At 43.9% G+C, this 141,329-nt stretch overlaps 1 protein-coding gene across 8 annotated transcripts; it reads right to left on the reverse strand.

Moving 5' to 3' along the window:
* Nucleotides 1-4,151: 4,151 nt before the first annotated feature.
* Nucleotides 4,152-71,552, reverse strand: ADAMTS9 (ADAM metallopeptidase with thrombospondin type 1 motif 9). 8 transcript variants are annotated; one of them, XM_019620186.3, is made up of 40 exons: nt 69,238-71,551; nt 68,727-69,124; nt 67,233-67,392; nt 56,332-56,618; nt 55,533-55,616; nt 55,310-55,431; nt 54,872-54,912; nt 54,657-54,762; nt 52,734-52,880; nt 51,732-51,873; nt 51,339-51,443; nt 46,956-47,101; nt 43,625-43,806; nt 43,399-43,535; nt 42,849-42,966; nt 42,478-42,573; nt 40,689-40,855; nt 40,450-40,579; nt 40,021-40,147; nt 38,625-38,835; nt 37,749-37,913; nt 36,838-37,002; nt 35,923-36,042; nt 35,186-35,290; nt 34,889-35,056; nt 34,417-34,701; nt 33,624-33,785; nt 32,863-33,039; nt 22,605-22,772; nt 19,727-19,888; nt 15,101-15,271; nt 13,864-14,058; nt 12,093-12,225; nt 11,762-11,856; nt 11,516-11,610; nt 11,287-11,420; nt 10,058-10,149; nt 9,026-9,130; nt 7,085-7,179; nt 4,152-6,940 (listed from the first exon to the last, which is right to left on the reverse strand). In XM_019620186.3, the coding sequence occupies exons 1-39, from the start codon at nt 69,329-69,331 to the stop codon at nt 7,090-7,092; spliced, it is 5,787 nt and encodes a 1,928-aa protein (XP_019475731.1). In that variant the 5' UTR covers nt 69,332-71,551; the 3' UTR covers nt 4,152-6,940; nt 7,085-7,089. The 8 variants fall into 8 exon arrangements, 7 of the variants coding, with proteins under 7 accessions (XP_019475731.1, XP_010716977.1, XP_085092384.1 ...); XM_010718675.4 differs by having other exon boundaries at nt 51,339-51,446; nt 69,238-71,550; XM_085236258.1 differs by lacking the exon at nt 22,605-22,772 and having other exon boundaries at nt 51,339-51,446; nt 69,238-71,552.
* Nucleotides 71,553-141,329: the final 69,777 nt, after the last annotated feature.

Here is a 141,329-nt window from a genome sequence, read left to right on the forward strand (position 1 = left end):
TCATGCTATAGCAACGTGCAATTCTTTTTGCTATTTCTCACTCCCTTGAGCTTGCTTGCCACCCAGCAGGATGATTTGCTTTGCACCTTAAAGCTGCACTCTTTCCAGGCTACTTCAACATTTCAGGAGCATTCCTGAAGATGAGAAAAATACCAAACATATGTGGGGTATAACACATGACAAGGGGAATGGTTTTAAACTAAAAGGGGAGATTCAGGTAAGGTGTTGGGGGGAAATATTTCGCTCAAAGAGCAGTGAGGCAGTAGCCAGAGCTGTGGCTGCCCCATCCCTGGAGGTGCTCAAGGCCAAGTTGCATGGGGCCCTGGGCAGCTGCTGCCTGGTTTAGTGGTTGGCAGCCCTGAGTGAGGCGGGGGGTTGAAACCAGGTGATATTTGAGACCCACTCCACCCCAAGCCATTCTATTGTTCTGTGATGATTCTATGATACTTGCTGCCTGCAGCTTGCAGTGCTCCCAGGTGACATATTTCTGTGCATTTAGGCTCTTGAAAGGCCCAGGCATGATGAAATAGGAAAAATCCAAATGCGAGTCATATCTAGAAAGCTTCACATACCACTTGCATAACGCAGAGTGAAGATGATGTAGAGGTGGAAATTATCAGATTATCTCAGGCATATGACGAAGGCAGCTCCCAGGTCGTTCCAGGTGAGCCATGCACAGAGCTGTATGATGCTGTAGATGTTGACAAAAGCATTGGAAGGATTTTAAGACGCTCCCAGGCACTTTATGCAATCCAGTCAGCAGAATTTAGCAACACCTCTAAAATAGAATGTACTGGCTGAGGGTCCTTTAGATCAGATGTGTCACAGACCTGGGTGCATTGGCACCCGGAATGCCAGGATTCAGAGATATGCCCACTCCCAGCACCACCCATCCGGCCCTGCTCCCAAGGGCTGGCCAAAGCTGGGAGTTGAAACTAGATGATCTTTGATGTCCCTTCCAACTCAATCCATTCTATGATTCTATGTTTCTAAATCCAGAGGCATGGGAGCAAACATGCCCCTGCTTTTTCTTGGCCGTGTTGGCTTTTGCTGGGCTGTTTGCAGGAAGCTGTCCTCCTTCCCTGCTACGGGAGCAATTAAATCATTTCACACCAAATGTTCTTTTCTGCGTAGGGAGGGGGCAGGCAGCAGCGAGCAGAGAACAGCTTCAAAGAGAAAGGTCAGCAAGCCAGAGAGGATGGATTAGAAAAGGACAATGCAGCAAAGACTTGATTAATTTAATTGCTTGTTTGAAATGTAGTCACAGATTAGAGTAGGATGAAGAAATTATAAGTATATGAATGGAGCCAAATAATGATTTAAAGGGAGAATGTATGCAAAGCCCTGCCTCCCCTGGCACCCTTTGCCTCCCATACAAAGGAGAGGATTCTCCAGACTCCTGGCTCTTCTCCTCGTGCTCTCAAAGCTGGAGATGCCAAGTACCAGCAAACACCCTGCAGCTAGATGCCACGGCTCGCAGCACAGCTTCACCCCAAAGCAGGGCTGAGGTGCTGCTGGTGACAGCGTGTTGATGGGCACGGCCATGCATCATCCCGTGCCATGAAGGACCAACCCCTGGGTCAGCTTCACGAAGGACAAACGTGTTTCTGCCTTCTCCTGGAGCCTGCATCAGGTCTCTGTGTACTGACAGCCAACAGGTTGTGTTTCCGAACACTTCAGAAATCCCTTCTATAAGCAGAGAGGGGCAGAAATCATTTCACAGAAATTCAGTTCTGATGGCTTTTTTTTTTTTTTTTTTAATTGGAACAAACAAACCAAACTTCCCCTAGGAAATAAAATACAAAAAGCATGTGGGTTAGGTTAAAGCAGAATTCTGCTCTCGTTTTGATTTTTCAAAAACAGTGCCTTATGTTTGGTAATAGAGCATAGCTTAAAAATTAAGCCAGCTTTGAAGTGGAAATTCAGACTCTTCTGAGAAGGCCAAAAATAACTTCCCAGCATTCTTCATCTCACTATTGCAAAGAGAGGTTAGAAACTTGTCAACTAAATCTGCTTCTGGAAAGCTACAATCCCTGCTGCCTGGATTGCTCCAGAACAGGCAAAAATACTTGGAAAATGCTGAGAGACTGACAGGCACCACTTTGGGCGTCCTGCTCCTTCTTCCTGCACAAAACTACAAAGCCGCAGCCAGGAATTTGTACTGGGAAGGCACCCATCCCCTCCCAATGAATGAGCAGCAGCTCAAAGCTTAGAGACTTCTGGATGAACTCAGATGTCATTCTCAAAAAGGCGTTTCTCTCAGTGTGAGGAGTTCAAGGAAGGACTTACTGACTCGGCTGGGTTGTTAATGCCTTCCCTGAGCCAGTTCTCAGTCAGCTGTTGGGAAGAGGACTCAGTCAGGAGATCCAGTCTGTGAGTGCCTCGGTGGGAAATGTTCACCATCTTCAGTCTTTTCCACCTCTCCCCATTTCTCAACACAATTTTTGTGGCCATGCAGAAGATGGTTTTCTAGTAAGCTCCTTAATTTAAGCCAAGCTCCCTGAGACAGGCATTTCCAGCAGCCTTCAAGAAAATGCATTGTGTTTCTCTAGAGAAGAAAAAATGCTCACTATTAGGCCAGGAGAGAAAGCTGAAGAGATCAACTGTGCCTCTGAAGCAATTAGTAGTGGTAGGCTGTGCAACAAGGCTGGAGAAGCGCACTGTAATTTTCACAGAATTACTGGAGCCAACAGTCAAAAGTGTTAAAATAACCCCATCATTATACGGGGCTGGAAAGTGAAATATTATTCAGGAGTCATGCATGGTGACGTGGCTCCACAGCAGCCCACATTTGGAGTCTTTTTAATCATTTATTAAAGAAAAATGACAGTAAAGAAGGACACTTTTGGTCACAGGCTAATGGCCGTGGTGCCAGCAGGGGCCATTGAGGCCATTCCAGCTGCAAACCAAACATCCAGGGGAAGGCTCTTCTTCCACCTCCAGGTACTGGGAGCTGGCGGGGTGGCAATTCCATGCTGCAGCTGATCATGATCAGGTCACAGATCCTCAACCTGACTTCGCAATTCTCCCCAAAGCAACATTTTAGAGACAGCATATTTTTTTTCCTCGATAATCGGTGAAGACTTGCAGTAAACCATTAATGGGGTCATCTAATTCCTGATCCATCTCTGCTTTTGAGTCTCATTTTTAAGCATCCAAGTTTATTTGGAGCCGTGTTGACATAAAATTGTTTATAGAAAGTCGACTAATTAGCAGTGCTCATTGGGACTCACACTGCCTGCCACAGCACAGAAATACAGATCTTCAGCTCAGAAAGAAGTGCTTTTCTGCAATAATCTGTAACCGTGTTTCTTTCCTGGCATCACTGAAATTGCCAAGCAAAGCGAGTTGCAATACAGTCAAAATTTGCTAAAAATAAGTAATCTGAAAATGGTTAATGAAAAGTTGTAAAGACAAATAAGTCTCCTTTAAAACGTATAATTGCCAGTTTACAGTAAAATAGATTATATTTTAGGAAATAGACCAGTATATTTATATCTCTACTGCTACATAATTACAAAAAGAATGCAGTTGGAATGCACACTTGCATGTGGCTCAATTTCCAAATCAGAATGCAGGAACAGAGAAATACTTTGGTTTCCTAATATGCTAAATTTGGCCTTTGAGCCTATTGGTGAATCTGCATGGATTGCTTATCAATGAGGGCAAAACCCAGGCTGTCATCTTCATAGGGATGGAACCTGCAGGCCACTTGGGATTCACTGTTTGAAGAAGGCCGGTACAACTCAAAGAGAAGTGTGATTAAATCAGGCATGGGGCTGCTCTGAGGAATGCTGCTGGAGTTGGCTGTGGTGGCTTTTTCCCAGTTGATTTATTTTGGCTGATTTTATTAAATTGCACTGCTAAGAGGTCAGGGTACCCCAGCTCACCCTACAGAACAATTGTCCAATGAGTGGCTGGGCTCCTTGTTGTCCCTATCATCCCATAGCAGTTCCCTCTGGGAACACCATTCCTCTCCTGGACAGCAGTCAGGGAGCACCCAGAGCAGTCACAGAGCACTGTGTTCCCCTGAAGGTCCCCAGACCACAGGCACAGCACTGTGCATGCAGCTCTCCTCCTCCCCACACTCCTTTTTCATGAGACAAATAGGGAACTCAGAGCATGCAAATAAATACCAGCACAGAACGGAATGTTTACCATTCACTGTATTATTCCCTTGTGTACAAAGTATTTTGCCTCTATAATAGCATACAGGCATTAAAATACGATGGCAAATGCAGAAGGACCAAACTGACTTGTCTTACAGATCTTTCCATTTCCTTTTTGAATATCATCAGAAAGAAAAGAAAAAAAAAAAAACCAAAACTGTACAGGAAAGTGCTTGCAAAAAGAAAAATATAATCCCCCCCAAACCCAACAAAATAAACCCCACAACAGTTTGTAGAAAAATAATGGCATTGACATACAAAACCCAGAGTTGTTTCCTGAACTAGGAGTGTCCCATGTCTCTGCTCCTCAAAGTCTGATCCTGTTTAACAAAGCCCAATGACGAATCAGAAGATCAACGATCTATCAATTCTTAAAGTTTACTTGATACTTTTTTTTCAGGTTCATCTGGCTCTGCTAATAGCTGTTATGAAACTATACGGCAGAAAGGAATGCAAACAGGTCAAAATAATTTTTCCTTTTATAAATATCCATTCCTTTCGTTACAGAAAATATAAGCCTGTACTTTCTAAGCACCACTGTTTCTCTCTGAAGTTCAAAGTGCAATTTTCCCTTTTACCCTACACAAGTTACACATGAGCAGTTATCATTAAAGAAAAAAATATCACTTACTCCATTTTGCTACTTTTCCCTTTTCTCTCCATCTTTCCCTCCCCCGTTCCCTTTTTCCCTTTCCCTTTTTCCCTTTCCCCTTTCTTTGACCTTTGAAATGGTATTTTTGGCATTTTTTTTCACAGGGAGGTATCATTTTTTGTTGTCATATAGGCAGAAGACATAGGTGAAATAACAATCTAAGATATAATCACATCCACTTATTGTACGTGCTATTAAACAACAAATAAAAAAAAAAAAACACCCCTAATTATAAGAACAATTCTCATTCTCCCCTTTAAGCCTGTATATTAACGAGAGCGACAGGGGCACACTGGTGAGTGCCAAGCACCAATTCTTTAGCTGCATTTTAACCCAACCCTGCTCCCAAACTGGATGCCCACCAATTTACATCCGTGCGTCAATGGATGTCAGTGGATGTCAAAGGCTGACAGGTCTCACTCTGCAGGCTGCCAAACGCATGGGTTATGAGTGCAGGGAGCTCTCCTTTGGGGAGCTGTGCAGAAAATCCCAAGGTCGGGTTTGCTGAATATCTGCAGCCCAAATTTAAAGACTTAGCTGGGCGAGTCTTCCGAAATGCTGGCAATTCTGTGCTGCAAATTTGTCCTTCGTGCTCCCGGCTGCCCCAACGTAAGGCGCTGGGGCAACGTTTTCCTATTGCTACGTAGAATCAAGGAGAAAGAATTAAGGGACATAGTCATAGACTACAAAAATAATCTGGTCACATCACCCCCGTTCAACGTGCTACGAATCTCTGCGCAGTGCTGCAAGCAGCAGGCTATGTACAGGCAGGGCATCGCACAGCCGCGTTTCTCCATTACAAAAACACTACAGAAACCACTTCAGGTCTGGTTGTACATTGGATCGCGGACAGCAAAGAGCACAGATGCCTTATCAGGAGGATAGGAAGCCGTACAGAAGTAGGCGTCAAGCAGCCTGTTTGTGGGGGGGAGGGGTAGCACTCTGTGAGTACAAGCTGATCCTGCTGGAAACACAGCAGCGCTGATGCTGCACGGCCCCACAGATGGGCACAGTGTGTGGGAAGCATCATTGGGATGTGGTACCCCAGCCCTGCCCCTGCATCCCCACCAGCCCCACGGGTGGCAGGACCCCACACGGCCAACGTGCGTTGGGATTTTGGAACCACGTCCCTAATGAGCTGCAGCTCCTCAGCCCGCAGCCCAGGGAACATACGGCCCCGTCGCCCCGCTGCCAGATGGAGGCGGGAAGCACGGTGGCACATGCAATTAGCAGGGAAATGGGTGCTGTTTTGGAGCTCTACACAAAACAGGGCTCTGCTGAAGATCCGTCTGTAGGAATTTTCCTGAACTTGGAGCAGATCTCTATCTATTGCATAGAACCAGGAGTTGGACTCAGTGATCCTTATGGGTCCCTTCCAGCTTGGGATATTCTATGATTGAATCTATTGATGATGGATTCTATGATTGCTTCTATTTGAATCGCCTGACAATTTCTCTGCTTTCTTCCTTTTCCCACTGATAAAGGCGGCGGATTAACTAAAATTACTGAGCGTTAATAAATACCATGTTAGCACCAAACCAGCACTTTCAGCACCGGCCACAGAGGTCATGTGAAATTCAAAACATACCTAAAAGATAAAGATTGCTAATGCAACGAGCACTGTATTCATTGTCATGTTTTCCTTGAGTGCTGTCAGCCTAATTGCTAAATTAAAATTTAAGCACATCTTGTCTATTTTCCTTACATCAAGACAGATTGAAATGCCAAAAATACCCCAATGCAGATTGTGTAGCACCGTGGAGGGCTAAAGCAGCCCATAACTGAAGGAAAATTACTGATTGAAAGTAAACAACTGAATACAGTGACAATAAAGTATCACTTGTCATAATGCTACATATAATGTAGAGTACGCAAAATGCAGTGGTTTGACTGCAGGATTTAACAATAAAAAATAAAAATAGTAAAAGCAGCCTTAATATAATGATTTTACGTACAAAAATATTAAATCAAAATAAATAATTCCAAACATAAATATTATACTGTACATTAAGAATATGCGATCTATATACACACATAAACAGGTTAAAAAAGTGGGAGGCAGAGGTATTGCATCGCTATCCTTCATCCGTCTCATCTCCACGGGCTGCTCTCAGAGAACCTGCAAGGCACAGATGGGGAGCACGCGTCATGGACTCTGCCTTCTGGACTTCTGGGGGCCAAATCCTAGAGCCCAAATCCCAGGGCTGAGCAATGAGTTGGCTTTGGGAAATGGGAGCCAGATGCTCGGTGGCCATGGCCTTACCATTGCTATAACACCTGCACGTCGAGGCCTGTTCCAGACGACGGGGTACACTTCCCACAGTAACCACCACATCTTCCTACTACTTTGGTACCATCCTGCAGGCAAAAACAGAAATCACATCTCACGTGAGGACTCCATGCTTTGAAAAAGCCAGCTCTGGGTTATTCTACTGGTTTCAAACTAAAGGAGCTGAGATTTAGGTTGGATATAAAAAGTTTTTTACAATAAAGGTGGTGAGGCCCAGAGAGGTGATGGGTGCCCTGTTCTTGGAGACATGCCTTGGCTGGGACAGGCTCTGAGCACCTGATGGAGCTGTAGGTATCGGAGCTGGACCAGATGGCCATTAAAGGTCCCTTCCAACTCAAACGATTCTATGATTCCAGTCAGGGCTTTAATTGGAAAATGTCTCAGAAGAAAATACAAACAATGCCTTGAATCAATCTACAAAATTACAGTTATATTTAAATGTATGCAAATGTAAGTCCCTTTAGTATTGCCAGGTCAGATGCTGAACGCAAATAACAAATGGTAGTTTTGATTTATCACATTGCAAGATACCCAAGGAGAAGGCCATCTGAAGGGATATCTCAAGGGCATCTACTTTCTTCAACTTGCTTCACAGTGAATCATCCCCTGTTCTGCTGCAATGAGTGCAAATCTTGGATCATGCAGGAGAAAGAACACAACTAGGCTGCATCAGCACTTTGGTGGTGAGTGAGCACGGGAAGGGCGTGGAGAACATTTGTAGAGAAACACTTGTTTGGGAGGGCAGAGCCTGGATGCAGAGGGGCTCTGGTGCTGTCCCTCCTCAGCTCTACATCTCCAAAGTCAGCACAGACCCAAAAGAATGCTGAACTTGGGCTGGAGAGCTCAGCAAATGAGGCAGCAAATGGGGCAGCTCCAGCCTCAAGTCAGAGGATTGATGCCAGCATCAGCAACACCTACACATGGCCTTCTTTGTCTCACCTCTGTAGAGTTCTCCTCTTGGTCATTACAATGGTCAGTCCTTTGGGGGAATTCAACCCTCAATTACCAGAAAATTGGGCTTAAGTGCAGGACAAGCTTGCACAAAGCATTTATTTTTAAACGAGCTCCATCCCACCCTTGACACAATTGATCCATGATTGCAGCAGGCTGCTGTCATTTTTTCTCGCTTTGCCTTTCTTTCTGATCCTGCTACAATTACACCCCTGGAGCACTGCTTGACAGATGCCACCGGGTGAGAGAGGCAAGAGCTGTCCTTTAGCCTCCCTGCCCCTTGTTTTAACTCTGATTGCATCTGCTCTCTGCAATCCCCCAAGGGCTGCTTGGGCTTCTCCTTTCTGAAGAGAGAAGAATTGCCAAGCACTGAGTGAACATGTGAGGTCTGTGCCATTTCTCTTACACCTGCTGTGCTGGAGTATGGACCTGCAGTATCCAAAGCTGCCAAAAAGACTCCTTTAACAGCTTCAGTACCAACAAGGCTCAAGGCCAACTCTCTCAAAGGAAACTGAGAACAGCCCAAGAGAGGATACATTATAAATTGCTTACTGTTAAATGCCTCTGGTGACCTCCTTAGGGTAGAATTTATAGAATCATAAAGGTTGGAAAAGACCACTAAGATCAACCCATCCCCACCGTGCCCATTAAATCTTCATCCTCAGACCCTCCTGGGATCAATCCCTGCTCATCAAATCCAGCGCTGCCCACCTCAGCCAGCAAATTACAGGTAGCTCTGTCCCACAGCACTCATGGCATGCAGTTTCACCACTAAGCAGGCTCACTAATTAATTGCAATAACTCTGATCAAGTTAAACCCACTAGGGTCCCCCCATTACAATTACAGGCAACACTTCGTTTCTAATGTCAGATGTTAGATTTCTGTTAGCGTCTCCTTGAGAGATGTCGGCAATTAGAAACTTCCCGTGAGCGGGTAGAACCATAATTAACATTATGACTTACTGGGGATTTCTGAATTTCTGACACTGCATAATTCCCTTGGGAAAGCCACTTCGCCGTTCCCGTTAAAGACAGGCCTGTCCCATACAGGTCTATGCTGAAGCGACCCTAAAAAGCAAGGAGAGAAGCCCTGTTACCCAGAGCCCTGTGCCACAGCCACACTTCTCACAGCATCAGTTGTATAATGGGATCTCGGTTGTGATGTTTTCAATTTCTCCATCACTCTGACAGTGATTTGCACACATTGCACAAATTGCAGCGTGTCTCCGGTTAGGAATTTCTTTCCCATTTGTAGCCGCAGGGAAGGAGGGGCTTTGCTTGGTTTTTCACTGTTTTCACTCAGTTTTCTGCTGCTTTTTCATGGTTTGCCGATTGAGGGCATTCTTGGCTTTCCCACGGCAAACCATGGAACCTGAAATGCTCCAACAGCTGATGGAGAAAATGCCTAGGAACACTGCAGCTGCTCTCACTTTCCCTTCCTCAACTGGAGAGGGCACACTTGCCTTTATTTTCCACATTTTCCACTGAGCTGAGCTTTTTTTCTTTTTTTTTCAGCCTTCAGTAAAATAAAAATTCTTCTCGTTTTTTCTTAAATATGTTCTGTCCTTCATCCTCCTGGTTTCAATATACACAAAATGGATGCAAAATTCATGACTATATGAGCATCCAACACAGATCTCCCAGTTTTCCCCTGGCAAACCCCATCCCACCCCATTTCTGGTCACAGCCCCAACCCACTATGGCACCAGAGGGCTGTGAGCTTTGCTCCCCACGACTGCTGTCTGGTTGGTGGGTGGACATAAGCAGCCAGGAGCCTACCCGAGGTAAGAAGCCAATCCCTAAGCTGCCGAGTTCCGCTTTAAGGTCCCAGCCCTGAAAGCAGAGAGGGAAGGAGATGGAGGGATGCCCTCTGCTGCCTGTGAGTGCGACTTACTGCTCAATGCCATTTGCAAATGAAGTCTGGAGAGTCCAAGTGTGGGGACTGTACATAACAAAAGGCACCAATTCCTATTCTCAAATGCTACTATCAAATACCTGAGGACATTTGGCTGCACTGTAGCAGTCCCCAGCAGTGGCATAAGGAACAGGTCGTCCATCATGCGTCCGGGCAAACTGTAAGTCAGTTGCTGCAGAGAGGAGTTGGTGAATAACACAGAAAGGAAGATGCAGGGAGAGAAAAAACACACGTAAACGTGCTCTTTGCTAAAGTTTAAATTCACTGAAGCTGTTTTTGTACATTAATTAAGACTTCACCTTCTAGACTTCTAATATTAAATCCACAATTCATCCCAGACATGACTCCCAGCACTGAGTTTCACAGGATGCCCACACACTCACATTTACAGATGGGTTCAAATACATTGGTGATGTAAGGCTTAGATATAAATAATAACAAAACCAGAAGCCACGACTCCGCTTTTATTTCTCTATCAGACACTTTCACACTTTGAAAAAGGACTTGAGACCTTCTAAATCTTCCTTTTGAACAAAGCCAAAAAACTGTCCTCAGTCTGCCCCCAGCCCAGGGCTCAGGGATTGCAAGGGATATGTTGCTCTAGATCTGAAGCCTCATTTTGATGGGGATGCATAACAGCTCCTGCCTGACAGGGGCGCCCAGTGCCTTTTGAGATTCAACAGGGAGCTGGTATCGAATTTTCTAAGGATCTGTACCTAGAAGCTCTTATAGCAGCTTTTTACAGCTTGGTGAACTGGGAGGTCTTTTGGCTTGGAAATAAAGCAATGACAAAAACCCTATCAGATAGAGAGTCATTTCAGGAGAAAGGATTTTGATTTGTTAACAATCGCCACTATTTACTGAATGAGCTCCCAATAGTGCACTATGTTTCCAAAACATTTGCTGGAAACTGACAGCATCCCTGAAGTCAAAGGGACTGAAACTGTCCCCATGCAGCAGGGAAGCTCCCAGCTCCTCGATGTGCTGGTCTCACTTGTTTTGCACACCTGCAGTCACCTCCTGCCCTGCAAACCCCCAGCCCCTCTCCCCACCAGTTATCTCCCCAGATTCAACCCCTCCAGGAGTCTCTTCCACTCCTCCACCTCCACACACCAGCACTGCCAATGGGCATCTCTGATGCACTTGGGTTGCAGCCTCTAAGTGCAAAGGTGACCAGGTCTAAAAGCTTTCAATGGGAGAGCTCAGCAATAAGCCTCACTAGATACTACTGCTTGCTCATAATTACAGCTACATTCGTGTAAAATAAACATGATTTTGTTTTTAATGGCAAGGCCCTGTATTTACTCACTTATTATTTGCATAGTGTTCAGGTCCAGCCTTACTTTGCTGAAGGTGGAAAACCCAGCTGCTGTGTAATCTTTCCTACACTGGCAGTCTTCTCGTCTGCTCCCATTATACGGACATTCGGTCGGGTTATGCAATCTGAATCAAAAGAAAACCCTTTCTACTCATGACTGGAAAATATTGCCACAGCAATCAAAGACATCGGGAGGCTCAGAACTAAAAGGATTCCTTACCTGTATCCGTACACTTCTGAAAAGTTCTCTGCATCTCCATTTACAAGGGTCACGTACTCCTTTGGGCTGTCAGTCTGCATCCCAGAGCAATACACCTGGGGGGAGAGAAGTGATTTTGTCAGGCAAGGTATGCAAAGGGAACGCCCAGAAAACTGAAAGTAGGAAGTGTAAGTGGAAATTGAGGAGAACACACAGTGCCCTCTACCCCTTGGGAAAATGCACCATCAGTCTGCAGCTGAAACACACCTTTAATGTCTTCCCTTTGACTTTAAGGAAATATTCACCGTCTTCAGTGACACCTTTGAGATTTTTAACATCATTGCAGCTCCTCGGTAATTCACCTGAAAGAAACCAGAACTGCATGTCATCACTGAGCGATGGTGTAGCACGTTTCTTTTGCAAGGCATCTCAAGCAGCAAGGCAACGTGTTTATTTCTAAGAGGCATCCCTGGAGCGCCTCAGTGCTTTGCTGGATGGCTCCCAACACTTGGAAATACCGCACACCTCCAGGAGCTTGACAGGAACAGATGCTCAAGGCATAAGAAAAGCAAAGGATGGTGCAAAGCTGCAGACTCACAGTCGTGGACGTTGTGGCACGTCCTCCTCTCCTCGGGTTTCAGATCCACATGGCACAAGTTGCTGAGCTGGTCATCGTTGGTCAGGCACTGCACCGAGCGGTGCATGATGCCAACCCCGCAGGTCACAGAGCACTGCAAGACCAGAGGCAGAGGGTCCTGTTTTATCTCAAGGGCTTCTGGGATTTGGACCATAAGAACAAAGACAACCAATTTCCCTTCTATAAAGAGGCAGAGGTCTCCGTTTTGCAAGGATTTAATTCTAATCACAGAAGTAGCCTCTTTGATTATTAATCCCTTCATTATATCGTCATCCTTAATTATTTCAAGAAGATGGTACTTCTCTTAGCACTTACCTACTTTAGTGAATGAGACTACGTTGCTTAAGGTCAACACTGTGCTCAAGCAAAAATGTCCTTTTTTTTTGCAGTGAGAAGCTTGTACAAGAAAGAAATGTTCACCAGAAGGACTGAATGAATGCTAGATGTCCTCTCCCGGTGGCTGGAAGCATTGCTTGGACATCGGCACAGGCCTCTGAACAAGCATGGCACAATCTGCTGTTTTCTAACCAAACTGTACCATCTCCAAGCTCCCTTTCCCCTCACTGCCCAGAAAAATGGCAAAATCTGCATAAACTCTGTGCTCAGATGGCCCAAATAAAGGCTGAAATACTGAAAGTTACTACACCATTTGCAACCTGGCATTTGCTCTTCATCAGTTCCAAATCCATGACACTTCACAATGGAGCAGAGCAAAAGGTAATTTACAGTAAACCCCTTGAAAATCAGAGGTGAGCAGGGTCATGGCACTTTGTAGTCTCTGATACCTTCAGCAGCCCAAAGAACGTGCTGTCTGAAATGGATACTCTTCTCAGCAGAGCTGCATTAACAAGTTGAACGTTTTGCACTGAAATTCTGGGTGGAAACACCAACTAACTGAGACTGAGCTCTTTGCTGCAATCCCTCTGCCCTGACTCTCAGGGAGGATCTGAGGCTTCCTGTGGGGCATGAGGAACTTGGGTTTCAAACAGTCCTGCCATTTACTGTGACAACTACATCTTGCTTGACTTGATCCTCGTTGCCTCGTAAAGGTTTGACAAATTCCTACAAATGCCTGAGCTGGGTTAATAAATCAAATTTATGGGAGAACTGCCACGTTTCAAAGAATGTTAGAAGCCCAAAGAAGTGAAATGTTATCACCTTAACCAAAATTTGATCTTGTGTGGAGCCATTTCTGGGGCCTGAAGTACAAATAACTTTAACAGAAAGGTTAAGTTTCTTCCCCTGCCACGTCCCAGCATTTGTAAGGAGAAGGAAGAAGGCGGGGAAAGACAGACAGACCCTTAAAGGCTCAGATTACCAGAGTTCAGCTTGTTGCTGGTTCCTAAGCTTTGCTCACACACATGGACAAGCAGTATTGCCCCAACTGCCAGCTATCCATCACTCCCTCTACTCTAGCACGATGGTTTTCGGCCCTTTTCTGGCAACTACCTCACTTTCTGACTAAGCAATCAGCATGGCCCTCAACGTGCCCAGAAATTTGGATGACAACTGAATTTTTATGGTGATTGTGGCACTTGTGGATGTCATGAACCCCCCCATAGGACAGGGCTCAGCACAGAGAAGAGGACGCTACACAGCATCAATGGCACTCAACGCATTCATTCACGCAACTCTCCAACGCCATTCCCCTACCGAACCTTGGGAACGTGTAACAAAGAAAAACAGATCTGTTAAAATTCTTTTGATTAAAAATACAGTTTGCCAAACTTACGCTTCCCCAGTTGCTGACGCGCCAGGATGCAGAAACGGGGCACTCCCCGAGGTAGCAGGGCTGGATGTTGGGTGGCTGCGTGCCGGGGCAGCTGACCGTGTTCTGGTAGCCATATTCGTAGTGGTCCTTGCCGGTGTAAATCTCGCTGCACGACACCAGGCGCTGCCTGTAGCCCTTTCCGCAGGTGACGGAGCACTGAGGGCAAGGGGAAGCATCTGTCAGCGCTTATAGGAATGGCAAACTGCTGTGAGGGAATGCTGTAACTATTACGCCCATCAGAATGCAGAATAGCTACAAGCCCTTGGGCCTCAGTGCTGCTCCAGGATCCGTGCCCAGATGGCTCGTGGGCACAATCTCCCATGTGTCAAGAAAGGAGCAGGTAATCCCCTAGGAACAGATATGTCCATTATTTGGGTTTTCTCCTTTAATTTTTATTTATTTTATTTATTTATTTTTGCCCATAGTGAAAGAGAATGGTCAGGATGCTGAACTGAAGGTGATGGAAGAAAGGTGGCTTTCCTTGTAATTAAAAGAAAAGTGCTTAAGACTTCCCCATCTGTGCCCTTCTCTTTCCCGTGCTTTCTTGGATGGCATGCCTTTCCTTCCTTCCCCTCAGTCCTAGAATGTTTGTTTTTTTCTTTTTTCTGGCTCTTTTTTTTTTTAATCAGGGCTATGTCAGCACTTGTCTCCTCGCTTCCTTCTGCTGGCCTTCCAAGTGGAAAGTAATTCTGTGCTCGCTGAAGAGGGAAGCAGGCTGAGATTATACCTTGGGTGCCCCTGCATACAGTGCCCGCTACAAAAAGAAACCAAGAATGGAATAGAATGGAACCAAGTCCGTGAGTAGAACAGAACTGAACTTGTGAATAGCCCAGAACAGAACCCAGGAATAGAACAGAACAGAGCAAAACAGAACCCATGAATAGAGTGGAGCATAGTAGAATGAAATAGAACAGAATAGAGGAGAGTGCCTGCTGGATGTGATGTGCTCTGGAAGAAAACTGCCTCCTGATAGCAGCTGGGACTTTGAGCACACTGGTGTTCACGTTATAGTATCTTGGCCATCTCCTGCAGCCCTTCTCATCTCTGTCCAGCAAGGAAATTGCACACGGAAACAAACCAACAACTATTCATTAAACCATGCAGCCCTGCCCTTGTTGTGAGGTGGGCAGCAAGAGGAGGGAGTGGGGCAGCGCGGCCAGGTCCCAGCTTGGGGATGGAGATAGGGATGAGGACTCACCTCTGACCACTCTCCGGTGATCCAGATGTATTCGCAGGGTGGCAGCACGCAGCTCTCCATCTCTGGGGGCCGTTTGCTGGCGTCGCAGTGGGTGCTGCTCTGCACCTGCTTGCTCTCATCCACGCAGAACACCTTGCGGTACCGAGCCGCCTCCCCACACGTCTTCATGCACTGCTTGCAAGAAACAGCGGCTCACCCAACCCAGCGGGGGTTTCGATAGATCAACCCACATCCCCACACCCAGCAAGCCTTTCTCCAGCAGCCTGAGTGAGCTGGGCATCTCATGGGGGCATATGTATGAACAGTGCCAACACCTACACCCCAGGTGCCCATCTGTCCCCAACCTATGGAGGTGCCAAGGCGCAGTGCAGGGATGGGGAGGAGCTGAGGCAGCAGGATGGGTTCCACTGTGGTGGTACCAGGAGATGCAAAGGGACATGCCAGGACAGTGAGAAAGAAATTGGCCAACCCCATCATCTTGCTCCCACTAAACAGAGACAGCTGTCCCTCGCACAATACAACACCACTCCCTTTATTGTGACCAGTTTCATCCATGCATCCTTCTGATTCTGTTCTTCTTTAAACACTGCCTTGCCTGGTCCTGACCCAGGCTGGTTGAGCACAAACCCTCCCTGAGGTCTAATGAAGACTTCAAGGTTTCGATTCTTTGCTCAAATTCTTTCCCTGGCTGTGAGACTGCTCCTGCTGCCCACGAAGCCCTTGCAATGCTCCTGGGAGCAATTCGTACGGCCAAAAAATGCAAACGAAACAAAATAAATCAGCACACAAGTGACTGTCCCCACAAAACCACATTTTTGTTCAGTCCTTGTCTGTAATGAGCTCCTAACACTTCCAACTAACTGGATTAACAAGAAGAAAAAGTGCATGAAGGTAATCATTTTATGTAATGTGCAGGGGATGTTTTTTCCTCAGGAATGGATAAAACACTCAACCAGACCATCCCCGGTGGTACAGAAGCACTGTTTGAAGTCTCCCAGGCTCAGAGGACTGTGCCAGTTTAATCTCGTTACAGCAGCTCCCGTGCTCCTGGCTCACCTGCAATTAGCAGATCTTAGCAGGTCCACCTAATTGCAAAACGCTGTCAGAATCAAAATATTTGATAACTTTGGGAAACAAGATCAATACGCAGTGTAATATTTGCCATAAATAGGCAATAACCACGCAGGATGGGAGGGGGATCCAGCCCTACAAAGCAGCCTTGTTCTGAAGGAATAACTCAGCAGCTCTTAGGCAACAGCCAACGTTGCAAAACCCGCAGTCTGCCAAGAAACCCCAAGGGCTTCGTGAGCTTTTCAACCTTATTTACTCTCTCGCTTTAAGTCCTCACAGTGGAAGTTGCTCCTAGGTCTGTGCTGAAGCACAGCAATGCTAACGGGGCTGGAGGAATTTGCTGGAGTGTGATTTGCCCAGAGAGCAAAGAAACCGTGCTGTATGTGTTTGCCTCTGATAGCTCCCTATTATGTAAGGAAAATGTGAAATTGGGTTATTGCACGGAGCGCAGCATCGCTGGTGCACAGCGGGATGCTCAGTTTCCCTGCTCTCATTATTTCCCCTTCCTCACATATATTTTAGCCTAAATTTGATAATTTCTGATGAATGAACTCTCTCTGCCATCAATGAGTTTTCTGACATTGGCCGTGAGCAGTAACCACATTGAAAGCCCATACTCAATTAAAATCATCGATTGCTGAGAGTGACACATTCAGACAGATAGAACTATAGAATCAGTAAGGTTGGGAAAGACCACTAAGATCATCCAGTCCAGCCATCAACGCATCCTGCCATGCCCATAACCATGTCCCTCAGTGCCACATCTCCACGGTTCTTGAACACCTCCAGGGATGGTGACTCCACCACTCCCTGTACAGCCTGTGCCACTGCATCACCCTCTTTCTGAGAAGGAATTGTTCCTAATATCCAACCTTACACGTCACCTTGCTTTGGTCTTCTCTGCAAATTATGGTCATACGGCCACCTAAAGCTGCACCAACTCTGTACATCTTGCCCTCATCAGTTAATTGCAGTTTGATTTTTGGTATTTTGGGGATAACTGTCAATTAAAATAATCCCACTGAGACATTAAATACAACACAAAGACAGCGAGATATAATACAAATAATAAAACGAATCAAAGAAACACTGCAGAGGTTCCAATTGGCCACAGCAAGGTTATAAAACATAATTCACACAAGAAACAGACAGATCAGCTCGCATGAAAAGGCTTTTTCCTTTGGTATGAAGACAGATTTTGTAAGAAATCTCATGCTCATGACCCATCTAAATCTCACATAAAACAGCAAGGCCAGGGGACAATGGAGATGGATAGCAAGAGCTGAAAAACAGCCCAGGCATGTGACAAAAATCATCTTTCGCCCCATTTCCCAAATTGTGAGCTATTTTCCCCGCAGATCAAATTAAGGACTGTTTCAAGCAGTTCTGCAACTCTTCTAGAATAATAATAATAATAATTAAAAAAAAAATCCCAAAGGCATTGCTCTGTGCAAGCATTCATTGTGCTTCTTGTTTTTCTAAATCAAACACTGAAGTGCAGATGAGAAGCAGCCCCATTCCAGAGGCACTGCAGACATCCCTTGGGTGGCTCTGCAATCCAAAGCGTGCAAGCATGCCTTTATTTCCCCCCCAAAAGCAAATGTCAAAGATTCAAGAATTACACCGCAGCTTCCAGAGCTCTGCGCTGTCCCTCCTACAGGTTCATACTCAGACACTCTCTATTGCTTTCCCCTCTTGGTGATCCCTGACATAGCTGGGCCTTTTCTATTGATGTTCTCCTCACTGCTGTGGGCACTGAGAACAGCTAATTAATAGTGACCCAACAACTGAATGGTAAATGGTTTCCAATAAGTTCCCTTTTACTTCTCATTAGCAAAACAAACTTTTTTAAGCATCAACAAAATGGGGCAACAAAAAACCCTCTTGATAAAGATAAGAAATCAAGAACAAGACAGCACAGGGATGTTATTTTACATCCTGCTTTCACGTCAATTAGGGTTCATTGCTGGGAGAATACAAATGCAATCTGTGCCTCCTCACTGCAGGTAGTACAGCCAGGACTTATGGCTGGGGATAAGAAGATGCTGCATTTACACCGGGTACCTCAGAACAAAATAAGTGCTCTGAACTGCTTGGAATCAGCTACAGGGCTGAGCTCACAGCGGGTGACACGTTCCTATTAACCATCAGTTCTGGGTGAGGAAACACCAGGAATAAAAAGCACCTTAAAAATGTTTGAGATTTCCTTGGTACATTGGGGAGCCCTGGGAAACTTTGGAACACATTAGCACCCACCTTAGGTGGGAGGCAGGGGACAATCACCAACTTCAGAAGTGCAGAAATAAGGGAAAGAAGGCAAAAGAAAGATGTAGGAGAAACATTTCTGTGCTAACAATGCTGTTGGGCAAGGACTGTGACTGTGTGCTGTTTGCTACCTGTAAATCTATCAGTTAGGGACATTTGAGGGGCTCTGTTGAAGCAGAAGTTCATTGCCACAGCTTTGCTGCTGCCTTCTAGGCTGCTGCTACTTTGGGATGCCTGTGCTGTGCTGCAACACCTCAGCTCATGGCAGATGGCAACAGGGCACAGTGCAGGACTCTCAAGGACCCACACCCTTATGCATGGAGACACTACTTGGGATTATAAACACATCATATGGAATGAAGCTGAGCTTGTTTACATTGACTGTTTCATAACAGTGACCATAATTCATGTTCATCCTGCTCCCCAGAGCTATTCATTACTGCAGGCATTGAGGTGAAGAGGACCAGGTTCTGATCCCACACCTGCACTGTCAGTGGGATCTTTGTTGCCCTAAGGGTGCAGCATCTAGCAATGGTTCTGCAGGGAGGCAGCTGCCTCTGACAGGGGGGCCTTCTGCCTCCTCTGTCCCTGCATCCCCCACTGAGGGCGTGTGATCGGGATCCCATCTCCTCTACAGGACAAGGACACCCCCCTATGGGACTCAGCTTCATCATCTTTCCCATTTCTAAGGCTGGCAGCTCCTTTCACAGCCCAGGGACAGCAGCTCTTTGTCCTTTGTCCCAAACACTTCTGACCCTTCACTGTCTCTCCTCTGTAGCATTTTAAATAGCCACGTTCCGAGAACCACCAGCCACTTTCTGAAGACCACCAGCACACCATCACCCCGTATCCCAGCACCACCAGGCAACTCACCCAGGCAGCTGTCAGAGGGAACAGGGCAGTGAAGGAAGAACCACCACGTTCCCCACTTCCTCCAGATCTACGTGCCCGCAGCAGCAGGGCTGGCTCTACTTGTAGAGGGCCACAAACCTCACACACCAGACCCAAGCACACCGCACCCCAAACCCACTCAATATTTGCATAGGCCCCAGCCAAATGCAGGGCAGCGCGAACCAATAAACTAACACCACCCTGCTATTCCTCCGCTCTCCCTTAAGCGCAGCAAGGGAAGAAGCACAGCCAGCACACATTAGCATCTCCCCCGCCTTCTTTTTTTTTTTTTTTGGCAAACCCGGCATGCAACCCCTAAAACCCCAACGCAGACAGACCCAGACCCCCCCACCCCCGTTAAGAGCCCGAGCGGGGGCCGGCGGGAGGGGTCCCGCTTACCGCTTGCCATTCGCCCGCAGCCCAGCGGTGCGTGGGGCACTCGGGGAGCTGGCAGTCCCGCTGGGCAGCAGGTTGGCTCGCAGGGTCGCACGCTGCCGTCGGGGCACCGCCGTGGCACTGCACCGCGCGCCGCTGGACACCGCGACCACAGGACACCGAGCACTGCGGGAAGGGACAGAGGTGGGTGAGCGGCACGGGTTGCTGCGGGGGTCTGTGCTTTGCTGTGCCTCCAGCCAGGCTGGAATTCCGGCTCTGCTGAAGGCAGAGGGAGTTCTCGCTGCTGGTTTCAGCAGGGTCAGGTTTTGCCCCCGCTCGGGTTTATATTTGGGAAATACTCGGAGATAGCAGCGCTGTTCAATGGAACGGCATCCCAGAGCTGCGAGGCTCTGTGCGTTACTTTTGCGCTCCGGGCAAAAGAGAGAATCAGAGAATAGCTTGGCTGGGAAGGGACTTTTAGTATTATGTAGTTCCAGCAGTTCAATATACACAGCTCAAAATACATCATGATTGTCACTGCAGCAGGCTTTAAGGAAAAGCAAACTTGTGTTGTATAGAAGAAGGTGTACAGCAACCTAGACATAAAGTTATATGCAATTCCTTCCAGCACACATTCCAACATGCACATGACTCAAGTCAGGATATACTGTAGAACTGTGAAAATTAGCGTCTTTGTAAATGAACTGCTTTTCTTATCCCTATTATACTGTGGGCACATTTCTGCTAGCTTCTAGGCACAGCAGGAACAGCCCAAATTTCTCTTTCTCAGACATCTTCAAGTTAATATCTGCACTACAATGCTTCTAACAGCTTGGTTTTTCTTTCAGACAGCATTTCCCACTGTTGTGACTGCACGCTGTAACCCGTTTGGCAGTACTTAATTTCCTTCTGATGTGAATGCTTTCTTGCTAGGTCTTAAGGGATATTATATAGACAGAAGAGAAATTATGTGTCTTTCTGAAAGCAAGCAAGTAAAAATCAAAAGGCATTCATTTAAATCATGGCTTTTACCGAATGACTCTTTGCTGAATTAACAATTAATATGCGCATCCTTATTGACCATTAGGAACTTAGAAAATGAGCTCATAGCCCATTATTGCAAAGTAAGGGTGAAACTTTTCCTTATGGCTTTTCCTAGGTGGATAACTGATGCCCATAGAGTATCTTAAACAAGTTTCAACCCGAAATACTGGTCAGCAGCTTCTGACTGTCCTGAACATGCAGCTGTGGGCTGCTTAACACTAGGAGCTGGTGGGTTGAAGCTATTCAGGCCGGGGGAGATTGAAGTATGATGCCCTAGGGGCTGCCAGCAGCCTCTTCATCCTTTCTATGCAGTCTGTGCACTTTCCTTCTCCTGACGTTTATCACCAAGCTGCTGAGCAGCAGCTCAGATGTGGAGAAGCTGTGCCTTGTGAAAACACAAGATATGACTGCAGCCTGTAGCTGGAAGGTGTAAATATCAGACTGAGGAGAAATGTTGGTGAAAAGTAAATGGCCATAATTGATAGCAATTACAAGATCCAAACACATTAAATCTGACATTTCACTGCAAACACAAACACACCTAGATCTTGGAGAAAAAGCTTTTTTTTTTTTTTTTCTTTCCTTCCCTTACGGTTGTTAGAGATAGTAGAAATGCTTTGCTGTAGGTCAGCAGATTTGTAACTACATAGAAAAGAACTGCCCAGCCTCTAAATGCAGAACACCCAGAAGAGCAGAGTGCTGCTGCCCGCTGCTCATGGCATCCCAATATTCCCTAATTGCCCAGCCACAGGAGATACTGCAGGCCATAAATCACCACCTCCTTACTTTCTCCCCTTGCATAAAATTAACTCCAATCACTGGAGGACTGTTGGAATTTTAGAGCACTTATTTACTTTTATCAATTATTATGAGTAGATTTTAAAGCAATCAACAGAGCATTGCGTTATTATGCTTACAATTATTAGCTGTAAGAAGAACTGCTTTCAGCAGCACTCACTTAAATGAGGTGCAAATGGGATATGACAAGCGCATTTAATGGCCTTTTATTTTCCATCCTAACGCTGCCATGTGTGCCCAGGTGTGTTAATGGTTTATCTGGTAGGCAACTTGCATGCAGTGAGAATTGGTGTTTTGCAAGACAGACCGTGAGAGAACGATGCTTTTACAAGGTAACAGTTCATTTAGTCTGGGCCTTTCAATAATTCTGCTGATTAGCCCACTAATGAGGTAGATAGGAGAACTGAAGTTCAGAGCTAAAAATGCCATGCGGTTGGACTCAAGTTGAAAACAAAAACATTCTTTTCAGGAGAACAAGGGTTCAAGGTATGCTCTCAGCAAACAGGATGCTTAAGAGCTCCATGTGCTTTCCCACATCAGCAGCCTCTGCTCTATGCAACCAGTGTGTGACATTTTAATGAAGCAAAGTTAAACGATGGTGATATTAAGAAACAGAAGGTAGCGAAAAGCGTTTTTAATGAGCAGCTCTGACTGTTCATCAGGCTTTCGCAGGAGGCTGATAGTAAAATTAATTTCAGATTTCTCAAAACTGAAGCAGATTTTGCCTGTGATCTGACAAATTTAAATAACAACAGTATTAAAAACACGAATAAATAATAGTTTTTCATAATATTACACACTAACAGCTTTCCTAGCAGAAGCTTAACATATACAAGGAATTTGCTCTCGGTTAGACACCAAAGGCAAGCTGCTGTGTACAAATCAGTGCTGCTCTGCTGCTGCTCACGGAGCTAACATAGTTTTACACCACCTGAGGAGCTGGCCCAAGCCTTAACCCTTGCAAAGAGGACAGAAGTGATGGGAAAACCATGTTGGTTTCTAGCCGGTTTGATAGAAGAGGAATATCAAAGGGTGCAAAAGGGTATACAACATGTCTCACCTGTCCCCAATCTCCTGATTTCCACTTCGGACATCTGCCCCCTCTGCATTTCTTTTGCACATTGGGCTTAACAAGGTGCTTGCAATAATCTTCTTCTACATGCCTCCCTTCCTTTGTCAAACAGTACACAGTGCGGTGCCTTTGGCCCCTTCCGCAGGAGACAGAACACTGTAAATATAAAGTAACAACAAATCAGCTCTGGTGCAGGGCGACCTATGTGGTTCAGCAAGGGCCATGGCTATGTTTTATTTCAGCTGGACCAAGAAGAACATGAAAGGGACCGTTTCCATTTACCTTGGTACAACGGGAGGTCAAAAATTGCTATATAAGGGGGGTAAAGTGTGGTATGCACCTTGATAGAGGGAAGTAGCTGCACAGAAGACTGGGCAGAGGGGCAAAACACAGTTTTTCCATGTCCTCAGTAGTAAAGCTCCTGTTTGTTTTACTTTACACCAGCATAGTCTGATTTTTTTATTTTTATTTTTTATTTTTTTTCAATAAAACAAAGGCAGAAAACCAGGACACACTCATCCTTAAGATTTATGCATTTTGAAAGCAACCCAGAAGAAGGCAGAGCTGGAGGAATGAAAGCAAAAAGCAAAGCAGCAGGTATGTTAGCTGCAAGCTTTGTAGTGAGGCAACGCATTTCAACCTCCCTCTGCAGGTTCACTGAACTTTTTCAAATGTGACCGCTTCTGGCATGCAAACCCCAAGCAACTTCACTTTGATTTCAGATTAGTCTCCTCCAAAAGATTTAGGAATCAAAGGGGTCTGGAATCACGACAAGAATTTAATATGACAGTTTCTTGTAGAACAAGCCTCTTACTCAGCATGATGCAGCCAGAAACTCAGTTTCAATTTCTTCATTACATGTTATGCAACTCATTACATGCTGTATCACAGGCAGCCTGAGCGCAAACACACGGATCCAACCATCTTTCAATATAAAACATTCTGCTTTCTTGTCAAAGAGGAGCAACCATGCAGAGATCAGCTTTCTTGCTTCTTTTTGGAGCCGCTCCATCACTGTATTTGCTAAGAAATAAATTACAGCCCAAATTCTTCCCAGTCTACGAATACTTTTGAAACTTAACACACCACAGATCACATGTGTAGCGGTTCTGGAAGATCCATTAGATCAGAAATTGGCACTTGTATTGACAACTGTGATCATTTTCAATTACAGCACTGCTTCCAAATCATTCAGCCCCTATTGGGTTTAGAGGTATATGGAAAAACAAGAGAGCAGAAAACTTCCTCTGAAATGAAAAAGTTCAGGCAGACATGGCAAGAAAGGGGTATAACTCATAAGATCAGCTGCTGTTGCTTAAAAGCTTGCATAAGCAATGCTCTGAAAAAGGCTGTTTTCCTGTTGTAAGGCCACTAGCAGGTAGCCAAGGTAGCCAACATCCCCCAAGTTCAATGGGAATTAAGGGCCATTCAAGAGGTCAACACAGATCTGGCCACATCACACTGACTCGTGTGATGTGCTGGTATAGATGGCATAGGGTCACCCAGACCTGCTCTGCTTTTGAAGGTGAGGGGACAGCTGTTGAGGTCCCTTTTCCTGCTGGAAACACTGATTGCTGCTCTCCACCTGCACAAACAACAGGTTCATGGAGCATCCCCAAACACCGGCGTGCCCCTAACAGCAGGAAGCTGGGAGCTGCTCTTCGCTGGACCAACACCCAATCTTACATTGGAAAACAGAGAATATGCAGTCCCTTGTTCCCAAATGAGACTTCCACAAGTTACTGAGATTCATAAACTTCACTTTTTCCTCTTCAATATCAATGGGAAAAAAGATTGAGTTAATGTTATTTTAATTTTGTAAGTTCATTTGTTCATTCTTTCAACATCTCTCCGCAGGCAACGAACATCAGCAGCACAAAGGAAACATCAACTCCTACCAAACCCACTTATCAACTTCTATCATGTCTACCATGAAGCTGGTTGACAAACACTGGGTCTTGCAAATATGGTACCATTTCCAAAATCGCTCTCCCTCTTCTACAAATCACTTGAATTTGGTAAGGAGCCAGACTGTGACATTTATCTTGGCATCCCATGCCAAGATGTGGCAGGTCTACATGCACTTTTTGGCGCACCTAGAGATGGAGGTATAATTAGGCTAATTTTGTTAAAACTGAAACATAATTACTGAGATGCTGGAATTAATCATTTTGATGTCTGCCTTTAATATATATTACAGTGAGGCAGCTGTGTGTTTGGTTTCATGCACATGTGAGTTATGATCTCATTTGCACTGACAGAAAAGAGAGGTTGGATAACCTGATGTAAGCAAGTATTAGAGACTGAAAATTCCTTTGCAAAGAGCCTGCTTCGTAACTGCCTTCTAATTCTTCTCAGGTACTTCCAACTTTTACTTGGCACGTAGTTTTTAAGCATATGTGAGCCATATGCACAGAACAACTCAATAGCACACTTATCTCAGTGCCACATGACCGAAGGCAGAGGTACATCTCCCTGCTGCAGGCATCCCTTAGCCCTGACCCCAAGAAACTTTGCATTTCATTAGCAGGGTTCTTTCATCGCTGGAAATGCTGCCACTCGCTCACAACATCCATCAATAACAATGCTGCAGTGAGGTAAGCTTTGACCTTGCTTTCATTAAAGGTTTGAAAAGCACAGAAAACACAAAAAACACTTCTTTAGCAGACTCCTTCCTTTCTTCCTTCCTTTCTTTCCTTTCCCCCCACTCAGTAGAAAATACTTCAAAGTTCCAGGGGATGGATGGGGGTCTCCCTGTGAACTAGCAGCTTCATCCCAGCCTCTGTGAAGTCAACAGAAAGACTTGCACTGGTAGAATTGTCTCCGGATGCAGCCCTGAAGGTGCAACCAAGGTATTGTATTGCCTTTTCCACTGACCAGCTCCCTAGAATTGAAGATCACATGCACTTGGACATGCCCATCATCAACCTGTCCCTGCCAAAGTGTTTGGAAACGTGACTGCTGAAAAGCTGTTTCCAGCCTGTGGCAGAGGCATGGCAACAAACGTCAGCATCCCTGGTTGGACAACCATGCTGGTGATGGGAAAACAACAGATGGTGTTGTTTCTTAAAACAAACAACAGCAAACAAAAACCCCAACCAGCCAACCAAAAAACCCAGAAAAATTGTGGTACGTAAATTAATAGAGAAGCAATATTTCAAAAAATAAGCCATATTCCTTATGCTATAGGCACTGTAAACCTTCCTCATTTTCATCTCCTAAAACCACTGCAGTCACACCTGGTGCTTCACAGAGAAAATGAGAACGAAAGGATCTTCCTAACAGCATTAGGATCAAAGTGCTTGAATACAGATTTAAGGGAATTATGTTTATTGCACGATTAGTTTTTGAATATGCCAAGAGCCGTGGATTGGCTTGCTGCTGATTTTTCCAAATAAATATACCACCTAGCTTAAATAAACGCAACAAAAAGAATTTAAATGAAAACAAGAAAAATATTTCCTTATTAACTGATTCTAGAAAGATCAGGACGTGATGCTCAACATCAGTGAAAGGAAACAAGCAGTACAGAGCTGCCAAAAATGATGGAGCAGCTCTGCTTTCGTTACCTTTGAGCACTGGACGCACTGCTAAACAGGGGGCAGAAAAGTCAACTGATGGCAAGATTCTGGGTAAGTTCTCCACCAAAAAGGAGGAAGTTTCAGAAAATGCTGTCAGACCACTTTCCTTCACATCGGCGATTTGGGAGGTATTTGAGGTAATGAATGCAAGATGTGTTGATCGCCCAACGAATTCCCCCAGATAGGTATGCTCAGATAGCTTGGGAAGGGCAGCGGAGGGGGCTGGGAAGAATTAGCCTAAAAATGTCTTTATCAGATTGTGCCAGGAGCAACTTTTCAGAGGAAATTAAAATCAATCCCTGTAGGTTTAGATTTCCACACGTTAAGGATTATACGGAAAGTAAGTGCTCCTAAGTAAGCCCTCCTTCATCCTTTCCAACAATCTGAGTTGAATCGTGTGCTGGATGAAATAAAATAGAAAAACAACAGTCCTACAACAGTCCTACACACTCACATCCCCTTTGCATTAGAAGCTGTGCTTCTGGGTATCAGCAAACCCTCCTCTGCCAGGAGAGTCCCCATGGGCACTCCCATAGGGACATCAGCATCCCCTTAGTGCACATCAGCCCATTCTGCAACTTACACTACAAACTTTGATGCAGCCCTATGACATCTGTACATCTGAATTCCCCTCAGCACAAAGGGCACTGGAACACATACCACCACGACAAGCCTAAACAGCACCTTATCCCTTCTTCCACCCATCCACACTGCTGTTACATCCCTTACAAAGACTTCACCAGGTGCAGCAATCAGCAGGGCCACAAACACACAGATCCTGCCCTAAAAGCTCCAAGCTACATAACCTGAACAGCAAACAAAAAGCTAGCAAATAGTGATGGCAGGACCCTCCAATGAGGGATGCGATAGATCTTTTTTCCCCCTCAAATGAGGAGGAAATGTGCCAGATACCCAAGGAAGCTGGTATAGTTGGATGTGGAAAGGGCTGATTGGAGTCTATTTTCCATGCTGTGGCACTTTTAAGAAGGTAGCAATTGAAGCAGCACGCAGCCAAGGCTGACGCCTCGGTTCTTTAGTTGTGTGATAATGTCACTTACAAGTCTCATTCAAGAAGAGGATTTCTCCGTGTTGGATGGATGGAAGCACAAAATAGAAAGTTCACACTGGGCACATGCAGGAGCAAGGGGCTGCTTCTTGCTCTCCAGCTTTTAAAGGAAAACCTCTGCTTGATGCACCAGTGATCAAATGCTGTGTCAGACTGCATACAGTCCCTGGGCATCAGACAGACTTTCATGCATGTTCACCTTCTCTGTGAGCTAGGAAGAATTAAAACATGAACAGAACGTCAAGTGCTTTTGGAGCAAGATTAACTACACTGTTTTTCCTTAACGACTGTATTAATGAGACACCATGAAAGTCAGACATACATAAAACACCACTGTGCTTCGCATCCCTCATCATTTCACATTCTTGTTTCTAGATGCTACAATCCCATGGATCCCAGCAATAGCAATTACTGCATTTGGGGTTATACAGCAGGAACCTGGAACATGGGAAAAAATCCATGCAGACCTCCCAAGGCACAGCACAGGGACCTGCTGAATCTCACAGCTCATTTCTGAATGCACTTATTTCTCCCATGTCTGTGAGTGTGGTCTGCAGACTTGGGGCCAACTGTAACGCACAGAGCAAAGCCACTCCTGTTGGAGCAGCAGTACTTCAGCCTTTTGTGCAAGCTCAGGCCAGCTGTGCAGGGCCTGGAAAATAACCTTGGTGAGAAAATGTATAAGAAGGGAAGTATTAAAGGGAGTCATCAGGGAGGCACACAAAACACTGTCTTCCCCTCCGTCGGGTCTCATGGCCTCTGTGCTTGTGGCTCCCATGGAGCATCCCAAAGGAAGCCACTGGCAGAGAGGAGGAAAGCAGATGTCTGACAGTAGGTTAGGGACAGAAGCATGGACTCTGCAACAGCAGAGTTAAGAAGCAGGAAAACGACCCTGCAAGGAACTGATCCAGCAAAGCACACAGTCAGTGCTTTACTTTAGTGCTTGTATTCCTGCATCAGCACAGCAGAACAGACAGCAGGAGTGTGTCTTTGGGGTTTTCCTTAGTAAGGGAGAGCAGTAAAAAAAGACAACTGGTGAGAAGTGGGACCCATGCACAAGGTCCCACTTAAAACCATCCCAGGTGGTTTTAAGGTGGATGAAGCTGACCACTGGTGTGCTCTGGCTACATAACACATAGCACAGAAAGGCTGGGGAAAGTCTGGTTTGCCTTTTTTTTTTTTTTTTTTTTTTTTTTTTTTAAGACAAAAGCAAAGAGGTCTGCACTGTCAAAGGCTTTTTTTTTTTTTTTTTCCTGACTGGGGAACAAAAGCAGACAACTTTTTGCCTTTTATCAGCACACCAGAATGGCAGTCCCTGGAGTCGGTAGGTCTGCCTGATCCTAAAGAGGAGACAGACAGGAACCCAAGGGAGACAGCAGCTTTGGTGGGCCAGTCTGAGCGAACAGTAAACAGCTCCGAGACAGATGGCTGAGGATATCCATAGGCTAAAGTTCTCTTTTTGGTCTGTATCAGCTTTATCAAAGCATCTCTTTCTGCATGTTTTTCCAAAGATGTGCAAGTCACACAATGCATCCCTCTGCCTGGCTTACGGGTGCTGGGACCTTACGTCCAGCCTTCATTACTGCTTCAACATCAGTCCTTCCCCCACCCAGGCTGACTTGCTATTTATTTTCTGACAACCTCTGACATACAGACTGGCTGCTGCAGCCCAGAGCCGCAACCAGCATCATCTGAGTGAAAGACAGGAAAAGCAGCATGAATCTCTAAGTGACTGGAGTGTCCACATGCCTATCACTTCATTTTCAAGGATGGCTTTGTTACTGAAAAAACATGTGTAAGGAATCATATGGCAGCTCAGTAATGCTGCTGTCACAGCAAATTCATTTTCTGCAGAAGAGAAGAGGAGAACAGCAGAGTTAAACACACTTGCAGCCAAATCTGCCCCTGGTTATCACTTATGCTTTAGCAAGAGTTGACACATTGCCTTCTAAGAATGCTATCAGAACAATGACATGGGGAATATTGCTGCAGAACAGCCCATTTCCAGCAAGCTTCATGGGGAAGGCATTTTGTAAACAACAGGTTGAACTTTGCAACAACCACCATTTTTAGGATTAAATTTCCTAGGTACCAGCTTCCTGGCAGGGCTCTTTTGGTCCCAGAGAGATGCTGCCACTCCCCATGTCTCCATGCACAGCCACAGAACCACCAGTGCCACCAGCTCCCAGCTAATGGCACCGTGCTGCAAGCCCAAACAGAATTCACATCAACGGCAATGGCGTTTGGATGCCGTCGAGTTAACATCCTAATTATTTAATGATAGGTTTCCAATTACAGAATCATAGAATTGTAGGAGTTGGATGGGACCTCTAGAGATCATCGAATCCAGCTCCAATTCTTCACTGTTAGATCAAAAGACCTTCAAAAAAACCAAAAAAATTAATACAAAAACCCAACCAGCCTTTCTGCCTGCTTGATAAAACGCTGGGAAGCACACAGCACAGCTTTCTAGGCACCATGAGCTACACAAAAGCTCAAATTTTTGATACCAAAGAGCGATAAGCACTTGCCAGAGCAGATTACATTTGAAATGATAATACTCTTTAGGAAAAAAGCCACCTACCCATCGTCCACGTGTTACCATCCCACAGCAGTGGTGTCCCAACAACCCACCCGCCCCTACCAGGGCACGGTGCTGTCAGATAGAACTGTATTCCCTAATCTGTGTCTGTTTCCTAGTTTGGGAAGACCGAGGAGGCCACAATAAGGGAATCTGTCATTACTCTCAAATGGTAACAGGGCACGGTGCATATTAGGGTTAACTCTACACCACTGACATTTTACAGCAGCTACTTCAAGGAGCAAATCTGCCCTGAGAGAAGTGGGATGAGGTTTGGGTTTGAAGTGATGGATCACACATCATGAGCATCGCCCTCATTCTGGAGAACATGGCAAGATTTCTTCGCATTATTCAAGTGCATGGACAGACATCTGTGTTCACATTGCAAGGCGTTCAGAGGAGAAAAAAGACTCTGTCTCCTGGTGACAGTCTCTGCATGTTTTCTGAAATACTATTTTAATAAAAAAAAGAAGTCAGGTCTATCACATGGCTTACAGTTCTGCAGTGTTTGAGTACATGTTCTTAAATCAGCAAGGAAATAGAAGCATCACCTCCTCTCAGCCCTCTTTGAACATACATTAGAACGACACGGCATCTCACCAGTCTCCTGTTTTAAGATTATCATTTCCATACAGAACCTGTTTATTCATTTAACTATCTCTGTAAAACCTGGATTTAACTAGCCAGATAAAATCACTTCTTTTCTGCATAAGACTGCAGCGGAATATTGCCTTAAGGGCCAAGGGTTGGACCCTTCAGAATCAACTGACTTTAATTTGCACATATTTAACCATGCTAACTCCATTCCAACCTGTGTGAAGCTAAGCCAATCAGATGCTCGCAAGAAATTAGTTTAACCAAACTTCACAGTTTGTACATTTTTAACTGTGTTTGTTTAATTATTAAGAATGACAATTTCTGTTGGAGAACAAGCAAGTAAACCATTTCAGAAAAATTAGTAAAGGTTACCAAAACTAGTAATACGGTCTTAATTTAGCAAAAGACTCAAGAAATCATTATACAAATTCATTTATGATTACATTCTACTTGTCTTTAATTTTCACTGTTCAACATTAACATTAAACATTGTAACTGTATGCAATATTTATATAAAATTAAATAACAATATTGGAAAAATAAATACACTTTTACATAAATACATAAATCCATACTGCTGAAAAGTTTCAGCTAATACTATACTCTTGTTTCAAAAGTGACCAAAAAAATATGGTAGTGACACTCCATCCAAAGAGATGAAGTATTACAGCTACAGAATGATGCTTGCAACCGATGACAGAGCTAAGGCAAATCGGGTGATCCCACACTAACCAAAAAGATTTGGACGTTACTACCTACAGTAGTAGCACGAGGTAGACACACATGTGGAGCATTCTGCAGGAGGGACACGACGTCCTGTTGACCCCATAGAGACAGCGCAGTCTTTAAGCAGTCTGCCAAGGGCCTTGAATGGAGGCATTCAAGTTCCATGCAGGCACGAGATAACTATTAGTAGAGTTAAAGGAATTTCTTTCCAGGTAAGAAATCCAACAACACCAAAATAAAAAAAAAAAGGAACATAAAGGACTGCACTCTGCATTTTCAACACCAAGGAGCAGATGCAGCCCTCCAGCTTGCTGCCAAATAGTGGGAAGGCTGAATGCTGAGTGGCACCAAACACAACACAACTCTGTCCACACCTGTGGATCTCGCCAATGTCCCAGCACAGGTGATTGAGATAAAGGCTAACAGCAGTCCTCAGCTGGGAGTGCTGCAGGAAAGCCGCTGCATGGCTGCTAGTTCTGCTGAGCTCACCGCCCTCATCGTAGCACCAGCTATCAGGGTACGAGGGATACATTAGCACCTCGAATGGGACGTGTCATGTCACTGTCCCTTGTACTGGTGAAGCACCGTAGAAACACTAGTCCAGCAGTTTTATGGCTATTGCATAACGCACTGAGGTATGACACAAATATTGAGAAATGTTACTGAAGGCATCTGTGTTACTAAGAGCATCCACAGAAACTAGCAAGGTTACATGCTAGCAAGACAGCTTTCCAAACCATGACAATTAAGGAAGTCCAATACATTACAAACAGGCCTCTTTTTTTCCTTATAAAGTGCTTTTGAGTCAAATTCTCTTTTCCTTTTTTTTTTTTTTTCTTTTCCTTTTTTTTAAAAAAGAAAATCTTGAAAAGCTGTTACAACAACACTAAAGGTCAACATCTGTTTGAAGGCCTCTCCAAAAACAGGCAGGTCCGTGGTTTCCAGCGTGCCAGAAGCACCCTGACCAGCACAGGGGCAGAGAGAAGAGCAAAGAACACTCAGAATACATCCCAGCTCCCAGCTCTGGGCACTCAGCCCTCACAAGCCACTGCAAAAGCATCTCTGTAGCAGATCCTGGCCAACTCCAGAAGCAAAGAGATGCAGACAGCTTACAGCTGCCTTTGCACAGCACATCACACTCATGTATTGTATGGGCGTAGAGCTGCAGCATGGGTGTGAACACACGCAGATTTCTATATCGAAGTGCACGGGGTGGCACACGCACCCACACACACTTGCTGAGCTTGGAATGTGATGAAATTTAGTACAGATTTCCCCATCAGTTTGTTTTTGGCACAGAACACGCGACTTGTAAACCAGTAGGTGCACAGTGCAGTGTTACCATTAAACGTCAGTCCAATTTAACTTCAATGCAAAGGTACTGCTTAAATGCCAGGTTCAAATCCACGTGCAAAGAACTCAGTCAGAACCAAGACTTGTAATGCACGGCACTCGCATGGTGTAACAGAATGGACAAAGTTGGCTACCGAGCAGAAAGTGCCTTTCAACTGAAGGACTCCAGTTCCTCTAATGCAAGCCCTTACCAAATCGGTGTTATTCCGAATATATCATCAATAATCCTCTTAAGTGCAGTTTTAAGACACGAAGCATTAGCACCTTGGTTTGAAGCACATTAAATCTGTTGTTACGGGACATCCACGCAACGGTTCACAAAGAGAAAGCTTACGGCCGTACCGAGCTCCAGGGACCAGCGCTCCAGGCAGCATCTCTAGGACAGTCCTGCACATTGCACTGCTCCCTGTCCGGTGGCTTATCGAGGATTTCACAGCTCAGATCCGTGAACCTTTCTCCATTGGGGCGCTGGCACACCACGAGCCGCGTTCTTGTCCCGGCCCCGCATGGCTTCGTGCACTGCAAGTCAGCACAGGGGACAGGAATCAGCACCAGGCTCCTACAGCACTCCAACTCTGGGGCTGCTCCTGCTCCCACCCCTCCCTCTCATCACATCCCTGCAGTGATGTATGATGATGCTTCTCTCTCCCAGAGCCATTTGCGCTGCTCTGTGATGGCACTGCCAGGCCCAGTGGGGTGTCAGAGGTTACGTCTCTAATTGCTTCTCTCGGATGAATTTGCAGAAGGGAGTGAGTAGTGGTTTAATTACAAAGAAAGCTTTCAGTTAAACTAGACTTATCTTAAAAAAAAAAAAATAAGAAACCTCAGTTTCTTTAGATTTTGCTTTTGTCTGGAAACAGATTGACAAATGAAATCGAAAACAACACCAAACAGTTGCTGGGGCTCGCCCATTTATCAGAGGCTGCCATTCACACACTGATATTTCTCATTTCTAACTGTTACTTCCCCCCCTCTTCTCCCATTTTTCAGCCACCCACTAACAGAAACCTTCCCTTTATAATTTTATGTATAAAGAACCTATCACCTTATTGAGAAACATTCTTCGGAACCATTCTGATGGAACAGACAAATGGTGTGCTCACCTCTCCCCAGTTGCCATAAGCCCACTGAGGACAGGGGCCGGACTCGCATGATCTCTGCTCCATAGGTTTGGTTTTCTCATCGCAGTTATTTGCAGTGTATCCATTTTCATCCTGGCACACCACGACGCGCCGCTGGAACCCCCCTGCACACGTGCTGGAGCACTGCAAGACACAATTGCCCACAGCCTCTTTGAGCCTAGGAGTAATTGTGCATTCCCAGCTCTTTCCCAGAATGCTGCACCGTGGGAATGCATGGTGAGAAATTTAATACAGCTAACAGGCTTTATTAACTTCAAACTTCTGCTCTTGCTAATAGCAGTGCAATGACTTAGGTGCTGACTAGGCAAAGAAAATAAACACGAGCCTAGTTTTGAGCAGGTGAGTAATCCCCGCTACCTTTAGCACAGTGTTTCACACCACATTTGTGCTTAATTCCTTTTAGGGACTTGCATGATAAGTGTTTCAAACCGGCTGGGGGGGACGAGGAGCTGGCATCAAGGCTCTACTCTGCTCTGGCACCAGCTCTGTGCAGCTTGGCTGCCTCCTGGGGCATTTACAGAAGCAGAAGCTGGCCTTTGGCATGTGGAAAACAATGCTATCTGCAGGGAAATGCACGGTGCAAAGGGATGAGAGGCAATGCCCACACCCTACTGCAGCACCTGGGGAAGTGAGGAGAGAGAAGAAAGCAGGAACAAGGGTCTCTTTCTTTCCTGTAGTAATATTTAAAAAGAAAAAAGCTTGAATTAGCCTAGGAAAAAAAACAATCAGAAATAAGAAAAATCAGTGCACTCACAGCCCCCCAGGGACCAATTCTCCACTGATTGCCTCCTGGTATATGTGCACGGTTTCGGTTAGGACTGCCTCCAGGGTGCAGCTTGAGGCGATGGTCCGGATAGAGGAAGGGGTGGATGGGCCTGCCATAATCGTGGCTGTTTGGATGACAAGGAGACATGGAGCAGTCCTGCTCGGTGGCAGGGAGGTCATCTGGGTCGCACTCGCTCCTGTCCACCAGCTGGTCACTGTAATCGATGCAGATCACTTGTCGTGTTGCCTTACCTTGACCACAAGTCACCGAGCACTGCGTTACAGTGAGAAAAGGAGACACGGTCACATTTCCAGCTTCATTCACCAGGCCAACAACTATCGCTAACAAAACACTGCTCAAAACCATCATCTTCCCACTTATAAAGGCACCAGATTAACACAATAAGTCTCCAGCAGTGATGCCTACAAGGCTTTCCTGCAGGATGCACTGTGATGCTTACAGAGCTCCACTCCAAGGCCTTCCACTGCCCGCAGGGTGTCACGGTGCACATTTCTGTGGCCGAGGGCTTTGGAAGGTGGAAACAAGCAGACTCATCGGCCACTGAGCCCTGTTCATCCCGACAGCTGACGTATCGCATCCGTGTCCCCTTCCCACATGTTGCAGAGCACTAGAGAAGAGCAACAAGCACTGCGCTAGAAAACTTTCCTATTATATACTAGAACAAAAAGCTGGACAAATGCAAACATCACACTGTCTACTGTAAAATAATCCTGAAAGTATTACGACATGCGCTTACCGGTGTCCAGGATCCAAATCTCCACTGCGTCCTGTGAACGCCTGATACAGATCTCTTGGCTTCGGGACTATTTGGATGGGGAGGACATGCTGCAATTTCACAGTCCTGCATGTGAGATCCATGAGGGAAAAGAGGGAAATAAAGCAAGTGATGAAAGATTTGCAGATGTTTCAATTAAACCACCTCCTCTTCAATGCAAACATTAACAGTACGCAATGTCTCAAGAATGTGACCTGCATGCTTATGTGCTGGCAGGCTTTCTTCTTGCATGCTCTTGCTGCATCAGCAAGATTTGGTATCAGTTCCCTCCTATGGGCAGAACTCCAATGGACTTTGACTTATTGGGAACACTAAAACTGGGGTTCTCATAGCCAATGTTTCTGCACTGAAACAGAGTGTGACAGAACTAACAGCCATACAACAAGAGCTGCCCCAGCCCAGCAGGGATGATCACCCACACCCTTTCCTCACTGCCAGAGAGTGATGTCCCATATGGGCCAATGAGCAGCTAAACTACAGCTCAGCAATACTATACACAGGGTCAACCACTGTCATTCTCTCAGGCCAGGACAGGGCAATGATTTACACCCCTGAGTGAATACCTGACCTGTTGGTCCCCAAAAGAGGTGAGGAAAGCATTGATCCCTTAGCAGCAAGGACAGTAAGCTAAGAGGAAAGGTCTCACACTGTTACCAGTGACAGGGGAGAATGGTGGAGAGGGGAACAGCAGGATTCACCTGGGTGTCTGTTGGCTTGGTTGCAGCATTGCATTCATTATCGTCCACCACTGACATGTAGGTGCCCACGACACACTTCACTGCTCTCATCTGGTAGCCTTGGCCACAGGTCACTGTGCACTGAGAGAGGGCAGACGGAAGAAAGAAGTGCTGGGTCTGAGCGTTCGCTTCAGTTAAAGAGAATTAATCAGCCCAGCCTACGTCCAGGCATGAAGCACAAGCAACATTATAAAACCCAGCTTTCCTTCTGCTTTCTCTCCACTTCACACATTTCCAGCTTTAAATTAGGTCAAAGTTTTAATTCACTGAGCCCCATCAGAGCCTCACATGCTTCACTTACTGTCCTTAGGAATGAAGGTGTGAGCATTTCAATGATTTACACACAGTAAATCACAGCCTGGGAGAAGCTACACCACATTCTCCTTTAAAATCAGTTGCTCAGCACCATAGTAGCAGAAGCACTAAGGGATATTTTTGCCCATGGGCAATTAGTCTGGCTGGAACGACTCGCCTGGCCTTGCTGCTGATTCTTATTTTTAAGAACTAACAGCTTTGTGGAAAATAAGATGCCAGAACTCTGCGGGAGAAATGAGCAACTCTCATTTTAACAGAGAAAAACACAACCACCATCCCCCCTCCCACCCTGAGATGGAAAACATTGAAAGCAACAATTGCTGCTGAGTGGCAGCAGCTTTTTTTTTTTTTTCCCCCTCAGTGAAAATTAGGCCACATATTTGTGTGCCTAAATATGGATTTAGGAGCGTAACCTTGGCAATCGTTTTTTGACAATCACGCCCGATTTAGTATGCCACATTAAATTTAGCACAAAGGGCAGGTGTTGTTCCTGCTGCCCATAGGCTGCACCCAAGCCAACCAATTCACAAACACATCACTGGGATGAACTGGCTTCCATACCTGGCCCCAGGGCCCCACTTGCCACGCTGCACACTCCTGCTGCTGGCACGTCTGCACCGACTCCGGCTTCGTTTCGGGGTCACAAAACCTGTCGTTCAGCCGATCTTCCCCAAATTGGCACCAGGTCTGGCGATGCTTGTGCCCCTTCCCACAGGTGACCAGGCACTGCCAGGAGGAAAGCACAGAATCATCGAGTTGGAAGGGATCCTTAAAGGTTTCTAGTTCAACTCTGCTGCAATGAACCAGGATAGCTACAGTCTGATCAGGTTGATCAGCACCTGGTCTAGCTTAACCTGGAATGTATCCAGAGATGGGGCTTCCAACGCCTCTCTGAGCAAAGCACAAGCTTTTTGCAGCTCCTGCCCCAGATCTTGAGAACAGACCCAAGATCTCAGCTTAAATGCTGCTAGTGAGGCAACTAGGCCAACACACCTGGTATAATGCAGCATTGTGGCTATTTTCATTATTATTATTAGCCCACGTTGAGGTGCCAGAGGCCTGTGCTCCAAGTGCGACTGATAAAGGGCTGCAATCACCCCATACAGCATCTTATCTGCTGCCATGGGCAGCAGACATATTCTGCAGAGAACGATCAGTTAACAGCCCTTGTTTCCATTTATTTTCTTCCATTATTTTCTAAAACAATGTGATTCCCAAAAACAAGCTGTTTGGACACAAAAGTGACAAGCAGATTTTGGAGACTATTTCCTCCATCCCAGTTGCTGTTGGGGTCAGCCTGTTAAGATGAGGTTCTGTTGCATTAAGAAGGGCACCAGTTTGAGTGGAAGAGGTAATGGTAATAAACAAGGTGAGGGCTGAGCATGGAAAAACTGGAGAGGACTGGGGGATCAGAAAGAACACAGCGCCATAGGAACAGCAGCAGGAGAGGGGATATCCCTGCCAGCCCCTACCTCAGACCAGTCTCCAGTTTTCCACTGGGGGCACAGGAACTCACTGCAGCGCTGCACTGTCAGCTTCTCCTGCTGGCTGCACTTGCTGTCATCCAGCACGTCATTATATGTGCTCACACACATGGCCCGCCGCCGCCGCGTGCCCCCACCGCAGCTCTTGGAGCACTGCAAAGAGCAGACACTAAGCATGCGTGTTCTGTGAGCCCATATATCTCCTTCCTCCTTACAGGAGGAGAGACTGCAGGAAACCTCTAGCAGAACAATTTGTACTCTAAGTAACAGGCTATTACTTTATATATTCCTTTAAAAATCCAATCTCGCTAAGCTTAATAAAAATCTCGCAGCAACGGGTTTCACAATTCCATCTCAGGTTATAACCCCATTATTACTTTTACAACTGTTGCCTTTCAGTCCCCCCCAAATGGCTGACGCTTGTTCTCATTTTATGAGAGATTAATTCCCCCCAAGCAGCCTGCCCTCCCTTCTGTGCCCTTCCCGGAAAGCCCCAGGCTCATCATTCTCAGTGCCACATCTGCACTCAAGGATATTCTTGGCCACTGAATGGCCAATCTGCTGAAAAGCATAAAGGAAACAAACTTCAGAAGTCCTCCGCTGATGGCACCGTGTCCTCTCGCCTCCCAGCAGCACGATGGCTTTGATGGGAGAGGACAGCCTGCAGCGCTGAGCACAACAGACAGACATCAGGATGCTTCAAAGCATAAATTCACCACAGTGGAAAACAGGAAGCACTGGGCTCATTTGCATCGCGGTGTCCTCCAGAAAGAGCAGGGAAGGCTGAGTTGCTGCATCTAACTTTCACACGCTGTTTGCAAACCAAAGAGCCCCCAGACAGGACGCGACAGCAGCACCTCTCACCTCTGTCCAGGCAGAGTACCTCCAGCCTCCCACGTTACAGTCTCCCGTACACTTCTCCCTTGTGCTTGGCTTGGCTTGGCTGCTGCAGAAGCGGTCATCAACCTTCTCTGTCTTCCCCTCCAACCTGTTGTACTTGGAGCAGTAGATCTCCAGCATGCGGTATCCCAGCCCGCACTGGGCTGTGCACTCGCTCCTCCTCGCCACGTGCCACCTGAGATCAAACGTTGGTGACACAACCCACGAGAATGTCAGAGGAGCTGCAGGGCTCTGGGACATGGCAGATAACGTGCTTGGGGGAGTCTGACATTAAAATGGGAATTTTAACCTTGAATGGGAAGTTTTGATCCTTCCCGATGGTTTCCAAGCAATTTGTACTGAGTGGTCAGCTCTGGCTTTGCTTTTGAGAGGGAAGGAGCAGCATCCAGCTCCTCCTGATAGGAAGGAAAGGTGATGTCGCCCTAGGGGACTGCTCAGGCTTCACAGCCAAGCACAGAATGGAGCTCTGGGGGCTTTCTGCCCCATGGTCCAGAGCAGGAGAGCCACCTGAGCAGCAAGAACCTGAGCGCTCCTACGCTCAGAGAGCAAACTGCAGCAAGTTTGGAGAAGAATAAGATTAAGAGGATTTGGAGTCAATAGTTTCTGAGTTACAGAAGCCCCTGTGTCCCTGACTGCTTTTCAAAACTTGGGCATTTCCCCTTCTCAGGTTTCTAACTTGTCGCAATGGCAACAGCTGTTACCTCGACAACCCGTCCCACAGCAGCCCTGCAGTGGCTGTTTACACCCCAGATTTAACAAACCAAGAGAAACCCTTCCAAAAACCCAGCAATCCAAACTGCTTCGCCAGCAGCTGATTATTGCCACCATATTTTAAGCTCTTGAAATAACAACAGATTGCTGCTTAAAGGAAAATGGGTTGTGATCACTTAAGGCACGCTCCATCAATTCCAGCTCTCCACTAGCAGTCTGGGGACAGCCCCAAGCCCACTCTACACTTCAGTCCATTCCTCACTTTAAGCAAATGATAAATCCAACCCTTAGTGACTCTTTGTTTTAAGCACGTGTTTTTTTTTTCCCCTCTTTGCTCAGCACCATCGTACAAACAGCCTGCATTTCTATCCAGGCAGATTGAAACGTCAAGCACTTGTTGTTATAGTTAGCGCTAATTGAATCCAAAATAGCAAACCTGAAAATGCAGAAATGTGCCTCCCAAAACACAGCTGGTTGACATCAACAACTCTTGGGTGACAGAGAGACAACGGTTAATCCCTCTTTTTGTTTGTTTTGTTGTTTTTTTTTTTAAACCTAATACAGGCTGCTGAGAAAAGGGATGAGGGCCAGGGGTGAAAGAGGAGTAAACAATAAATGCTATGTATATACATGAGCGGTCAGAGCGCACCTTAGCTCACACTCTGTGCCACAAGGCTCTGTTATTGGGTCGGGCTGAGGAATCCGATCACACCTTTGGTCTGACACCGTGAGTTGGTCTGACTCCCTCGTACACACAGGCTTCCTTTTTCGTTCTCCTACACAGGAGGTAAAAAGACAGAGTTTGAGACATACAGGACAGCCATCAAATTAGTTGTTTCTCCTCTTCCCTTAGTAGTAGTATTTAAGAGATGAGCTACAAAGGTCCCCTGCTTTGCAGCTGAAAAGCACCACTGCAGTGCTACTCCTTAAAAGTAGGGCATCACAGGTTATCTATCTACTGCTGCAGGCAGGGAAACAAGCTCATAATGTAAAAATCTCCAAGAAAGCACATGGAAAAGGATTTGCAAACATTGCTGAGATCCCAGGTGAACCCTGTAATGGTTTCCTGAGCACCTACCTTGGCAGAGCTTACTGCAGGGCTGCCAGGGGCCATAGGCATTCCAATAAAACTGCTGAGGTTTGTCTTCAATGGGGATATTAAAAGTGTAACGAACGTCAGGATTGTACAAATTGCCCACTGATAAAACCTGGGAGAAAAGAATGATAAAGCAGAGTAAACTAACAGATTTTACTACTGGTTGTTTGCAGCCCAGTAATGCTTGGCAGGCTTTTCCACACACACAACATATACTTCACCTGAAGTGTTATTTCTTGCTCAATCCGATCTGTAGAATTAATCCTTTCAATAGTATTATCCGATCCGCTGTATTCGATCACAGCATTCCCAACTTTGATTTCCCTTTTAAACATACTGACGACAAAGTCTCCATTTAATATAAAGTCTCCTTGACTGTTAGATAAGGCTGCATAGGTGCAAAAAACAAGAACTAAAGACGCAGAATTAACTCAGGTGTACATAATTATGTGGGTCATGCGCTCTCAGTGCTCCCCTTCACTGGGTTGGGAGAAAAAGTCGACTGGCACTCTCAGGCAGAAAGGGTGGAAAGAGAGCAGCAGAGATTTTACAGACGTGGTGCCTATCCCTTTTTCCTTTGAAAACCTCATTAAAGTGAAGGCTGAATCCTGAAGTTGTTCCTAAACAGCTTCCCCATAACCTAGGGGCAAGCTGCTGCAGGCAGTGTGATACAAAGCCATTCTGCCCAAGTATTTGCGTTAGTTGTGCAGATACGATGACTTGCACGTTGTTTCCAGGTGTGTTCTTAAGATAAATCACTCTGCCCTAATTGCCCAAACTTTGTTTTTTGGTGGATAATTGCAGGGAGTTTGGTCAGCACCTCCTTCACCCTCCTCCCCATTTACTTTTTTATTATTCCAAATTTTAAGGTATGTGAAAGCACTGAAGGCTTAAAGCCTAAATGCTTTATAAAAGGAACAGTTTCCTGAAAACAGCAGTCTGCTGCACAACTTCACACTAATGCGATTATGTAGCTAATTTCCTAAGTTAGTTTCCCCACCATTTCACCCATCACAGCTACATTACTACAAAGCCTCTGTACGGAAAAAATCCAAACTTAACACCAAAACACCAAAGGGAAGGTTTTTACACCAAACAAGGAGAGATAAAGAAGCAAAACACTGGCAAACAGTTATAGATGGGCAAAAGCTCAAAAAGCAGACTCTGTGCTCAACCAAATTCCATACTGTGGAGGCTTTAATATCATTTTGCAGTAGTAAAACTTATTAAAGGATTCCTTCCTGTTTACTGTATCTTCCTACAACAGTAGGTACGTGCCTTGGACTTGATGACAACATCAAATTCCTCCTAAATTGTTAAGGAGCTGCAAGGTTCACAGTACCGAGTGCCCAAGATTTCACACTCAGTGAGCTGCAAAATAAGTGGACAAATGCACACTTCCCATTTGCTTCTCTTCAGGCCTAATGTGAAGAGATGCTTTCCCAGCAATATTAAAGCAATATTAAAGAAGATCTGAATTCACTGCTTCCCAAGAAGATTAAACGGCCCTCCAAGAAGAGCTGAGAAGTTCTTTAGGGCTCATTCTGGAGTGAACCACTTTGAATTGACAACATGGGAGCATGGGAGGCCAGGCTGGATGTGGCTTTGATAATCCATGGTCTCCTCTATTTGTATCCCAAGTGACACAAAGAAGCAAGTTTCCTCACCTCCCACTGGGCTATGAACCTCCAGCCCAGCCCTTTCCTAACACGTGTATTTACACTGAGTGCAGATCTCAGTATGGTCTCACACTGAATAATACCCAGACATGACCCTGTGAGGGCACGCTTCCCATCATGTGAGCCTCCCAAACGTTGCTTCAAGGATGGCACAAACAAAGAGAAGGAGCAAAATGAAGGTGACCATGCTTGGCAGATATACAGGATATATTCTCAGTAAGAAAACACCTCTCCTTTGGTGTATTTTTCACCTCCCTTAACAGCGGGCAACCAGACCTATCCACACAACCAGAAAACAGCATCTAGGACTGAAACGTACACTGCAACTCACCCAGGTAGTTGTCATCCTCTGGTTTCCCTGAGTAACTGTGCTGACGCACATCAATATTTGTTGCGCCAGCTGGAATGCGGACCACAACGTTATAGCCTGGAACAGATTTAACGCAAAGTCAAGGCTATTACACAGATGTTACATTTGCTTTTTACGGGGGGAAGGGAGATGAGCAAAATTACCTCACATTACACAATCCAATACTCTTCATTTAGGGATAGCATAAATAGTTATAACCTGATATATGCTATAGCTAGAAGGATTTCACATTTTATATCAGTGTTTTTGTAGATTAAGTGTGGTAAAGGCTTTTATAGATCCTTTATAGACCTGCATTTTTCACGATAAAGTTTTTAGCAACGGACTCTTACCATAATGCACCGTGTTAAATGTGCCCGCAACAGTTTTGCATGAAGAATTATCCCCACCACAAACACCACATTTATCTCTTCTTGCTTTTGAATTCAGCACATGATCGCATCCAGCTTGCTTTAAGAGAAAAATTGAAAAACAAGATGGAGCAAACGCAGACTAGAACAGCATTTACAAATCTCCAAATTAAGCCCCACAAAAGCTTTGTGTGGAAGAGGCTGCCGTGAGACAAATCACTTCCCTTCCCCACATTTTTGTGCTGACTTGCAGGATGGCCATCCCACACCAGTGGCGAACAAAAAGCAAGACTCTGTCCCTGGAGGTTTTCAAGAAAAGGGTAGATGTAGCACTGAGAAACATGGTTAGTGGGCATGGGGGGGGTGAGTCGATGGTTGGACCGGATGATCGTAGTGGTCTCCATTCTTTCTATGACTGCTACCTTCACCAGGCAGTGCTTGAGCTGAAGCAAACTTCTTGAGTTGGTTATTTTCCATGGAGAAACACACAAAATGGAAACCATTCTTGTAAAAGAGAAGGGAAAATCATTACCCTGCACAGGCCCTGCACGCAGATGTCATTGGTATCAGGGCCACAGGGAGTCCCATCAATGACACGGTCCCGCAGCTGGTAGTAGGCGGTGTTCCCCGCCACGCGGCAGAACAGCTTGCAACGATCCTTCATCAGGACTGGGAAGGGAGAAAGACCAGGAGCACGTTACCCAAATGCCACTGCCCAGCAGGCACCCAGAAGGCGGCACCGTGCCCCTGGCACTTACTTCCACTGTACTTGGGCACCCAGCGCACATTTGTGGGCAGCCCATTGATGTTGAAGTGCTTCCCATCGAAGTCGGCGCACTGCTCATCCCGGAAATCCTTCTTCAGCTTCGAGCACGGTTCAGTGTTGCAGGATTTAAATTTCATTCGACGTCCCACGCAGTATTTCCCACCGTTTTTAGGTCTGCGGGAACAAAGAAAGAAGCTGTGGAAGGTGATGCTCAAAAGGGATGAACAAAGAGAGTATTTGCTCTCCAGTGAATACAGCTGTAGTGGGAGAAGACAGAAGAACATCTTCCTTGCCAGAGAGAACTTAGCTTCACGCTTAGGGACGTGGGTTAGTGGGCATGGCAGGGACGGGTTGATGGTTGGACTGGATTATCTTAATGACCTTCTCCAATTCAAATGATTCTCTTCCCATAATGTGGGTCCACCCCCCCATAACACCCTACTGGTCCCCATACATTTGATGTTACTTAGCTGAACAGAGACAGAAATCCTCACATCCTGCTAACTAACAAGCTACTACAACTGATATCAACTTTTCAGCATCCTTAAGTGCAGGCACATTAACCACCCATCAGGCTCAGCAGTGTCTTTTCTCTCACAAAGAACAGTTCCTCTACTTGCGACTCAAGTAGCAGAATTTCTGTCCACAAAGGGACATCCTGACCATCTCAGGATACAGCACATGGGGAAATGTGCTAGCAGCAGCACACACCAGACCTCGGGGAGACAGAAACATGCATATGGGAAGTTAACAGGATTCGTCATTTTTTGCTTTGAAAGCGTTTATACTGCAGTAGGAAGCTGCAGTCTGACAAAGCCTTTACATTATGCAATCTCTTCAGCGTTGAGAGCTGGAGCACCGCATTTCAAAACAGCCCCAAACCACTCTGACAATTTTTGGGTGTTTGTAAACCAGTGTTGCTTTTCACAGAGGCTGAGTAAACAAAGAGTTGCCCCTCAGAAATAAATCAGCCTCACAGAACATTGATCTTCAGTGTCGTGAAGAAATAATACTAGATTCTTCAGCATTGTGTGGTATTTCTATGAATAATCAACAATATACCACAGAGATGGAAAGGAGCAATGCACACATAGGAACCTCCTTGTTCTGGCCTCAGTTTGGCTCATCTCAGAATCATCTATTTTATCAGCTAATGAATTCTAGCACTGCTCCCCATACAAACACCCGTTTTCAAGCTAGACATCTCCTTAACAGCACCTTAGGGAGCCCTGGGGCCTGAACACACTCATGTTCCAGCACAGCTCCCAGCACAGGTGGATCCCTTGGAAGGACCAACATGTAGACATGATCTGACTCATGTCCACAGACAGCACTCATCCATGCAGAGAAGCATCCCCACATGCAGGGCTCCTGGCACTAATATCTCAAGATAAACTCCCTTTCCCCTGTAATACTGCAGCTATGCCTTGCTCTACATGCCATGCTGCAGCCAGCAGCTCCTCCAGGGCCATCCAGCCCTGAGTTCCCAGGGGCAGCCCTGGTGGGACAGGTCTGTTCTGGTGAGTGAACAGATTCCTTAAGCCCATACCCAAACAGTCTGCTTCCTTTTCGGGGCTCAGAGTTTCCTACAGGACTGCAAAGTGCCCTTCAACATAGGTGCCAGAGGAGGGTAGAGAAAAGGCTGAGTCAAGAACTGCAGCCTTTTCTTCTGTATCTTGGCATGGGGGGCTCGTTTTAGACTGCCACATCCAGCATAATATTTTATTGGCATGCAAGATATAACCCCAGGTCCTGGAGCAGCCAGAATATATATACCTTTGAATATAAAAGATCTGAAAACCATTTCAGATCTTATTCCAGGCTGTTTTTGCTGCCTTCAACAGAGCAGGAAAAAGAAAGATGAGACCTGCTCTGTATACTTCCGAAGTTCTTTGAAAAACAAGAGAGGCAGTGAGAGCACCCAGCAGCACCTCTCCATGTTTTATTCCTTCTTCGTTCACTTGCATCACCCCAGCAGGCCCACGTTAAGGGAAGGACGTGGTGGGAGAGCATGTATGGTACCAGACTATAGGGACAATACAACAGGTTTGGCACAAAGCTGTGTGCACGGCACTGTGGCTGACGGAGCTATAAGACAAATGGAATTTTAAAATCCCCCTGTTAGCCTTTAGGATAAAGGCGATTTTCTAGCAGAAAAGCTATCCGTCCAAATGGAAGCTGCCCTGGAAACCATGAATATGTCCCACTGATGACATGTAATGTTTGGCTGCACAACTTTTTCTGTACATGAAAAGTACTTATTTTGTGTCTCCATGGCTAACAGAAGACTGTATGGCATGTGCTGACTCAGCACGGCATGATAAACACTCCTTCACGCTTGTGCATTTCTTAGCATCACTTAAATTAAGGGGCTGGAGTCCAGCTCCCTTGGCCTCACCCCTTCTCTTCCTTTTTGGTGCTTGAGCTAAGCCAGCCGTCTTGTCACTCTGCCTCTGCAGGCATGAGCTCTCCTTTCTCCCACCAGCCCTTCCCATGGCCAGCCCCAAAGGCTTGCAGCAGATTTCACAGAGGGATGCAAAAGCTGTTGCATCACTAATAGCAATTCCCTTGGCAATAAGCTGCCTGACACCAAAGGTGAGACACAGTGAACCAGGTTGGCCTTTTTAAGCTCCTTCCTTAGCCAGACCCATCTGTTCTCCATCACCCCACTGTGTGCCCCTTACAAGAGCCTGGGAAGTGCTGTGCCCACGCCTTCTTGTTCTCGGGGCCAAAAGGATGCAGCGAAACAGCAAACTCACACAGCTACAGTTTGTGCAAACGCTCTGCTTTCATACCAGTTGCTCAACCAATTATTAATATTTCAGGCCACACATTCTTTTCCTTGAAGCCCATGGCCAAATTCCCTGCCGTTCCACATGGGTCAAGATTTAGCAATTCAGGCTGATGACAAACATTTTTGAGCATCATTTTCTAATGGGGCATAGATTTCTACAGAGATTTTGCTAGTCTGCTCCAGCTGAAACATACCAGGATAAAGGATCAGCTGCAAATGTAGTCAAAAGCTGCAAAACCAGCCAGAGCAGGAATAGGATAGTAGAAAGGTCTAGAAAGGGTCTGGCCTGTAGGAACAGCTGCAAAAGCAGTCGGAGCAGGGCTAAAATGGTGAAAAATGGATACAAACCACAGCCCATCTTGACCCTAGACTCCTCTGATCGTTAGGAGAAGAAAAACACCATCAGGATTAAGTGGGAAAACAGGAGGTAATAAACTAATGCAGACGTGACAGCTCTTTCCTTTCCCCCTCTCCCATTCTGGTGCACTTTATCCATGACTCAACCTCACCCCCACATCTAGGCACTTACTCAGGCCGGTTGCACTCCCGGATGGCCGTCTTGATGCCGCCACCACAGGTTCTTGAGCACGTCCCAAAAGGGCTCCAGGTGCCCCAGGCTCCATCCACCACCGGCGCCTCGCGCTCCTTGGGCACACACATCCCATAACGGCAGTGCTGCGGGCAGAGATGGGGAAGTTTTGCATGGCTTTGCCATTATGAGTCATAGAATCAAAGGATAGTTTGGGTTGGAAGGGACTTTTAAGATCACCTAGTTCCAACCTCCCTGCTATAGGCAGGGATGCCTTCCTCTAGACTGGGTTGCTCACAGTTCCATCCAGCCTGGCTTTGAATGCTTCCAGGGAGGGGAATGCCAGCAATCAGCCCAAGACTCGAAATGCAAGAACTATTTTGCAGTGAAAAAGCAAACCTGGACTTATTTTTATTATCATTTTGATTAAAAAAAATGACAGAGAAGCAAAGGCAATATGCAGAGTCTACGGCAGTGATTTATGGGAGGATGACCGACAGTAACAACATCTACCAAATATTCCCTGCTTGCTGGGGCCGAACAGCACGGCAGTGCTCACAGCACTTTGGAAAAGCTGCTTATCCAATTTCCTGGAGAGCAGCAGGAACCACAAAGTGTCAGGAGAGGAGACAGACAAAAGGGAAATAACAGAGAAAACACAAGCCTCCTCACAGCTGTGCAGAGCCCAGGACAGAGGAGGGAAAGGAAGCTTCCCAATCCAAAGGGCAAATTAAGAAAGAAAAATGAATTCCTCAATCCAAAGTTTTTTTTTGTTTTTTTTTTTAATTTTTTTTTTTTATTTTTATTTTTTACTCAGCCATAACCTGGAACTTGCCAAGGTCTGGTCTGCACTTGTGTTTTCCAGCTATAATTCTTGTTTTCTTTCATTTGTGAAACTGGTTTAAATTATCTCAGCAAGCCCCTGTCCCTGGTTTGTATGTTGTAAATGGTGCCTCCTTGGAGTGTGTCTGCTAGCACAACTGCACAGACAGGGATGACCTAGAGGAGAGACATGTTCTGGCCCTGCTGAACAAAATGGATGGATGGAAGAATGGGGTTTCACTCTCACTAAGCAGCTCTTGTTAATGCAGATTCACTCCCAGAGATATGCTGACCTGATAACAGATGCCCAAATTTTTGCAATTACATGAAGCTCAAACATTGCTGATGGCTCACAAATTAGATTAGGTTAGAGAGTTAAAGGAGAAAACACACAGATGCATCACTAAAACATGTCCATGCTTTAGTTCCTCCCACCAGAAGCTGCTCAGACTCTGAAACAGCTGACGATCATTATGGAAGAGGGTCAAATTTACTGATGTGCTGCATTTTTCCAGCTCCTTCACTAATGCCAAAAGGTTCCACTGTGAAACACCATGAGCTCACCCTCTTCTTTTAGACTTCAGGGGAACCTATCTGGAAAACAGCAAATTTAGAGGGCTGAGAACTGCAGATGGGGACCCCATGTCAGCCCCAAAGAGATCTAACAGCCATCACCAGCATACAGAAACACATGATATAAATACAGCAGTGCTGTCCCAGAGAAGAACTTCTTGCAGACACGTTGATGCTCACAGCTAAATATATAACCACAGTCATGCTTGGCACCACTGACCCAGAGAAGATGACCGAATAGCTAACTACTGAATGCACACAGCTATTGAACTGTGATATGACCTATACATTTCCCATCCTGTGATTGAGAATTAACCAGGAAATCACCTACATCTCTTGATTCTATTCAAAACTGGGAGTTTGGAATTGATAGCAAATCAAGGGTGTTAAAAAATAAAAAAGAAAAAAAAAAAGAAAAGAAAAGAAAGAAAAAGAGCAGATGTTTTAAATAAGCAGCAAGATTATCTTATGGAAACGCAATGGTGTTTCTTGGAACCACGCTGTGAATAGTCTGGCTGTGCAGCCTTCATGCCTTTTGTATTTCAAAAATAATTTTATGTTGAATTACAACAGAAAACTAAAAAGTCTGCCAGGGCCCTCTCTCCTATGAGCTTACAGATCAGACAATGAAGGGAATAAAAGAGTTTTTGTCTGGAGCAAGTTCAAAATAACTTAAACGGACACAGAGTTGAACAGGAGAGCAATGGCAGGGACAGGAGACACTAACAGACTTTCCTTTCCTTTGTCTTCTCGCAGGAGTCTTAGATAATTCACCAAATCCAGCTCCCATCCATGGGCTGACTCCGTCTGAATAGATTAGCAGGGGGCAGACAAGTGCTGTGAAGCTTCATGCATGCATAACACATACGCTACCTGCTGCCCATAAGGCAGGAGACAGAAATGATTACCCTCCGTCTACTCTTCTTTTACCATTCTTCAAACAACCCCAGAACCCACAAGAGATAGAGGTCCAAGTTTATAACCCTCTTTGTTTTCTTTCTTTGTGGCACAGTGATTTATCTCTAACCCGTAATGCATCAGTGCTGTGAAAACATGCAAACCATCATGAATGGTATTCACCCAAACTCCAGGCTGGGCTCATTGCTTGGGTTACTGGTATCACATTCAGTGTCCTCACATGCAAAATATGCATAAGCTAATGCTCTCGTGTTGTTTTAGTACTCCTGATTTAAGAATAAATTTAGAGCCTGATTATATCACCATCCCAGCTATTTTTGCTAGATTTGTCTTAGCTATTCAGGCTACCTCGTTTCCAAAGATATCTCCATAAAAAAGGCATGGTATTTTCTCCATCTGCCAACCCACATATCATGGACTTTAAACATGTAGGCTTGAGGCGAGGCATTAGTCAGCAAGCAGCAGTTTGATGGGGCTCCTGGCCGCAGCAGAGTACCAAAATAGTGATTTATTCCAAGGAAAAGCACTCCAGAATCACACCTCGGCACTTCACAAGCCCAAGAAAACACTTATGAGGAGAGAGTTAATGATGATCCAAACCTTAAGCTTGAATTAGATCAACACAAAGATACAAGAATTACTCCATAAAGCCCTTTTATTGAGTACATTCAAATGCCTAAACATAATTGGATTGTGTTGTTTTTTCTTAAGAGGCCCTTCGGTTCTCAGTTAAGAAGTTCAGGTCACATTTGTCTAAATTCGCCTAGCCTTGTCAGATTGGCTAAATTTGTGGAGTAAAATGTTTTCCAGCGCATAGGCTTTAAGATCCACACAGATGCACTCAGCCTCCCAGCGAACACACACTAAACGTGCTCAACTGCAGATGCTTGAACATCACTCTGGGCCATCTCTGAAGGTAACGTGTCCGAAGAAGACTGCAGCCCAGTTTTTGGAATTTCAAAACAAAATCGTTATTTCTGAGATTTCAGTGGCAAACAGAGCCCAACCTCGCACACAGAGAAGTTGATGACACAAGGTCTTCTCAAGAAGTGAAGGGACACAAGAAGTCAGAGGAAATCCTTGGATAAAAAAGGTTTACCTTGATTCTTAAAATAGGGGAGATTTTACATCAAAGCAGTAAATACTGGTGAGCCACTGGCTCCAAAGAATAGCATAGGAGTAGGATTTCCAACCACATCTCTAATGCACAACCTCAGCAACAAAAACAGTTGTATTGACTGCTCTTTTCCATGAAAAAGGAACGCAAATTGATACATTTGGCCCACTGTCTTGAGTGAGATCAGTCAAGTTGGTTGAACAAATGACTTTTCAGATCCATAGCTTTTATAGAAAATTATATCTAAGATAACATCTAAGATACATTTTAATTAAAATACACTTCAAGGACTATGAATTAAGATGTTGAGTCTTTCTAGGCAATGAAACTCTTCATCATTAACAGTCACAAAAGCAAACTTTTAAGGCATGCTTTTTAGAATAATGGCACGCTTCTTATTAGAGCTGGATGGAAAAACCTTTTCTTCAGACAAAAATGAGGGAAACCAGTTAGAGGTTTTCTTCAAAAAATGTAAGTATCTCAATAAAAAATAATAATTCTTTTCCAACTATTTTTCTTGAGATCTGCATAACTGAAAACTAAATACTCATTGTAGAAACCACAATGCTACTTGGAAGCTAACACTGCACATGGAAATTGAAAGTTTCTATGAATTATTGCCAGAACTGTTCCACAATGAAAATGTCAACCAGTTCTATATTTTACTCTGAAGTTGCCAAGATGAGAAGCCAGTTGGCAAATTTATGTTAAGCAAAATTACTAATTACTCACATCACATAGGAAATTTCTAATAAAAGCATTGGGAAACTTTGCAGAAGTTTTGCTCAAGAGTTCACTCAAGGGCATTAACTTAAGAAAATAAGAATACCAAAAAGAATACCTGTTTTAAACAAAGTTATGCCGTGCAGTGCATTTTAATCATATTATTGGGATATTTGATTGATACACTTAGCCTGACCCCCAGGAAATGCAAACCACCAGGTGTTACAGACCTTTCCAGGCTCACACTCTGTTCCGTCAGCCCAAGGCGTGTGCTGGGTACGACATCCCTTGTGTGCACCATCAATGTTAATGCACCAAAGTCGCCGACACTGCATCTGCTTAAGATATCGAAAACATCAAAATATGAATAAATTCTTCTTATTATGTGCCACATGCCCTACAAGATTGATGACCCTTCATGAAATTAACCCCCTAAGATCCATCACTTAATCACAAGCTTGACAGTAACTTCATGGCTAGCCCCATCTCTGCAGCCAGGGAAACAAAGGACCAGCTGGTGGGAGCAGCCTTCACATCAGCCCCTTACCCTCTTCACCCAACCCTGGGCAGACTAATTATGCTCTGGCAACATCAGAAAGACCAAAGTGTAGAAGTGCACTTACCATATATGGACACACTTGGGATCCGGGTCCAAAAATTAACTCACATTGTTTATTGACATCATAAATGAGCCCCGGGAGCTGCTGAGGCAAAGCGTAAGTTCTTGATGTAGGCTCATCAAGCAGACATTCCCCATAGCCAGTGCTACAACACAGAGAAGAAAAATGGCGTTAAACAGGAGATGATGAGACTGCAATCCATTGGTGTTCATCTGAACTGGCCTCAGGGCAGATGGGCACCAGAATTCCCAAGCTGAACAGCTTTTGCAGGCTCCACACAGGAGCATGGGAATCTGCTTCCCCATTCACCATCCTCTCCTCGTGTTGTGCTAAAACTTTCTACCACAGTGCAGCCAGCTACCCTCACAAAAGCATGTCTGAGCGTATACCACATGCATTTGGTTTCTGAGTGAGTCTTAGAACAGATTTAGAACAAAAATAACTGATCAGCACCCAAAGGATTGAGCCTAAGGTTTTTTTTTTGCCATGGCACCACTGTGGGTCTTGTTCTGCTTCCCATCACAGCTCATGGGAAGGCATCATGGCAAAGTGGGTGATCCCTGTGCATCAAGCTGACCCGAGGGTTCCTTCAACAGTGTCTCCATGATGGTCTAGTGCCAGGGGATTAGCTTGACCTCCAGAGCAGAAAGGCAGATTCAATCTGCTTCCTAAAAATGTAGCTCCGTATCTGGGCCACAGGGCTTGGAAAACTCACTCTTCAGGTTAGAGGAGAACACACATTCCTTAAAAGCAACATCCATGGGGGAAGACTTATTCCTTCCCTTAGACAGGCCAGTCCTTGCCAGCTTATCACGAGGCTGAACTGGCAGGGACTGGATGCCAGGGCTGCATTCCTGTTCTATGTAAAGGATGTGTGCACACACAAATCCCTCTTATTTCCTCCAAACACTGCACACCAGGATTTTACGTTAACTGAAGAACCCCATGGGATACAGGCACACACAAAAAACACCCCCCACCCCCCAAAAAAAGGGAAAGCCTTACTCCAGAAACTCAGTGATGTATTTCCTACTGCATTTTGACCACATCCAGGGATTGGTGTAGAAGTTCAGTGTTGGTGCCATGACGTGCTGTTGATTTTTACCTCCATCTTCTTTGCACTTATGATTGTCATCATGTGGCATATTAAATCTAAGAGATACACAACAGTGACAAATTCAATTGAAGAAAAGATAAAGAGCAAGTATCCAGCATAGAAAAGCAATAGTGTGAACTAAGTAAACCCAACAGATTTTCATAGATTCCCTGCAAATAGGCATTACAGAATAAAAGTATTAACATTCACATATTCATAGTCATCAGCAAACACAACTGAAATGCTCTCAGAACATTTGCATTCCTAGCACTGGCCTGCAGCACTCTGCTAAGCTCTCCACTGCCCATGTTCAGCCAAGACAAGTCCCTTGGGAGCTCAGAGTAACACAACTGCAGCTGTGGTTTCTTTTCCAGCTGATGGTCCAGACCCCGTCACCACCTTCACAAAAATGGCAAGTTCTCTGGAACTGAGCCAAAAAGCCAAATGTAAGTCCCCAAAAGAGAGGGATGACTCGAGCCCACTGGCAACCAGAGCCCAAAGTCCCTCGTGTACATGGGCTGCATCCCATGCAGGCTGTAAAATGGGCTGCAATGGGGACAGACTTGGCTCCTACGCTTTATGTGGCAGGTTTACAAAATGCCATCGAGTATCAGCACGAACTCGCATGAAGTTTGCAGCACATGATGTTTTGAAGAATGTTGCAAATATGCGACGGAGACAGAACGGCTTAAACTGCTTTGCTGTTTGAAGTAGAAAAGGGGAAATGACCCAGTGTGATCCTGTGCCTGAAGGCCGGGGAGTTTATATCCCATTAAGATTACCTCCAGTGAACCACCTTGCCTCTGCCCCCTACAAAAGAGCAAAGAGGCATTTCCTGCTTGGGAGTGCTGCTAACCCCCCAGCAGCACTGAGGCAATGTTAGTGAGGGAATTAGCCACTGCTTAGGTGTGAGGAAAGCAAAGCCTTGGGGAACTTTGTCAGGAAATCTCATTTAAACAAATACTACTGATGTTAAAAATAGAACATCTGAAGCAGAAGCCCTCCATGCAGAAAAGGGGAGTGTAAAACAATGAGCGATTTCTTCTTGAGTACTCATCCATCCCACACCTACAGGCTTCCGCTGCAAACCAGGCGTGAGGTGGCTTTGGACTGAACCAGCTTCCCAACAGGGCCCTATCTGGGGGTAAAAGACTATGTGAGCTAAAATAATTGTCTCATTACTCACTCTCAAAGTCAAGAGAATTTCCACTGGAGGAGGTGAATCTTGAATGACAGCACCTCTGCTGGGCATACCCACTAGAGTGAGATTTTCCTTAGTGAAATGGCTCAGCAGGTGGCTCAGGCTCATTTATACATCCCAACCAGCTGCCAGATGTCCTGGGTAAATCCCTCCCCTTTGCATAACTGCTGTGCTATGCTTGCATCCCTTGCATGGATCCTCCCCAAGGTACTCAGCACGTCCCAGTCTTGGCCGAAAAGCCAGCTTGTCCTCATGGCTGAGACACCATGGCTGCAGAAGTTCCTACTGACATTTGCATGTAGAAACAACATATTACAAGATATTACAAGACAAGAAGATATTTTGTTAGCTCTCCTCCCTGCTTAGGAGTTTTGTGTGATACTGTCAAATCCTCCTTCCCAAAACACGGATCTGTTGGTTTTGCAGCTCTCAGATAAACTCTGTAGCACTCCACTACCTCCAAGACACATCACAGCTTAATCTTCCTAGGCAGTACACCTTCTACCCAAGTACATTCATCTCCTCTCAAATAATTAGGCTCAGTGGGTACCAAGTCCTAGCCTGGCTGGCAAGCCTCAGCTAACATGAATCTTAAGCTATTTAAATGTAAATGTATTTACATAAAACATACACATGGCCAAGTTCATGTGCTATTGTGAAAGCAGTGCTCAGCCCGTTATCTTCGCTAATTGAACAGCTCCTGTAGGGATCACAGACAGTGCCCAGCTCTGCCAGACCTAGAAGAGAACACAGAGATTTACAACAGAAAAAGAAACACTGCCCATAGTTCAGCACAAGCAACTAACACTGTTTTTAAATTACAAAGAAAAGGGTTTTTTTCCTTACCCAGAGTATCACACTTGTCATGCGCTCTACATATATCCTGTCTGAAAGCAGAACAGACCTGACATATTAATTTTCAATGAAGCAGTGAGTTAAGGCACAAGGACAATAATAAAAACATTCATAAGCACTTCTTGGTCATCCACCAAACCTCCTCATGCTGTTGTGTCATATCATTCAGCAGAAATCAAAACCAGCTCCTTCCCAGCCAGAGGGTTTCATCACACCTTGAAACTTGGTCAGTCCCCAGGCAGTCCTGAACTTGTCATCCACCACTATGGTGGACATGTTATCCCAATTATGCTCATAATTACACTGCTTTTCACAACAAATGCATGTCATTACACTCACACTGAAAACTAAATGTTTCACACAGCTAGAGCTATGTAACAGCCACAGACATGTGGCTGGCCATGGTCTTCGTGAGACTATTCACCATACCTGGTGACAAGCACAGCTGTATCGTGCTGCAGGTGACTTCCTTCAGGGTGGTTCTGGGATTGCTGCCACTGGCAAAAGTTTTTTAAAGTTGTCTGGGCATTGTAGGATATTGCAGGACCATCCTAGTAAGCAACAGACATAAAGCAGGTATTCAGTCATTCAGCAAAAGGCTCACTACAAATGCCACTGTCAAACAGAAGGAGAAGAAAACCACTTCCATTACCTGCTCATTATGTATCACAACCAACTTCACAATAACAATATTAATTAAATTTCCAATGCTTGGGTCTTTGTAGATGGAAGCCACCTGTTTTAAGAAAAAATATTCAATGTTATTCAAGAAGCACGTAAGACAACGCATGCATGCTTTCTACTCTGCAACGATATTTCTCCTGAGCTGCTCTTCTGTCCATTGATCAAGACTGTCATAAATGACTTATTTTCTCAGGTGCATTGAATAGGATGAAAATCCCTGCAGTGACATGACTAGGTTGGATAGTCACCTCCAGTAACTACGTGTCTGTAGAGCTGCCTGTCTGAGAACAGCATCCTTCTGCCATTAGCTACAAAAATGCTTCCCTACAGCCTGGAAAGCCAATCCTAGAAACACAGCTAAGACCAAGGTGTTCACAGGCTCTCTCTCTTTTAAACAGCAAGAGAATTGAGGCAAGCACGTAACACAGTAGCATCCATCCCTGGGAAGGCATGGTCCCCAAAGCACATTTTAAATTCAGCTGCTATTTCTCATGGGCCTAAATAAACAGAAGGGTTCAATCTGTGGATTGTAGGGCCAGTGATGCTTCTTGTGCTGCCCAGGGTTCAGAAAGCAGGAAGGAAATGGGATGGAATGGGTATGAGAAGGTAGGTAACTCCAAATAGTGTTTCCCAGCCAAGCTTAACTCTAATCTTGGCATTATCTCCATACCTAGCTAAGGCAAACTGGTGGTATCACACAAAAACTCAGCCCGAAGTAAGACCTTTGGCCACAGTGGGAGAATCTCTCTGCCCAGCTGAATACTTACTATTGACATTAACGTTAGGACATAGTGCTGCAGATTAGCCCCATGGTAGGCAACCATCCTGCTGTCAGCCACCACCATCACTTCCACAAATCGGGGGTAGGAGAGGAACCGCTTTGTTCTTCTGTGGCTCTTCTTCTCACTGACATTCCCTGTCTCATTGCTATCTGCAGAAAACGGATTCACTTCCAGGCTGTGTTTCAACATTTCCGTGTCAGATAATAAGCTGCTTTCTACCCATTGTTTTCTCCAGTGTTTCCGCTTGTTCTTTTTATGACTATGTTCATGATCTACGATTAAAAAGCAGACAAACATAAAGTACATTCTGGAGCAAATACAGATGATAATCCATGCATTGTATGTCACAACACCTATTTACTTCAACCAACCATTAAACAAACATGTTCTAAACAGCTAACCATAGCAGAAGCCCCACGTGGAAACCCACCAGGCTGTCCAAAATCTAAGGCTTTTGTTAACTTTTAAAGGCTTAGGTAACCTCACTGAAGCCAATGACACTGCAAGCAATGGTTTTCAGGCAGTGGGGCCACCACCGTAGGACCCAGGATGTGGTTGGACTCGTTTGCCCCAAGTCCAATGATGGTAATTAGCCACTACAGTGTGAGGATTCTGGGCACGTCCAAGGTGGCCAGGAAACCACAGGAAACAAAGGTTCAAATCCTGTATTTCTAGCTCAGGCATGAAGGACGGCAGGATTTGGCCTTCATAGTGAAGCAATTATATATGATTTATTTCTGTCTCTAACAATAACATGGCTGGGCTTCAATTCCCCCCCTTCCTTTATTATTCTGTGCTACAGGAATGGTAAAGGTCATCTAATAGCACAGCTGCCACTGGCTAAAGAATAGAATTCAGGAAGTTTCACATATACTGCTTTTGATATTCAATTAGGCCAAACATAAAAGCAGCCTGAAAATATATTCCATGCTGACACAAAGACGACAGAGTAAAGAGGGAGAACAGGCAAATAAAACATATGGAACATGTACAATTAAGATTTACCATCTGATTAGTGTGTAATTATAGCATTATTTAAATGTAAGAGCAAAATCAGTCTTTTTTGATGCCACTTAATTTTTAATCATTTCATCATAGGAAGTTGCTAATTGAATGTGATTCATCCACAAGAGTCTGTTCGCTTCTGCATTTAATATAAAGCCAGATCTGAACAACCCATCTAAGACTCCAGGCTACAGCCCTCACGGTCTTTGTAGCTTTAGTTTAATTTAGTCATGCTGGTGAAAAATATCCCGTTTCCTTATCTGACCTGCTGAGTAGGTTAGAGGAAGCATAATATTAGGGAACAAAGGAATATTCAATGTTCAAACAAGATTTAAATGATAAGAAAACTTCTTAGTTATTTTTGATGTGTAGTTTCCTTCTAGGATATTTGGTAATAATTTCCAAAAAAAGAACTATGAAATACAAACTGTAATATCATGGCAGGCAAAGGGGTTGGCTAACATCTACGCATCCAAAAAAACGTTATTTTTCCCCACATGTAAATAGACAATGGAGTATTTAAGAATTAAATTCCATTTACTCTGCACTAGCTAAGCTTTGTGAACTCCCCTTTTCTTGATATAGTCCAGACCACCTTAACACAGCAGAAAGTCCACAGTTATTCGAGTAAGAATTTGAGAAAGCCAATGGCATTTGTGGTTATAATTGGATTGCCCTAGTTCCTCTGCACTAATCAATGCCGTTGTGCTGGCAAGGTTTGCTCTCATGCTGGCACGGCTTCGTGGGCAACCGTGACATTATCCTGACTTCTGCAGTGCCAATCAGTGCGGGAAGCCAACTCTGCATACAAATAACTTATAGGTGAGAGGAAGACCAGATGGTGAACAAAGTGCTAACCTCAGCTCTTCACCCAGTCCCCTGCATGCTGTGTGCCTCCCCTCAGCGCCCTTGGCCAGTCGCTTTGATTTCCCTTGTAAACAACTAACTTCCAAAGGGGTCAGGTACTCGAGGAAGGAATGCATGAGGGACTGCAAGACGCTCAGCCCTCAGTGTGGAGGAATGCAAAAGAAGAGGGAAACATCAAGGACTCATGGTGGATGCACCTGTTACATTGGAGATATTTAAAGGATTAGTTCATTCTCATCAGGCTCGCGCTGCCCAGCACAGAGGAAAGCCACCTTTTTCCTAGTTGCAGAGGTCTTGCACAGTGCTGTACAATGTCAGTGTGCTCCCTCAATCCAACACACAACTCATCCCTCCAAAAGTGAACATATTTTTTCCATGTATGAAGCTACTCCAGCACTTACAGCGTGATATCTGGATACCAGTCATGTACAGCATGTTTGCCAAACTAGTTACTGTAAAACCAAGTGTAATTGAATGGGGATACCCTGCACGTAAAGCCCCTCCTGGACTTTGGTAGCAGTGAGTGTTATCTTCACCCATCTTGCGTATAACTGCACTCAGGGCTGGTGCACATTCACCTGTAAAAGATTAAACCCTAATGGCATGTACTGCTCTCAACCCATGCGTGAAAACTCCCACCAGCCTTACTGGGAGCTGCACACGGGACTGCCAGCACCTCATGTGCCTGATGCTGCTGATCTCTCACGCTGTTACGACGGCCACAACACAACAGAAATGCTTTTCCCGAATGGTGCAGCCTGCCGCAGTTTAATTAAGCATGAGTGAAAAACTCCCACGCCACACAAGAAAACTATAATTTTATGACGCCAGCTTCCTACCGCAACGCACAACACCAGAACAGGGTGTGATACTTTCCCACCTGGTTTTGCCTTTAATATATTAACAGAAATCAGGAAGCAAAACCGTTTGCTTGGCAAGCTCTCAGTCTTGGCTGATGACCTGAAAAACATCTACCTACACATGGCAGTGATTGAGTGGGTTTAAGTATCCAAACATTTTCTTTAATTTGCTGAAGAAACAAAACCCTAATGAGCAAAGAAACACTTCAAAACCACGCAAAGTACGGACCAATAATTCAAGTACAAAGCTAGCCTGTGCTCTCATTCAACAGCTAAAACTAATTTCCAAAGTGGTTAAAAATTGTTGGGATAATGTCCATTTTAATGCTTGCTTTTCTAAGGCCACACTCAGTAGTTGCACTGTTTTTAGACAAACCTGAAAGAATCTGTCTTTTTCTTCTTTTTTTTTTAAGCTTGGTTTCTTTCTTTTATTATGTGAAACTTAAAAAATACGTCCAATCCTGTGACATTCACTGTGAACAGGGATGTTCCTTCCTGGTGGCATCTTCCAACCCATGCTATTTATGCTGGCTTGCTCAAGAAGCCTCAGCCCAGAGTTCATGGAGTTGATTTACAGACGATCCCCACTGAGTAATGGTTACTGGATCCATCCTGAGGGAGAGGGCAGGGAAGATTCAGGCCCTACCCCAGTACTTTCCCTGCATGGAAGGGTGACAAGGCAGAGCCAGGGACTGCTTTTGAAATAGTAGCTATTGTTATGCTAAAACTAAAAATTAAAAGAAACAGCAATCAGCAGTTCTAATCCTTTCCATTTCTGCATTAACTTGTCCTTGGAATAGAAAGCAATTTGCACAATTAAATAAGACATGTGACAATGAAAGCAATTCCAGCTCAGCTCCAAGTTCATGAGAGCTGCACATAGCAAGGGAAGGAAAAAAAAAAAAAAAAAAAAAGAGAAAGCAGGAGAGGGAAAAATAATCTTGAGCTAATAACATTAATGACCACTCCCTGATAGAAAGGATTTTTAATGTGAATTTTGCTATTTCTGTACTGTACCATGCCTAGAACTGCTCTGATCCAGCCCTGCAGATGGTAACGCCACAGTCTGGAAGTTAATTATTTATTGCACACCTTCGTTAAGCAGATCAAGATTCAGCCAGGCTCCCTGCAGCAGCTTGCGCCGTCTGTCCCAAAGCCTTGGTACAAGCTCTGGCCACAGTCAGCTTGCCCAAATTTTCTGCCCAAAGTGGTTTCAACAGTGGCTGCTGAAGCCACTGCTATTGCTGCATCTATCGCATCCTCACTCTTACAGCAGCACAACCCAGAGCATAGCACAGCTCCCTTGGCTGCTGGCAGCTTCTTGTCCCACTGGGACAGCAGCCAGGGTGGAAGCGTGAGGCAAAGGGAAGTGAGCACCTTGCTTTGCTCTACTTCAATACTGTGATGCTTTGGGAGGACAAGTCCATTGCTTGGCATTTGTCATAAATTAAAACATGCAAAAGGCCAGCAAGCAACACTGCAGCTCCATAAGCAGTTTAGAAGAAGCAGAGCAGTCCCACCAGCCCACCCTACAGTCCTGCTAAGCCTCCCATCTTGTAGAGGAGGCCGAGAAAAAGACTTCAGCAGAGATGCTGAACCCAACCTTGGCATGATCCCACCTTTCTTCCTGCAGTGAGAACCAATCAATGTCCCATTGAAAGAAAAATGTGCTGTTTTTACACCATCCAAGCGCCAAAGACCACACATACTCTTGACATTTCCTTTCCTAATGATGTATGAGTATGAGAGAATGCATTCTGGCTTTAAAGAATTTTTCTCTGCCTAAGGTAGAAGTTGTACATGAAAGCTATCAATTTTGCACAGCAGACAGGAACTAGATTAATGAACAAACCAGTAAATTGCCTTTTGAAGGCACATGCAAGTTGAGCACATGGGGGAAAATGATTCAAGGTGATTTTACAGACAAAATAATTAAATAGCTGCATCTCACAACTGCAAGGCACAAAAGCACCACTGAACTGATACAAAATTGGTTTAAAGGACGGTTGATACAGTTATAGCACAGAAATTCACTGGTACCAGTTCCATAACCCACTGCTTCAGGAGTGCCAGCACACCTAGACACCAGCTGGGACTGCTGCCTTTGGGCTCACCAAATCTGCCAGCAGAGCTTCCAAAGATGCACTTGCTGGGCCTGGCTGCTGCCCTGAGTATCCAAGCCCTGTGCTCACTGCCTTGCTCTTTATGCAACATTCAACATATAAGACTCCTGTTTGGTGGCCACAGCAACAAAACAGATTCACATCTAGTGACACCTCAAACCATGCAGTACCAATCAACATCAGTGAGAAACATCACTGAGATCACCACATCTTTGTGCTGGCACACCATACAATGAGAGCAAATATCCCATTAGAAAGAAAGAAACTTGGCCTAGCAGTTGGCTACAGGGATGCTGTTAATGACAATACAGGCATGTGGGAAGAAAAGCTTCAGAACAGTTAGCATGTTTGTTTTCATTAGGATATGCCAGGGGGTAGAGATGGAAAATACCAAAGTAACAGCTCCCTGCCTCACCCACCCCTCTTCTTCAGCAGGCATCCACAGAGACAACGCAACAGTAGTTGCAGAATTGCAAGGACATCCCTTTTGATTCCAGGAGAATAACTTAACCATGTGGGAGTTGCAAAACAATAATCAACCAATACCAATGTGTCACAGCGCTGGTCTTCCACTGTTACAGAAACAACCTTTCTTGCCAAATAACAACAAAAGGCATGTACCCGGCTTACAACAAACACACTTACAAGTACAGGATCTGCATCAGTAATGGTGATCCGATTCTTTTATACTGAAGTCTGTTTAAGTCCTATTTCACTCACAGCGCAGTGGGATAGCACAAACATTACAGCCCGATCCCTTCCTTCCCCATCTCAGTATGGGAAAAGCTTGTGTCGGACATCCCAGGCCCATTTAACTAAGCACTAGTTGGCTGTTGCTGTGCTATTACCTCAATGGGAGGCCAGAAATAGAATTAATTACATTAGCATAAGGACCCGTGACATAACTCTCATTTGCTGTTTTCAGGAGGGAAGGAAACCTGAAATAATTACTCTCTTACTATAAATTACGGCTCACTTCCTTAAAGTGATAAACTTTTCAGAAGGAAAGAACGAAGTCAATGTATTACCCTGAAGCCAAACGCAGAGCTGACAGCTTAAACAGACTTTTGAAAGAGCTCAAGGATTGCTCAACCTGGAAGCAAAGGCTTAGGAAAACCTCCCTGCAGGTCTTCTGCAACCCCAGTTACGTGAGATCCAGCAGTACAGAACTTGCCTGAAGACCTGCCTGGAAACCAAAAAACTAGCATGTGAAATACTGCTGGATCACGGACTTGAAAACCAAAACAAGACCATGGCTGGAGGCAAGACAAACAGACCAAAAGAAACAGCAAAAATGTGAAGAGGCTTTATCCAAGTTGATGCAAAGTATCCAGGGTTCCAAGACTAGCAGGACTGTGAACACTGAGCCCTGTGGAAAAGACATTCAAGGTTTCCACCTGTATAAAATCAGAATGTAACATTTATAAATGCTCAACAGAATGCATGTGAGATGTTCCACTGCTGCCCTCCTCAGCCCCATCCCCCACCAGAGCCATTACTCACAATGAGCGCACACCTCACACCAGACACAGGCAGGAGATCCAACACTAACTCGCAACACAAGATGGGACAAAGCAAGGCTCTACCCATGGCACCCAGCTCCCACCATATCCCCCAGCCTCAGCACTGGGGTCATGGCAGCAGGATGTTTGCACTGTGGTCCACCAACGACCTCCCATGTCTCTCAGAAGAGGCAACAACCACCAGCAAGGGCTGAGTAGGTGGATGCTAATTATCACACGGGAATGAGGTTGCAGTCACCGAGTTGGCAGCACCATGCATGTGATCACCCAAGGCACAGGGTTGCACCTCTTTGCTTTGGTGACTCCTCAGTGCCGTGCTCAGTGGGAAGGGTTGTTAAAGTTACTACGAAAGAGTAATCTATTACAAATTACTCATTAATCGACCAAAAAAATCAGTGACATATTACCTATCATTCCTACGTCACGCTAGCTCGGCAGCAATATCTGGTTCATACTACTGATTTGTCTTATACGTATTACAGCCACTTTCTCAACACAGCTTACACGCACTTCTCTCCTCCTCCTTGCCCAAACCTGTACATGGGCCATGGGCTTCTGCCTGCAGAAGCCAAAAGCAAAATGCTCCCAAGAAAGCAAATTGACTATTTCAACACCTTATGACTAAATACCCAGCTGTGAATTTGGGACCCTCCTGTGTCCACTGCTGGCAGGTAATGGGATGTGCCAAGCCTGGAGACCGTGCCCAGTACAGGGCTTCTACCCCCTGAAAGCAAAGTCATTGGGCTTTCACGTCTCCCCTGACAGCACACTGGGCACAGCCAGCCCAGCTCAGGTATAACATCTGCCCTGTCCTGCTCTCCTCGGAGCCTGCATTGAGCATCTCACCACTGCAACACTCCTTGCTGGAAGGCCTGTGCCTTGGCTGCAGCCCTCTGGCTCTCCTCCAAAAAGAGGAAAAGCTCTAATCATCTTCCTACTAGTTTGGCACCCTCAGAATGTTATTGCTGCTTCTGCATGAGGAGTTTTGCCTGCAGTGGATATTCCTGTTTGAAGTGCTCTCATTAAGGAGCCGGGTCTTTGTGCAAGTTCCTTACTCCCTGCCCTGGAGCCCACATCCAACATCAGCCTGAGGATGGGCAGGGCTGGCCAGAAATGAAAGCCTTGGTAATAGCCAACGCTCACTGTACATGTAGTCCTTGATTTATTAATCTCAGCCACGGGTGGGTCTTCAATATAAAATAATGTTGAAAAATGAGGCATGAGCAGGGAGGCATTAGCTAACAAAGTTCTAGAGGAAACAGCAGAAATCAGAAGAGCAGAAATGCAAACACAGTGGGAGCAAAGTAGGAGCTGCCCAAAAGAGTTCACTAAGGAATCCTGCATGAGGGTCACAGTAAAAGCTACAAGGAATTTGCAAAGTTTGGAGGAATGAAACATCTGAGCTTGCAGCAAAAATGTCCAACTCTTGCATTTATACTGCTGGCCATGGGCAGCTGTAGTAGATGGGGCCCACCAGGTAGATGGAGGCCATGTCTGTCTCAGAACAAGGGGTGGTCAACAGGCAGGGTTACTCAGTTTAAAAAAAAAAGACAACAACAACATGAGAAATATGAGACCAAAAAAAAAAAAAAGAGAGAAGAAGACAGCAGAACTGAAGGTGTGCCTTCCGGGGAGGGTCTCGCCAGGCGGCACCCAGCAGGAGGTCACAGGGCCGGCTGGTCGCAGCCTCAGCATCCCACAGCACCCCAGGATGCGACTCCGTGCCTTTTATCATCCCAGTCAGATGGTTCCTCTGCAGAGCTTCAGGAAAGCTCTGCAGTCCAGCTCCGCAATGAGCAACTTCCTTCTCTTCTTTTTTTAGGATCAGAATATCTTTTCTCTTCCTCCCCCACCTCAAAAGGGCAGATATTAATAATATGGATCGGAAGAGCTTGCTATGGTGAAGCGATGGGTGGTAGCGGTGCTGCACCTAGTGACGTCACGCCGGCCGCCTGGCCAAGTCTTCATCCTGACAGAGCTGCTCAGGAAAGCACAGCTAATTATTCTGCCAGATCCTCGGCCAGATGACAAATTGATTCACGGTAGTAACTAAAAGAAGGGAAGGAGGAGAAATTGCACCATTTCCTATGACTGAAACGACATTACTCGTTACCCCAAGGAAAACTCTGTCCGAAGTGTTCGTTGCAGCTGCTGAGCTATACACCAGACGGCTGAAGTGCATTGCCAGGGGACCCTGCCGGTGTACTGTATGAATTTATGCATTTGGCATCCATCAGCTTTCAGAGGAGAAAAACCTTTTTCAGAACTTCCACAGAGTCCTGTATCTCAGGGTACCTACACAATTGTCAGAAGCTACTAATTCAAAATTTAACAAAATCAAATACCTGTTTTTCTAAGTTGACCTGAGGATGCTGAAAACAAAAAGCGACACAGAGAAGGTCTTTGGAAATGAAGCCTTTTACTCACTCTATCAGTCAGCTCACAAGGGACACTTTTCCTGAACACCACAAGCAGTCCACAGTTACATCATCATGGTAAGGGCACACAATATGTGGTTTATTAATCGTTTCCAGGAAGAACACCATCAGAAGGTCGTTGTTAATAGCCCCACTGCGTGGCAAGGTGATCTCCCATACTCGCTGTAGGGTGGGTACTTTGGACTTCCCTTGCATGAATTTCCTCTTTGAGCAAAAGAACACTCCCTTCCAAAGGCAGGGATGGCAGTAAGGAGAAGAGACGGAGGTGAGGAGGATGGGGTGGAAAGCAAGGCTATCATCACGGCTACCTGGAATTCTTACACCTGCATTTGGAAGGCAAAGACCTCCTCCTTCCACTACAGCAAACAACTGAAAACAGGAAGGAAAGAAAGACAAGCAAGAAGTAAAGTATTCTGGAAAAGAACATAGGTACACCATGAAGGTACTATCATGGATAGAGTATTACTCTTGTGAAGAGCAATATTTTTCTTCTATATGATATAGAGTGCTGTCCCTGCCTATAGCAGGGGAGCTGGAACTACCTGATCTTAAAGGTCCCTTCCAACCCAAACCATTCTATGATTCTATGACATAAGGAGGGAGTGGGGGAAGAAATACAGTGAGCTGTTATAACTACACAGAGTCAAGCAATTGCCCTCCCAGCTACCTTTCAATGAGTCCTGTGATCTGCTGCTCCGTTCCTCCAAGGGCTACTGATGAATTGTGCCAGATACCGTGTTTCTTTCCAACTGTTCTGAGTCTCCTGCATCTGATCTCAAAGAAGGGAGCAGAAACAGCTGGAAGAGAGAAACCAGAATGGCATAGTCCAGCAGCAACCCTTGGAAGAACAGACAACAACAGCCTTGTGAGGCACCATTGTCCCCCAGTACACGTTTGCACGTGGACATGTATCTACATGTCTTCTAAATGAAACACATGCCATTAGCACATCAGCTCTAAACTGTCACAAAGCACAGGAGCAACTAAACAGCATGGCCACAATCCACAGGTACAGGTGCCAAACCAGTCACACCTGCTAAATGCAAGCCAAATCCAGCACCACATTTCTCTTCCTGTGCTAATTTTGCTCCCTGAGGAACTCCAACTGCTCTGCAGCATGTGAGCGACTCTCAGCCCACGCAAGGGAAGCCAGTCAAGGTCTACTCTATTTAGGCTTTGCAGCTCCTGCAGATCGAGCTTCAGGCCAAAGGAAGAGGGAGAGACAGCAGGTGAAATGGGGCACTGAAGGAGTAAGCTTCTTCAGAGAGAACTTAGGTCCTTACTGCCAAAGGAGAGGATTAGTTGTGAAAATCAGGAAGTCAAGGAGGCAGAGAGCAGCAGGAGGCCACTGCAGATAATAGGGACAGTAGGAGCAAAGCTATTCCTCACCAAGGCACGTGAAGAGGAGATAAAAAGGCTTGTGCTCTTTCATATGTGCAAAGACTAGAAAGAGGTCAGGGAGATGGTGCTGGTGGAGGAAGGGCATAAGGAAAAAAAAAAAAGAAAGAGCTTTTGAAAATGAACCATGGAAAAGTGATTAATAAGGGCAGAACTGCCAGGGTTGGTGGTAGTACCTTTTCATTTTCACTATAAAGAAATAAGACATTGCAAATTGCAGCCAGGTCTGGCGAGTGGGGACACAGCAAGACCAAGACAGAACAATGTCATCAAAAGGACAGAAACAGAATTTCAGACAGAGAGCAAATCAGATTGGGATGGTTAGGAACTACATGGAGGTGGGAACAGAAAGCAGGTTAAAAGGCTCATGGGGTAGCTGTGGCAGGACAGCCCAAAGGATCTCCAACCTTACAGCAGGGATGAAACAGAAACCATAACATTTTTTTCTCGACCACAACTTCCTTATAACCAATTACTAGAAAGCACAGGCACACACGTCTCTTCAGGGCAGCAGTACCACTACAAGCCTCTTCCAAGCACACACAGAACCAACTCCAGAAGAATCCTCAACCTCACATCCCTTCTACCCCACACAAACCTGGTGATATTTTACTGCAAATCAGCTCTCTTTGGTAAGGGCCAAATCATTAAGAACAGTAATAAAATGAGTACCTGGAGTATCACAAGTCTGCCTGTCCCCTGAAGAGTTGGTTGGAGGTGTCCGATGTCGGTAGACGAGATGTGGCTTATTGTGCTCTTCTTCATACTCCTGCTCAAGTGACAGCAGTGGCTCTACGAAATAGTCCCCATCATCAGACTTGAATGTGCCTAGCTGAGAGGGACAGAGAAGGACGGGGTCAATGACAAGCCATGGAGCAGGACTACGCAATCTAACATTAAACAAGGGAGTGGGTGAGCTGGGTTTGTAACAACCCCCATGAATGCACAGGCTGGAAATGCAGCTCTCCATGACACTGCTCAGGCCCTGCCTCCTTCAGCAGTCCCTCTGAAGCTTTCAAAAAGCAAGGTTTTAATTTGTAGGGGGGAATATGAGAGGGGGGCGCCTGCCAGACCTCGTCCCTATGCCAGTGACTGAACCACTCCTGCCCAAGGGGACGTGATGCTCCAGCACAACCCTAACATATTGCACCATTTTTTCATGCAGCAGCTCTCCGTGAAACAGGCTTTAAATTCAGATGTGAGGACTCAAGAGAGGCATCCAGACAGTGAAATCCCTGTGTATGGAAAGGCACTGCTTTTGTGCACAGTATGGAAGCGCTGTCAGTTAGTCGTACGTGAATATGAATACAGAGAGTTAAAACAACAAAAACAAAAAACAACTACAAAACACCCAGGACAAAAAGCATCCTGTTAGCCATCCTAGGCTAGGAAACAGGATAACTACATGAGAACTAGTGCTGAAGGAAGGCCTGCTCAGGCACACATGTGCACCAGCCCAGCTCAGGCCCCAGCATGACCTGTTGGGATGGGGGCTGGAGCTGAAGCAGCATGACATGATCAGCCTGGGATGCCCTGGTAGGAGCAGTGACCAGAAGAGACCTCCCGGGAGAGTACCCAAGGCAGTCATTGCTTCCAGTGCCTTGCTGGCACTCTGGGGTGCAAGGAGGATGCAACGACCTGGGACAAGCGTTTCTGCTCTTCCCTCTGCCAACATCCCCTGGTGCAGCAGAGCACCAGGACGGGCTGCGAGGCAGCCTGCGTTCATCTCCTCTGAACTCACATCTCTGTGCCATACTGCAGGAAGGCTCTGGGGGCAACACTGCTGGAGACCCCTCAGCCATCGCTCCAGATTTAGGGGTGCAGGTTGGTGTCAGGCTGTGTGCTGGGGGCTCTACAACTGGGCTCTCCCCCCCTCCCCCCGGTGATCTCCGTGGCGGGGTGCCGCTGGGTGGCACTTTTGCCCCAAAACCCGCTGAGCAGAAGGGCTTTCCCCTAATCCGACGGGATAATAAAAGTGGGCTGCGAGAAAGACCAAACCGGGGCGAGCCGGCCCCATCCCGTAGCTCCAGTCGAGGGCGGGGGAAAAGGGGCCGGCCCCTATTCCCTCTGCCCACCCTCCCTCGCCTGCTCCTCCTTCTCCTCCTCCTCGCTTCCGCCCCGTTCGCCGCCGCTGGGCGCCCGGCGGGGCCGGGACCCGGGGCTCACCATCCCGGAGCAGAGGCTGATGACGGCGGTGTGCCGCGGCCGGGCGTTGACGTGCCCCCGGTAGAAGCAGTGCTTCACGTCGGTGTCCGCAGCCTCGGCGTAAAGGTTCCGTTGCTCGGCGGCGGGCTCGCCCAGGATGCTGACGGTGAAGAGCGGGGCGATGAAGGCCGAGCTGGCCGTCAGGTTGAAGAGGAACTGCTGCCCGAAGGCGGAAAGCCTGTAGTGAGCCTTAGGGGAGGAGGATGAGGAGGAGGCGGCGGCCGTCCAGGCGTCGGGGGCAGCGTTGGTGCTCCGCCGCCTCCGCCTGAAGTGGACATCGGTGGGGAAGGGCTCTCCAAACTCATTCACCCGGGTAGGAGTCACGATCTCGTACTCGCTGAGCTTCTCCAGCAGCTTCGCTGCAAAGGAAGAGAGGCACATGTCCCTGAGCGGGGAGGCCGGACGCCTCGCCCCCCAGAGGCGGCAGCCCAGCACCCCCGGGCCGCCTCCCATTCCCCGAGCACCCCCGTACCTTGCCTGGGGTGCAGCTTCTGCCTCCTCGCTCCCGTCCTCAAGCCGTCGATGAAGAGCGTGGTGAGTGCCAGCGCCAGCGGCGCAAGCTGCATGGTGCTGCGCGCTGTCCTCAGAGGAAACCAGCCTTCCCCCGCTTTGCTTAGGCTCTTTTCCTTTTTTTTTTTTTTTTCCTTTTTTTTTTTTTCTCGCCCCTTTCTCCCCCCTCCCCGCCCCCCGGAGCAGTGCCGGGGGAAGCGCTGGAGCCGGGCGGCGTTAGGGGCGGGCGGGCCGGCGGGGCGCGGGGCGCCGGGGGCCGCGCATGGTGCGCGGGGGGCGGAGGGGCCGGGACGGACCGACGGGCCGGGACGGGGGAACCGGCCGGCCGGCCGCCTGCCTGCACTCCCTCGCTTTCCGCCTCTCCCCCCGTCGGGCTGGTGGACGGGGTGCTCCCGGGAGCCAATTTAAGGGGGCGGGCTCCATAGATCAAGCAGGAGAAAAAGATCCCGCCCCGCAGGAGCAGGACAGCCCTTCCTCTCCTCCCACCAACCCCCCTCATCCAACATGTCACTTTCTTTCATTCGGAGGAACGCCGGATTCGCAAGTTTTCGCTAGCCTAAGTCCTCGCTGCGGCAGTACCGCGCCTGGACGGGGCGGGCGGGTCTGAAACGCCATTGGGATCTGGGCAGAGCGAGGACCTGGGGAGAAGAGCCACTTCTTCACTCATTGGCAGCAGAGTGGAGTTTTCTTGCATAAAAAAAAAAGAAAGAAAAATGCTGGTTATGGAATCTTGAAGAAGTGAACGCATACTCAAAGAATCCACGTGCAACACTTTTTATACCATCGCTTTCCTTCTGCATTTCTCAGATATGAAGCACTTTAAGCAACTTTATTTAGAGTTATTTTTGTGTTGTGCTATCTTCAGCATCCTGAGGGAAAAGAAAGTTATTTCCTTATCTAAAAGGTGTCTTTTTTTTCTTTTCTTTTTTTAGTCTTGTTTTACAATTTTGAAGCTTTAGATAAAAATTTTAGCCATCCTTTAAAGCCAGATGCAGCTCAACGTTGTCTCCTGCTGTCCATCACACTTGTGCACTGGTTGTTCTTTCCCCCCAGCACGAGGAAAGATGCTATGAAATTTCGAGGCAAAAGAAAATAGATGTGGAAGTGCAAGTTCCCATCACATGCACTTCCCTTGAAACAAAGAACAGAAGCACCACTACTTTCTGCAGAAAGAGAAAGCCTTAAAGTAATCAGTTCAAAATTCACTTCTAGACAAAACAGCACCTCCTAAGTATTCTAAACTATCTGCTGAAGCCCTACAAATCCGTTAGCAGATTTTACATGATCAGTACAGAAGAACATGCAAGCAGATCATCACCTGCACCAGGAGGTCACATCTCAGCTGAGTGCTGAGCAGGAATCCTCACACTGGTAGAGTTCTACATCAGCACATCTCTAATGCAACCCATAATGGCACAAAGCTCCCACTGTGCCTCTGTTATGCCTCTGTGTATGAACAGTGTTTAATTTAAGGTAATTCACTCATGCTGCCTTCTCGGGCTCAGCAAAGCCAGAGTGCTTCCAGCCTTGGATTGCCAGCATACAGCCAGCTCTAACAACAGCATTGGGTCTCTTGCGTCCAGCTTTAGAACTGGTGCAAGCAGCCATTTGCAAAGGAACAGCTCTTCAGAATAGCTAAACAAGGCTGCATCTCCATGCACTCATCTGTTGTGAGTGAGCCTGTGCCACATGTGATGCTAGTGCTGCAAAGGTTCTTTAGGGTCCCTTCCAACCCAAGCCGTTCTATGATCTTTCTGTCCTAATGGCTAATTGCTTGCTCATGCACATTGAGAAAGAAGTCCTTAGAATAGGAAAGCCACCAAACTATTCTGAACTGACTGAATCTGCGAAGCCTGCTGGGGCTGCTGTGCAGCCTTCTCTGGCTGGTCATGAAGAAGCATGACATCCCCACCCTTCCCCATGCTCTGTTGTGTCCTGATAGAATCTGAAAAGCCATCGTGGTCCTGGGGCTTCTGGATGAAGAAAAATAAATGGGTATCTTGAAACATCACTGCATCATGGTGAGACTGCCTTGTTTTCTCAGCCTTCTCTGCCTTACCATCAATGCAATATCAGCTCCCGTGCTGTCGTGCCAGTCCGTTGGGCTGCTGGGATTACTGAACTCCTGTCGGTCTTCTAGAACCTTCTCACAATGTTCACATATGCCCCAATGCTTTTGGAAAAGAGGAATATGCTGTGGCTGAGCATGGGCCATAGCCTGGTTGAGATCCAGGAGCATAGACCACATCCTGCACTTAGGTGGGGCATGCATGGGAGTAGCAGGCCTTGAGCAATGCTGGGGAGAGAGAGTGGAGTTGCCTGAGGAAACAGAGAGAAAAGCTGAGTCAGATTAGAGGGAGAAGGGTTACGTGGAGCTGATTCTGTGTTATGGGTGAGGGACGCAGCCCTGCTCATCTCCTTCACATAGGTATTGGGAAACAGCTCTGCTGCTTTATCTGCGTGCCCCCGGGGCAGCTGCCATGCCGGGATGGGATTTCACAAGCGCCCTGCGTCCACTGGGCTGAGCCTCACCACCTCCTCACATCAGGGCTGGTGTACGCAAGAGCTGAGATAAGAAAATCATAGAATCATTAAGGCTGTCAAAGACCACTAAGATAATCTAGTCCAACCACCAACCCATTACCACCATGCCCACTGGACTACGTCTCTAAAAAGTCTGTCAAAGCTTTACTTTCTGGCTCAGCTTTCTACCAGTCAACCAGTTAATTTGGCTCTAGGGCTGGGGTTAAGGAGTTCAGGAGCTGGCATGGGTGATATGCGGCAGCTCATACCTATGACATGGGTGGGTTGGATGGGATGGCTGAAGTGTTGTATGAAGAAGCATCATCACGGGTTTTGTCTCTGATGTGAAACCTTGGCACATATAGTGCACGAGAGAAGGAAAGATCAAAACCTTCCTTCTTCAGAAGTGAGGAGCTGACCCATAGAGCAACTAAGTAGGTTCAGCTGATGGGTCAGAGTTGGGAGGATCCTGAAGTGTTCCTGGGACCAGACCAAGGCTTTCTGATGGTCCTAGGAGCGCAGCATTGCCTATAACAATGTTGTTTCCATTGACAGACAGAAAAGTGGCACAATGTGCAGCACTTTGAATTTCTACAGCTGGAGATTAGGAAGTGCAGAATGAAAGCTGTAGCATAAGTAAATAGGTTACGTGGAGATTAGAGAATCTAAGCTACAAACTTAAATTCAAATAACCTTCCTATTAGGAAGGATCTATTGATAGTTACAGCATGGCAATTGTGCAGGCTTCAAGTCCTCACTTGGACAGAAGCAGCCTCTAAGAGTCCGTAACTACTATGGAAAAATCCCCTTGAAAAACTTGAGAATTTTACCTAGGTAAATACTGCAAAGGTTGAGCTGCAACTGCCTCTTCTGTAAACTACAAAAGGAGAACTCAGTCACAACAGCAACTTTACACAACTTTAGTAGGGAATTCAGGCAGTACAAATGACTGCAAGAATACAGGAGGAGACCACATTTCCTGCAGTTTTCACACTCCTTTTCACCCTACTTACCTTTTCTTCACAGGTGAGTGCAATCCCCAGTCACTAATCTTTCTTCTGTGCTGCTCTGCCTCTCGAGGCAGGTGTCACCTACCTTTATCTGCTGCATCCATTCTCTTGCCTCCCAGGAGGCAGATGTTTCCCTTTGATGGCTGTTCTTCAGTGCCACCAGATAACCAAAGAGAACAAACATATTTTCTCCTGGTGTCTAATCTGTGTGCTCAGAAAGTGAAAGATTTAATTCCCCTCAAACTGCCAACCTCAGCCTGGTTTGCTTCTCTGCCTATTCTGGCAACAAAAATACCACCCTGTGCTTTATTTCTCTCAGTTTTGGAAGATGTTCTCTTCACATAAAGGATTTTCTTTAAAGGCTATTTATGTTAAGGCTGTTCTTTATTTTTTTTAGTAAAAGCCCTTTTAATCTTTTCCTATTGCTTTGGAGAGGCTGAAACTTGCAGGCTCATGGTGTACAGTTAATTTTCAAACTGATTTTCAGTGCCAAGTCTACTCTTTTGATCCAGATTATAAGGATTTAAATATACAGAATAATTCATCTACAGTAGCCACTTAAGCTCCTGCAAAGGGCAGTGATGTGCAGAGGAAGATTCATCTCAGCACACGTTGGGGAATTAGCACTTGGGAACAGAAGATGGAGGAAAAGAAAACACGTCCCTTAGATCACTCCTCACAAGCAAGGGAACTGACTCTCTGTTCACCTTAGAAACAATTTTGACCCTGGAAAACAGATTCATGAGTAGGAACAAGGGACTGGGTGGGAGGATCAGCAAAGCCCACGTAGATGCTGTGAATGTGTGGGATTTTTTGGTTTCAGGTCAGCACGGATGGACGTAACGATCGCTTGAGGCTTTCTGTTTAGAAGTGCTGGTTGCAGTTTGCCCCTCCCCAGCTCCCAGCGTTGCTGCTGACCATTCACGTACGGCGTGCACCTCTTATCTGCAGGGTGGGACAGCATGCCCTGAGCAGCCCAGCCCCTGGGTCCCACTACAGCCTTGCAGCTCCTCTGGCCTGACAAGCACTTACAGACCCCCATCCCCAACCCTTTTTACCACAGGCAGCAATCTGGGGCAGGTCCTGAAGTAGCTGGGAAACAATTCTGGATCTTTGGGGATTTGTGCAAATTAAGCCATCGAGTGAAACATTGTGTTGGTTTGTCCTTTGTTTTTGACACGCCATAAATGAAACAGGGCCTGAATGCACTCCTTTTGACTTTTGATATTACATACATGTGTAGCCTTGCTAAGTTCCAGGTGTCTTTGCCAAAACGTTAGCAGGAGGACTAAGCAGAGCAGATGTTGCGTCATCCCACACCAAAAGGTGACCTGGGGATACTGGAAGTTCTGCAGGTACAAAAAGCTTTACCCTTTGAGCCATGTACTTTTATTCATATAAACAAATTATTGAAATGGCTCTGCAAGATATTACCATCACCTTATGAAGAGGGGGCTCAGAGAGTCAGTTTGGCAAAGGGCATAGAGCCCTGACCTGTGATCATTTCTACCCTCCCACCTAAGCTCACACATAGCATGAATATATACGATGCCATATTTCAGTGCAGGGATCATTAAAGCGCAAAACTGTATTTTAGGAGTGTTGTTTTCATTCTTTCCCTAAATAGAAGATTGTCTCCAGAGATAATAGGATACAACCCTCTGCTAGAGTAGGAAAAAGCTCAGCAGCTTTACAGATACAGAGCTCTTCTTCCCTAAGGGCATCACGAGGTAACCAGCTAAAAGCAAAGGCATCTACCCAGAGGAAATGTTGGCAGTGTTGTGTTTGAATGGTACTAGGAACTCTGCTCTTGTTATCAAACCATCACAACATCATCAATAGCTGGAAAATGTAGATGTCATACTCCTAATCCAGACTCCTGTTAAAAACCAATTCACTCAGAGGTATACAGAAGCTGTGCCATTTCCAGCAGGCATTTTACAGCCCCACAGCATGCTCGTTAATACCCACCTGACAAGCATGTATACAGTGCTGTATTTCATTATCAAGGTGGAGTCTCCTACACTCCTGACCTCTGAGAACAGCACTGATGAGGAATGAACGACAGATGTCTAGGCAGTGGACAGTATATAAACATGTGACAAAGCCTGAAACGTGATTTAGTCTCTCCCCAGCTATGTTGTATTTGCCATGGATGAGTGAGGGTCAAGCATGTTCCATTTTCAGACATATAATGCCTGCAGTCACGTGCCCATTTCTCATGATGGCTCTGAGCAGCCAGGCACAGCAAGCTCAGGATCTGTCACTCCAGGTTTGTGCCCAGGTCACACACACTGCTCTGCTGCCAGGTGCCTACAGCTCTGGCTTTGTTACCTAGCTTTACTCTCAAGCTCTGCTTGTGAGATCAGAACAGGGCACTTTCCCAGTAGGAATTTACTGATGGAGTGTAAGAGATGGAACAGGCTCAGAACTAGTGGGATGCAATAAAAGGAGAGCAAGCTCTGGACGATCTGCAAAGCTAATCCTCTCCCATTTCTACCAGCCACCTCTGCTCCACACCTCCGAGCCTTCTCACTAACTACCTTTCCTCATGGCAAAGGCTGTGCAGGTTTGAACCTGGAATCCATACATTCTTCTGCAGGTGCAAGAGAGCTACACGAATGAAGTGAATTAGCTGCAGCCTTTGTAGCCACATTTGTGTCATGCCACTCAGCCTTGGCTGTTACAGAGAAAATTAATGGAGTGTAAATCCCTGTTTGGAAGTGCAGAGCATCTCCAGCTTCTCCCTGTAACTCCTTCACTCCCTTTGAAAACCACATGAGATTGAGATCTCCCCAGAGAATCGCAGCTGGACATTTTGGGTCATGATAGAAAGAAGTGGAGCATCCACACAGCCAAGCTGCCTGGCTGACAGTTTCAGAGTGAGCTGTGAGACTTCCAAGAGGATTTGTAGTCTTGAGACGAAAGCCTTCTAGAAACAATCTTCTTTTAAAGTTATTGTGTGGCTTGGCTACAAAGATAAGGCACCAGATGGCTTGGGAAGAAATTTTAAGAGACAGTTGTGCTGGTATGCCTGGAAGGATCTCGAGAGTTTACATTTACTGTAGAGTATTTCTTTGGAGATGAATGTTTGTCAGGCTCATCAGTTTTAATTACCCAAAATGCAGGAAGGTTAAGAGGAGGAGTTTTTCTTCCTGAAGGGAGGACAACTAGCAAGAATCCTTTCCTTTAACTTCATAAGTAGCAGACTGAATTGTGGAGGCTTACGTTAAGCAGTTTTCATTCCAAATGATATCCTAAAGCTCTTTCTTTCATTGATGAAATATTAATTGTGCAAGAAAGTATTTCATTTTGTCTGTTTTCAGCCCTATGGAGTAAGCAGCTAACTCTGTCAACTTCTGAGCAAGCAAAAACTATATTCAGCCCTCAGAATTCCCTAGACCTTTACACCAAGTCTTACTTTGATATTTGTTTGCAAGGAAAGACGAACTTGGGTAGTATTACACTCCATGAGGATGCCAGGAGAAATAAGCACTATGACTGAAGGAGTGAGTTAGCAGCCTGAAAGAATTTGGCACAAATAGTGCTTTGACATATCCTCTTCCCTCTAAAACCAAGCACAATCAGTTTGCAGTGTGAATTGCAGCACCACTACATACAATAGAATCACAGAATCACAGAATCGTAGGGGTTGGAAGGGACCTCCAGAGATCATCGAGTCCAACCCCTCTGTCAAAGCAGGTTCCCTACACCAGGTTGCACAAGTAGGTGTCTTGAATATCTCCAGAGAAGGAGACTCCACAACCTCCCTGGGCAGCCAATAGCAGGGACTGAATTTGATGACCCGGGCAGTAGCACTCCCAGGATGTCTCTTTTCCAGCCAGAAGTGCTACCCAGACATGGTTAGAGAGTTTGGCCCTTCCTATGTATCACACTGTCATGGGAGCTGCTCATAGTTTGGAGGCAGATGGCAAAACCAAGGAGATGTGTATGTGGATAGCTTGCCTCCTACGTATGCAGCTATGGCAGCTCTGTTGAGGACTTTCCTGTTCTGTGACCCATATCATATTTTTCAGGCCTCTATACATGCTGTAGATTATAAGTAATATTACTGAATGTTGGTGATAGGAATCAGGCTCAAGTTTTAAGCCAGCTGTTTCCATGTTTCTTTCAGCTTAACTCTTAAATATCCCCAACATTTCCACTCAGAATTTTTAAAAGGTGGAAGCATGACTTGGAAATCACTGTAACATGAATGGCTTTGTTGACTTAACTGACATTGTTTTGACATGACAGGGCCTACTGAGGAACCAAGACCCCTTTGTGCTAACTGCAGTACAAACACAGGACTGAAAATGAAGCCAGTATCAGAGTTCACCTGCTTTATCACACTCAGTTAATGCATTACTCCACGCTAGCTCACCAGCAGAGTGGCATCTGTTACAGGAACAGGACTAACTTGGACATAGCGGCAGCATTTTTTTACTGTACTGTTTTCATAGCAGGTTTCTGTCCGGAGCTCTTTGTAACTCAAAGCCTGTATTCAGGATAGATAATTGTCCAAACCTGAGCCTTTTCACCAACCAACAAGTTGGGTTTTTGCGTTCAACGCCAGGATGGGGAGATGTTAGCCCTTGGCTGAGAGCCCTGGACCCATCATAGCTGATGTGTTGGCATCTCTCAGCACTCACAGGTGAACCAAACACCATGACAGCTAAAACATCACCCACAGCAAATGGATGTGTAGTACTGGGCTCATGAAAACAAACTTGTGCATAGCCTATTCGATTCTGTGAATCAACTAAATCCTCAGAACAGTGAGAATGTAACAGCATAGCATATCTGGTTTAGAGCAGCAGTATCTGATTGATTGCAAGAAATTTGACTGAGCACCACTATGAATGGAAAATATGCCCAGAGCCAGGAGTCAGCATCTGACAATCTGACATGCTCTTACCAAGAATATCAGGAAAGATCCAGAGTCACCACAGCTCTGCTCCTCTTGCAACCTCGTAACAGTGCAGACCCAAAACTGTTTCCATGTCCTTCTATTTTGCAGCTGTTCCCAAGCTGCTCTCCTACAATCTGCACAATGCAAAGAATGAAAGAAGAGCTTCTGCATTGCTGAAACATACAAGAACTACTGCCCTGTTAGGGGCCACCTCCAGGACACGCCAGTGGTGGCAGTGTATAAAAAAGTGGTAAACCTACAGCAGTGCCTCACCTGAGCACCAGTGCATCTTCCAGAGATGTGCTGCTGGGTGAGCCATGCCAGCACTGATGTCTCTGTGCTTCTCTGCTGAGCTGCTCCAAGAAAAGAGGGATCCAGAACTTGCCTGAGGAGAGACAGTACCAATATAAGACTCACTCTTTTGCAGATGCAGTGTTTCTGTTGGAAAGCTCAGCCTTGTGCTACCCTACTGTCTGACACTGATACCAAGTGTGACAGCTTAGCTTGTACCAAGCATCCAGAAATGATGTGGCTGGGGAAGCCTCAACACAAATTCTGATAATAAAAAAAACCCATAGTCTCGGTAGCTTTCAAATGCAGCTGCAATAGGATTGCCAATGGCAGTAAACTTTTAGCAAAAAGATCTGTGAGATCTTCTGGTGCTCAAAGCTATAGCTACTCCTGTCGAGGACAGAAATCTCTTTCACTTTTTTTTCCCTTTCCCTGAGATTTTCTCATGCCCTGCCCTCTCCTTGTGTTCTTCCTCCAGGCCACTTACAGTCTGCTCAGGAGGCATGTTCCTGTGCATAGAAACAACCAGCTTATCTTATTGATGGGTCTTCTTCTTTCTACATCCACTGAAATCTATGAAAATAAGACAATGCATGAGTAGCATTTTAATTTAATTAAATTTGTGCTTACTTGGCAGAATCCTAGATATTTTGCAAGCAATCTATTCGACCCAGCAAAAAGCTTCCAGGAGAACAGCCATGAGTGTGTGGTACAGTGACATGGATGTATGCTGCCAGTTTTTATTTTTTCCTTCTGAAATGCTTTAGAAGTTTGCACTTCCCTATCCAAACCGTTTAGCAAAAAGACTGAGTAACACAAATGCAAACAGCCTCACACTGCTGCTGAAAGAGCCTGGAGTTCCCTGCAATCATGGGCTCAGCGCTGTCCCGCCATTGTGCCACCACAACCAACCCCTGGCCCTGGGGGTGTATGAATGGAATGGCAATTGGAAAAATTCACAGATTTTGCAAGCAATTTTGCTGGTTGAAACTTTGCCCAAGGGACCCGACTCTCCTACTGCTATGAGAAAGGAGGCTCCTTTTCGTTTATAGTTGAGGTCAGTGGAGGGACAGAGCAAGGAAGTTTGGATTGCAGCAATTTGTACCTTATCTTGTTTATAGATGTAAACAGAAGGTTTATGCTTCCATTACTGAGCTCTCCTCCACCAAAAATATTCAGTGCACAGAAGAGGAGAAGGATAGGCAATGCATGTGCATACTTCTTGAGCATGTTTTGAGAAGTACAGTTTAAGAATCTGGAGCTTTTGAAGGGTGTGGAAATTAGAACATCCTTGCAGTGATCGGAAACAAACAAAACAAACAGGGAAGAAAAGCAAAACAACAAGAAAACAATCTTCCTGCAGACTGCCGGGGTCATTCCAGGATCTCCATAACGTCTGGATGTAACTCAAGTCTCTTAGGGACTTGGGTCAACACCCATTGAAGCCAGGAGTCCTTTCATGAGCGTTAGGTCACTCCCAGTTGCTTCTGTAGTCATTGCCCAGACTTTTCTCATTTTAGTCACAGTACCAGAGTTTTGTATCGTTTGAAAAGCTCCAAAGCAAGGGACATATGGAGCCTACAAAAGCATAGTTATTGTGCTAGCTAGCTCCAGTCCCATGCCAAGCAAATTATTCATGCACACTCTGTGGATAGGAGGCACAAGCTTTCATGTGGTTACATGGATAAAGGGAGGAGAATTTGGGCCACTGACTCAGCCTGTCAGCAATGTTTCCCCCTAAATACAGCCATGGAGCTGCAAAGCAGATTTCTCACAGCATTGGCAGTGGGGCAGTACTCTCTTTGGAAAATGTGACCCCTTATTTACATGCCACTGGCAAGTCAGTATCATATAAGAGTGCTTCTGAAATCTGGTCTTTCGATTATAACCTTTCATGAAAGTGACTGATTGAACAAAAGCAGCTTAGAGATAGCATTTCAAACAAGAATCAGACGGCTTGTCTGGAACTTGAGCAATAGCAAATTGCCCAGTCTGCTAGAGGAACGACCATGCTATGTGATGCTGCACTCCTGCATCCAAAAGGAAACCTGACATTCAACAGGTGTTCAGCTTCTTGGATAGTCTCATGGAGAGAGAGTTTGAGGATACACTACAAAAAGGTATTTTAAAAAGGTACTACTCTTCTATTTCAGCTCCACGACCAATTTGTTTTTTTAACTTGCTGTCAGATGTTATTCAATTACCATTGCAGTGGTCACTGCAGACTGTGGGGTACACTTCTGCTTCAGTTGTCTTTGTGTCCAGTTGGCAGGAATCTTAAACACGCAGAAAAGTGTTTTTACTTTCCCCATAGGAATACTTATTTGGCATTGCCATACTGGGAAAAAAACAAAAAACAAAAAACAACAACAACAAAAAAAACCCAACCAACCAAACAACCAAAAAAAAAAAAAACCAACCAAAAACCCCAAACAACCTTGTGATCCTTTTGCAAAGGAATTAAATTTACTGTATTATTTTAGTAAGTGGAAATAGAAAAGCCAATCAGGTGGCTGTAGTTGTAAAATAAAGCCGAGAGTAGTTCAATTCAATCTTTGTTCTGTAATACTTACATAATTCAGACCTGGAGACAAAAGCACTAAGGTCATGGATTAACTGTGGCTTAAAGATGAAAATAGCCTGAGGAAGTAAGGATGACAAAGTAATTACTAGTGGGCAAATCATATGTTAATGGGCACGGGTATGGGAATGATTTAGTGTATGACATTTAATCAATGTAAATTTAAGAAATATAAAAGCAAATTCAACTTTAAAGGTCTCCATGGATATATATGGCTAGTCTCTATAATTGAAACAGATCTACAAAAAATTAAAACTGAAGTGACAATATATTAAAGTAATTGATTTTGTCATCATCAAGACTGCTCTTGAAATAGAGATAGTTCACATGAATAATGCCTTTAATGTTTGCTTTGCTCAGGGATATACCACACTAAAATCTGTGCCACTCATCTGAGACACCAAGCAACTGAAAAACACAATACATAAACCCATCCCAAGACAATTTCAAAAACTGTGCATTTTTTCTAGATAAAAAGTCATATCTCAGAGGTAAATCATTTTGGCAATTCACTTTGCTATAGCATTTGAGGTAAATCACATCAAAGCCTTCCTGTGAATACCCAAACAAATTAGTTGAAATCCATAATAAAAGCTGTGACAGGGTCTGTACTCACCAGTGCTGGAGTTCACAAGGCACCAAGCAACGCTGCATTAGGATCCCCTGTTGCAGGAATTACACGTGGAACAATAATAATTACTGTGCCAAATATAATTGCAGAGATTGCAAGAGTGCAAAATGGAGGAAAATTAAAGAAGAAATACCGTGACAAGAATGCATGCAGTTGTTCCCACTATATACCAGGGGAGAAAATTAGATTTCTAAACACATGGCTGAATATTCATTTGCCAAAGTAACAACTCCTGCTTGCACAGAAATCAGCCTTGAGAGCCCGTGGGATGTTCAGAGCTGGGAACAACTGAACACATCCAAAGGGAACAGCAATCGTTTATTTTTTAGTGCTTCTGCAATTAAAGACATAATACCTGCACACATTATCATTGAGAGGAAAAGCACACATCAGTAAAAATGCACACGAGCCTAGGTCTGGAATCAAATGCCTCTAGCCACCTCCTTGAACGTGTTTTTCTCTCTGTGGTCAGGACCTACTGCTAGAAATTCATCTTGCTTTAATTCATAGCTCACAGCAGAGGGTTTACAGAGACCTTTTGGTTCTTTGTAACAGTGATAGCAAGAGCAGAAATAGAACCACCGTTTTGGGATAATGTGCCTTCTTTTCTACAAACATTTCACTGCAAGCTCTTAAGTAGGCAATAAAATTATGTTTAGTTCTATAAATCTTCTTTGTTTAGGTTCATACTGTACCAACTTACCACTTACATTCCCCACATTCAGAACACCTAGAAACCTCTATCAGTAACTCTCAAAGCAAACATGCCATCTGATTCAAAGATCACCTCTTCTGAAGAAGCATTAATCCTACTGAGTGTTTCTGCTGAGGAACTGGTGGCTCTGCACAATTCTTTCTTGAGAGACAGCAAGATGTTAATGCCTGCAGCAAGCAGTGCTCAGCCAAAGCAAGCACTGAAAGTGTTAACTCAGAGGCAGGATAATGTCTTATTTGGTTAAAGTAAAAAGTAAATAAATACAGGATTTACTGCAATTTAAGGCTTAAGACGAGATCAGATGCCTGTCATCTCCAAACACCTCTCAATCAGCAAAAAATAATCCTTCACAATATAGATTGTTATTTTTTGGTGCAAGTTTCTTTCTTTTTTTTTTTTTTTTTTTCCTGGAGAAAATGGAGCCATATATAATTCCTCTACTGGCTGGAGGGAGGCATAGTATAAACTCAGCTGAAAACTTATCCAGGGCTTCTGGCAAGTGCAGGCCAGGAGTGTGTGATTTGTGCTGCTTACCAGATCTCCGCAGTTCATGAATCCCAGATGATGTGCAGGGGGAATCTCTTTAAAAGGATGTAGGAAGCTGAAACTGTCATCAGCTAATGAAGAGGACAGGGAAACGAAAAAGGGAAAGTGGGTCTAGATCTTTGTTCCAGCTTTGCAAGACAGAGAACTAGCTTGCGTTCATAGGAATTGCTGCCTTGAGCCATCTGACTACGTGGTTAACTTTCTTCCCCTCTTTATTTCAGAAGAGAGGAGTCAACTCGAACTTTTCTTCCAGACCTAAGTCGTGATAACGAGCACAGCAACACAGCCCAAATGCAAACACTGGCTACAATTTATAAATAGTTTAAAAGGACACCATAAACCGCAGAAGGATGGGAATTCCTTCCCTCTCCCTTAAGTTTGCTGCCTCAGTGCACATGTTGGCATGCTTGAATTTACACTCTCACATACCAGGAGGCCTGCAGCAGCAGATGAACTTAAGGCCGCTCGCACAGTCTGCGGCGGAGCCAAGCGGCAGCACTGCAGTGCACGATGGGGCCATGACCACAGCCAGGCCCTCATCCGTCAGCACGGGACTCCAGCCTCCATTGGAGATCCTGATGGTGGGAATGGCTCCGGCCAGGGGAGCCCAGGGGAAAGTCCTGACCCAGGTCAGCCGGCAGGGAGGAGATCTGCCCCCGAGGAAGCCAGGAAGAGCCTCCCAGGCTGCCTTTGGCCTTTCGTTTCCAGCTCGCTCCAAATGCTTCTCTTTGTAGGGTTCATAAAGAACAAATAAACAAGCTTCTCAACTTAGCTGCATACCACAGTAACATGAACAAACCATAAAGTGAGAAAATAACCCAAAATAGCCAACACCCAAGCCTTTACAGGTTTTCACAACAATTCAGATTTATCAGAGTCTTTGACTTGAAATGCAGCTCTGCTCACATATACCAATAGCACTTTTCTACTTTCAGTTTTGAACCTTTGCCCTACAAGGACTGACCAGATGGCTAACCCTTTGTTTTAAAGCTTGTCATATGTAAAAGCAAATGCTGGCCTTGCAACGTTTCCTTGTCTATATCCTTTTTGCCCCCAGATTACTTGGAAAATAATCCAATAGATTAACTTTCCATTTCAGAGAAGCGTTATCTAAATGGCAAAGCAGCACTGGTGTCATCAGGCAGATGATACAGTCACTTACGTGCAGTTACTTGGTCAGTAGAGAAAATTCAGATGTTGGAAATAAACATTACAGGATGAGCAAAAAACCCCCAAACACTTCCAGTGCGTTCCTCATGCAGCGCTGGCATTTATGCTTTCATTTCATCCCTCTTTCAAATGCACCACACACACAAGCACAGAGGATCAAGGGAGCTTTTTGGTGCTTAACAAAGCTAGAGCAGATCAGAGAGCTGGCTGGTTGTATTCTGTATGACTGCAGAACAACACCTAGCTACTCATTATAATAGACCCATCTTTTTTTCTCCTGCCTGCAGACATCACAGCTCTCTCTTCATCCATTTGAATCACACCACTTTTGCAGCTGCAGAATATGAGTGCTGAGAACAAAAGTCAATTAAATGTGAGATGCAGAGAAGAAAAACTCACATCTCTGGCTCACCACTATAAACAGAGGCTAATCTGTATGCTCCTTTCTGCAGGTCAATTCTGAAGTGGAGGGAGACTTAACCATTGCAGACTTTTGCTTTTACCTTTATTTTCTTTTTCACATCTCATTTCTCCTTCAACTTCTCTAACAAAGTTCATGGGTGATCTCAGGAGCTGGGGTGTTGTCTCTGTATTTGTTTTTCATAGCCCTCAATAGAATTGTTTTCCGTGAACTCATTTGGTTACTCCTGAACTTAGGAGACTCAGAGAGATTCAGCTGTAGAAAGGAATAGAAATTAGATTTTTTTCTTTTTTTTTCCAATGGTAATAGGTGCAGACAGACTTCTATCTGCAACCAGCTGCCTGAATCATTCCATTCCATTTCTTAGGAAATCATCTTCGAGCTTACCTAAAAGGGTCATTGAGTGGGTTGCTGGCTACGTCAGTGGCAGACTTGTTGTTCTAGGATAGCTATGGCTAAGTTACATTAATTTTTCACACATCCACTCTTACATTCAAAGAAAATAAGAGAAAAGTACAAAGAGGAGAGCCCGGTCCCTGGCATGGCATCCCCAGCTTTGGACAAAAGCAGAGCCCCCATAAATTGGAGTATGTCTCATGGCCTTTGCAAATCAGCTCCAAGAGGGATCTATTAACAGCAGGGGTGGCAAGAGAGGGAACCCAGAAAACACCATGCCAGCATAAAGTCCCTGATATTACTGGCAAAGAAACCATTCAATTTATGGGCTTTGGATTAGGCTGATTAGAGAAACAGCTGGAAAGGTGAGTGCCTTTAATTAAATGGATGATAATTTACGGACTACATCGGATGCCTCAATGTAAAAAATAAACTGTTTATTAATAATGGTTTTAAGGCTCAGTTCCTGTTTTTAGCAAAATAAATTTGAGTAAGCAATCCCAGCTGAACTTCTGGAGAGAAGGAGTTTACTGGAAAAATTAAACAACCTAACAAAAAAAAAAAAAAAGAGAGAGAGACAGAAAAAGAGCTGCTCAGAACTTACTAGTGTTCATTTGCCACCAACAAGTTCTTAGAAGAAACCACATGCAACCCAGTTCTCTCATTTCAGACACTTCAATGAACCACTACCAAAAGGCATAATACTCCTTTGGAGGGGAATCTAGAGTCCTCAGAATTCCCTTACTTTCTTGACATTGTGAGCATATTTTACACATCCACCTATGTATACTTATTACTGATGCAAAACATTTGGGGACTTTTCCCCAGCAAAGAATTTGATAGCTGAAATGTTCTTAGTTCAAACTAACAACTCTTCAAAACACAGTGCTTGGGACAGAAAGGCCAGATATTAAACACCATTTTGTTGCTGGAGAAGGATCTCTTCCTTGCAATACTTCAAATTCCTTCTGTAACCAGAGGGGGATGATTTAGTGTCAGACATGCAGGGGGACTTAGGATTGCAAAGATGCGGATAGAAAATGTATGGGAATTTCTTTAATTCCTGGTGCCAAGGGAAGCAGGACATCTGGGGAGAATTCTGAGAATAGCTCTGTGCACTTCTTTTCATCCTTCAACAGATTTAGTTTTCTCAGCCCCAGCTCTTCCTTTTTAGCAAATGGCAAAAGCAGTACTTTTCTCCCTCATGAAGAAAGATCAAGAAAGTGGAGTGCTCCAACAAATAAGTGAGCTGAAAAAAGGAGACAGAGGTAGGAAAACTCAACGTGTCATCTTCCCTTCAGCAGGCATCACTGACTGCTAACATACTTGCTAGCAGAAATGTACAAAGAGAACATCACAACAATTACCTTTGTGTTAATTCGTGCTACCTGGAGCCCATATGGCATAATTGCTTCCTGTATATTGCCTTCTTTCTTTTTACTTCTAGCAATAAAATGTTCAGGCAGAGTTGGAGGAGAGCTTCAGACCTGAAAGTGACATCAGAGGTGTCCCCTCTGATGGTGAATGTCAGAGGTAGCCAGTCTGCTTTCTAGACTGAAGAAAGCTCAGTCTGCTGGCGAAACACAACAGCAATGTAATTCTGCTTAGAATGTCAGCAACCAAATAACCAAAATATGCATTATTTCACAATCCTCTCTCAGAGAGTGATGACAGAGCTCTAGGAATTCAGTCTTTCCTTCCTTAATGTACTTATCAGTAGAACATTTCACCTACCTCAGTTTTATGGTGTTTTTATCTCCCTTTCACTCCAGCTTTTTACCAGACTGCAGCCATGCTATAAGGCAGAGTTGGAAAAAATAAGTGATTATGTGAATATATTGAGGAAATGCAATCAGTGACTACAAATAGCAAATATGTTATTCAGCTATTGCTTGTTCAACATTATGCTCAAGAAAAAAATGAGAATTCTGCCCTTAGTTTATTTCATAACCTTAAGTCTAATATTAAGCATTTTGATGCACATTTCTGAAACTTCTGCTGAAGCCTAAGGAAAGATTCCCACCACTTTAGAATTCAGAGCATCAGAACAACCAAAGTTTTCAAAATGACTTGCAGACATCCACTCTGTCACCATTAATAGGTGCACTCCCATTTCATGGAGGTTCATATTCACTACTTTCCAGAAGTCAGGCACCTGTGGCTTGAGCAGAAGATACATGTGCTTAGTGGAGATATGATCCTTCCTTCCTTCCCCCTTGAAGGAAGTTCAAATTCATTTTCTCATACAAATTTTCTTTCTGGTTTTGATCCAGCACCACTCAGCTGGAGCCCTGACCCATGTCACTGTGTCTGACTACAGACCAGAGTGCAAAAGCATTGGCAGCCACGTCCTATCTTCATCTGAACATCAAAGTCTTCAATTTTGTAACATATCTTCAAACTGAGCAGATTCTACAGTCTGGATCTTCAGGCTACTTCACTACCAGTACACCTATACATTAGAATGGAGTATTAATGTCATAATATTATGACATTATATATGTCATATATAACTGAACCGCATAAATCCTGAAAGGTTTTTAAAGCTTAGCTATCTTCCAACACCAAGCACTGCTTAGAAGGTCCACGTTCCACTGCAACAATATATGCTTCCTTAAGTGCCATAGTGCTCAAAATTCCAATATATTTTTAAATGGTATAAATATTTTTACGTGTCAAATTAGAACATGCTCAGAAAGCTTCATGTGGACCATCTGTGTTTGACCACTCAGTATTCATTGCTGGAGTCCTGGGTCACAAAATTCTATTCATTTCAAAAGCTGGCTAAAACATCACTTGGACTTTATCCTGTTGGCTTGAGTCTTGTATATCTCGTACAACTTCCTGGCTGTGTAAATGACATGTTGCAGCAGTAAGCACAGAACGCTTAGAGGAATAAAACTGAGCAGCCCTTGGATACTGGGACAGTTTTCAAAGGGCATTGCAAATGCACTCAATCCATCATTTGTTTTACATTACTCGAAAACATGCATATTCCCTGGGAAACAGAAATAATTTTGGGGGGAGTGTTGGTTGGGGGCTGGGCAATGGGGGAAGCGGAAGAGGACAAGAGAGGGAAATCAAGCAAATGTAAATATTCAAAGTAGATATTAATAGTGAATAAACAGTTGTTTGTGCTAATCAGCTACTCACAGGCTGGATATGAAACATTTTCTACTAAATGTAAACTGAATTATCTGTTTTATGTAAGTATAGTTGAAATAACAGTTTATTTCAAGAAAACACTATTTTTTCCCCAATTAAAATGAGCACTCAAACTAGTGAAATACCCCAATCAATTTTAAAATGATTTAACAAAGACTCTGCATCACTGCTAGAATTCTGAACATTCAGTTCCCCTCTCTGCTCCTCTCTTGGCCTGGAAGAACTCTTCACTTCCTTTTCTTTCCCTTTCCCCAGTTCATGAACCCAATAATCATTTTATCTCATATTGCCTTTTTCCTTTGGTCCTTTCCTCATTGCTTCAGTTTTTGTCCAGCTCTAAAATTAAATCAGCTGGAAATAGTAAACAGTATCCAGCTTAGCAAAAGAGCTGAGACAAGAGGACAAGCATGGTCTGCTCCTCCTGCCATCCTCTCAGTTTCTAGAAGTCTTGGGCCATCATACACAAACCATTCACGAGCCATTTCCCATGAATTTGTGCAGTTCCTTTTGATCTCATCCATGCTTTGACTTCCTCAACTTCCAGCAGTAAAGATCTTTGCAAGCAAGTTGCGCTTTTAGGGACAACCGCACTGGAAAATGAACAATGCCAGGGACAAATGGCATTTGGCTTTCCTCACTGTTTCCCCACTCACAGCTGCAGACACTCATGCTGAAGAACTGCCCAACCCATGCAAGCAGACACCCCGAGCTGGGCATGCACTGAGGAGACACATCAAGATGCTTATCCAAATAGACATTTTGTTAGTTCTGTCCACAGCTCCCTCCCTCTTTTCTTGTAAACATAAATCTCAGAACTGAGCTGAAAGGGACAGCTTCCTTGAACATGAACCGAATTTTTCATGCCCTTACTCTGCTGTAGAGTGACATTCCCAGCAGTTCTTATCTTCTCTCAGACACCATCAATGATAGAGCCTCACCTTCAAGAGGCAAACTGGTCCCATTCTCAAATACCCTTGCAGCTACAAAGCTTACCTTAATGCGTGCTCTGAGCCTTTGAGTAAGAGAGTATCCCATGGAGATAGTGAATATAGATGGAAAATGTAAAGCAACAACAACAGGAGCACATCAAGTTCTAGCAAGAAAAACCTCATTAGAAAGAAATAGTTTCCAGACTGGAAGCCTCAATTAACGTTGTCTTCAGCAAAGTGGGTTTCTTGGTTCTTTTGATCAAACAAGTTTCAAAGGTGATCACAGACCCATAAGTGTTTCCCTAAGCAGCATCCTGTGGGATGGGGAAGGCCAGAATTCAGGCAGAAGCTTTCTTCTGTACAAAAGCCTTGCCACTGACATTGTCAAGGGATCTGTTGCACTCCATTGTGTCCGTAATCTTCAAATTAAAGCTCCCTAAATCCACAATAGTCTAATAAACCACAAGCCTGTAACAGCCCCTTCAATTTTCCACGTTAATAATCCATGGATTAAGAGCCCCTCTGCTGCTACAATAGACAGAACTGATCTTCTCTACTGTGTCAATGACCCATGAATTATAGGGCTGTGTCTCAGATGGTTAGATAATACTTCACTCAAGTCCTTGACGTAGATTTTTTTAACACTGCAAATTCAGGACTCTGTTTTGGAGTAAAGACACACTGTAGCTTTCTCATGTTTTGGTCATCTCTTCATATTGCTCTTGGCAGGATCCAATCTCCGTTTTCATCATACCAATCCATTTGTTTTTCAATAAATGGCCCAGTCACCTTTCATTTACAACTGTACATTTAATATGGCATGTGAAAGTTGAATCAGAGAAACAGTTTCATAGCTAGCAAATGAACTGATATAAAATCCTTCAATTTTCTTGTAATGGGGCCTTATAATAATCTAGAGTATTTTATATTGATCTGTGAACAGCACTTCTTAACGTATTTGCTCCACTTGATAATCCTTTATTATATCATTTGCTACTAAGTACGTACAGCCAAATCAGGGCAAAAGGAAGCAGAGTGGAGTCACTTCAGATGATAGATTTGGGTAGCTCTTCTGTAAAATGCTCATCGACTTTTCTGCTCAGGAGCAAGCAAGCTTCTTCAGCAGCTGCATGATTTCACCTTTACAAATACCAATGCAGCTGGCAGCCTGGATATTGCATATGGATGGAAGTGTGCTGCCAGCCACCGGCAAGGAAAGAAATGTGATGGGTAGGAGTGGACAGATTGTCTCCATGGCATTTCTGCTGGGGAGCACAGCCCCTGTGGCACATTGTTTGCCAGAACAGAATGCCATGTTTTTTTTCTCTTCTCTTTTTAAAGCAGAAATCTGCGTGTTGAACTCAGTGCTGCACAAATCATTGCACATTGCAGCAGGGCTGTTAAAGACAAGGAATACCTGTTAGGTTAGCCAGCCATGTCTCCATCAAAGCCGTTCCATACCATTTCTTTTACAGCATTTGGTCCAGACTTCTTAGGTTACTTAGGATACTTAAGATTGCACTGTTAGCTCAGACAGGCATGGGAAGAAGCTCTGCTCTGCAAGTAATCAACTGTTTCTATCTCTGTTGCTGCATCTCAAAGTGTGCTAAATAGGAACCTTGTTTTTTTTTCTGCCATTACTGAAGCAAATAAACATCTAGTTAAAAGTTAGAGCAGATAGTGCTATGGGAGAGATAATTCCAAGTAAGGAGGGATCCATTCCATTACTGGCTGAGGAAACATATTTGCTGATACTCTGTTTTTTCCAGAGTCAGTGAAGATGAGTTTTGTAAATCGCCCTTAGTAGCTAAGAAAGTCTATTAAATAAAGTAGTCCCAAATAAAGACTTGTTAACATTGATTTTGGAGCTTCACTCCACCATTAAATCTTTTAGTGTCAAAACAAAGCTCTGTCCAGCATCTATAGGCAATTAAAATTACAGTCAAAGAAGTGGCAATGACAACCGGCGTGGTGGCTGTCAGGGAGTAATGATAAATCTCTTCTAATGCTACACCAAGAGGGCAATAAGAATATGGAGCAATGACAGATGATGTGTTTTTACTGGTTGTATAACTGTTGAGAACAAGTGCTGAGCCAAAGTAAGGTAAGTTGTATGCTGCTGGCTACCACATGTGATATGTTTCTACTACAAAAACCTGCAGTGCTATAAATAATTAGATTCGCCTTAGCTGGCTGCCTGGTTTACAGCTATCAGAATCTCACCTCTTATTTGAACCCTGGTGGAGATGATCATGACTTACTTTATCATACTTTAGAAGATGATAGAATAAGGTTTTGAATTGCTTCTGTCTTGGACTGCATTTCAGATCTGTGAAACATGATGTACTAAGCTAACTGGAAAGAAACAAATACAAAACCTGACTCCTTTGCCTCATGGAGAGGCACTGCAGTTCTGTCCTCAGTTTGTTTCCTTTCTCAAACAAGTGTAAGAACAATAACTGTATTGTCATTAGCCAACGTATAGAATAAATAAAAGGAGCAAGTTCTTACTAACTGATCCATATGTGACAGAAAGCACTGCTTTATTTCCCTTTAGTGCTGGGACCTGGATGATGGATCTCCCCTGACCGTGACACAAAGTCAGCATTGTCTTCTGAACCCATCTCAGCCTTTAAGTTGACCCTGCAGTATTTTTCTTGGTTGTCAAGCTGAGCGCAATGTTTATCTTGTTACGCTATTTATATAGAGCTGATTATTTCCATAAAAGAAGTATCAAGTGTCAAGCATATGAAGTTCCAGGGGCTGTACAGTTGGGCCAGGCTCCCTGCTCCACAATTAGGCCATAACCAATGGAAAAACCACACTGTGGAGATGGCCCTGGGACCTCCCTGCGATACAGACATGAGAGGAATCTGATACATTCACTATTCAGCCCAGATTGGAAGAGTAATTGCTACTGAGTCCTACAGCAGCTAGGCTATTATACCCATGTTACAATAAAATACTAAGCTCAGTGAAATAAGGACAGTGTTGATCCACAGGTAGCCTTTCATTTCACCTGTGCAGAAACAGCCTGGTTTACAGGTGGAACTAACGTACTCCCAGCCAAGCAGGTTTCCACTGGGGCTGAGGGCAGGAGGGACACCTAAGGAAGCTCGGGATAACCATAGGCCCACAGTGCTGAGCACGATGCGAGTTACACCAGCTTGCACACCCTCTGCCTCCAACATTTACTGCCTTGTATCACTGTACACACAACTTGTTAGCCAGTTCACAGGGTCCCAGCAGCAGTCAATGAATGGCAGCCAGGATCGTACCAAACAGCTTGGTTTCTTTTGCCTTCTAAACTTCCCTCCCTAAGTCCAGAAGGAGCGGCTCCTGAGGAAAGGCCATTCATTTGTTGCTTCCCTGATCAGAGAGCAAATGACCTTGTTTGAGCTACATGCAACATTCCCTGCTACTGAGCTAACAGCTACCTTACAAACGCTGATAGTACATGAACTACCCCAACTCTGTAGTCTCGTCTTCCCTCCCAGTGCAGCTTAATAACCAGTGTGATACTGCTGGCTGCCTCTGTCCTGCTGGGCTACAGGAGCACTTCAGGAAGCATCACTTCCCTTCTCTCCATGGTGCACACACAAAGACGATGCACCTAGCTGGGCTGCTATCAAAAAGCAAAAGGGTTCGGAAAGCTCCATGGGGGAGTGAAAAAAGTGGTGGGAGTGTCATAGAAAGGGGGGAGCAGTGGGAAGGACCCCAGGTCTGAAAAAAAATGTCCTTAGGAGTGTGCTGCAGTGCTGCCATCTTCCTAAAAGCAGTGAGGGAGCCCCAGGGCTCACCATTCAGAGGGGATTGCTTTTACGCTCCCATAAGGAAAACTCAGGGACACAAACACTTAACTGCGAAGTTGTGCTCCCATCGTCAGCATCCAGAGCTAAGTGGATTATAAGGCTGTTTGTTAACCCCTCCTCTCTGATACACATGCCCTGTTATTAAGCGAACACACCATGTCCCCACTTCTCTTGCGGTGAGAGCAGGGTTAAAATGCTTTGCTGGTCTCCTTAATCCCTCTCGCATGATTTAGTCAACACCAGTGGGGGAGAAAGGCGGCAGATTTTATATCCATGATTCCTCCCCTTCATTGTACTGGGGTTGTGTCTGCAGAGCTCCCACCCCTGAAATCCGCCTGCCCAGACAGAATTCTTGCTTTTTTTCACTACAGCATTGTAGTGAAATAACAGTGTTTAATGTTTAAATCTCGAAACAGCAAAACATTAGCGGAAATTGAAAACTCTGATTCCTGCTCCTGCTCAGAGTTGCTGAAGCATTAGTTCAGTGATGGGGAGACGATTGTTGTGCAGGAGAAAAGGCCAGCAGGAAAGGGGAGCGATTGCATTTCTTATCAGTGGACCTGCTATGCCAATGATCTAACCACAGAATCTCCTTTTCAAGAGCAGAAAGCTCAGTTAGAGAAAACAAACACGGGCCTTATTTCTGGGAACTGGAGGTAGCCCAAAGTCAGCAGCATGATCATGCACTAAGCGGAGCTTAGGAGAAAAATAAATAAATAAATAAAAATAAAATAAAAAACCAAAGCAGCTCACAACTTAGTGACTAATCTTCACTTCTTTAAAAAAGAAAAAAAAAACCAACAAGCCAACAATCCTTTATTATTATGTTTTTCTATTGCTCTCCTAACCCTCCTATTTTTTTTTTCTTTGACGAAACTCTCTGGGACATATATTCCAACCACTTTATGCTTGCTACTGGCCAGCCTCTTTGTCCTGATGATCTAACAATACCAGAAGTAGCTTAAATCCTGTATGTTTAACTTCCTTCCAAAAGCAAAGCACAGGATGGGTAGTGCAGTCTCACTCAAACGGCTTTACAAGCACAAAATGAGGACAGTTTTACAGACCCTGTTCTTGTGCTGGATGGCTTGCTGCTGCTGCAAGACAAGGGTCTTTTATTGAAACCCCAGCAGAAAAGTAAACATTTGAAATAAAGCTGAACAAGAGTTTAGTTGTTGTGGAAAAGACAGTCATCTGTCAGCATTTGGCAAACATGCTTTTCTTAAGAGTGGCCTTCCACAACACTGGACTGGGACTCCAGCAGTCGGATTTAACTGCTGCAGCCTGAATCTCTTCTACCTAATGAAAGGGCTCCCTGCTGTATTGAATTTGCAGCACGGTTGGCTGCTGGAAGCATTATTCATTTGCCAAAAAAAGATCTTAGGAAAACAAACCAGGGTTCCAAGTCTCAGGAATAGCAAAATATGCTACTGAAGGAGATTTCTAAGGAGAAGACACAGAGCTCGCCACCTCTCTTTGAAAACCATTTGCAAGTGGTGGTGCCTTTCTTCTGGTTGTGCAATCACTGCCTTCCCTCTTTGTCTTACCAGAACTTGTATGTGCTATCCTCTACCCAAACTGACCCCTCAGGGGAGACATGGAGATGTGTGGAACAGGTGGGTGGGCTCCAGGCTCAGAGACAGTAGTCAGTGACTCAGTGCCCAACTGGTGGCCCATTACCAGTAGAGCTCCTCACAATTTGATACTGGATACCACACTGTTTAGCCACATTATCCTGGTTAATGTGATAGTGTGTACCTTCAGCATGCTCTCATAAAATACAAAGCTTTATGGAGAGGTTGGTTTAGATTACCTGCAGTTTTTCTTTACATCCTTAATCAATTCATGAGTCTATGAATCTATTCCACTAAGAATCATTTGCAGAACATGACATTTGAAGCTAATTGACTCTTGTAGAGCACATAGAGCTAGATTTTACCATAAACTCAATGAAAAAGAGTCACAGGGCTGCTTCTCATCTACCAAGTCTTTCTCTTGAGCACTCTGGGTGATGTGCCAACCCAAACACCTGTTTCATGTGGCCAGGGTGCAAAAAATAGCTCACTCGTATCTGTGATTAATCTTCAGGAAGTCTCAATATTTCAGAAGATTAATGCACCTAATGTTCTCAATTAAAAAAAATAGCCTAAACAATTCAACCTTTCTCAAAATCGAGCAAAACCTGGAGCAGATGGGTAGACAACAGTTGCAAAACTAACAAATGTTCTACAGTTCAGCTCAACTTCAAATAAGTTCAGCACTGCAAACCTGAGTAAGCAAAGACAGCATGTTACCTTTGGCAATCTGCATGGCTTCAGCTTTGTAGTATCATTTCTGATCTATGCAGTCTGCTAATCAAAAATGACTATTCAGATTCTAATCAAAATAAACGTCCAGATTACCTTCAGATGCAAATCATGGTTGAGACTGAAATGTCAAGTGCTGAAGTGTTTGAAAATGTTCTTTGTCTGTGTACCACAGCTAAGTCCCCTCACATCAACAGATTGTGTTTGGTTACATGAAGTGTGTGAAAACTAATAGGGGGAAGTGGCTTACAAACCCCATTTATTACTCTGCTTTATTGGAATGATTTGATCTCATAAAGAGTAAGGCACAGTCCAGCATGCCCAGGAGACAGCAAGACTGGGACACGCTGATAATTACGAGATGATTTTTCATGAGGCATTTTTCATAAATATTGACCTAGGGCCTGAAATACAAATCCTTCTTAAAGAAGTCTTAGAGAAGTTCCAGCTTGCAATAAGCAATACCTTGTTGTCCTCCTCCTTTTTCAAGATGCACTATTGAGTCACAATGTTTTAAATTTACTGCTTTAGAAACCATTCTTTTTTTTTCCTTCAAATTTTCATGTGCTACCCAATCTCTCTGTCAGAAGAATGACAGGGACAGCACATCTTATTAAAGGTGCAGAAATACTCTGGGAAACCCACTGCTGGATTATATGGACGAGGAGGGAGAGAAGGGAAGAAATACAGCATGAGCACTTCTCTGGAGGAAACTGGCATCCTCGTGCATGCTTTTCACACTATGATTCCTGCAGGTGTTGAAAGGCGTAGAAAATTTTGCCTAGAATGGAGGGTGTGCAAAGGATTAGTTAAGGCCTGTGTTAGTGCATCTGATCTGCTTCTAATTGAAAAATCTCTTCTGAGATTTCTTTTGGTGTGGCTACAGGGGAAATCCTTGTTGCCAGATACTCGGTTTGTCTGTTATCTTATGCTTCTTGGTGCCTACCTGCAATATAATGGTTGGCATGCACAGATGTGTGACAAAGCAAGTTCCTTCCTACTGTACCCCAGCCCCACTGAGGCCAACTTAAGTCTACATACAGCATTTCTCAAGCATGCATCTTCTTGTCAAGAAATGTTACGGTGTTTTGGTACCAGCCTCTGGCAGACACAGCTAAAGTTTCAGTGTATAAATCAAACTCCTCCACACTGCACTCATCTCGGCGCACAACTCCTTTTTTGGGGGACTCCTTGAACTGTGTCACATCCACTGGTCTCCAATACGTCCAGGGATGGAGATTCCTCCACTTTCTTGGGCAGCCATTCTTAGTTTGACTCTATATCCATGAAGAAATTCTTCCTAATATGCTAATATCCAAAATTCAAATTCTTCCCAATATCCAGTCTAAACCTCTCATACACAACTTGAGACCATTACTTGTTGCTGAAAGACATTACAAGACCACCGCCTGTAATCAGATACATTGCACACATCCATGTGTATAAGAGTTCCTTTGATCTTCAAAGAGTTGTGCTTCTTTGATTAGGAGTTTATCAGCAGTGAGTAATCAGGCTGTAGACACACACTCAGTTTAGCCTTAACTCATTTTGTCTGTAGGTACATAGCCAGCAAACGTCCTTTTTGTTGCATTCTGTTGAGATAAACTGCCTTCACTTTTCCAGGAGGCAGTCACTCTTGGCAGGTGTAACAGAGTAAGTTTCTCAACATATCAAGAGCTATCACAGCTAATGAACTACCTGCACTGTGATTTTTCTCTCTCAAAACAAACTTTTGAATATTCCATACCCCACGTCAATCCTGATAGCAGTACATTAAACAGACAGCATCTTTTCACATGATTTAGCTCTCAAGCTGTTTTTAAGAGAAGATGTCTCAGAAAACAAAAACAACATACCCTAGTAAAATCTATAATTGGAGATTAAAAAATGTTGTTTTCTCTTTTGACTTTGTTGAAAGCAAAGACAGAGATACTAATCTGGAAACTTTCCTGATTGAAAGGTACAGCTCATAAATGAATAGAGAGATCCTGCAAAGAGAGAATTGGAAGCTACTGCAGAAGCAATTTGTGGCATATTTGGCAGCCAGTTTGTTTTCTAACTCATGTGAAGTGCTGGCAGGACAACTCAGGACACCTATTGCCATTTAGGCAAAAAAAAAAAAAAAAAAAAAAGCATCAAAACAAGGGCAAAAAGCAATCACTGTTTTGTGTCTGCAGGCCCACAGATAATCAGGTAAAGTTCTGAAATCTGTTAAATTTTAATAGTGTCCTGCTTGGCTCTTCTTTGGAAGGAGATGTTCTGGTTGAGGTGCATAGTCAAAGTTGTGTTACATGAGCACATGGGGAAGAGCAACTCTCACCAAGCCAGCTCCTCCAGCTGTGCCCTGCTTCCCTTCCTGCTCCTTCTAATTCATTGCTGCTTCTCCAGCTTACTGCTGCTATGTCAAAGTCCCGAGCTCTTCACATGCCTTTTCTCTAGGCAGCATCAAACCAAATACCTGTCATGGACCCTGTCAAAACACAGCTTTCTGAAAAGTATTCAGAATCAGGAAAAATAAAGGTCAGGAAGATAAGAACTTTCCATGGCAGCCAAGAGGATGAGATTTTTCAGAGGAGTGCAACATGCTGTTTATTATGACCAAATGCCTCAGAAAACCTGGCCTCTGTTATGAGCACTGATCACCTGGAACTGGCCACGATAATTTTTGGATGTCTGGTCTTAAGAGCAGAATAGCTTGTGCTACGTTGGATAATTCAGTTTTGGAAGCAGAAGCCTTGTTTTACACAAACTCCATGCTAATGGAGAATTACTTCCAGTTTGTTAAAGATTTCAGCACTGAAATTAAGTGGCTTTCTTGCCAAATTCAGGACCAATATGATTCCAATTGAATGGGTTCTGAAGAGCTCCGGCTCTATTATGCATTATAGCTTGCAAGCAGCTTTTACATGTTTGGGGTTACCCAGTGCTACAAATTGTTGTTTTATCAGATGCAGCTGACTAAAAAATGAGGGAAAAAAATCCATCCCTCCTTCCTCCCACTCTAAAAGCATTTAAAACACTGCATTTCCAAGAACCTGGTTGGGTGGAGGGAATTGGCAGAGTAGATTGTGCTGTATGAAGTACAGAGGGACAGATGTTCGACTGAATGCTTTAACAGATTCCATAGTGACATGAGGATAACAACTCTATTGGATTTCAGGAGGTGGTGTGTCACTCGTTCAGTAGGCCACTCCACATCTTCATAAAAGCACTTTTTATGGGGTGAGACAAGAGAAGTCCTGATAAGGGCGACATAAGAATGGTAGTCAGCCATAATCATGAACTTGATGCAAGAATTGCTAGAAATAACAATAAATAGGGGCTCAAATCTGTAGATCAGTTCCATGGCACTCCCAGCTGGCAGCAGGGCTTTTCTTCCTTCAGTCCAGTACTCCCATCGGCACCATCTCTTCTTGCACTTGCACTTTTTGCTGCTCTTTTCAATGTAGGGAACTGTTCACTGCCCAGAGTGTTACTGCACAATGGACATTTAGAGAAGATCCATGCCTGAGACAACAATATTCCAGTAGTGCTGTACCACTAGAAACCAAGGTTGGAAATTCCCATGATCCGTGATACAGGAACAGCCCAATGATGCCTTCTCCTCCATGCTATTATTTTAGGTACTCCAGTCTTTACTTTCTGTCTGTGATCTTCTCCTGCTTCAGTTTGTTATTTCCTTTTGGAATCGATTTTTCAACTCCTGAATCCCAGGTGTTTCTCTTTCTTCAGCTGACATTAAGGCAGTGCATCAGGCAACCATCACCACTTGGCAATGGCTTACTGGGTCAGTGGAGGAAGATTCTCAGATCCAGGTTTTTACTATTAGAGTTGTCAGTCACACAAGTCCCTAGAGTCTGTAAGAGTATGGAAATTAGATCTGCAGATTGAATTATCCTGTGTTGGTTTTTTTTTTTCCCCTTCCCTAAGTGCACATGTGAGCTTGTCATCTTGTCATTTTTATCATTGTTATTGACAGTCCTGAACAAAATACAGAACAAAACCATCAGATTTGGTACTCCTGCTGGGAGTTGAATACCAAATATGAGCCCCTCAAATTGCAGCACCTTATTCTACTCTGACCATTGGATCATTAAACACAATGCTTATGTAGCATTTGCAATTAGCGTAGCTAAAAATAAAAAGAAAAAAATATATATATATATTTTAATAGAATAAAGCAAAGAAGGTTGCCTATCTCAAATTCCAGTTCTACTAAGTTGAGGTTGATAAAAAAAAGTAAATACGCCAACAACTCAAAGCACAGAAGGAGAACTATGCCACAGGCAATAATGCATAAAACAATGCCCTTATATCAACACGTGGTGCTACCTGAGAACATCTGTACCATGCCTAGCAATCAGTCAAGTTGGAAGGAAAGGTAAAACTAATACAACGGCTCTGACCTATAGATCTTGGCCTCTGACCAATCACGTTCAGTGATTATTAAGATTACAAGAGCCCTTGGAGATCCAGGGCACAAAATATATAGTTGGCAGCTATGGAGAAATTATGCTGCTCATTTTAAAGGCAAAGTTCATTTTTACCAAGCTTTCAGTCCAAAATGCCTAGCCAACTGAGAAGAGACAAAGACACAAACCCGTGAAAAATTCTGCTTCATATTCATGAGTTCTTCAGCAACCTCCATTTTGCTAATATTAACATAGCACCCTATTAAAACAGACAAAAAAGACTAAACAATTCTTCCATTTGGAAAAATAGAAAGCAGATAACAACCAGCTGTATGCAAAAGCTGAACAGCACATCATGCTCTGCTGATGCAAACAGTGTGCTACAGAACAACATGGACAGGCTTCAGTACCTCTGCTGTAGGCGTGCAGGGTCTGAACAGAAACAAGGAACTGGTGACTAATTAAGTAGGAGTTTCAGGTGTGATAAATAAGTTTTTTTTTTTAATCTGCTTTTGGCTGAGCAATCTTATATAGTGTAAATAACTCACAGACACTGAGGAAAAGGTTGGTTTGCCACAGGGCTGTATTTCCTAGGAAACTAGCAACAAAGGACAGGATTTGGGAAGTCAGACCATCAGTGAGTTGAGGTCTGTTGCCTTCTCCCCAGGTCACCTGTTCAATGCCAAACCACGCTCAGGGTAAATGTCCAAATGAAGTGAGGCTTCATAACACAGAACAGCAGAGTTGAGCACCCTACACATGGACATCAGAAGCCAAGAAACACCTTATTAAAAATGTAACAGGTTTTGTCTTAGGTTCATTATCTGGGACTTTCATCAGTCTCAAGCAGGACAAACATCTTACATTGATAAATGACTGCAGCAAGTCAAGCCCAAAGCAAATGATGTTGTGTCTGTACAATCAAGCAATCAATCTGACATCTTATGTCAGCACTAGATATTCACGTACGATTGAAGAGGAAATATTTGAAAGAGTTGGCTCTGAGAAGCAAGCTTGCTTCTAAAGTTTCACAAGATGTTCTCTATAAACAATCTCATCAGTAGAAACCAACTGTTCCAATACACAGCAGGCTTTAGTGCTCGTTTTCATGGTGAAGTACCCCAAAATCATATATGTAGCTCCTCCAAATATGTGCCTCCCACAACTTGTGTGTCTTATCTACTCTCATCTTCTCCCACACTTTCCAGCATTTACTGAATCCTGGTTCTGATAAGTCCAGAGTTCTGACAGTCAGTATGGACAAAGGTGTGACCCATCTATTCTAAAACAAACAAGCAAACAAACTACAATGAAGAGTTGTGATAGACTCATTCTGGCAAATATAAAGGATACATCTCCACAGTTTGGTCACATCTACTCGCTTTTAGAGTTCAAGAATAATTAGGCAATTGAAGGAGATGTCTTGATTGCATGCTTCACCTGAAGTGGAATGAGCATGGATCCACTTTCCACCCTCTTGACAAGGAATTTATTTCCTAATTTTTAAAACTTAGACCAGCACATAGGATCAATGTTAACACAGCAGTAAGGATTTCTGCGTATCAGCTATGCTGCTAAACCGTTTGTATTCTGTCTCCTGGAGTATGTCCAACACTTAAATTTATTTCTGATTAAATTGTAACTGTTATATAAGAATTGTATAACTGTAAAGCTGCATTTTGCTTGCAGTTTTGTACGCTGCCCCACTGGTGCTAGTTTCATGAAGAACTCAAGGGTACAAATACAGGAAATGTGGAAAACGTCAAGATCATTTTAGCAGTAAGTTTCTTTTCCAGGCTGCATTGCAGGAGAAAGGTACGTCCACAGGGAAAAAAAAAAAAAGAATATACGTACTCAGTAAATTCTTGATGCTTTATGAAAAACCTTGGCCAAGATTCAACCATGGCTAATAGCCCAAAGTAAGGCTAGAGGGGAAAAAATCTCATACACAAATGTGTATTACTACACACACCCTGAGATGCACAAAGTATGAGTGATGAGGCATCTGAAGTGGTGTGTACCTATGTCATCTGCATGTCACTGTTCTTATGGAAAGCTTCTCCTACATGCAATAAATAACACTGGAGCAGTTTTGTGTGGATGTTAGGAGACAATAGAAGACCTGTATGTGACTCCTCCCTCAAAGGCAGAACAACTGCTGAGCGATGTCCTTACTACAGACATTGATAAACAAAATACTAGAGATATATTGAAAATATAGAGATACATTGATAAACAAAAAAGCGAGAGATAACCACAATCATCCTAAAACAAAAGCCAGTCAACCACCAACAACAAAACACCAACATCTGTCATTTGAAACCAGACAGGGTTAGTTTGAGTTCCTCCCTCTAAGAATAGTCAATCCAGCCTGGTAGCCTGGCCCACCATGAAGGATTGGAATGTGAATCTCTCGTGCTCTCTCCCGTAGTGGCACCACTCTGAATGAAAATGTTTAGGTTGTTGAGTGAAATATTATTGTGCCCATAGGAAATAGAAACTTGAACAAAACAAGAGAATAACTTTCATTGGAACAGCACAATTTTCTATTAAGGAAGCTATTAAAATAGGGCTTTTTACCAGCCACAGCAGGGCATCGTTTCTTCCACTATTCTACTCCATCTCCACAAAGAGGAAAACAAAAAAAGCTAAGCAACATCCAAAGTCTTCTCCTCACAAGAAATCTGTCCCTTGGCTTGATATCTCAAGCAAAAATTCGTCTAAACAAAAAAATGGAGAACAGCTATACCCATTAAGAGCATCAGGGATTTGGCCCTCAGACATTCAGAAATCAAAAACATACACAGCAGATGCAATTTTGTCTCATAGCAGAAATGAATATTCAACTTACTACAGGAATGTCCCAAAGGACATCTTTTCTAGAAATAAATTTCAACCGGAATTCATTTAGTTTTGCAACAGATGCTTTGAATCTGAGTCTGCCTGCTCTCAAAAGCATGAAGCAACAGCTGACCATAAGCCATATTTTTGCTATCTCCCTCATTCTCCTATCAACTTATGAACTGCTGAATGAAGTCAAGAATAGAATCGATCACACATTCAGGATTTACAAATCACTTGGAAGAGTTCAGCCTGCCCTGATTTTATTTCGTTCCCATCGCTAAGATGGTCATTAACTACTGTTAAAGAATCTCTAAACAGTTTCTAGAGTTTGCAACACAGTTATTAAAAGCTTTTTGGATCCAAACAGTAGTTATTCAGCACCAATCCATCTCTCGAGTTCTTGACAGGCATCACACAGGCAGACATCAAGAGGAGCTGACGAAAGTTTAACTGAGCAACCTTCTGGCAGCAGTGAGGTTGCACACCTCCAATGTTTGTGCAAGGCTTAGCTTGGGGTGCACAATGCGAAGGTGTCTGATGTCCCACCAACATTCAGTTTGCTCATTTGTGCTTGAAATGAAAACAAATCTAAAGCCTCTCTAGTAAACGTTGTTTATAATCTTGGACAGAAAACAATGTAGGAGTTAGTGTGCACGTAGCATATGTATTTAAAACTCCCTTTCTGTTGTCTTATTTGTTTGAAATAGTCCGAATGAAAGTAGTGATATTCTCTTTTCATTATCTGTCTAAGGGAAACATTTATGTGAATCCAACCAGATGTTTAATATCCTAATTAGAGAATTGGTTTGCTATTGATATTTGAAGAAAAATATACATTACTAATAACTACAGAGTAAATATTTACACCTCCTAATTGATAAAAAGAAATAGTTCAGAAACAGCTTTAATCAATTGTTACTCTATTTGCTAGCAGCATAATGACTTAAGGAACATGAACATTAAAGAGAAAATCAGTGGTGAGAATAAGGATTACTTATGCGTGAATAAAGTGACTTCTCAGAAATTAGTTCAACATGAACTTACAGTTCTTTATGTCTAGAAAAACATACATCTACACCATTGCTTTTAAGCATGTATTAAGCCCTAAAGTGTTCTTCAATGCTTAACAGCACAGGGATGAAATCTGATTTAGGGACCTCACGAGATAAGAACTTAAGAAGCGATTCTCTCATAATTGGAAAGTTGTTTACAGCTAAGGAGCCATGTACGAAGCTTAGTCACTAAAACTGCTGAGCTAAAGTCAGGCCTGATGATCTTATCTTATTTCTCATAAAAAAAAAAAAAAAAAAGAGAAAGCAATCTGGTGACATACTTGGATTATCCAAAATGTGAGTGAGAACACGTACTTAGAGCATTTCTCAAATTAGAAATTTTATGTGGGAAGAAATAAGAATATTCAAACCAACTCTGAAGTTCTCCTGTGGAGAACTGTTTTTTCTTCCTACCATTATCATTTGTCCATCCCAAATTCTATATGTCTGCGAAGAGTGGGGCATTACTGACTAATGATGCCATTTTTTGTATTGACAGAGAAGAAATTAAACAGGAAAAAATGGGAAAGCACTGCCTTCTGACTGCTGCTGAACAACAATCACTGCCCAAAGCTTTTTTTCCAAGAACATTCCCATCCCAAAAACTCAAAATTAGGGACATCAAATAACAACTCAGGGCAGCTCTTTGCTTTTCTTGAAAGTTTTGCTCTAGCACCTACACCTGGGCCACAAAACACTGCACACTTTTGGACTCTGTGTAGAAAAGAACTCCAAACATTTCACAGTTTGCAAGTATCTGTTATCAGCCATCACTTCAATGCTCCTTGGGTTTCTTACTGCTTTCATTCTCCCAAAGCACCTGGCTGTGCCAGGTATCAGGAGAGACCAGACAAATTTGTACCGGGTGTCTCCAGCCCTGTGTGGGACCAAGCTCATCCTTCCTTTTGAGATAAGGGGAGTGCTCTGCATGTGGTTGTGGCACAACCACGAGATCCTCCAGGCTCATCCCCACTCTTCCTTGCTCTCTCCTTCTCCCATGGCTGTGCTCCCTTCCCAAGGCACAAAGCAGCAGTGGGTTATCCAACCCACCTGTCTGGTGTCCACTTCAGTGTAAAACCAAACTGCAGCTGAAGTTTTCTGGTTGCCAGGTTAATTTGGTTCCATGGAGTTCTTTGGTAATGGTGAGCACACTAAGCAATGAGAGGTATGTGGTCACTTTACCCTGGTATTCCACACCGCCAGTGAGCACAACATTCATTCATCTGCACTATGCATAAGAAACCCGACCAGTATTTCTTATTCCAATTTAAGTCAGCTTTCATTAAGTTCTTCGCTTCTGACACCTGAAGCAGCAAGGTTTGGACATTGTATTATACATGAAAAATACTCCCCCTTCACCCCTCATAGAATAAACTGACTTAATTAAAAAAAAAAAAAAAAAAAGAAATCACACAATAATACTATTAAAAAGTTCCTTACTGCTGCAATTTGAAGGAATTTCCTAAATAGCTCAACAAAGCATAGCAGACAAATGGCTGAATAATACTTCAGACAACTGTCTAAACAAGAAACATTTTTCTTATTTTAATCTGTGTGATGCATACACGAGTGATGATAATGATAGCAAGGAAACAATTTCTGTAAGCACTCTGTGATAGAGTATAATAGAGTAAACAGGCTTTTGTTGGCTGGGATTAGGCTCAGATGGGTGCCTCAGAAGAAAACCCCCCAAGATGCGGTTGGACAAACACCAGACACAAACACATGCAGAAATTCCACGAAGCACTTTATTAGCAAGGCCATTCAGTGAATGGCAGCCGATAAGATTTTCAATAACATGGGCACTGCTAGTTGTATAATGCTCTGTAATCTAAACATAATTAAAAGTGTTAACAATTTTGTAGCCTTTATCTGAACGCATTTTTCCCACATGCTTTGGGTGACCGGGTCATAATCTGAAGACAAGCAACTCTCTTGTTTTACACTATTAGAGGAGCGAGCAGCAATTTTGTTCCTGTGCTTGGAAGTCATTGTACCCCAGGCAACATCCCTTGTCAGTGTCTTCCACAAATCCAGGATGCACCAAAACAAACACAGATGGATTACATGGTGTCTATTAGCTCAGCATTTTTCTTCCTTTCCTCGGATGCCAAAAAATAATTAAAGAGCATTTGTGTGTGAGTGGTGGTAATGAATTCATATAATTTGGCAATTATCTTGTCAGCTACCTTTATTAGATTCTCAGTACTGTAAATTGCTTTAAAGCACGTGCTGTATGGCTCTGCTGTACTTCCTGCACCATCTTCTGCAACTGCAAGCTCAGAGATAAGTTTTAAGGGTAAACAAATTTTAGTGAATTTGTTTCTGTTTGTGCTGTTTAAAGGAGCCACATCTTCTCTAGGAGGTTAAGTGGACTTTTTTTCTTTGATTTTTTGAGAACTCAGTTCCCTTCTAGATATGTACACAATAATCAACTTGGAAGGTTGCACAGCACCCCAAAGATGCACCAAGTTTTTCAGTGGATTTAGAAATCTAGTAGAAGTATGTCATCACAAAATGGGGCAGTAGGACAGGTAGTAAAGATGTGAGACTCCATGGAAGCCCAACTTAAAATAAAAGGCTTCAGTCCAAAAGAGAAAACAAAAGGGCTGGGCCATTGGTAGACAGAAATACAGGGACAGCCTTCTCCTTGGGAAAATGCCAGAAGTGGAAAGCCATGGGAGTAAAGAAGTGAGATTTTGGAGAGAACAGCATAATTTCTGATTAATATTCTGGGTTCATCCGAAATTATGGAGCCATGGAGCCAGTATAATGATGATCTTCTCCTTTCCCCTAACCCAACGAATATGAAAATCTCCAACAAAAGCTCGCAGAGTTCTTGGCTGGCTCTGTTTCCCTACATATTTTAAGGGAGATTTATCTGTCTCCAGTTTCCAATACTTACTGACACAATGAGATAGACCATAACAACAGCAAAGCCAAACTGCTGCCGTCATGCTGAGATGCACGCAGTGCATCTGAGCCAGTAAAGCCTACTTCAGTGCTACTTGGAGCACTGAAAGATACTCAGAGGATAATTATGATCTCACTTTAATTTGCAAAATGCTTCTCATAAGCTAGGATAATTGAATGCACTATAAAACTATTTTAATTGTTCAAACATTATGTTCATACTCCAATGCCCACCAAACAAATGCTGATGTTATTTAGGGTATCTACTCAGGTGCTCTTTTAACTAATACTTACAAACATGCAACGTTTGTCTGCTCTGTAGCTTTTTATTTTTTAATAATTGTAGGTAAGACTATAGTATCTCTCCCCTTGGAACATTTTCCTTCCTGGATTACATTCAACCACATCCACTGTATGCAGGAAAAATGCAGATGTGTGAAAAATAAAAGATCCTAGGAGCCACATACAAAGACAGACCAGTTCAGACATATGAGTTTCTGCCTTTTCCATCACAATGCAAAGAACACAAGTGGACATATCATGCTTGATTTCACGAGGCATAATCACAGCACTCAATATGCAAGGCTTGATTTTGCAATGCTGGCAAAATCAGACACAGCAGAAGCTGACATGCTCCTTGTTTGACTGCCTCTACCCATTTCTTGCCTGCTTCATGTGGCACACACAAGAACTGCTTCAGATCTAGGCTGAGACAACTTTGCCAGCTGAATGACATCCTCAACCATGAGATCCGGCCTCTCCAGCAATTTGGGATGGATACGTGTGAATCTAACATCAGGCAGTGGTGATGGGTGACAAGACTTGGATCACACAGGCAACATATAGAAACTCACAGTCACCATGCGTGCAGGAAGATATTGCATCATCCCTACCAATGGACAGTGATAAGGATGGCAGAAGTTACAATAACAGGCTTAGGTGCAAAGTGAAGCTGGAGTCCCTGAAGCTGGGTTGTGGCTTTGAGGAACAGTCTAAAAGGGTAGCAGGGTTAAATCCTATACCTGATCTCCCCAAAGTTCAACTTGTGGATTTACATATACTCTCTTCTCAAAACATTATGGCCATCAGCTTAAGACATTAAAATTTTTGGATGTCAGGGGGAAATTCTTTACAGAGAGAGTGGTGAGGTGCTGGAACACCTGCACAGAGAGGTTGTAGATGCTCTGTCCCTGGAGGTGATCAAGGCCGGATTGGATGGGGTCCTGGGCAGCCTGGTCTGGTATTGAATGTAGAGGTTGGTGGCCCTGCCTGTGGCAGGGGGGTTGGAGATTCATGATCCTTGAGGTTCCTTCCAACTCTGTGATTCTGTGATCCTATGATTCTGTAACATCATGAAGAAAAGCACTGAAGTTTTGTAAATATATAGAATACATACTTTCAATGCTTACAACTAATTAGGTTCAACACGAAAGTTAACAAGACTTATTTCAGATACAGTGAAACAGAATTGTTTGAACATTCAATGGATATGCATGGAAATTTTGTAGCAATATCACAGTTTCCCAATTTATAAGTTATGTGATACAATATTTCTTATTTAGACCTGCTAAATAAGCATATGAATATTACTTGTGACTCCTATGGATTGTCTGTATCTGGAAGTCTTAAATGGGGAAAGAAAAAAAGACACCCATTTCCAAATTGGCCAAAATACTTCTTCTTCTCTCCTCCTCTTACAAATGTTCTCAGGTGTTTTGCCATAACTTCACTGGGAATGAAAAATATCCATGCAGAGACAATCTTCCAGTAAGAATACTAAATTGAAATTTTTCAGTTTCCACTATGAATTCCTGTCTTATTTCAGACCAAGTGACTTTACAGTGACCAACAAGTGATTAAGATGTCCAGAAGTCTAACATCTCATTTCATAAAGAACTGAAGAACATAAACTATGAGAACATTTTTGCTATTTAAAAATGCTAACAGACACCTGAAGCTTCTGGTGTCCTGGATACTTTGGAAATGTCTCACTGGGACCACACCAAGTCTGGATAGTTAAATATTTGTTTAGATAGCCAAACATAGTACTTGGGTACATTGCCATCCCAGCAGGATATAATGCCCTGACTCAGACATTTTGTATTTAAAAAATAACAATTTCTACCATCTGCATCTCAGTATTTCAGCTTCCTTGTGAGTATCCTAACCAACATCTTCCAGACTCGCTCATTATTTTGCACTTTCTTTACTCTCTTCTTTAAATCATTCGATGAAAATCAGCATAATTGTAGCTGAGGAGCTCCTTGCCCTGCCTTTTTCATGGCATGATGGTTTGGGCAGCCCTGGGAAAGGCAGAGACAGGAATATCAGCCTCATGGTGGCTGAGGGACCCACTCCACCTGGACCCATCAGTCAGAGGCAGGATGTTCCATTCCTGGAGCTGGTGGGCTAATGGGATCTGGCTAGTTGTTGCCTTCTCTCTTTTGCTACACGGGCACACAGAAATCCAGCAGTAGATTATTTTCTCTATGATATCTTCACCAGCCAAAAACATAGATAGCATTGTTCTTGTACTGCGTTGTGTTGCTAATCCCAAAAGCAGTGCTTCCTTTGTTTGTAAGGAGAGGAAATATTGCAAGCTAAGTAGTTCAGCTTTTCCCTTGGCATTACTCATTTGTGTAAGCAACTGCCACTTAGCATTGCCTTGTCAACCCATTTTAGTACGACACTGTCATGATCACAGATATTTCTCAACTAGAACTGATCTCTGCCAGCTTGCTTCTGAACTCACATTAAGTTCAAGCTCGAGTCATATTGCGTCTAATCCCCAAAATGCCATTTCTAGTTATGAGCCTGTTAATGCAGCACGTATGTCACTGTACTTTGGCTACAGCTTAACGTATCCTCCCAGCATCAATGCCACTTGCACCAGTTAAACAAAGGGGGTGAGTTATCCTCCCCAGGAGATCATGTACCCTAGCACGATTTCCTTTGCCCCACCAAGATAGTTCAGGTGGTAAGCTTTACTTCAGCGATACCATTGCTTGGAAATGGGATTAAGGAGAAAGAAACAACAATCGCAGAGCCAGTGCTAGAGGTCAGCTTGCACATGCTTCCCTGTATGTATCTGGCAGCCTCAGAGAGGCAAATACATAATCACAACGGTATGCAATCTGTATGGAAAGTTCAGACCAGATACAATTACACCATCAGGAAGAAAATAATCAGCGCTCATTTGCAAAAAGCCACATTAGGAGGGGACAGTCTGATACCTCCCCAATGATTTATAAGCTACAATTGTAATTACCTCTTTGAAACAGTGCAGTGAATGACCTTTCACCAAATGTACATACGGCACCCAGTTGTAATTTCTAATTTCTTCTTGGAAGAAAAAAAAAAATATATATATATATTATTTAATTCCACTAACAAAGACCTTCCACAAAGGGAAAATGATTCACATTAAACAATTTTGAGGTGGTGAGGGGCTCTGGAAACAACAATCTTGCCTTTGAACCTGGGGGAAGAGCCCTATGATCCTGTCTAGTAGAAAAAAGATACCTGCTCCATGCCAAAGATGGACATGACTATAGTTCCTTGTCCAGATAGCTGAAGCCTTTGAAGATGAAGGCATTAGTTGAGCTTTGAAGATGAGCACATTAGTCAGAAGTGTACCACTTTTCAGCTGTTTATTTATACTGGTGCATGAAGAATAGATGAAGAGTAGCCAGGAGAATGAAGTAGAGGAGGAGGGAAAAATCAATTAAAATGTACTCAGGAAATCACTAAAGAGAACAAAACAAGCTAGTGAAGTAATGATGGGGCAGAGGTAAAGGTCAGGACAAGATCCATGGTGCAAAGCTTGGGCAGAGGAAGCAGAAATGACCATACACCACCTCTGCGTAACAGAGCTCCCCAGAGCAGCAGGTGCAGAGGATCCATAAACCTCAAGCTGGTTCTGCCTCATACATAACACACCCCTAAAACTGCCTTTTCCCTCAAACAGGAGGAGTGGACTGGAGCGGTGCCAGCTTCACTGAGGATAGCCCAGCAGCTCCTGGCTGTTGTGTTCCAGCAGTGCTGGCAGAAAACTTGCCCCAGAACCACTGATTGCCTTCAGTGAATACATTCACTCATCAATTTATCCAAGATACTGCAATGGAGTAATTTGTTAGCACACTTCGCAGAGAAATAGTGAAATACCAACCGTTTTCAAATATTGCAATGATGGACTTATTGTTTCAGAGCATGTTGCAAGACATTCCTTGATTGCATGATGCATTTATTTAGTTTTGTATTATTTATGCTCATTTAAGACAATAGGAAGGAAGGAAATCACCCCTAGTATCTCTTCTTTAAAACAAACATTTACTGCCAGTGTTTCCCCCCATTCCAGTCTGACTCAGCTGCTAATGCGCATTGCTTCCCCCAGCCACTCACTCTGTGTATTCCAAGACTGTAACAAGAGCTCTTCTTCTAGGCAGTGAAACAACTCAGAAGCTGGAACCGATTGAGCTAAACTGATACAAGTCACTCCATATCCTCATCCCAAGGGTTCCCTAGATTTCTGGAGGTTTAAAGTCGGACCTACCTTTGTTAAACTGAGATAAGCAAGGATATCTCCCCTGCCTGAGGGATGGCTTCCCTCTTCCTCCAAACCACCTCCCAGATCAGTCATTTGATAGACAAAGTCTGAAATCCTCTGTCATACTGCAAGGGAGAGCCAATTACGTACAAGATCTACATGGATGTCCCCAGAATGCGTGCAGCGGCCAATATAAGGAACCCAGCACAGAATTTGGATGCACTGAACTCCAAGTAATGTACAGCAAGAAATTCTTTTAAAGAAACAGAGAGAATGAAGGCAACAATAATGAATGGATGTAATCCATCATAGAATGGCCTGGGTTGAAAAAGACCACAATGATCATCCAGTTCCAACCCCCTGCTATGTGCAGGTCGCCAACCAGCAGACCAGGCTGCCCAGAGCCACATCCAGCCTAGCCTTGAATGCCTCCAGGGATGGGGCATCCATAAACTCCTCGGGCAACCTGATCCAGTGCTTCACCAGCCTCTGTGAGAACAACTTCCTCCTAAGTCATTTGTAAGAAATAAGGTGGGCAAAAATTAATTCTTGTCCAAACGGACATAGAGTAGGAGATACTTCTCTGTTTTGCAAACATTTCAGAGGCACTTAAGCGGAACGAGATAGCTAAGTAAAACAAAAGCAAAAGAAATGCTGAAAATGTACAGCTGGTGGGAAAGATATCCACATTGCTTTTGCCAGGAAATAGATGTGTTCTCACGTGAAGACCAGGGGACAGAGTTAACACTGAGGCACAGAGAGTGTGATGCATATTGCACCAAAGACAGAGCTTCTGTCAATTGGTAGGTGGGAACAGAGCAAAGTTTGTGAGCCCCTGTGTACCAGGTCGATAGCACAGAGTCAAACTTGACTTCTATCTGCTTTCCATAGACAGAGATTTGGAATTTTACTGCACCAGGATGCAGGTTTTGTCATTCAAAAGCTTGGCACAGAGCCATCTCTAGCTGTATAAAGAGCCAAAGACAACATAGATAAAGATGAATCTCCACAGCATGTTGAAAAGGAGAAAGCCCCTCACAACTGCCAGAAGGGGACTCCCAACCCTAAGCCCACACCAAAAACCACAACTGAATATTTCTTCCCCAAACCAATCCTTCCCAGACCCAGAGCATTTTCCCCATTCTCCACAGCAGATAGAGAGCCTGCTGCTGTTCAGCACATTTCACTTGAATGCAACACCTTCTGGCACGAGCCTTGGTTTGTGCACAGACCTGTACCCTCGCTTCATTTGCTAGCTGTGAGTCACAGAGAAATACAGCACCCTCTGGTTTTAATGAAAACAAAAGGTCACACAAAACCCAGGAAGATGTCAGGAAAGGCTCAAAACAGCAAAGCTATTAACAAATGCAACTGGATTAGTAGTTCTTTTCCCAAGGACCACACACAATAAGAATTAAAACTACCACAACAACATAAAACACCAACACACTGCTCTGCTCCACTGCTGTCTTTACACTGACTCAGAGCTGGCTCCCACTGCCAGTGGAGGTCTGAGATGTACGTTAATTGAAACTTCTACCGGTAATCTGCTGAAGGTTACATCATTATCTACAGACACCACAGATTGTGTCAGGTTACTAGCAGATTGATAGATGGCTGCTTGGGAGCAGCCTTATAAAAACCCCCAATCTTGGCAGCTTGCTTTGACAGAGCATTAGGGGGTGCAGAAGGCAGATTCATCCCAGGCTCTGAATGTCAGAGCCGAGATGTCAGATCCCCATATTGATTTTGTTATTTCTGGTTCCCAAAGGTCAGAACTTCACCCACGTGCCAAAAAAAATATCCAAAGTGGCCAGTAGAATCAAGGTGACTGCTCTAGCCTTTCCATCCTTAGTAGCCTGGGTGATGAGTCTGAAGTTAGATACAGGAGTTAACAGTCAGCTCTCACAGATATCTGTCTTGCTTGCTCATGTGTGCACAGAATTCAAGCGTTGGAAGCCCGCTGCAAGACACTGTACATATTACTCAAGAGTGCTATTGAATAAAATCATAAAAATGCACAGGGGTTACAGCTGGACTGCAGTTTATTTCTCCTAAACCCTGCAAACCAGAAACAAACTCTCTGTGCAACTGGAAAGCAAAGAGAGAGAGGAAAAAACATAATCAGATTTATACTGGCTCGTGGACATTGTTCAAGAATATGAAAAATAATGTGCAAAATTCACATAGAGGCAAAAGGGATTCTGACTTAACCATAAAAAATGTCCATGTCCCCTCCCGTGGGGTGGGAGGGCTGGCTCCAGGAAGCATCTAAAATTAATATAGCTGATGAGAGAGAAACCTTCAGCACTTTGCTTATCCGTCCTGTCACATCTCAGAAACGCATGGGCAATCAGCAAAAGCACAGGGAGCCCATGGTGAATGAAGTATGCACCAAACCTCTGGACAGATAGCTCCATTTGAAATTTGCCTTTGAAATGTACATTTAGATCACCCTGGATTGAGTCGCTGGAATGCCCTCATGCTGATGAACCATCAGAGCGCTAGACACATCCACAGACACGAGGACGTTCAGTAATCTCTCTCACAGTGCGCTGTGGCACGTGGAAGGCTTCTTTCCTTGGGTAAAGAAGGGTATTTGAGAAGAAGAAGAATTAAGGAAGAAGCCACCTCTTCACGATTCTATCCTAACTGGGAAGCATGGAAATCCCCTGAACTTGTCCCTTCTCACTCACCCTCTTGCCAGGAAGGCTGCTCTCGCTGCCTGGGAACCCCGCAGGAAATCACCGTCAAGTCCCAAGGCAACTGCCGGCCTGTGCAAGAGATAAATAAGGCAAAACAACCTCAAAGCAAGAATCCCTGACCGCATAACATTTCCAGATTGACTGCCAACATGTCTCCAGAAAGGTGCAAACGAGTAAATCGCCCATCCCTTGTGGTTTTGGTTTTTTTTTTTTTTTCTTTTTAAGTACCAGCATTATCTACTGCTGACTTAAGATGGATGTTACAAAAAAACTTTTCTGTTGTAATTTCTTTTCTTTCAAAGTGTAAAAATATGTTTTTGATAGAAAACAAAGCTTCCAAACTAAGATTTCACCCTGGACAGAGCTGATTCAAGTGCTTTCCGACTGTGAATTCACAGTGGGAGAGAGAAAACTGCTGAGTGCTAAACTACAAGCGCTGTTTAAGATGAAATCTCTTCAGATTGCTAAAAAGTGAGTCATAGAGGCAACACCACTAAGCTGGTCATTCATCAAAACCAATCTGGCCACAGACACCACAAGCCCTGTTATCTCGCTGCCAGACACTACATTTTCCCATATCAGTCTGTCTCGAAGCCTGGTCTCCTCGCGGTCTTCATTTTGCTTTTCTATTTGTTTCTTTCCTTTTTTCAAACATTTTCACTTTAGCCCCCAGGTAACAGCAGAGAGAGCATGTCCATATAAATATATATATTTTAAATTAACTCGCTGGCTCTTTGAAAAGCTGGGGAAAACTTCATTGTGTTATCTGTAGGAAAGAAAGAAAGAATCTGCCTAAAAGTAGCATTGAGGTTCATGTTACTAACTTTCCTTCTCTTCTATTTGAAAAAAAGTACTTTATATTGTGAGGGAGAGGAAAAAAAAGAAAAAAAAAAAAACCAAAGAATTAAAAGCATCTTTTAGCCAGATCTCTTTTCAGAAAGAGAGCAACATATGAATTTTGGGGAAAGAAGTCACACTAAAATTAAAGCAGTAAGCAGATAGTTGCCCCCAGATGAGAAACACATCAGATTTATATCAGCCATGTCACTTAGAGCATGATTAGTCAGCATTACAGTGACGAGACAACTGCAATAACATACAATCAGGAAGTGAGTATATTTTTTCCCCTAAAACAGACCTAAATTATACAAGTGCCTTCAGAAAGAGCCTTTGCAGAGCATCCTGGATTTTAAGCCGGCCAGTGACATGTGGGCAAGCCATTATTTGCTTCCACCGTGCAAAAATCAGACATCCTGAATGGCAGCTTCGTTTCTCCATTTTCAGATTTAGGAACCAATTCTGCATTTGTTTCTCATACATGACAAAGCCAAAGTTGCTCTGTGCACACATCAGGCAGCCACTCATCCAAGATGGCTCAGCAGCTCCAGGCACACTTCTTCATGGCACCCCACGGTGTGCAACACATTTTGGGTAAGCAGCAGACAATAGGCTGCTCGCATTCAAACCTCGCACTTGGAACGACTGCAGTTTCCAAACGCTGCTTTTGCTGACTGCAATAGAAATAAAATAGCTCATTTTGTACCAGTGTTCCTGCTTGGTTTGTCTTGAAAGCATGAGCACCCATTACACAAACGTGCCATCTTCAGCTGGGGAATGTGAACATGGCTTCAGTGACAGCACCGTACTGAAACCATCTCACACCCAGTGATACCCAGACCCAGTTTTCCATCATGTTACAGCAACTGCTACAACTTCCATTCCTCTTTATAGTATCTATGCTTGTCTGATTAATTCTTCTCTCTCACAGGAAGTCCAGCAGCTGTAGACCACTGTTTTATTAGGTAGAGTACATCCAGATGATTTCAATAAAACACTAAAAAAAAAAAAAAAAAAAAGTAGTCTAGTTTCCTGGTGTTACAATAAAAAATTACTTGGAAGGAATAATTTCAGATGATAAATCCGCTGCCATTCATCAACTTTTGTATAGCTGATTAGAAGCAGTCCATTGTCTGCAGTGTGCCCTCTCCAGCTCCCCAGTGCTGCAGTGCCCAGAAGTACAGACACAGAACATAGAACATGTCCCCCCCACAGAGATATAGCACTGGTGATAAAATGGTAACACCTAACTGTTTTGCACTAGACTTCCTCGTTTGTTTGCACATATCCATTTTTACACATATTTATAATATTTTGGTCCCAATATGTTGGGAAACCTCCTAACATTTTTATTTTTTAATTTTTTCTTTTTGAGTTTTTAAAACTCAAGTTATATGAAACCTGGAGACATTAGAACCATCCACTGCCTATGTGGAAACCACCAAAAGCTAGCAGGGTGCACTGAGGACAACAACAATAGTGTCAGTGGTGCACACAATAGAACCCAACTGCATGCACTACAAAGAGTGTATTCTGGCCTGGGTCTAACTTTTCATTATGCATTGTAGTACCATCCTGCCATAGTGGTACACAGGAAGGCACACAGGCAATAGAAAAAGGGCATGAATAAGGAAGGAGAGGAAAACAAACAACATAACCCAACCAGTTTCCTGCTTTGATCCCCAGCTGATGCATCTATAAACACACATTCAACTCCCAGACCCCAAATACGAGTTTAACTGATGAGAACTGGGCAATTGAAATCTTATCTTAAGACTAAGCACAAATTTGGAGTCAAAAGTCTGTGATTAAGTTCAAATAGACTTTAAAATACTTATTACAAAAGTTTATTTGTATGACAAGAGGAAGACATTCTCCCTTAGATGTGCTGAGGACAGAAAGCAGAATTGATCATGAAATCGGAATCTCTGTCTAACTAACATAATGAAGGCTACGTTCATGGGAAACAATTGACATACGTCAGCTTTCTGGTTATCCAAAAGTCTGTAACTTTGGAAAGATCACCTGGATATCACAGTATGCAACCAGCCTGCAGTAAATGCATGTCTCTGGGCAGCAGCCTACACATCAGCCAATCTCATTTTAGCAGCAATAACTGCAGCTAACAATCAGAGTGCAATCGCAGCAGCGATCTTCTATCGTATCTTGGAAAGCACTGCTTTCATTAAGACCTGAGCTACATCACTGTGTTTGTGTAAGTTGCAGCTCTGGGCCATCCCCGTAGCATTGGATGTTTGTGGTCTACTCAGCTTCCTGCCTCTCAGTTGCTTCTTGCTTGGTGCTTGCCATGAGATGAGTTGGATGCAACATCTGTGCACGTAACATCAAAGACCCGCTCTAGTTTACATTCTGGTGAGATGAAGTAAATGCAAGTTGTTTGAGTCACTTTTGAATTTATTTTTCCTCCTATTTTTGCTCTTTAGGAAAAAAAAAAAAAAAAAAAAAAAAAAAAAGCATGTCACTGATGGGTCTGAGTCCAGCTCCAGACGAGTACAGCAAAATGTCATGGTTGCCTGCCAAGGTTGCTGCATGTTCTCCCCATGATACGGGGAAATTGTCTATCTATCTATACACACACACACACACACACACACACACACGCAAAAAATCATACATTCAGGTATAGGGGGCATTACAGGAAAATAATATCTATTCCAACTCAAAAATGAGAACTAGCTTAGCTGTAGCACTTGTACTTCTATCATTACAGATGATGTGTTTACCAGGAGAAAAAAACAAATTTCTTTACATAGATGTTTGCAGTAAGAAAGAGGAGTCCTTCTGCAACACCTACAGGATGAAACAACTGCTCATAAACTGTTATGGAGGAGAAAAGTGCCCAGCAAGCAGGATGACAGCCTCAGATTTAAAGCGCAGTATTCATTGTGTTGTCGTTAATTAGGGATTACAATATTTTAATGATTCTGGATCTGACTCCCACTTTGATATTCTACTGTTAGAAAGAAAACAGTACCATTTTCCTAACATACGCATAGAAAAAGCACTGATATTGGGACGTGCTTTTCAAAGGGCAATTTCTAGTTATTTCCATATCACCACGCACTGCAAGTAAGAACTGCAACTCCTAAGCTTTGTAAAGCTCACGTCCATATGGGCAAAACCCCTTGTTTCACAATAATAACAATAAAAAAGCCAAACACCCTTAGCATCTAGTTTTTCTTCTTTGAAATTTACATATTTCAATGTAAATTCTGCACTTCTTCATCATTTTTATATACACAAACGCATTTATTTCTACATACAGTTATGACCATCCCTGAAATACTCTTTTGAAACTTAAGGCAGGAAAAAGCCACTGATTCAACACAGAATATTGACATTTTATTCTTGCTGGCCTGGATATCTGCCCAGACAAAGAGCTGGTTAAAGGCAAAATACAAAGAACCCTTTTGTGAAGGGCTAAGTTCACCTGGGAGAAGTATTAATGAAACCCCACAGGGTGGGGACTCAAACTCCCCAGCTTTTGACTAGAAAAGAAACCAGGCAGAGAACACCAGGCTCCCTGCCTTTCTCACCTCTCTCTTTAAATGGCAAGAAGGAGAGTTAATGTAATTGAGAATTAGGGACCTTTCTGCCATTAATCTATACAGTTTGTGGTGAAAGATGCTGGATTTTAGATGACGTGCCAGCTACAGCAGAGCAGCAGAGAGCCTAAAATAAAGTTCATCAGCCGGTCACGACAAGATGGCTGTTAGCTCAGACAGAAAGACCTTTTAAGAAATCAATACCATAAGCAATAATTACATGCAACAGCAACACAAATGACTGGACTTGGAATATGGATATTCTGAGGTGTATTAAGTCATTGGATCAATTTTCCTGCTGTTACAGAAGACAAGAGTACTGCCCTGTCAGATGAACATCTGCTCTAGCCAAATATAATCTCTAGCATTATTGTGCAAAATAACTCTCCTAAATAACTGAAAAATAAGATACAGACTGCTCCTTTTTTTTGGGCAGTACTGAGAGATTCATGCATTGCACAAACAAGAAGCCTACAGAAAATAAGATGATAGAGGTTAACTTACTCCCAGAGCTGATGATTTACATGCCTCTTGGACCAGAAGTAGTGGTTTTCAAACACAGCCATTCTTATCATCACACTACACTAGAAATAGCACCTTGCATAGCTGCAGGCAAAATCCTAGACAAGTTGGATACTAGGAAAAAAATCATCTCAAAAGGAGTGGCAACGCATTGGCACAGGCTGCCCAGGGAGGTGGTGGAGTTGTTCAAGAACTGCATAGATGTGGCACTGCAGGACATGATGGGGATGAACTGATGGTCAGACGCTGTGATCTTAGCGGTATTTTTCAACCTTACTACTTCTGTGATTTTAAGTCTTGGCTATGGGAACAGCAGAGCAGCCCTTGGAAGAAGGGCTGATACACTCTTCTTTGCTGATGCTGAGTATCCTGTTTTCAGCTGGGACGGAGTTGATTTTTTCCTTTATAGTGTCTGTTATGACGCTATGTTTTGGCTCTAGGAGAAAAACACTCCGTTGATAACGCACCAGTGTTTCAGTTGTGCTATATGGAGCCAAGGCTATTTTAATTCCTCAGCCTTTCATACTTTTCTGCCTGCCAGAGGGCTGAGGGGACACACTGAGTTGGGAAGGAACAGCACCAAAACAGCTGACCTAAACTGGTCTGAGGGATATTCCATGCTATCTGACATCACGAGAATAAAACTTGAAAACGATGGGGAGTTGGAAGGGCTGGGATCAAGCGCAACCAAGAGCTGGGCTTTCAGCTCTTGGTCTACCCACAGGAAGAAACCATCCCTTCGAAAGAGGAAGGAAGGGCTCTTCACACATTGTTGCCACTTCAGAAATGGCACAAGAGGAGAGCCAGGCTGATAACTTTTTCCTTGGTATCAAAGAATTGCAGTGCCTGAGCTACTGGAAAGCTTTGAACCAGCTTCACCCACCTATGGGACAACCATACCACCTACTGTGCACAAACACAGCCCAGCTCTCACCCACTTCCAAGGGCCTTTTGTAGCATAAGCTCAACTCCTTAACAGAAGCATCAAAACCACTCCCTGCAGCTCTTTACCTGTGCAAAGCATAAAGAAATCCATACAAGGCGTGAGGATTCAGCTACTTCTGCAGCTGTCACAGCTTTAATGAGAAGGGCATGTTTCCAGGTCATCTCCTTCATTTTGAAGTCCACCACTTCAAACTGCCCATCTCCGGAAGTACACTCACATCACAGTGTGCTGAGGAAAACTACAAGACAGTCCTGGGTTTGTCAGTCATGACTATTACTGAAGTTTTATACACACACACAGTCCTCCGCTGAGCACAGGCTGATGATGCAACTGCACATCTTTCTCATAATGGCTAAGCATCACAACTGAATGTTATTAAGGGCACGTATCTTGAATGAATAAGTCAAAGCTAGGAACAATTAAGACAGGCTGCCAAAGCAGAAAGATTTATGGCATTCAGGAAACCACTATTTTGCAGCAGACATTCTTCAGACTTGCACTAGAAAGTAAAGCAAACTGGTTTTGATGAGCCAGTTTCCTTTTTTCTTTCCATACCTCCAGACCATACACTACTTAAGTTTTTCTATTATTTTACTTCCAGCAAACTCAGAAATACTGAGAGCATACCAACACTTGACACTGATGCACTGTCATTTCAAGTAACTCTCATCACTCAAGAGAAATACTACAGCAATGAGCTTGTAATGTGCTTTTAAGTGGAACTCTCACTGAACAAGCACCGTAAAGCGGTTCAGACTGGACTTCAAAAAGTGAAAGTTTCATAGCTGGTAAAATGCTTTTGTTCTGGGTAGCTTAGTTCTTTCTAATTGCAGACCTGAGTCAAAATGAATCTGGTTAGTGTTCCTAGATAAATTATTCTGTCATTTAAAAAACAAGTCTGTGAAGGTTTCTGAAATCTGATAGAGGTTACAATGACACATTCTAGCTACGCTAAACAGGCAGTCTGTTACAGTAAGTCAATATAACATTAAACAGGATATAGTATGCTGCCTTTGTTTTGAAAAACCTATTACAAGAAAAAAAGAGGTAGTTTTTTTTTTTTTTCCCTCAAGTAGCACAATCCAAGACATGCTGCAAAGAATCTTTGCATAAGGCATTATTTTCCAATTTCATCCATATTCTAGGCTAAACTGCGAGCACAAATTCCTTACCTTAGATGAACACTCATATGCAGATTTCCTGCCTTCACATAGAAAAGGGCACGAAGTAGCCTTGTGCTAAGCTTTGCTTCTGGGAACACAGAAATCCCTTTTCCCCTCCAGCACCATCTCCCACAAGTCACCTTCCAACCCCAAAGGCCTCACCACTAGACCAGCTAGTTTCCTCCCTCCTCCCCCTCAGAGAGGAATGATGAACATGTACTAATCCCCAAGTGAAAACACCTTGGCTTCCTTTGAACCTGCAAGGTTCACACTTGCTCTGTGAGAGCTAGATTGCGTAGAGAGCTGAGGGGCTACAGGTGGGCAGTGACTCACAGCCACACTACACAATCCCACCACCATCTGCAAGCATAACCTGTAGGACACTCTTTAGCTGCCATATTCAATGCTGTCCTTAAAATTCTTCCAAAACATACCTGCAAGGATGTGTGTGCATATGTTAAAAAAAAAAAAACACAAAAAGCTGACCAGATTGGAGATACATGAATGAGAAACTCCACACATATCAAATTTAACAGGCATCCATCTTATATTATGTAACTGAATTTGTCCCACAGCCACTTTTTAAAAATTTCACTGTGTAACTGATGAAATAATAACAGTATCAGCACAAGTTTGTCTTTCTTGGTTTAACCCAAAGACTGATGGATATTCTCTGGACTCTTGTTGAAAGACTTTATTTTATTAGATCATTTACAGAACTATCTTGCTGAAGAATGATACAAATTCATCTCCTTGGTGATAGCATGCATGACTGACATGATGCATTCACCAACATCTTGCAGACAGCTGTGAACATTTGCAGTGGTGCCAATTAGTCCATGATAGCATCACTGAAGAGAGTGAAACAAAGAGGCCAACACAAAAAAGCTCTGTTGGATAACATAATAAATGAGCGATGCAGGTGTTCTGTGACTTGGTTTAATTTTTTCAATCTTACCAAAGGGTAATGAGTCAACTGTGGTCGTGGTGTTCCCCATTCATTGCCTTCTATCAAATGGAAGTGCACAGCCTGTGGGTTTTACAAGCACGTACAGAGCTTGTATCTATAAACACTGTTTTATTCATGGCATGACTGGATGTATGTTGGTTTCTTAGCCGCCCTCACTGCTCAGACTTTGATGATTTTTGCAGGATGTATTGTGATTAAAAAAAAAAAAAAAAGTAATCTGAAGTAACCATTAGAAACAGCTGAAATGTCCAATTAAAAAAAAAAAAAAGGCAAAATGCAAAAAGATGAACCTAAAACTCACTGAATATAATGGGACACAATGGGATGTGCTTGTTGCTTTGCTGAGTGGGGACCTTACGGTCATAGCATAATGAGTTGCTTTGTAAGCTTGAAGCTAAATGGAGCTTGGAATCTTTAATGACCAATCTGCGTAAACAGCAGCTACTAAATAACATTTTAATGCCCTGATGATCTTTTAATTCAATAGACAAATGATGAGACAATTTTAACTAGCATCATAGCATTAGTGCAGTGGGGAACGCACACTGGGAAGAGCAAACAGAATAAAGAAAGCACAAAGGATGAACAATATCTGATACGACTTAGGCACTCTGATCTGCTTCCCAGAAATCAGATATCCAACGTTTGTCCCAGTTCAGAATGTCCGTATATTTTAGCAGAATCGCGGTAAGGTGGTACTTTAATCATGATGAACACTGGGTCAAGGTTTTAGAGCCATGTTTCCACTAATGCTAAAGGATACAACATGATTAAAGCAGAGCATTGAAAAAATCTCTTGGCATGCTCACAGTGAAAACTGAGATGCGAGGGCACAGTCTGGTAATATCACAACTGTGTCAGGAAGGGCTGTGCAAATGAGGAGTAATGGAGCAAGGTCGTGATGATTGGCACAGTCCTTTACAGCTCCTAATGCCTCTGCCACAAGGACTGGGTTAGTTGTCAGCCAAGCAGTGAAATAAACTCTTCAGGAAAAAGGTGTGGTTGAGGCCACAGTGAAAGCAAGGCTCTATGCTTACAGTGTGTTGCAATGTCTTTAAAGAAATGCCGACCATTCACCTGGAGTTCCTGAGCCAAGAGTACACCTAATGTCTGCATTTAATCTGCTTATGTGCTTATGGGGACTGCATGTGAAATAAGCAGACTGCAGGTGCAAGTGCTTTGTCAGCCCACGCTTCTGAAACCTGGCTGCAGTTCTTTTCTCTTTAAAATCCATTATGGTCTGATCCTACTGAAAGTGTCTGCTACCTATGGGGTCACTTGGGTTGGATCAGATATGAGAAAACACTTCCAATACATATTGAGTTCAAAACTCTCCTGTTACCTGCTGTACACTGAGGCCTCTCAGCTCAGGCTGCTCCTTTCTTCTTCCCAATCCTGCTCCCCCTCTCCAAACACTTTGATCCCCATTACACTCCTTGGTGCCCAGCAGAGCAGTTTCATGGGCTGGTGCTGCACTTGGGTCTGGTGCTTGATCAAATGCTGTGACCCAGCCTCATGACCTCTATGTCTTCTCTGAATAAGCTGTGCCTTTATCTGAGCTCAGGAAAGCCCATGAACTTGGGAGGTCCAAAGACAACATCTACCCTCTACTCAAGTAGAGAGAGAAATTCCCAGTGGTTTATAGAAACCCTTACAGATATACAAAGGGTTCTGTCCTGCTCTGTCCTGGGATGAAATCGGCTTTCACTTCATTTGAACACGTTCTTCCTTTCCCAGGGAACATGTAAACAGTTTTCCAATGTAAACTGTTCTCCTAGAAATGTTAATCATTGATAGAACTTTTCTCACCTGAAAAGCTGCAGCCCATTTAGTGTCTCAAATGAAAAATATCAGTATTTGGGCTGGCCAGCATCTGAGAAAGCTTATTCCATTGCACAAAGGACAAACATTGTTGCCTACCCGCTGGATAGCAGAACTTTTATTTCTCCAGTTGCGCTTGGAGGTAGTTTGAGAGAAATGAAAAGGGCTGTTGCGAAGTGCAAATGTCTACCATGACAAACTGACTTATGGGGGCACGAACAGAAGGCCTGAAGAGATGCATCTCCCATTCCTAAGAAGTGGTAGGCTCTTCTTGAGTGGCTACTGATACAGCGTGCCCAAAGAGAATCTGTGTCAGACTTACCAGTGTGTTCAATGGACCTGCGAGAGGGCCTCCCTGAGGGAGGCCAGGGCAAGGGCAAGCACATGACTAAATTGGAGCAGCATTAATCTTGGAATTGTCAGTGCAGTAGTTTTGTGTTACACACAGCAGCTCCTGCTTTGATATGTTTGGATTTGTTTTTGGCTTAATACCCTGATATATTTTATGTATCCTTCACCTCTTCATTTGAGGCTGATTTATACTATCCATCCCAATAACTAAAGCAAGAAGACAAAGAAGGTTCTAGATCGATGGAAAATACACTTTCAGGCTTTTCAACGCAGATTTTCCTTTGGTGCGCCTCTCCCCAAGCTGCCCACATTGCTCCCATCTGGCTTAGGATGCCAGCATCCACCTGGATCTCCCAGCTGCAGGATGCTTGTGCTCCAGGTAGATGAGCTGGCCTGTCCCAAAGCATAGACAGTGGTGAGAAATTTCTTTTCAATATTCAGCTGAGTGGGTTTCCACAAATAGATAAGCTGTTCTTTTACTTTTCTTGAAGGTTTTTCTTTCCTTTTTGTGGCTGCTGATCCATTCTATGTTAGTTTTTATGGGTGCATAAATGCCTCTTCTTTGAAGGCTTGCCAGTTCATTATTTAATGGCTCCATCAAGACTAAGCAAAATTCCCTCTCTGCAGAATAAGGACTGACAAAGCCTTGTGCCCCAGACAACATGCAAAGGGAAGGTCATCCTGTACCTAAGCCAAGTGTGCTGTGACATCACTCTATGGCCATGCCTATGCCTTATCTGCACTGCTGGAGGTGGCATACCTCTGTGCCAGCAGCCGAGGCAGCTATAGTGCCTGTCCTGGGGGCTTCTTATCTCCAGCCTACATTTCCTCATTGCCCTCAGGATGTATTTCTGAAGCCTAATTTTTTCTACTTATCAGATGATAGCCCAGCTGGAACAGAAGAGCTTGTTGATTCCGTAGTGCAAGTGCAAAAGCAGCTGAATGATTGGCAATCCTTTACAACCTCTTGATTTACTGAGTTTGTACCTGACAAATTCATGCTGCAACATCTTCCTTTGCATTGGTTTCTTCTTTAGTTTTTGCAGTTACTGAAGCTTTGGGACAAAGCAAAGGTGCTTTCCATGCTCTTTGCACTTCAGCTCAGAGATGGACCATTTTTCCATACCCTGCAAGATAGGGTTATTTACTACTCCATCTGTAGTTACCAAAATTTCCCGTCTCCAAACTTGTGGTTCCAGACCTTATTTCTTCTTGATTGAAAATGAGAACATAGCTCACCTCCTCCTTAGGATCGATGTGCTTATCTATCACAAATGATCATGGACAGCAGATCTGGGCAATGAGGCTCTCCTACTGAGATCAGCACCTCGCCCACCTTGTCCTTATCTTCTCACTGTGAGATAAATACAAGACAATAGATAGGACTTTTCTATCTCCCCAAGCTCTGTTGACAGTTCTGGATACAAACTCACCTCTTACACAAAGCTTACACTACACTTGTCTAGCTGTCTCTAGTGGCTGAATCCCTCCAGATTACCCATTTCCTTCCCATCCTGCCTTTTCCCATTCTCCAGGCCTCCAGTTGCTGCTCTGTGTTTTGACATCTATCTTTAGCTGGGGATCTTCAATAGTCTCTGATGGGCAACACTAACAACTGGCTCTGAATTCTCTCTCTCCCCCATATTAATCTACATGTGTATAGATATGTTCTATCTTACATCCTGGCCTCTGGAAAGATTCATTTCCTAAAGCTATTCAGTCTGCCAAAAATCATCCCCAAATTTAAGTGCTGCTGCTTAAATTGTTTTGTTATTCATCAAAGGTTATTTATGACAGCGCGCGATAGAAGAAAATTATGCATTACATTCAAAATTATCATGTAAAACCCTCTGTAAACCATCGTGTGGATGTTTTTTAAACTGCTGGCAGACCCCATCAGAACAGCTGTCTATCGACAAATCCCCCATCAGCAGAGCAACAGAGCAACATCTAGGGGCCACTACACCACGTGCTCTCTGTGAAGTCTGCTGCTGGGAATGCTGTACTATTTCTATTTCTAAATATAAAAAGCATTCTAAGAGGACATAAGTGCATTTTACCTGGCCATATGTACACATAACCAGTACGCACAAAGAAGAATGGAGGACTGGCAGTCAGCACAAGACGACGCTATGATTTAATTTTGTCAGAAGCTGTCTAGTCTGCTGACTGCAGTACAGAGAGCTGGGAACTTTCCGGGCTTCACGTGTGACAGAATTATCATAAAGCAGACAAGCACTGAAAGTGAAATGCTCTGGGAGGCTGATCAAACCAAAGGCAACATTAATAGTAATCTCTTTCACTGCCATCAGCATTTGAATTGAAGTTTTCATTACGGGATGCTTTAGATATTTTCAAACAAACATAGCAATACTTCTTGGATGTTAATTTCACTCAAAATTTACAGGAGTTATAAAGTCTAGCAATTTTTTAAGAACCCATAAATCATATTTTAGTTAGAAATTGTAGGCAAGAACAAGAAATGGATACATTAGGTCAAACTGCACCGAGATGACAGAAAAGGTCAATTTGTTCATAGAATTAGAGAATTGTTTGAGTTGGAAGGGACCTTTAAAGGCCATCTGGTCCAACTCCCCTGCAATGAACAGGGTTGAACTACAGCTCCATCAGGTGCTCAGAATCCATCTAGGCTGACCCTGGGTGTCTCCAGGGATGGGGCATCCACCACCTCTCTGGGTAACCTGTGCCCGCCCGTGCCTCACCACCATTATTGTAAAAAAACCTTTTCTTATTCCCAATCTAAATCCTTACTTTTTTTTTTTTCCTTATATAGGTCTAAAGCTCTTAAAGCAAATTCCTGAGCTCTTTCCATTCCTCCTGAAACCCATAGCAGGCTGGACCTGCACTTACATCACAGGGATGCTGGGTGTCACAACTCCCCCTGCAGCACCTCCCAGGGTCTCTCCTGGGAACTGATGTCAAAGCAGAAGGTTCTCCCATTTCTCGCTCTGCCAAGGTGGGTTTATCTCTTTTGTAACAGTAGCTAGCTAGAGAAAAAGCTTATATTTTTAACGACTGTATGTGGCCAGGGAGTTTGGATTTTGGAGCTCAGTTCTCATTTTCCAAAAAGCCATATGTTTTTTCTGCACTCTAAGCAGCCTTATTTAATATGGAAAGTAGAATATCCTTTAAAACAGAAACCAGCTGTGCAGTTTATGGGTATCATCACATGGCTCTGCTTTTTGTTTCTTTACTTAACTGGAGTTTGGGGTTTCTAAGTTGCCAAGCTGCTAACACTAGTAAATGGAGTTTATTAGAGACAGTGTTTGTTGAACAATAACATTTTATATAGTCTGTCACTGTCTAGTACCTTAGATGAGTTACACATTTCTGGTCTCTATTTTTGCCTTGATTGTTTTGGCACTTTAGATTCTGTTTTCAGCTGTGCTCACCGAAAAGCAAAATGAAAGTCCTGATCTTGTGTTTAAAGCCATTCCCAATAGTCACCCAAATGTCTGAAGAGAATCAGGCCTGCAAGGGTTAATCCTGCAGCGCCTTTTGGCTGAGCTCAGCCAGCAGGAAGGGATTGGATGGCAGAAGAAATACCTCCCCAGGAGATCTCTTCCAGGAGAGGGGCCCCTTTGCCCAGTTGTAAAAGATAATGGGTCCATCAAAAGGCTGTGGGCTGGGGCGGGTGGGAAGGCTGGGAGAGGTGGGGACTGTCCCCACTGTGCTGTCCCCTCCAGAGCCCTCCCAAACACTGTGAGGGTGCAGCGTGTGGCCAGCATGCAGAACAGGGTTACACAAAGTTCCTCCCGCTCAGGAATTATGGCTTCTTTGACTACTGCTAACTCAGCTCTAAAGGAGGTGATTTATCTTCATGGTTCATAAAAATACTTCTGGAGACATTTCCCTTTTCCTGTGCCCTTCGGAATAAGCAGACCACAGCATGTCTCAGATTTAAAAACAAATATGGCCTGAAAAATTATATCTTTGGATTTCCCCCGCTCATACCTTCTACTACACAATGGCTTCACTCCCAGCTTTGAATTAGACAAGTCCTATGTTAGCAATATACTTCACATAAGGACTGAGAGCAAGGCATAAATAATCCCAGTGAATGGGCTCAGTAGACATTTGCCAAGGGTAAGCTGTTGCTAAAAGGTAATTTTGGTTCCCAATTTTTAAGAGGCCCTTACCAACAATAACAATTTAAAAAGTATTACAGCTTTAGTTTCTTTGAATTATCTTTAAAGAAATAGAAAAATTACTTGCACTGAGAAGAAGTTGTGACATCCGGTGAAGTCTGTTGAACTGATCAATGTGTGTATTTTACCCCACGTACCCTAATCGTGGTCTGTGCAGGGATTGGAGTTAGTCACTCTGTTAAAGGAGCTCCAGATCTTTGTGCAGGAGGAGAGGGTGCATCCTTGGGTGCTCTGTTGCTTTTCTATACTGTTGTTTAGTACAGAATTCACAGGTCAGGAATCCATCATTGTTCAGGCACAGCACAAAAGGGGTGTCTCTGTCCTAAAGTTATGGGAGATTTTATTTATTTTTTTGAAAAGTCAGAATACATTTCTGGTCCTTCCAAAAACAGATATGCCTAACACCATGCTGTGCACAGTCCAGTGAGATCCATAAAGACAGTAACCATACAAGAAGTGGAACATATAAACACACTTTTGCAAGTCTTCGGAATGAGGAATAGCAAATGTATCCCCCTGAGTTTCAGCAATCAGATAGCATACATATTAGTAATGTGCAATACCCTGTGCGGTACGTGGAAATCCACAAAAATGTGGACCACTGGAGATGAGTTCCTGCAGACAGAATTCCCATGCTCTCAGAGGTATATCCATCGATATCTACACACAAATCAACTGCAACAATAAGAATTTGTTTGGCACAGGCTTCCAGCAACTAATGGATAACACAGACCACAACACTTCTCTGGCCTTTTGTTTGCCCTGGAATGTTGCTGTCACTGGAGACATCCACAGCAGAAACGTACCCTGAGGCTAAACTGGGAGGGTAGCTACAGCTAGCCCATCTTTGTCTATAGAAACCTTCCAGCCACATAAATGTGTTTTACAGATGTCCAGTGGTAATTCACTCAGCTCAGAAGAATACACTTCACAGCACAAAGAGGGATGCTGGGTTTAATGCGCAGCCAGCGAGCTGCATGTCACCACCACCTGCAGCTACAGCAGACGCTGGAGAGCATTTTATAGCCAAGGGGCCTGATCCACTCCTATTGGCACAAGGTGGTGCCAGCTCCCTGTTCCCATGGAGCTGAACATCAAGGGGTGACCCTGCCTTCCATCCTGCACTGCAGGTGCTGCTGCTGGAGCCATTGCCCCTTCCATTCTGCTTTGAAGCAAACAGAACAAAAGTGGCTTGGACTAGAATGTTCCTAGCAAAGAATATGGGGGGAAAAAATAGATATAACCATTTTGGGAACTAGAGAAACAAATCCCCTGCTTTGTTCCTCTGCATCTAGTTCAACTCTAGTTGACACATAAATTTGAGCCTTGCTCTTTTTCCACCACAAGCATTTGTATCCTCAATCTGGCACTGAACATGGAAAAGGAAACTACTAGTCCTTCTCCTGAAAGTTAATTACTGCTGGTTAAAATCCCAGGTAAACTGGAGATCTCTCAAGTGGCCATCAGTACATCTAAGGCCAAGTTTCTACAGGTGTCCACGCAGTTACAGTCAACTTGAACTTCTGTGAACTTTGTGTCATCATATCATGTAGAGATTTAAAAAAATACATATAAATATAAAACAGTATTAAGGAAGCCATTAATTTCTTGTCAGTTTCCTAAAAACATTGAATCTAATTTGTGAAAACATCCTTAATACCAGTTGGAGCAAAAGAGGTATTTCAGATACATGCTGAGAAGTTGGGTAAGTATCTTAACTTCCCCTCAGTTACTGATATGGCTTACAAATCTTTCTTGTAAAGGACCAAAGTCATCTATGGGGAGAAAAGATGACCTATTTTAAGGTTGAAGAAATCACTGAGCCTGCTATAGCAGACAAGGGGACTCAGAGCTCAGCTTCTCCCTCTGGAAGGACAGGTTGGACCCCATGCTCTGCTTAGTAAAGGAGCTGGCTTACAGAATCCACCCTTCGGCAACTGAGCCAAAATCCTCTGCAGGAAAGAGATACCAACAAACAACAATTTAGAAAGGAAAAGGGAACAGCTTAATGGGCAAAGCTTGCTGTGCCAGGGCATACCCCCACATTCCCCCACGAGAGCTCTGCCATTGTATCCAGCAGGCTCGGTCCTCCACCCACAGTCACAGGGTGGGACACATAACCATGGCAGCCTAAATGGCTCCAAAAACGTTCCAGTATTGGCAGCTCTCATTTCCTTTGCCCGTTGCTATTCAAAACATCTCTGAGAAAGATTTTCCAGCCTCAGGCTAGTTTACATCACCCCCTGCAGCACCAGATATTGCACTGAGTGCCTCGATGGTGATATAGGTAATGCAGCCTTGGCCACTCATCATTTTTCACAGCAGTAGCACACTTAGGACCAGCAGATTTTTAATATATATTTTTTTTTTATATAGAGGGCCTTGAAGGTCATATTTAAACCCAAGATGAACCCAACCGTGAAGATTAAAAATTGCACATTGGAAATGAGATGCAAAGGTTTTTAGGGAAGCATGAACACATTGCAAAGGTTGAAGTTATGGGCAAGAACAGCAACGAAGTCACATGTTAACAGCACAGTTCTGATAACACTGCAGGAATCATTTGTTTATAATGGAGTTTATTTCAACCTTATGTGAAAAGGTTCAGCAGCAGAGTAACTGCAGCCATACATTTCTGAAAGAGCTACAAGAGTTTCTTTGTGAAACTTATCTATAGGCGAGCTCTTAGAACTGCTATCCGGCTGAATAAATTCATTGGACGCACCGTGCCTGGCACAGGCACATGAGACAGAGCTGAATGAGGGTTCTGGACTAATCAGGTTTCTGTCTTGATGCACCACTTAATTAGCTACAAACCTTGATGCACTGCAATCAGCAATTGTAGGTGGTGGAAAGCTCAAGCAGCACAACAGGAATCTGCTGTTTTGCTTTACAAGGTACCATAGAAGCACCATTAGTGCTTGCAAAACAGTATTAGAATAGTTGTTTGGACACCGTTCATCAGAGGCGACTTTAAACTGCTGCTGAACACCTGACAGTATTTTATTTAGAGGAGGCTGGGAATCTGCCAGCAAAGCATCTACATCACAAAACGTAAGCTCAACAACAACAACAAAAAAAAATCTTTGGGAGAACAAATTGATGCTGATGTGACTTAGATAGGAAAGGTTTCTCATCTCCTGGCCAGTATTCCACAGCAAAAAGCCGTGAGACGCTCACTGCAGAGCAAGGAACTTCCTACACATTGGGCAGCTCCTCAGGAACGTGGGAGAACCAAACTCAAGATCCTGCACTGTGACTCAGAGCAAGCTGCACCTCCCCGATCCCACGCAGCTGGCCCTGCCCTCGGGCCCTCCCTTGCTCCTCAATAGGCCTCTTTTTATCTTTTTCTTTTCTGCAGAATCTTCTGGAAGGCCTTGATTTTGTACTGAATCAGAACAGGAAAAAAAAAAAAAAAAAGTCCAACGAGTAGAAAAATCTTTGTGCATAGATTGCAAGTTTCTCTCCCTCCTCTTCACACTAGCTGCTTTTTCCTGAAGCAAGTGATGCAGTAAATGGAGTCTGCAAAGAACAGCACTCCTCCTCACAGCTCAGCTGCAGTCATTGCGCATCTCAACCAGATCAGTGCTCTAGAGCAACTGCTCCATTCTCAGCTCTACACTCACTCACCATCTTAGGATTGTTAGAATTATTGTTGGAAAAGACCACTAAGATCATCTAGTCCAACCATCAATGTCAGATTCATTTTCTTCCACCCCAGCCTTCCTGGAGGAACAGCTCAAAGCTGCTCAGGGTACACTGCCTGCAGCCCTCTCATCAGCCAGCCCTGACTGGGTCACTCTGCACATTTGCAGCCCCTGGCTTGGTGCTCTGTCGGCAGCTAATAGCTTGGCACACAGACCCAAACCTCCTCCTGTTTATCGCTGTCGTTGCCAAGATACACTTCAGACATGCCTGACTTCTCCTCCGTGGAGCAGGGCATGATCAGACGTCGCAGCCATAGAAAGACAGGCGTGGGGTAGGCAGGAGAGGACTTGTTGCACGTCAACAAAGGGAAAAACGGTGTAATTCATCAAAAATCCCTTTGGAGGACTCTGGATAATTCCTTTCTGCACAAAACCAGCATCAGACCTTGTCTCTTCTTACCTGCTGAAAAGATCATGGAAGGATAAAATATAACTGAAAAGAGGAATCAGATTCTGGTAGCACTGCCACTTTTCACTTAATTTTCCACTTGAAGTTCAACAACAAACTAACAACATTTGCAGGAAATGTACCTTTTCAGCTGCAGTATCCACAAGTATGTGGTGTCTAGTCCTGTAGAAGCATCTTGGCTTTGTGGATTGCCTTAGGATCTAAAGTACTACAGAGTTCTTGTGGCTCTGCCTTGGTATTAATAGAGAGCCATGGTTGTTTTAGAAAGCTCAAACAAAACATTAAAGGAAAAAATATTAATACACCTCATTGGCTGTTTTCCCCTCAGCAAGTGGATTTTGATCTCTAGGAAGTTTTATTCATTTCAGAGGCTGTTTCAGCTCAAGTCCTTGGCTCTGTTAATGCTTCATCACCGTGTGCAGTTGCAGCACTTGTAGACATGATTGATGGAGCTTTCCACTTGCTCAGTTCCACAGAGAGCCCAGACTCAGACGAGGGTATTAGCTCAGATACCTAAACCACACACCACCTAAATCTGGTGTTCTGTTGCCATTTGTGCACAACTTCAGGACAGTATTTTGCCTCAGATCCTACCTGCCACTTCTTAGATCCACTGAGATTCGCTCCTCTATGGCTGGAAGGGCAGCAGCATTAAACCAATCACAGTAGCACGCAGCCTTCTACTACTGCTTTCACCACATACCTGCACCAAGCTTGCCGTCCATCCCCTTCCATATGATGAAGGGGGCAACACATGCCTTGAGCCTCTTGCAAGGGAAGATTTATCCATGTGGATGGGTAAATAGCCTTGGTTGAGACACATCACAGTGTTTATCTGAAGCATGGGCTGAGCACTCATGGCTGCTACATCCATCCACAGAGTGTTTCATAGTGAGGGCCAACAAGCATATTGTGACCCTCTCATGCTCACTGTGCTGATGGACAGGACTTTGCCTTACACACAGCCATGGAAGTTTTTTTGTTCTGCAAGTTTTACTTCTGAGAATACTACAAGATTTTTTTCTTCCTTCCTGTGAAAACCAAGTGCCTCTTTCTCTAGAGACCACAAAAACTTTCTTGATATGTCCCCATATCCATACATGAATTTGATTGCACTACTGACATGAGGAATGAAAAACGGGCGATGGTAAGATATTCACGTTTTCTTTTGCTGACTCAGAAACTGGAGAAGAACAAGCAGCAGCAGCAGACAGCACAACCATATAATGCTGGAATCCAGTTGTGTGGCTCGCACAAAGAATCTCCAAGGCAGGCCATCACTCTTACTGTTTACACTGCATCACAGAAACAGCTGGAAAAACTGTAAACTCCTTTGTTTCACTAACTGTATAGGGTGCTAGTTGTTTCACTTGAGAGGATTACACAACAGTGGCAAAGATTCTCCTATTTTTTTTTTAATTTTAATTTTTTTTTGCAGGGGGGAAAAGAGGTGGAGGAAACTTTTTTTGTTGTTGCGACTGCCGCAAAGGTTCAGACTTGTTTAAAAAAAAAACAAAAAACACTCTGATGACTGCCAACTATAATTGCCAAAAATGTGCTTTCAGTTATTAAAGTCCTAGTGAAGTAAGTAGGGGAAAGGACAGTTTCTTATTTTTTGCTTATGATCAAAAAAAAAAAAAAAAAGAGAGGAAGAAAAGCCATAATCAGTCCAACTAGTGCTTGGGGTGCAGATAAGGCCATGACCTACTGGTCAAAGCCTTAGAGCCGTCAATGCTACAGTGCCAGCCAAGCCACTTTTTCCTGAGGATATGTCTCTACTTGCTAATAGCAGTAGTGAGGTATTGCACCATCTCCAGAGAGCTGAGCCATTTTTCTGAAGCCACTGACTGCCTCCTGACACACTGGGAGAGATTGGAGCATGGAAGGGAGAAAGCAGTGAGAACACAGGTAAAGAACAGCCGCATTTTCTCATTTCCTGGCCACAAATCATTCCCAGCAGCTTCAGTGAAATCACTTACCTCTTTTCCTGTGTGACTAACCCAGCCACAGCTGAAATCAAAAGGCACCTGGACTAGACAGCAAGTCCTAAATCCCTACAGTTAGGGAGACTCCATGATGAAATAGAATGTAGTGTTCGCCTTAGCATCTATAGTACTTGTGCAGCATTAGGACTAGGGGTGAGAAACGCTGCTGAATGTCTTTGCATGGGAATAACACTGCTTCAGAGACTGCAGTAGCTTGTAAAAGTCAACAAAGTGACTAGGATTTTGATTTGGCATTTTTTTTTTTTGTTGTTTTTTTTTGGCACCATCTCAATTTCCATACAGTTCATCATTACCTATCATTTTCCTGATCAAAACATTTGCTCCCCTGAAAACCCTAATCCATTACCTGCTGTGTACAGACCCTTTGTAATGCCCTCATCTGTACTGCAAGGCTTTGCTAAACTTTGATGTTCTGGAAAGAGCATGAGGCTCTGAAAATGGGGATTCACAAACACCCACCAGGCATGGTGCAGGCTCTCCAGCACGAGCTCCTGTTCTAGCATCTGAATCTAATAACATCATGCCAACATTTGCAAAAGGCAGCAGGGTGATTCCTCTATTTTGGGTGGCCAGGAGCACTACTTGAAGCCAAGGCAGGCTGGAAACATGCAGTATTATGTACAGCTGCTCTGCCAGACGGATGCCATGCACCCTGCCATCATCCATGTGCCTCCATCCTAGGGATGCTCAACGTGGTTAACACTGAAATTGATTCTGAAGAGAAAGACATTGAGCCTTGGGCAACGCTGCCCCAAAGAGGCAACACTCTGTGTGTGTGTGTGTGTGTGTGTGTGTAGCAATTTTTTTTAAAACCCTGTGCACATATTATTCTTGAAAAGAATATTGTGTATTTCCAAATGGTGATTTACATGTCTCAGTCATAGGCTAAGAAGACATGCCTGCAGTACAGTAGGCTTTGAGTTTAGCTAGCTGTGTTTGCACTCTGGCTCCTGGCTCCCAGGTGAAGCAATATCTCCAGCAGGAACAGAATTTAGTTTGCATGTACATCTAGGTTGAACAGCAGTATCAAAGACATGGGGAAAAAAAACCACATATCACACTAATCCCTTAAACAGAGCATTCAACATCCCTTGCACTGAAAGCAAACCCTGAAGATCCAGACAAGGAATCATAGATGGCTATTTCTCTCCTAGCTGAGAAGGTGCCCTTGTTGAGCTTTAGGGTGGCATCAGATACATTGCCTCAGACCAAGATAGGGTCTGTTTATAATGTTCAGAATGAGCATGACTAGGTAACATTCCAATTTCAGGATAAACAGCTGCAAACAAAACAAAAATCAGTTTTGTTTTGTTTTTGACTAATATGTATTTTCTGAGAGCGTGGGGCTTGTTCCTGTTGTTGCAGCTGGAAATTTCAAGGCAGCTGCAAGGTTAAAAAAAAAAAAAGAAACAACTGAAATTGTACAAGCAATTAGCCCATGGTAATGTCTAATCGCTGCTGGCATCTAGGAAATACGAAGCAGCGGGGATGGTTAACATTGAAAGCCAACTACTGCACAGATGCAGGAACTTTGTTCAGGAAGTTTTACTTGGCATATTGATGTGAGTTGTAAGAATTGGCTCAAAACACGGTGATATAAAGGCCACGGATCTGTAGAAGAAAGTATCATGGCTAATCACATCAGCATTTGAGTGCAGCTCCAAGGAAACCTATTCCCAAGGATCAAACTGTTCCTAAGGGCCATCAGTCTCCATCACATCAGTTAATAAGTTATTCCAAGCTTTTGTGAATAAATCTTAACTTTGTGCTCTCCTGAGCCATGAAGATTGCAGATGTGACCCTGTATTTGTCCCTTCCAGGGACAGATCTCCTTGTATAGGCTCTGAGGCAGCCTATACAAGGAGGATGAATTTGCACACCGTGACTGTGGTCACTGACCCATGGGCACAAGTCCTGTTGTGGTGATTCTGACTGGGAGAACCAAAGCATCCCTACATTTACAAACATGGCAGAAGGCCAGTTTGTTTTCACTCATTCAGTGTTTCGTGACTGCTGCATGATCTCCCAGTGAGCAGTGGGGTTGGTGCTGAGTTCACCACATGAAAGAGCACTCCCCAGTGCATGAGGATGCTGCTATTGTTTTTCCTCATATAGTTAACTGCTGTGGTTTATTGCTGTCTCCATAAATGCATCTCCTGGAAAGATGGGCTACAGGATTCAGAGATGCAGCAGTTGATGCCTTATTTCTCAGAATTAACTATTAGCTTGACTGCTAGAAAACGTTGGCAGAAATAAGGATTTTCTAATTACAGACCCAGAAAAGCATGCATTAAAATTCTGGTGTCACATAACACACACAGAGCACGAGGAAGATCTGTATAGCTCTGGCAGTTGCACAAGAACCACCTTTGACAAGAGGAATTTATCAGTCCTTTGCTCCTGTGATCCAGCCCAACACCAGCACTCATCTATGTCAGGGCATATCATCTTACATATCACACTAAATCCATTCTGGGTTTGTTATTATTCTTTAATAAAACTTCCCTGCATTGAGTTAAACTAGTATAGGCTATTGAAGTCAGTGGGATTGCACTCCACAACACACCTTCACCAATTGCTAACCCCACATTTTCAGCTGAAGCAAGAAAAAAAAGCATAACACAAAGACACTTAGAATTATACTAGGAAACAGAGGAATAGTTAAATACACTCCATAAATCTCCTACCTGCTACTGCCACCTTGGTCAAAGCAAACTGTCTGATTGCTGATGGCAGGAAAGCATTTGGTGCAAGTAATCCAAAGCGTATCTCCTTCCTCATCAGATGGGACCATGGTGGTACCATGGAGGACCTGCATCTGCCCTCAGGAAACCTCAAAAGTAGAATGGAGACAGGGTCAGCAAACAAAAGAGACTTAGCTCTTAGGGCTTTTAAAGAGCTTTGTGTGAATCCCTAATGCTCTACCACAGGTGGCTGAGCTTCAGGCTTCTCCCCAGCTGCATTGTTCATCAGGCACAGGAGTCCATCATTTGTTGCAGGTGCAACATCTCAGCAATCAGGTTCAGTAGACACATTCACTTTGTTTTCTAGTTACAGGTTTATTTTTCTCCATCGACTCTCATAGGCATTGTGATCCCGTAAAGCTGAAAGTGGTATTTAACTCATGTATATTATGTGTCTATTAGAAAAGTAGATTGGTAGTAGGTGGACAGTTAGACTAGATGATCTTAGAGGTCTTTTCCAACCTTAATGTTTCTACGATATTATGATTCTATGAAAAAACCCAGAGAAGCATCTTGCAAAAATTGCATAAAGGATCACTGTGTATATATGTAGTATTAACTTTCTTTAATCCACAGCTGGGAATGTTTTCAAGGCAGAGAAAAGGAGATGAAGACTTCAGTACTTTTAACGTAATCCTCTAACATCACATAAATCATGGAATTAAAAACCAACTCCCACAAAACACCAACCTGAAAATGTACATAGGTAAATCTGGTGGTTCTACAGATCTGATGGAATTTTGCTGAGCAAGTCAAATATGCAGGTTCAAGGTTGACTGAGCATCAGTATTATGTTCAAGTCCAGCCCTACCATCATATATTTAATCTTCAGTAATTAAACTTCTAAATGAATCCATTTCACAAAACCCATCATGCATACAGTGAATCGGTGAGTAAATGTTTGTAACCCCCCTGTTTGACCCCAGGTTGGGCTGGAGCTGCTCAGTGGAATGGCTTATGGAAGAGATTAAGAGGTAACTGTTATAATAAAGACAAAAGTACAGAAACAATGCAAACAACTCTCTTAGCTCAACATTTTCAAGTTTTCCCGTTAAAAAAATATTTTCTGAGCACAGAAAGGGCAAAGCCTTGTTTAGGTGTGTGAGAGCAGCAATGCAATGCCATCGACAGTGCTGGTGTTTGTCTTCTGAAGGATGCAGAAAAGCAGGAGGTGCTTTTTTTAGTGAGCTGAACGCCAGGGAAATGCTTGTTCAGTCCATTCTTAGAGAGCTTGTTCTTTGCAATAAGAATAGGACAGAAGAAACCTTGAGAAGAAAATACAAGGCACCAAAAGGCTATTCAATAATGAGGGAAGGCAGCGAGAATGACTGGGTAGGGACTGAAGCCAGAGAAATTCAGATGAGAAATAAGGTATTGCATGTTCAGAGCGAGAAGGATTAACCTTTGAAATGAAATACTCAATGAAGTGATGGATTATCTGTCTCTTGGTATCTTCAAACCCAGACTGGATGCCTTCCTGGAAGACATGTGCAAGCCAAATTTGGATTTCTTGCTTTATGCAGGGATAGATGGATGAAGTTATACATCTTGAGACACAAGGAGGTTAGTTTGAGTAATCCAATTGTCCCATCTAGTTTTTAAATTCTCCTAATGTGTGGCTCAATGAAACATAATGCAATGCAGAAATGCCCTCAGGTCTTTGGATTACTGTTTGCTATGGGTCACTGTAAATTGTCCCTTGCACAACAGGCAGTCCTACTAATCTCGATGGCATTGCTTGCAAAAGAAGCTGCTGTGCCACATAGACAATTATGGTTCCATCTGGACATATGAGATCATAAAAATTACTCGATTCTCATCTCTGCAGGACAAAAAGAGCTAATGAATTGCATTGGTCATCAAAACTTAATCTTATTGTCCTCACTTTCTGGGCTATCAGGCTCAGAAATACTTAGAGCAGAATATTAACAGTCTTGTTTTAAACACATTATTTTTAACAGGGAAAAGATTCTTTCCCCCACTCCTTATAAAGTATGTCTTGAACCCATCAGCCACCTAAGCCTCATTGATCTCAAGGGGTCACATACCTGTCAGCTCCTCCACAAACTTCCCTACCTGCTGCACAGGTGCTAACAACTCCCTTTAGACATCCCTACTAAGAAACAAATTCATCTAGAACGACACTGGTAGGAACTTCCAGGACTTCAAGCAAAGTTCAAACTTCAATAAGAGAATAACAAGGAGACACATGGAATGTGAGGCTGGCAGCATGCCCAAGTGTCAGGCCTCTAGTCTGGCCCAGGAGCAGAAGGGGTAATGCTTCCATCAGCGATGAAGAATGGCAAACCCAGGAATTCTTCCTCAAATGCCCAGAAAATCAGCAACACGTGGCAAACAAATCCACGCAGTGCTACCCTCCTGTTTCACCTCAGTTTTTATCCATTCCATGTGTTGCTTTCTTGCCATTTAGAAGCTTAATCCTCATTTATCAGCATTTTCACATTTCACTTCTGGGCTCTGCAATCCATACGTTAACCATCCTTTTTATCTCGCTGTTTGAACTGTGTTCTGCAGCTCTGTTTCAGTTTTACTATTCATTCATCAGCATGAAGTTAAACAATTACTAAATGACTTGGGTAGCTGGCAAGCAGCGAGGAAGCAAGATCCATTTCTGCCCAGAGGGAAGAAAGATTTTATACAATAGCATGGCCTTTGTTTTGCATCTTGTGGGCGATGCTATTGATGTGAAGGTTATATCACGTTATGTGCCAAACCACTTGAGCTAGTTTCAGATTACAGTTCCCCTTGGGGTATTTCCACTTGATATATAAGAAGATAACCAGATCTGCTCTCTGTCCACTCCTAGCCTGGACAGTGCTTAGTCAGCTCCCCAGTCTTGGCAAGACAAAGCGAGAAAGTGGAGCTGCACTACCCCAGTTATTACCGTTTTATCAATGATCATTCCTCTAAATGCTTTGGAGCACATCACAAAACAATGAGCAAATTGCGTGTTCTCCTGTGGTGAACAGAAAGCAGTTATGTGACCGTAAAATACAATATCCCGTATGTGTCAACTTTTTCTGCTTGTGTCTGCAGAACAGTAATACTTTGTTTCAGCTTTAATTTTTGACCACAAAACTGTTTATTTTCTTGCTGCGAAAAAATAGATTTCGGGTGCATGGCAGAGATGTAATTCTGCTTCCCATGCATTGGGAACATCAGGATTTGGAGAGCTGATCTGTGACACTTTTTACTACTTTGGTTTTTTTTTTAGCATTACATCAGTTAGTATTCCCCACTACCAGGGGAATACTTGACCTTGATATATATATATTTTTTCCCTGAACCTTTTTTTCATATTGTAATTGCTGTTTTGCTTTGTTCTTTCACTGTGCTATGGTGAAATATCAAAGAGATTTTTGCAGAGTTTGATACCTTGTAGAATAACTGCCACTGGCTTGCTTGGAATGAACCATCACTCCAGAAATGAAGCATGAAGAGAAGCCACTCAGCTAAGGACACTCTATGGCTCCAAAGAGCTGCAGTGCAGGAGATGGGATGTGTTTTCCAGCCTGGGGACGCTGTCCAGACCATGTGCTTGCAAGGAGATGGGAATGGGGTTGAGATTTTTGCTGATTTAACCCTCTCAAGCTGTTTAAAAATAACATTTCCTGTACTTAAAACATATCTCTGCTAATCCGGTGTCCCTTGGTCTTTTATCACATTTTTTCTTTTTTTGGGTTAATGAGCTCCGGAGACATGTAGCTGCTCTAGCGAAAAGCTTTGGGCTTAAGGGTCTGGACCTTGGGGCCCCTCTGTCCAGGAAAGATGCCAGATATGGGACTTTGCCTTGAAGGGTGTACAGAGATGGTCACAGGATCAATAACCAGAAGAGATTTCTCCAGCACAAGGGAATGGGCCAAAGTTAAGCAGTGCTGGAAACAGCCAGCACATTCAGTCTGGGTCTGGTGGCAGTCTTAATGTCAAGCAAACATCATGAGCATCAGGGCAGTGAGCCTGTAAAGGTCTTATTCTAGTGCCCTGAGTCTGGAAATTTAATAGGTCATTTGGAGACTACAAAGGGAAATGCCTTAAAACTTGAAGCCGTTACTAAAGGGCTGAACTAAAAACCTCCCAAAAGAGCCTGAGAGCACTGACAAATCCATCATCTGAATGCTGTGGGCTGGGCTTCTTAATGGTCAAAAGCAAAACCTCCTCTTTCATTTGAAAAATATGCATGCAAGTACTCATCTCAGAACAGGAGGCTCAGGTTCAGCTCCTATTTCTGCTCATTACAGGCTTTATTTTTTTGCTCCATCCTGCTGGAACTGCTTAATTTGTCTGAACAGTGAAGCATTCACCGGATTAGAGCGCCTGCCAGCATAATCTGGTAGTCAGGACAACAGCAGGGAGATGGAAACCCCCGTGCAGGTCTCCAAACCAAGTACAACAAGGCCGCTTGCATTTCAGGGAAGCATCGTAGCTCTTTCTGAGCCCAAAAGCCATCCCAACCAAGTGCTTCCCACCATCCCATTATTGAATCTGGCACATTTCCATCAATCAGCCTCACGCAAAGAAACTCCAGTGTAGGGGGACATTTCTCACTGGCTCTAATCAAAATCAGCAAAAAGGGGATGGTGATTTCATCCCATTACAAGTGTGAATTCAAAGTCACCTTTCACTTTGAGTATCTGCTAGAAGTAGATGTGACCAACATTTGTTAGCAGTTAGACTGTGTCGTTTATCAGAAAATACAACAAAATAGATTCATGATGTTTTCTTGCCTCACCTAATACGAATCTATTTTTTTATTTTGATTCGAGAAAAGAAACAGTAGAGAAAAGTTCACTAAAAAGTTCGCTGACATTTTTTGCAGAAATATTTTCCACTGGAGGTCAGCTACATATTTCCAGCAGTAATTCAATAACACAAGTCCATCATATTGAAAATCCCTCTGGACTCTTAACAAACTAGGCAGACATTCATAGGTCATTTTAGAAAG

This window comes from Meleagris gallopavo, chromosome 14 (assembly GCF_905368555.1).
Source record: "Meleagris gallopavo chromosome 14, MGAL_WU_HG_1.1, whole genome shotgun sequence".
NCBI classification, from domain to species: domain Eukaryota; kingdom Metazoa; phylum Chordata; class Aves; order Galliformes; family Phasianidae; genus Meleagris; species Meleagris gallopavo.

Coding starts and splice junctions, on each gene's coding strand:
- ADAMTS9 (XM_010718675.4), bottom strand. CDS start 69,331: ATGCAGCTTGCGCCGCTGGCGCTGGCACTCACCACGCTCTTCATCGAC. Junction 40,856..42,477: donor AGAGGATGACAACTACCTGG/GTGAGTTGCAGT, acceptor GCACCTATGCAG/CCTTATCTAACAGTCAAGGA. Junction 35,057..35,185: donor GATTTGGATCCTGGACACCG/GTAAGCGCATGT, acceptor GCTCTTCTCTAG/TGCTCTGCAACATGTGGGAA.